This window comes from Polypterus senegalus, chromosome 10, assembly GCF_016835505.1.
Source record: "Polypterus senegalus isolate Bchr_013 chromosome 10, ASM1683550v1, whole genome shotgun sequence".
Lineage (NCBI taxonomy): Eukaryota > Metazoa > Chordata > Cladistia > Polypteriformes > Polypteridae > Polypterus > Polypterus senegalus.
This window is the reverse complement of record NC_053163.1, coordinates 134,738,981-134,883,159: the sequence shown is the minus strand read 5'-3', so window position 1 is coordinate 134,883,159 and position 144,179 is coordinate 134,738,981. Positions and strand designations below refer to the sequence as shown.

Genomic DNA, 144,179 nt, shown 5'->3' with positions numbered 1-144,179 from the left:
TTAGACACTAGATCTTAAAATATAAATAGAAAGGATTGTTAAAATTAGTATTTCAGATTTGCAGGCAGAACAAGAAGGAAAAGAATAGAAAGAAAGCCAAGACCTGGTAAATAAAATAGCTTCTGCACCGGGTGACCCTAAAATGATCTTGATAAAAGGTTCCCAGATGACCATCTGGTTTCCCCTCTTCAGACTCTCCTCTTGACTTGAATGACCAGCTTATGGCCTGAATGGAATTGATGCACACCTCGTGATAAAATTACTTTAAAATTCACACCAACCAAGAACTGAACCTCACAACTGAGAGAAAAGAAACAGCCTCAGACTCTGTGTTTCAGAACTTTGTAAAGACACTATTAATGCATTAGGATATTAAATTAACTGTACAATACTACAGATTTGTTTGGTAAACTTGTAAGACTTGTATACCAATAATTTGAAATATTATAATACATAAAGAGAAGAGTACATTATGTTAAAGAATAGGGATGACACTTTTAACTGTGAACATTTAGGACTGTCATGGATGGATATGGGAATATATAGTTTTGTTCTTTATTAACTTGTTGTTGTTGGTTACTTTATTGTAATGCATGTCTTTTTTCTGTTTGTGATGTCATTTTGCAACCATTTAAAATCCTTGTTGGCTGTGGGTGCTGTAATTTTGTGCCCATCTACGATGGCTGTAGCCATGTTGTTTATGGCTGCTTTTGTGGCACCCAGCACCATGCATCCAAGCTGTCTTGCACATAAGTCCCATAAATATTTCAAAGATTGCTCGCTGCAGCAGAACCTTTATAAAATAAAAGATTTATTTTTCACAAAATTGCTCCGTAGAACAAGAAGCTCTGTGGAGCACAAAAAAGAATTGCCTGAGTGGGTAAAGCAATCTGAGGCAAACACAGTCCCAATCCAGAATCTAAAAACAAAGTCAAAAACAGAGCACAGGTTCAAAAATATTATCAGTAATATTAAAATCACAGAAAGAACAAAGAACTCACCACAACCCCCTAGTGCAGGGGTGGCGAACTCCAGGCCTCAAGTGCCGCAGTGGCTGCAGGTTTTCCTTCTTACCATCTTCTTAATTAGTGACCAGTTTTTGCTGCTGATTACTTTTTCAATTAACTTGACTCAGGCCCCATAGTTGTTTATTTTTCTTTAATTAGCAGCCAAACAATAATGAGACACAAAACAAGCCACCACATGACCAGCTCCCCTGTGCCCATCACACAATATCTGAAATTAAAGAAAAGTGATGGTCTTGGTAAGGTTGTTCTCTCAGGTCACCAAAACATTTTGATGGTGCTCTTAGAAAGAACAGAAAAACAAGTTTTTGAAATGTGTGCTGTGGCAGAATGAGAGCAGCAACAAACCCTGGAATTAAATTACGGGTTTAATTAAAGCAAAAATTGACTTCTCATTAAAAAAGTGATTTGAGTGAAATTGGTTGGAGTTGGAAGCCCCAGTTTACTCTGGTCATCTGTTAGCTCATTTCACATCTCATTTCTGCTTGGCTGTCACTTAATGAACAAAGGAATCAATTCAGAGGGCTGAACTCTTCTAACAGGGCTATTAAAGTGATGGTGAAAAGTTAATTAGCAGTGAAAACTGGTCACTGACTAGGAGAAGGGTGAGAATGAAAACCTGTAGCCACTGCGGCACTCCAGGCCTGGAGTTCACCACCTCTGCACTAGTGCATTCGAAATGAACCACCAGGAACTATGGGAGACCTTCCATATTTATAGGGTGATGGGCTGTTCCTGGCAGCGACTGGCTGGTGGTCCCCTCTTTTTTGGGACATAACACAGGCATTAACAACAAAGCAGATAATAAACAAAAGTAACATTACTTACTATAGATAAAGAGCACAAAAAATGGACAAAATAGACAAGAAACATGACATTGAACACCAGCCAGGGGAGAAACATGACACAAGCATAAGTCAAAGACAGAACTCACCACAAAAAATAGCCTTAAGTTAGGAGAAAGGACCATTAGTTAGTTTGTTTACCATATGATTTGAATTTACTTTGACTGCGTTTTCTAATTTTATGTTTTGGTTTAGATGTTTACTTCGGCTCAGTTGATCCCAGCCAACAAATTTGACTTCTTCATAAGCTATTTCCATCTCCAGGTTTTTTAATATGTTCTTAACAACTACCACAAACACTAACTTCCAACACAATATTGATAACACTACCTTTATTTGACATTTACATTTTATCTTTCTGTTGTCATAAGCTTCTGCATGTGTTTTCTGGATTTTGGATCTTGCTAAGTTTATTTTTATCTATTTAAGACTATGAATTTTAAGTCTAAATCCCTTTTTATCTGTCCTCCTAGATATGCCATTCTATATCTTTGCCACAAATTTACATTACATGTACATTTATTTTTTTGGCAAATGTTTTTATCCAAAGCAACTTACAAAAGAGGTAAACATAATCAAGTAACATTAGGCTAGGGCCTGTTTATCCAGCAAGTGTAGTAGAACAGGTAACAAAAGTTGATTGCCACAAGTGAAAAAATGTAATAACTAATAAATTTACAATTATAGATTGCAATAAATAAAGCAATTAAACTTAATGTAACAACAAATTAACCAACAAGTTAAAATATCACAGAGCAAAGGTGCTTTTGTCTTCTATCAATCGGACAGATATTCACAGAACAGGTGGGTCTTCAATTGCTTCTTGAATACATTGAGGGAATCAGCAGCTCGGATGGAGGTGGGCAACTCATTCCACCAACTAGTAACTACTCAGGAAAAGAGTCTGGATTGAGACTTGATACCATGCAGAGGTAGCATTACCAGACGCTGTTCCTTGGCAGACATGGATGGGGAAGAAGGAGTGTAGCACCCCACCAGTGTCTCATTATATACAGGTGCTGACACAATGACTACTCTGTAGGCAAGCATCAGGGATTTGAACTTAATACGTGCTGCTACATGGAGCCAATGTAGCTACCTGAAGAGATGAGTGGCATGAGTCCATCTTGGCTGGTTAAATACAAGATGGGCTGCTGCATTCTGGACCATCTGCAGCGGCATGATAGCATATGTGGGTACTCCTGCTAGAAGCGAATTGCATTAGTCCAGACGGGACAAGACTAAAGCCTGAACCAGAAGTTGTGCTGCTTACTCTGTCAGATAAGCTCTAATCTTGCAAATGTTGTACAGTGTGAACCTGCATGAACAAGAAATGTGGTCAGAAAAAGATAGCTGCTCATCAATCACCACCCTAAGGTTGCATACTGACTTGGCAGGTGTTAGCGACAGTAAGCTGATCTGTGCAGAGATGGAAGTTGAACAGACTGGTTTGCTGGGATCATAAGAAGCTTGGTTTTTGCCAGGTTGAGCTGTAGATGATGCTCCTTGATCCAGGTCGAGACATCAGTAAGACATGCAGAGACTCTAGCTGATAATGTATTGACAGGTACAGCTGTGTATCATCAGTATAACACTAATTAGAGAATCTATGGGGTTGGATGATAGTGCCCAGCGAGGTGGTGTTCAGGGAGAAAAGTAGAGGACCAAGGACTGCTCCTTGGGGCACCCCATAGCATGTCTGGTGCACCTTTGAAAACTCTCCTCACCAGGACATGCTATAGGATCTGCCCGAGATGTGGGATTTAAACCATCTGAGAGCTTTCCCAGTGATGCCAAGGTCAGAGAGGGTGGCAAGAAGGATGTCAGGGTACGGGTCAAAGGCAGAGAAGAGACCTAGAAGGATCAGGAACAATGACATTTTTGTAGCTCTAGCAAAAGGCAGCTGCTTTATCACAGTCAGTACAGCCGTTTAAGTCAAGTGGTTCTGGACTGATTGATATCAACAAATGTTACTTGGTCCTGCTCCAGTAAGCTCTGTCATGTCAGAGAGGTAGGATTTGTATGTCAAGGAAGGGACACACTGCCTCATCTATTATCATGTGTATTTTGGTTAAAGGCACTGATTTATATTGAGAACAGACACTCAGCACCCAATTAGATAGACATGGTAAAGCATGCAAAAGAGTTCATGTGTGTGGACTTTGTATCACACCAGGAATCTGACAATGAAAATCAAATAGAAAATGAATAAAACTGCAGAAGAAACAAAGTAGACCTCAGCACATTATTGGTGGAACTTTTTTCTCAATAGTTGTCACTAGCCCTTTCCTTGCTAAATATAAGCACAGATCCAAATATTCGTGTTGATTGCATTTAAAGTTGCTTTTACCATTTAGATTTTTTCCTTAAGTTTCTGTATTAAGAAATTTAGTTGAAGGATAAATTAACATGATACTCCACTACTCCGCAAGAGTGTTGAGCACTTTGTTCCAAAGGGGGGCCGTGTACCCTTTGCATGGATGACCTTAACCTCCAGATCAGCACATTTGAACTGTAGAGCTGAAAGTGATGTGCACAGAAGATAATGAATGGTAGAAATTCACTGTACTTTATGTTGTAATTGATTAATTAAATAAATATGTCTTGTTATATTCTAGATTTGACCCATAAGGAATGATTTTGGCCTGTCATGGGGAAATGACACAATTTATAGTTGCAGAACAAGGACATTTTATAATGTAAACATCCAAAGAGAAATTAGAAAACATTACAGCTTCATTATAGACCCAGAAAGAGCCAGCAGTTCTGATAATAGTATGAATAAGTATATAATGAATTGTATCATTCATTAAGCAAATGTTTTAAATAATATTTGAATTGCATAGTACATTTACAATTATTTATTTGGCTGATGTCTTTATCCTTAACAAATTACAGCATTTGAGATGCAACTGGTTACATTACTTTTCCCAATTAGAACAGAGACAGGTCAAGTGACTAGCTCAATGTCACACACTGTCAACAGCAGGATTTGAACCCACAACCTCAGGGTTTGAAGTACAAAGCCTTAACTCCTCAAGGATGCTGCCATCTATTGTGTCTGTTGATTTCTGAGTGCTGTCTAGTTTTAAGTCATTGAGTCACTCAGTCGTAGGACCTTTTTTCCAGAAGAAGCTGCTTGAGCACACCTGAAGAGCAAGAAAGAAAAATGAGCATTACTTTAGAAACAGATAATGATTAAAACTTTCTTTTGACGCAATACTCCATTTTAGCAGTAGATGGCCAACTATTCCCATTCTAGCAAACATCAGTAAAGCCTAGTTGTTATGTCTGGAACAGTAATTGAATTTTGAAACTTGCTCCATCCACAGCCTATCTTAGCAGCAATGTGTGCAAAGCCTTAACTAACCCTGTATGGGGTGTGTGGCAGACGGTCGGGGTCCATGACCGGCCAGGATGCCCCTTCATTATATGCTCAGGGGGAGCAGCCATGGACGGTGTAATATCTCCCCCTGGACGCTAGATGGCTGCCCCACTGGGTTGGAGCGGTGCCTCGGTTACCCACAGGGCTCCATGGGAATTGGAGTTGGGAGTTGGGGGCAGCCCTGTTGAGTCCTGCAGGCGCCACCAGGCGGGGCTCCAGCTGGAACTCCTGAGCCCTTATGGGCATTGTTTTCACCACACCCAGAAGTGCAGCTGGAACTTGGCAGCCAACCATCTGGAGCACTTCCGGGTGAACTATAAAAGGGGCCAGCAGCCACCACTCTGGGAGCCAGAATCGGGAGGAGTAGGACAAGGTTGCCTGGGAGGAGTGATGGAGGAAGAAAAAAGTGCTTTATTATGTGTTTTATTTGGTATATTTGTGCTTGGGACTGTGTTGAACCTGTGGGGATTATGGGGAAGACGTGCCCCACAGGTGAAGAAAAATAAATAGTTTATTTATTTTACGTGTGCCTCCGTGTCCAGTCTGTGTCGGGTTGGGTGCCTATATAGCACCTTTTCACAGGTGTAACTTTATTGCAGGGGACACTGATACTCATAAATACTGGGGCAACCTAAAACGAGCAAACTAATATAATATTCATGTAATTATGATGTAGGAAAAAAATTAGAGTCCCACAGAAAAACTCACATAGATATTATATTGAGGTGTTTACAAAGTGCTACAGTCTACCATATTATTTGGTCACTTAATCCCTTTGTGTGAAATTTACCCTTTACCAGTTTCCATCTACATCCTCACATTCTTGTTGATGAATTCGTTTTAAAATCCACCATACTGATTAACTTTATAATTCTGATCAAATTAGTCTGCATTTCAATGTAGTATGTTTTATGGACACTCTACAACTAGCACAAAATCCAGTAACAGTTCACCATTCAGGTGCAGGTCAGGAAGGACCCAATATGAATACTTAATTCACCAGTAGGAATACAAAGTCAGTAGATGGTACTGTTTTGAACACCAAATCCAATGTATCCTAAAAAACAGAATACTCTAAATAGTTTTTGGTGCATACATGCAAATAACAACACTTTTATCCCTGCAACTGGAATTTGAATTTTCACCAAATGGGGAGAATATATAAATTTCACATGGAGAATGACCAAGCCGGGGTTGAATTCTGATTTCTTGGAGCCATGAGATACAAAAGCTAAGTAGTTCACTGTTATGTCCACTCTTTTGTGCCACGTCATTAATAAGAGCAGCCCATCCTGGCACATATTGACAACTTGAAAGATACAGATGCTGCAGTCTAGAGTACACTTTATTCTTGGTACAGTTAAAACCGTATGCACATAATCCTTTAGTATCTAATTAGGTTACTGGCATTGAAATTATATAAATTCTACCAGGCTTATACTCTTTACTAAACTCCAGACCTGCCTCTCTAATGCACACAAAAACACTGGGGAATGACTAAGAAACGTTTTCAGTGCACTATTCCAATTTACCAGAAGATGGCAACATTTATTATTCTTGCACAGAATTACATATATAATGCAATTCTCCTTATTAGGGTTGGTCTGGAAAACAAAATTGTAGCACAGCAACGTAATATAGAGAGTCTGTTTTCATGTAAAATTAAGAACACTCTCTGCCACTACAACTCCAACTAGCAAACTGAGTTATTTAAAACCAAGCTGTGCGGCAATGCACTGTATCAGTGCATGCTCCCAGGCCCTCTCTCTCTCTGCTAATGGAGACCTTCTTCAAATTATCACTCATGAAATGACAAAAAATGCAAAGTCCGTCACTAAGGTGACTCTCTCAAAGGCCTGACAATGAACACTATGGTGCCAAAATAACCAGAACAAACTCTTGCTCTCAGTGACCCATTACAACAACTCTGAAATGCATAGCTCTTGATGAATACTGATGTTGTCACAGAGACACCACAAGACCAAAAACATATATAGATTTTTTGTTTAAATAAAGAAGGGAAAAAACCAGACCAAACAAGTGGGAGAGAAACACGACATAATAAAAGAAAACTTCTGCAGGTTTGTTTATACTCATGCCAGAAACACTTGCCACATGAAGGAGCAGCTGTCCTTCTTTTTCATCAACTCCCACAGTATGAGAATGAGATGTGTCATGGTCCACTGGTAGGGGATTTTGTTAGCTCTCTTTTCTATAATCTATATTTCATTGCCAAATGCTTTTAATCCAATTCAGGCTAACAGAGGGCGGAGAATATCCAGGCAGTGTTCAGCACAAGGAAGAAACTCATTCTGGATGGCAACCAAAGTGCTGTAGAACTTAAAATTTACTCAAGACCAATTTTTGGATCGCAATTGCTTTTATATTTGGGCCAATAACTAGAGCCTCCAAAGGAAAAGCCAGGGAGACAGGCAAAATCTGCAAACTCCCCTCAAAGGGTGGACTCTGGATCTGTAAGGCAGCAGCAGTTACCTCTGTACTGCTGTTTTGCTCTTTTTCTATGCCTTAATGTTTTAAAAACCTAGGAGATTACTTCATTTTAGTTTCTCCTGGTGAGGCCATGGTGAACTATAGAAATAATTATTGATTTTAAAAGAAATTCCATCCACAAGAGATAACCAGATAATCATCAGAGATGAACAGAGACTTTTGAGATAGATAGATAGATAGATAGATATTTTTTATTTTTAAAAACAAACTTTATTGACAAAAACATCAAATATACAACTTACACATTATTATAAATATATTTACATGTTCTTTTTTTTTTTTTGAAAAAACACAATTGAACCAACAAAAAACCCCTAAAAAACAAACCGCAGTTCCTCATTATCACAGTCACACAGTACACTATTCACACACCATATTGTTTTAAACTTGTCCATATTCTTTGTGGATTTGTAAAAATTAAAATCAATCAAAATGCGACTAAGGCACAGTATTTTAAAAAACACAATCGGATCTTGTAAACCATTCCCTTCAATTTTGTGCTTTCTCGTTTTCCAAATAGCTAATTTACTTTGCCCCATAATAAAGTTTGCCAAATTCACATTATCTGTGTTTCTTTTAGTTTTTTTAAAACCAAACAGAAAGCCCACCCTAGTGTACACCATTTCCAATCCCCCAACAAGCCTCTCTAGTAAATTAAACAAAGGCTCAAGCCTTGCACAAAACATAAAACAGTGAAACACGGTCTCTCTTTCCCCACAGAAACAACAACTGTCAGACACCCCAGGTATAATAATTGACAAGAAGGAGTTCACAGCTAAGATCCCATGTAAGACCCTCCATTGTAAATCACCCACCCTACTGGTCAATGGTGGCTTGTATAGCGACCTCCAGGCTGGCTCTGAGAATTCTGTGCAGTCCATCTTTCTCCTCCATGGAGTGTCTGTTACCGTCCTCAGGGAGTCTCGATGTCTAACTTTTACGCACAGCCAGTACAATTGTTTCCCTGTAGCCGTTGGCAAAGGCAGGTCCATCAGCCTCTCCACCGAAAGAAATTTGCTCGGCTCCGCCGTTGTCCAGTCACCCCCAGGAGATACCAAAAGTGTAGGAAAATCAGGATCCTCAGGTGGATGAGTCCGTTCATTGAACATGTCTCTCAGGAGTGCCGATCTCTCAGCTGACAGTGAAGCCTTCACTTGTGTTAAAAAGGTCTGCACCACTCTCACTGACCGCACTCCAATTTGGTGTGCAATTTCATTTGCGTTCTTCCAACAAAACTTTTCACAGTCAATAACATGTTTTAGTTTTGTGCACACTCCATGTTTAAGATGATTAATGAAAGTTTGAGACAGTCCCACTGAACTACTGTACTTTGCATTATTAACAATGGGCTCTTCCAAAACCCAGAACAATGACAGGCTGTCCTCATCCCCTTTAATTGTCACCATCTGCCAGGCTCTAAAAGACTCTTATAAAAGTCCGGTATGTCCGACATATCAAATTTATTCACCTGGCACAGCAGCAGAGTTTTTCCAAATTTCAGGTTTTCAATGTGGTCAAAAAAACGTTGTGCCAAATCCATCCACGGCTGATGCTCAGAAGGATACAACAATTTCTGTAAAGTCTGTAGCGAAATGCAGCAACTCTCCGAACACATCTATAATGCCTTGCCCACCTTCATCCAGTGGCTGAAACAGGACACTTCTCCTAAGCCAATGCAGGCCATCCCAAAAAAAATTGATTAAAACTTCCTGAATATTCTGAAGCAGCTGTGCAGGAGGCTCTAAACAAATGCATTTATGCCACAGTCCTGAGGCTATGAGGTTGTTAATGATGAGCATCCTGCCTCTGTAGGATAACTGAGGTAGAATCCACTTCCACCGAGCAAGCCGATCCTTCACCTTCTGCAGTACTCCATCCCAGTTCTTTCGTATGAAGTGTTCATCCCCAAGAAACACTCCTAAATATAACAATCCTTCAGAGGACCACTGCAGGTCACCAACCAGTTGTGGTGGTTTTAAACCAGTCCAGTTGCCCAGTAAGATAGCACTGCTCTTTCCCCAGTTTATTTTAGCTGATGAAACAATTTCAAAAGATCTCTGGCATTGAAGCAAAATGTCAACGTCCTCCTGATTTTTAATGACGATGATGATGTCATCAGCGTATGCTGAAACCTTAACAGGCAACATGGAATTGATAGACCAGTCAACACTCCTCTCAGTTTCACCAGAAAAGGTTCTAAGGCCAACACGTAGAGCATTCCAGACAAAGGGCACCCCTGCCTGACTCCTCTTCTGACATCAAAAGGTTCGCACAAACCACCATTGACCTTAACTACACCAGAAATGTCACTATACAATAGCTGAATATATTTAACAAAACGGTCCCCAAACCCAAAAGCCTGCATGACTCCCCATAAAATGAATGTCTGACCCTGTCAAAGGCCTTCTCTTGATCTAAAGAAATAAGACCAATTGGAAAGTTAAAGAGTTTGGATACTGCAAAAATATCTCGAATTAAGAAAATATTATTAAAAATCATTCTATGAGGGACACAATAGCTCTGATCAGGATGCACCACCTGAGCTAAAACAGTTCGCAATCTGTTAGCTAGAGCCTTTGACAGGATTTTGTAATCAGCACAAAGGAGGGACACAGGCCGCCAGTTTTTGAGATTTTGTAGGTCACCTTTTTTGGCAGTAGTGTTATTACGCCCTGCGGCAACTCTGAGGTAACACACCCATTTTAATACTGTAGAGGAATACCTCCAATACATCAGGACCAATAATATCCCAGAAGTCTTTATAAAATTCCACTGGAATGCCATCAATGCCTGGGACTTTTCCATTATTCAATTCATTCAGTGCATCAGTGAGCTCTCCTAAGCACAACTCCTTCTCCAGCTCTTCGGAGTCTGCATCACGAAGGTGAGGTAAATCCTTCAAGAAGGTCTGCTGTTCCTCAGCCTCACCTTCCTCTGTTGCAAAAAGAGTCTCATAAAACCTCCGGACCGCCCGCCTTATCTCACCCGGGTCCTGAGTCTCCTCACCGTTATCCTGTCTTATGCAATGTAAGACTTTATGTTGAGAGTTCTTTTTCTCAAGTCCAAAAAAATACTGGGTTGGTGCATCCATGTCAGTTATCTGTTGGAATCGCGCCTCACTAGAGCCCCCCGAGCCCTTGTTTCCAATAAGTGGGCAAGGCCCTTCTTTTTAACCCCAAGAGTTTCCAACAATTTGACATCTGGACCCTGCTGTAGAAGCTGCTGAATCTGAATGATTTCAGTTTCTAACACTGCCATGTCAGCCTGTAGTGACTTTGTGACATTTCTGGTGTACTCCTGACATAATAAACGAATGTGGGTCTTCCCAACCTCCCACCACTGTTGTAAACTGGTGAACTCCTTCTTCATGAGTCTCCAACTTGCCCAAAAAAATTTAAATAAGTCTTTAAAACTTTGGTCTTGAAGGAGAAGCGTATTAAAATGCCAGTAGGCACTACGAGGCTTGTAATCAGTTAGGATCACAGAACAAGACACCAAACTGTGATCTGAGAACCCTGCAGGGGTAATGTGACCGTTTTTAAATAAACCAATATGGTGCTTGAAACAATAAAGACGATCAAGCCTGCCATTGAAATAATCCCCCATTCATCCTCCCCATGTATATTGTCTGGTGCCCCCATTTTTATTTCGCCACACATCTTCCAGTCCCATCTCGCTCACAACTCTCTCTAATTCCTGGGCTGAGCGTGTGTGCGGCTCCAGCCCGTTATTTCTATCTTTTTGTGTATCAAGGGTGCAATTAAAATCCCCACCTAGAACGAGGACTTCATTTGTGCAACATTGTGTCAGCACACCCTCCAACTTCTTAAAAAAAGCGATTTTCTCATTCCCATCATTCGGGGCATATACATTAATAAAAGTAAAAGAACTGCCTTGAAGTTTGACACGCACTTTGAGCAGCCTCCCCTTCACTATTTCTTCAACATCACAAAGAACTACGTGAACATTCTTAGAAAACAGAATGGCTACTCCAGCACTAATATTTGTACCGTTACTGTAATAAATGTCCCCTTTCCAATCCCTACTCCACTCCCATTGATTTGCGTGGTCTATATGGGTTTCCTGTACAAAGGTAACTTTTAAGTCTTTTGCTTTATGAATTCAAACAAAGCTAGCCTCTTATTATTATTTCTTCCACCATTAATATTTAAGCTTCCTACATTAAAGCAAGCCATGTTAAATGAAAATATAAAAACATTCAAAATAAACAAAATAAACCACAGATCCCAGAATATACAGGATCTTGGAAATGGTGCAGTTGCCCTCTCCATTACTGCTTATTTAGTTTGAACTGTTTCTTCAGCCTGCTTGACAGATTCTTTAATCTGAGAAGCTCTTTATCAGTGAACAAGACAGAAGAGGACTTTTCTTTTCTTAGGCTTTGTATTGAAGAGATAAAAAGTTGCACATCAGGAAAGTAATCGGTCACATCTACACCCCTTCTGCCCTCAGTTTCCGTCACAAATGTTCTGATACTTTGAGCACTGTATCCCCTCTACCTTTACATTCTTGTAGGTCAGACACAGTTGAACTATCCGACATTTCCCCCTCCGCCTCCTCGTCTCCCTCACTCAGCCCAGCCGCGTTTTCACTGTCTGCCTCAGCTAGGGCCGCGTACCTGCCCTGCGTAACCGGTGGGGCTGCAGCGGGACCCTCGCCTTCCTCAGCAGCACAAGCCGTAACATTACTGCGTTTTCGCGCGGTTCCTTCCTCCTCCCCAGCTTGTCTTTTTTTAGCAGGCCGTTTAAACCCATCGTATGGCTCAGGTGCGTTATCATCGCCTTCCTCCATTTCAATCTCTCCCCACACACTTCCCTGTGCTGTAGCAGAATCTTCTGCTGCATTTTCATTCCGATGTCCCCATCGATGCTGGTCTGTGCATTTCCCCATCAAGCAACTCATCTCCCTTATTTAAAGGTTCAGAAACATTTACACTCTCCTCGGGCCGCTTCCTCTGGTGTCTTTGTGTTTTCATTACCATTAAGCTGTAAAGGCCGATCTTGTAAATCGTCATTAGTGGCATGCAGGTTATCACGAACAACTGCTCTGTTCACTTTCACTGGACAATTTTTAACTAAATGCCCCTCACTTCCACACCCAAAACATTTCATTTCATCTGAACTCAGAAAAATCACATAATCGAAACCATCAATCTTAAACCTCATAGCAACATTTAAACTTTCATCCATTTTGTTGAGCACCATGTAAACTTGTCTCCTAAAAGACATTACATGTTTTAACTCCGGCGACTTGCACCCCAAAGGAATATAGCGGATTTTTGAAACTAAACGACCGTGACGTACTAATTCTTTTTCTATAGTCTCATTCCTCAAAAATGGGGGGACATTCGATAACGTTACTTTACGTGCTGGCGCCGCCAACGGAGACACCTGCACGAACGAGCCATCGATCACTACACCCTTTTCTACAATTGTCTGCACCAGATCGACAGAACTCAAAAATAATACGATTGCGCCGTTCATTCGCGAGGCGGACTTAATGTTCTCGCAACCGATCACATTGCCTACCGCCAACACCGCACTTTCTAAGGGGAAAAAAACATCACACAGAAGTTTTATCCCATGGCGGCGGCTCAATCGTTCTAAATTCGCAGCCATTATGGCTGCTGTGGCCAGATGCCACTTCACACAAAAGAAAACGGAAAAACTTTCAAACAATTCACCAAGAAAATGAAAATGGGAAAAGGGGGGAAAAAAAGTTAAACAAAACACTTCACTCACCAGACTCAGAGCCCACCACCAGCACTCGCGCCAGATCAACCACCCAACATGCACTGCGACAATGAAACAGGAAGGAAGCAGATAGATAGATAGATAGATAGATAGATAGATAGTGTCACACACATGCACATAGGAGGCAGCCAAAAGACTTGAATGAGGGCAATTCCGAGCCAGACCAGGATGTGAGTGCACTGATTCTTTTTCTCTCTTTTCTGCAGACCGCTCAGGAGAAACTCTGCCTGACCCTGTTGACGTCACCTCCGGGTCCAAACCTATTGATGAAGACCTTTCTGGTCCCGGCCCCTTTAACATCACTTCCTATACTGGCCTTTAAAGGCCTCCACCTTTTCCATGTCCCCTCAGTTCTGTTTTGGACTCCAGTTTATGTACATCAGTGCTATCACTTGCTTAAATTTTCCATCCAGGAAAATAATATACAGGTGGCTGCCCCAAACTTTGCTATGGCTCTTCATCGAGTTTGTGACAATAGATAGATAGATAGATAGATAGATAGATAGATATTTAGTCACCAAGGGGAAATTAAGACTTTGCAAAAGCCCAAAAAAGATGTACATATTATAATAAACAGCAATTCCCAAACACACACAAGAACATCTGGGTTGGATAATGATAATAGAGCTACGGCCGTCTAGTAACACGCTTTGTAGGTAGATCAGACTGTGGTCAGACTGCCCAGTTTTGCCACAGGTTTACATTTAATGTCATTTAACATTTAAATAATGCAAGCCTAGCTTGTTGTGCCCAAGAATGGAGCATGACACATATTGATGGAAGTTTGCAATTGTTCCTCCCATAGTTTCCCTGTTCAAATCCACAGTATTTGATGATGGTGAGAGAGATGTGTAAATTTACCAAAAATGACCGAATAAGAAATTAGACAATTAGAGATACAATAAAAGTGGGAGAGATATCTAAGAAAGTACAGGAAAGTAGGTTGAAATAGTATGGACATGTAATGATGAGAGAAAATTAATATGTGGGAAAAAGAGTGATGTGAATGGAAGTAGAGGGAAAGAAAGAGAAGGGGAGGCTGAAGCAGAGGTGCATGGATAAAGTAAAAGAAGATCTGAAGAAAAACAGTCTGACTGGGGAGGAGGTGTAGGGCTGAGCTGTATGGAGACTCACAGTCACTGTGCTGTATGAAGATTCATAGTCACACACTCTACTGATTTCAAGTCCACAATTAGCATGACATGAATTTTTAACATATAATTTCACCCAGGTACGTACGCAAATTCCATAAATAAAACATGCCAGAATGCAAGAAGCTACAAGCAATTTTACTGCTAATATGTCACTGACAAAACCATAAAGTCTAAGTTAAAAATAATGACACCAGGATGCATAAATACAAAAATGCACCACATACAGTACCAGAATATTTTATTTTTTTCTCTACCCATTTCTGAGTTTGTTCAACCCAGTTTGCAGTTGGAGAACCGAAAACATATCCCTATAGCATCATTTGTAAGGCACGAATCAAACTTGCACGGGGCTCCCATATCATCATAACTCAATATCCTCAACTGATCGGTGTGTTATCAGCAATCGAATTTGCATTGTCATGCATGAAAGGGCCAGTGGACACACAGTAAACATATCAGGTTCAGCACTATCAGCAATGTAATTTTTAATAAAAATGCTAACCTGATTGATAACAGTGGTTATACTCATACATACGTATTATGACAAATTGTAGGAAAACAAAACAAAACAGTTCTAATATTTAACACTGGTGTGCATGCTCTCTCAAGTACCATACCAAAGTATTTACTGATTTCTCTGTCATCAGAAGGGTTGAAACTCCCCCTAGGGTCATTTTTAGCCAAGAGCAGAGGTCCTCAATCACGGTCCTGGAGGGCCGCAGTGGCTGTGGGTTCTCATTCCAGCCAGTGTCCTAATTATGGATGGATAAAAGTTTAAATATGTTGGTTAACTATGGCTGCAATTAAGAAATAATCAAATTCTCTAGTAAAATGATTGTTAATGTCTATCAGTGTGCACAGTGTTAGAAAATAACTCTGGTGTTTCATAAAGCCACAGTCAGAGCCATGATGTTTGAAGGGAGTTTGTTTGGAAGCGTAATCAGTTATTTCCAGACTTGTAGCTCTTATCCACTCAATGAACAAAGAATAGAATTGTTCATGTTTATGTCTAAACCTCCCAAGAACAATAGTTGGGGATCTGCAGGCCTCTTTTGACTTGATTCAGTGCATTTTCATAATTTCATCTTCAGAAATACAGAGATCATCACTGAGAAAGGATTAAGGCAAAATAACACTGCTCATTAAGTACAGCAATCTCTTTATTTGTGTTTTGTAGTAATATTCTATGAAGAGATAAATCAAAGCAGGATGACAAAGGGTGCCATTGCTTCTGAAGAAAAGCTATCACTGTAGACCACAGAAATAACCAAATTCCAACTTTCAAACATTACAGTGGCATTGTCATAGTTTAGGGATGCTTTGATAATACACAGTATGGATGAATTTTACTTATTAAATGTTTTTTATCAGAAGAATCTTCAGTAGAATGTCTGACCATTCATCTGTGACATGTGTGCAGCAATGTCATAAAACAAGACCTACAATGCACAAACAATTGTCCGCCAGAGTGAATGACAAAAAAGGTACAGTATACTTAACTTAGGAATGTGTTTCTTAAAGTTTAAAACCAAACCCCCACAGAGATATTGTGATAGGCTTTGAAACGAGTAATTTACGCTCTAGAATGTGCAAATGGCAGTGAGTTGGAAGTAATCCACAAGAAGCAAAGAACAAAATTCCTCCAAAGCACTGTAAAGGACTGATCAATAATGACAGGAAACATCTGGTTGCTGTAATCTATGTAAATAAAATCTTATTCTGGTTCTTTGTTTGTTTGTTCTCCAATGAAGCAAAAATGGCTGAACCATATTTCATGAAATTTTGCATGCTTGGTGCTGTTGTTCTAGGTTTAAACATACAGTAGGCTATATGATTAATAGGGGAGAGGGGTTGTGATGGGAAGAGTCCACCCTAAAAACAGTACCAACACAGAATCTACAGTTCCCAATATACATCAACTTCTGACAGCATCAGATGCAGTAAAGGAACCACAACTGGACAGGGGGCAATGGATCTCTGGACCCACTAAACACACATCAACAAAGAATTATTTTTGAGTCACCAATTAACCCATCAGTTTTAATTCTGCAAACAGCTTGTTTCCAACATGCTGTCACTGGCTTCTTTACCAAAAGAAATAGGAATTATTTAATGGAATACTGTCGTAGTAGAGACATAAATTAATTATACCACCTTGGTCTTTTACATTTAAGCTTAAACTCACAATACAAATCTTATGATGTTTTCTGTAATCAAAATGTTTGTCAATAGCTGGGATGGAGGTGTGCTATGGAGGGGGACAGTCAGTTTTATCAGATATATTTCTAAGATGCTGATAAATCAGTCAGTGATTTTCAAACCCATTTAATCCTGAACAGATTAATTTTGATCTGCTTCAGTCTATCCCAGCAAGCACAGGGCACAAGGCAGGAACAAACTCTGGACAGGATGGCAGTCCATCGTAGAACAAATACACACACACACACCTCAACCACCCACTTAGGCGCATGGGGAGTTGGGATTGTGCAATGTTGCAGTGGCTGCAGGTTTTTGTTCCAACCCAGTTGCTTAATTAGAAAACATTTCTTGCCAGTTTCAGACCTTATTTAATTTTATGGCTTGTTAGTCTGTAATGTTAGGTTTTTAAATCATAGATTTTTTTTTCCTTTCCAAGGATATAATCCAAGTGATTTGAAGCCTAAAACAGATCGTTTTCAGTCTGTCACATTTTTCTCTTGTGTTTTTATTAAACAAAATAGTGCATGATCAATTCACTCAGGTATCAATGAAAACAATTTAGATGGAGAACTGTTGGTTCCTTTCTCATTTGTATCTTATTGCTAATAAGGAGCCACTAAAAACAGCGAATGCAGCCGTTTAAGACTGAAATAAACAATTAAGGGTGGGGAACCTTAATAAGTGTGACCACTAAAATGAAGCATCAAAATGTCACTTGAGCAATAAGTGCTTCATTAGCAATGAATGACTTCCCTATTTAGGAAACGCCAAACCACCTAACCTGCATGTATTTGGAATGTGGGAGGAAACTGGAGCACCTGGAAGAAACCCATGCAGACATAGGGAGAACATGCAAACTCCACACAGTGAGAACCCGGGACTCGCGCCTTGGTTGGTCTCAACACGGCAAGGCAGCAGCACTGCCACTGCACCATAGTCTCGCCCCGTGCTGATAGATCTTATTTGTATATCAAATAGCTACTGTGTAGTGTTAAAACGAAGCACATAATATTGAGATACTTTGGAACATGAAACTTTATTCATTTTGGAACTTTGTTCACTTTTGTAACCTTTGAATTTTTCACCTTGAACATTTCACGTTTAATATGCTACCCTGAAACTTACGAGGTTTAAAGAAAGAACTTACTATGAGACAATCCGGATTTCTTTCAATCATGCAGAGCATTTTAGAAGGAAAAAAAAGTTTCCGAAAAGTAGAATTACACCTTCAGAGAACAAAATCCAAGAGGTGACAAACAGTGCTCTAGACTAAAATGAGAGGGGATGAAACAGGCTTATTAATACGCGCACATCGCTGAGGCTTCTGGGAAATGGCTGGCGACGTACATTTAGCGGGTACCTGTTTGGCGCGCGGGTACGATGGCAGTCGCCTCTGAACATTAGCGCACCCTTTAAACCCTTCATACTTCTTGGTGCTTTACAGACTGTTTTCTGGAAACTACCCACACGAGAAAACCCAGGAAGCTTCATGCCTCCTGTACTACGTGATGGATTCTCTACCTTGTCGTGTGGTAAGAAGTTGATTCAGATTACCGCAAGCAAATCCACAGCCAGTTAAAAAACTTTTCCACTTTACACAACCTGAAAGAAGAAGACTTCTGACTCAGCTCAACTTCCTTCCCAACGTCTTACTTAAGGTACAAGTAAAGCATTAGGAATTTTAACGGGGTTTGCGGAATAGGGGTGTGGAGAAATTATGGAGTGTTTAGGGGGATATGGAGGTATATTTCAAACAAAATAATTGTTTTGCGACAATAAATACCTAATAACAAAATATCAATAATTAAAAAAGTCGCAAAAATGTTTTTGTTTGTTTATTCAGTTTTGTTTATTTAAGTGATGCTGTATGCAGCATGCACAATATTCAATAGCACATTTTCATACAATGTAGCGCAAAGTGCTTTACAAGATGTAATACGCCTCAAGATGAAGGTTATCATCATCACCCATCAGAGTTTTGAAGGTGGCATCTAGTTACTACTGTAAATCTGACGTCAGACATTTCAGCTACAGACTCCAGAATCCTGGTACAGTCACAACTTTGTTAGTGAAAAAAGAGAAAAATACAACCCACTTGCTTCACCACTGGGAATCCAGTTTTGCACTCATTCTGGTAAACAAGAATTGTGGATTCTTAACAGAAAAGGCATGGGAATGCCATGAACGTGAGCATCGTTTTGACAAATGGACTTTAGCCGTGCCATTTAAAATGCCAGTGGATTGTCAAAATGTAAATTTTTTTCACCAATGTCAATTTTTTTTTCAGTGTGTTTTCTTTATTTAGATTTTAATTATGTAAAACACATGACTTAAAATGATTATACTGTAGGCACCAGAGTGGAAGGACAGGCATCCTGGCCAGTATAAAGGAAGGATTCATACCCGGCCACGGGGCCATAATGGAAGGAGCAGGAAAACAAGCACACTGGGAGCAGTTCATTCACCCACACGCCAGGTGTCAGTGTTCCACAAAGTTGGACCAATTTAGGCCTCCCACAGGGTGGCATGGGAGTGAGTAGCATCCGCTTGCAGAGCCACAGCACCATGCGTCACCACAGTTGTAGATCCAGAGTTGCAGAACGGAAGTGACGTCGCCGCAGTTTCAGGACTGATTTTGTAAAATTACTTTTGGAAGGTTTCGGCCGGTCTCTGCAAAGCCCGGAAAGTAACGTTAGGAAGATGTTAAACAGACCTGACATCATGCCCCTTCTTTCAGTTTACCCCCTCTATCTGTCCAGGGACTCAGGGTTTGCATTTTTATCACAAATTGTGTTATTTGTTCAAGATTTTTTGTAGTATTATATGTTGTATATTAGTCTGGATTATTGTCTTTTATTTTAATGTTTTCTATATCCTGCATTTATCTTTATTTATTGAAGATATTATTTGTAGCCAATGTTATATACTGTAGGTCCTGTTGTTCTTTCTGAATTTTGGGCATAGGGAGGGTGCTATTTAAATAAATTTGTTATTATTAGTATGTTTATTTTTTTTCCTTTGGTGGCCCGTCGTTTATAATAATAAGTGACAAGAACTACAGCAGTTCTATATAAGGCAATTAATATACAGGTATAGCATAATTCAGTGTAGAATATGTATTGCCATTTTCTTCACATATACTGTATGTTTAAAAATATTAGACTGGCTTAAATGTTCATTCTAAATTGGTTTAGAGCAATATTGCACACGTGCATCATAAATTTTTTTTAAAATGTAATCACTTTTATTATTAATGTTTTAGTAAACTCTAACATGGTATAAACATTGTAATTATACAGGGTGTCCATAAAGTCCGTATGTGCAATTTAAAATAGTTGTCATTTTTTGAGTATATGTGATAGAAAGAATTCGTAAAAAGGATTATAAAGCTTGATGTATCTATTTTTTTTATTTGTCTTTAGAAGTTTTATTTTTGCCATATTTGGGGAACTGAAAAGAGATGCTGAACATGAAAGAGATTCTCCCAAAGTAAATGTGTGGTGTGAATTGGGGAAAAAATCGAGTCATAGGGCCATTCTTCTTTGAAGAGCGTGTTGTTAATGGTGATAGCTATTTAGAAATGCTGCAAAATTACTTTATTCCTCAACTTGAACAATTAGGACTAATAGAGAATGCAGTGTTTCAACAAGATGGTGCTCCTTGTCACTTTGCTTTGCATGTTAGACAGTTTCTACATGAGAAACTCCCTAACAGATGGATTGGAAGAGCTGGATGATTTTCTTGTCCTCCACGTTCACCATATTTGACTGTATTGGATTTCTTTTTATGGGGACATGTGAAAATGAATGTTTATTCAACCAAACCTCGATCTTTAGAAGACTTGCAAGCGAGGATAACTGATGTGATTGCTGGTATTACTGAGCATCAGCTTGAAAATATTTTCTGAGAACTACAGAATTGTATTACCCTTTGTATTAGTAATGATGGTAACCCATGTTGAAAATTAACAAGAACAATAAAAAATATAAGTGTTTCTTCTTTCTAATCCTTTTTACAGATTCTTTCTATCACATATACTTACAAAGTTATAACTATTTTAAATTGCACACTGACTTTATGGACACCCTGTATTGTATATTTCATTTCATGAATATAAACAAAAAATTATTTTCAGTTAACACAAACCTTAATGATTTTAATTTTGTCGACATGTTAAATAGTTCCCTCTGACCCGAACATAACACAAATGTTAATAGTTCATTTCACAGAAATGATCCGTATTGTTTAGTTTGATGTATGACATGACATGACAGCAGAAACCCTCCGAACTTCACAATGATCCATATTATATGGTTTGATGTACTGTTTTTCCTTCTCATTTTTGTCACTTCATTTTTGAATGGATCCCTGACCCGACGTTACTTTCCGGGCTTTGCCAAGACCAGCTGAATCCTTCCGAAAGTGATTTTATGAAGTCAGTCCTGAACCCGTGGTGACGTTATTTCCGGGTCTGCAAGTGCGGGTCTACAACTGTGGTGACATATGGTGCTGTGGCTCTGCAGGTGGATATTATTGATGGGAGTTGGGGACTGGAGACCAGCCCTGTTAGGTTCTTTGGGGACCTCCAGAGGGTGCTGCCAGGGGAGGACTGTCCTGGAGGCAGTGAGCAATGCTCTTTTGAAGGATAAGGGAAGATCCGTGACTGGATTATCTGGCTGGTAATTATAAGTGAAAGGCATTTTGTCAAATACAAATTGTATTTATTTGTACCTGGAATTGTATTAGGTATTACTATGTAGTTTGTAACTCCGTGGTGCCCCTAGTAGTTATAATACATGCATACATGTGTGGGGTAGGGCAAAAATGCTTGAATGAGTTACTCTTCTCACACACTTAAACCTCCTCTGGCTGCCTTTTTGGATTAATGTATATATTGTTCACAACACCACACGTTATAGTGTTTGTATTGTACTGTGATGTAATACTGCCATATTGTGTAGCCTAGAGAGCATCATGTCTCAAGTTTCACTGTAATGTAGGGAACAGGGTTAGAATGTTTTAACAAAGTCGTTGTAAGGTCAAGCAAATAAACAGCTTTTTTTATATTCCTGCTGGTGTCTTGCAAAGAGTGGGGACACTACAATAAGTGTCAAAACAGAAAAAACTATTTAAAATGCACAACTGTCAGAAAGCAGCAAGTGCTTTAAAGTATGGCACACATATTGTAAATATAAATTTACAGATTTCAACATTGATTACAAACATAAAACTATGAATTGTTTTCTTTTTAAAATGTTTTAAGACTTTTTTGGGGTTTTTATACTGTATATGTAATAATAGGTTTTTTGGGTTGTCGGATCCATTTCTGGTGTGCATTTTTAGGTTTGAACTCATTTTACAAGTGTTTTAAATATATTGTGTTTTCTGATCCCATTTTGTTTGACAGGAGCCTCTGTTTTTTGTAGATTCTTTGAATTCTGTTGCGAGGATGGTTACCACCATGGGATGACTGGCGGTCATGACTTGTGATGTCATTAGGACAACCATACAAAGGTCAGCACCACTACTTATTCCTTACTGGTTATCCAAGACTGTGGACAAAACTTAACATGTTGGTGTGTGTTTTGCTTTGTTTTTGGCCTTAAATAACAAACTTCTGAGTTTATTTTTCTGACCATAATCTTTGTTAAACATTTGAGTGAAGCTTTAGCTTGGCATAACAACTTTGTTTCTTTTCCTGGTCCCATCATAAAAATTTCACTTGCCTTTACTATCAGGTATAACATCTTTTATAGTGTGACTATCATGAAGTCACATGTCCTATAATGTCTAGGGTCACAGGGTATAAAGTGTGCTTTTGTTTCCTGGGGTCACTTAATTATCCAAGTTTGTGGATATCTCACAAAAAGAAAAGAAAATGTATGTGTGTGCGTGTCTTTCTTGTTCTCTGATCTTTTTTTTTTTTAATTATTATTACAAGTTAGGATTACATTCTGGTTTTGTCACTTTGATGTCTTTTTTCCTGATTTTGGCTTTTGCTTTATTTTTGACTTACACTTATACTCTCCATACCCTTGCCCTTAAGGCATAACACAGCGCCTGTACTGTTAACAATGGGTACAAGGCAGGATAGGTCACAAGTCATTCATAAGGCACACTTCTAGCCTGTAGTGCCAATTTAAAGTTTCTGTGAAGTAACTCGATTATTTTGTTTGTTGAACTGAAATGTGTAAATCTGCAGCACTCTGAGAATGTCCACTGACAAGAGCACTATACTGCATAATAATGAATCAAATTAAATACTGCGATTTGTTTTATGTCTTGCCCCGGTGCTCATTTGTGGTACAGTCAGAATCTGTGGCATGCATGAGGTCACTCAGTCAGCAGTTGGTTGGCAGTGATCACTCTCATTAATGAAGTTTTTTTTTTTTTTTTAATGGAGTTTACAGTTTTTGACATAAGGCCAGGTACTTAGTAAATACAAATTCTGCTTCCTCTGTCTGAGACATGTCTCATAAAACTAAACTTCTCTTTTTCTCTATGCTGTGTACTAAGAAAAATTAAATATAGCCTGTGGATGCCAGTCATTTATCCCAGCTACGGGTTCCAGTGCAGACATCAGACAGAGCAGTGGTAAAGCATGCACTTAGGCCAGAGAAAGAAATTCAGGCTTCTGTTTAAAAGGCCTTGCCTTTCCACATCATGTGCCCTAGTTAGTTTTAGTAGTTGTGTGAATGTTTATTTGTGGTATCTAAGGTAGAATGAATTGTATTATGTCTAGTTAGTTGCATTTCATGAAAAAATGGTATGGAATGATCCATACACTGCTTTCGTGTAAATTTCATTTCTAGTGATACAGCAAGACACCGCTCAACAGAAGATTTTATAACACAATACAATAGACTTTATTCTACAACAATAAAGAATAAGTATATTAACTTGTATGTATTTTGTACACAAATACATGTAGAGTAAAGTGAACAAGAAGTTGAATGAAGTGAAAAACTTTAAATGATATATAATTTGAAACTATACACATTGAGCCAAATTAAGTAAGTAAATGCCATAGACAGACAGATTGGTACAGGGGTGGCTTAATGCCTCTGTACACATTGCCCTTTACAGATCTACTATGGTGTATGTGTGTGGTCTTTTCTTTCTCTTTTTTCATCCAGCATGTGCTCTGGTAGAGCAAATAAGCTGTTAGCTTAAGAAGGAACATTTTCTATGCCTGGCAGTAAGACAATTTGGAACTAAGGATTCTAGACAGAAATTGTAGCATACAGAACTCAAACTACTTGCTAAAACTTGCCTTAACTACTGTAGTTTCTAATGTTCCTTCAGTTTTCACACAGAGGAGGTAGCAGCTCCTCTTGGTACAATAAAAAAAATGATATCTTATTCTTCCCTATTTAAAAACATAACATGATTGTGGATCTAGTGTAAGGGGTCCATATTCCATGCCCAGATGAGCATATTCCACCCAAATCACCAATTCACACGAGTTAAGTGAATTGGCCTTTTGTGTGTGTCAATGTGTGCATTTGTGGGCTCAGTGATGGACTGCAGTCCTTCTAAAATCTGTTTCCTGCTTTGTGCCCAGTGTTGCCAGAACAGGCCAATGCCTACCATGACCTTGGATTGGACTAAGCTGATCTGAGAATGTCATATTATGTCATTTAACTTTCCATATACTGTAAAATAGCATACCACCTGCTTTTGAAACAAGTCAAGTCATTGTACTGTCCTATGAAGGTATATTGTTATCATGGAGAAAGTGATTAATGCTGCTGCTTGAACAATTCATGATACTGGTTTGAATCCAATCCTAATTTTTGAGCTTGTGCTGTTGGCATGTGCTTCTGTGGGTTTTTCTCCAGCATCTCAAGAACATGTGTATTCGGTTAATTGATGACTCTGAATTGACCTTCTATTGACAAGTGTGCCCTATTGTAGACTGGTAGCACTTCCAGATTTGTTTTCATCATTATCAATTAGTGCCATAAGCTTTTATACTTTTGCACTGCATACTACACATTATAAGTATTCCAGAGCTCTGTTAACATGTGGCAATTACATTTTTACTTTGAACTCACAAGGTTTCATGTTAGTACATGAGTAAGCCATTCCAAGTTCTTCTATCCATGCTCTTAAAAATCTCTATTAGTACTGCCTGAGATTTTACCAAAGTGTTTCTAAAACAAGGGAGAACATTATGGCTTCTGGTTTTCAGCTGAAAATGTTTTTGCTTAATAAAATATGTTTTTAATCTTCATAAATCTTAAGTGTAGACCTCTTTCTCTTTTTAAGAAATTTAGCAAACATTTGTGCATTGTATGTTCATTGTCTCGGTGCATTCCTAGGGTGGCCTTTTTTCTCTTTATCATATAAACATTAAAAGAATTCCCCAAATTGTGTACTCTTACCACACTGTCACGATTAACTGCTGCTGTAGTTCAACACTTCCTCCCTTTCTTTTACATCTGTAACACCAGGCAATCAAATAGAATACCAGAGCAGGCAGGAGAAAAGTTACACATCTATTCATGTAATATGTGCCCACATAATAAACACAGTACAGATATGAATGTTGGAAAAATAAGATTAATACAACCTGGGTAAAAATCAGTTTGGTATGCAAAGACTACTAGTTGTCTTTGTCTTGGTCTTTGCTCCTGTGTGGTCTTCTCCTGCGTGGAGAGAGACTGAGTTTCTTTGTTACCTCTGTCTTTATATTAGTTCAGGCTCATTGATGCAACTCCCAGACCAATGGGATAAGCCATCTTCACACCTTTCCTATTCAGCAACAACAACTCAGTCCTCCAGTCCATTTCCATACCATTTCTTTGGGATTTCAGCTAGAGGATATCTGCCGACATTATCTAATAAATTGAGTGGCTTAAAAATTTATATCATTAAATATTTACAAAATTTTATCAAAATGTAAGATATATATTATTCTCTAATAGATACGTACTGTACATGCAACAGTGAATTTATGCTTCTATATTGTGTTCCTTCATTTCAGTTTTTAAATAATGATGAACACTATGTATTAATCAACATGTTCGATACACATATTTTGGGGCTTTTTATGTTTTTTGGCCTGTAGAATCTGTTTATCAGATTGTCTGATCATTTCAGAGTGAATTAGGAAAGTTTTATTTTATACCTATTTAGTTTTTTGTTTTTTTTATGTGACATGGCTTAACTGTGGTTGTTTGGCGCCCTGCCCAGGGTTTGTTTCCTGCCTTGTGCCCTGTGTTGGCTGGGATTGGCTCCAGCGGACCCCCGTGACCCTGTAGTTAAGATATGGCGGGTTGGATATTGGATGGATGGATGGACATGGCTTAATGCATAACATGATCTCTGTGCTAATTACATCATGAAATGTGACACTATAAATATGGCAGCAGTCACATCATACTTTATCCTTTGATTGCTAAAACTCCTTGTTTGTGAATTCTAGCATACTTAGTTTGAAATTGTACCAGGCTCTAGTAGTGTCGAGTATTGCTTTCTTCTTTGGTCTCCTTTTTGACTTTGATTTCTGATTCTTGTTTTGCCCTCATGTTTTATTAGCCTCCTTGTTTGCCTTTTTCCGACCTGTTTCTGTTTGACTATGAATCTTGCCTCACATTACCATCTCCTGGTTATTTCTTTGTGTCTCATAATAGACACACACATATGAGAATACACATCACTAAATTTGTTTCTGTGTTGTTGAGTAGAGTTCATTTATATGCTGTCTTATTCTCGCTAATTATCAGCTCAGGAAAACAATCCAATAAAGTAATCCATCGCTGAATTTCCAAATCCAGTCTAAGGTTCTATCAAGTTCTATCTCTGTGCCATTGGGCATAAGGCAGGAATCAGCCTTGGATTGGATGCCAATCCATCAAGAGTATCATGCATATAAGACCAGTTTAGAGTGCCAGTTAACCTAACATGCTTGACTTAGAGATGTCAGAGGAAAGCTAGAGTACCCAGAAAAAAAAACATAGACACAAGGGAAACATATAAACTACACCGGCAGTGACTAAGTCAAGATTTGAACCCAGCACTGAGGTAGCAGCACAAGCAAATAGCACCGCTGCGCTATCTAGAGAGCATTTTGAGGCCAGTATGCAAAGGTGTACTGAAAACTTTTGTAAAATCGATACTCTCAGAAAGGAGACATGAAAGAAACAAGAGAGAGAGAGAGAGAGAAGAGGAGAATACTGTTTATAATAGGAATTAAACAAAGGCTTTGTTTGTTTTTGTTTTAAATTTGGCACTCATTTACAGTGCAATGCATGCAATACCTCCTTCTAAACATATACAGCATTCTTCCAACAATATTTTATTAAAGAGATTTAGAAGGTTCTTGCTTTCACCACTTTTTTCTGCAAAAGTGTAGCCTAGAGGTTTGTAAGATTTATCATTGGAATAAAGAAAAAGGGCTCCTGAGGGAAGGACAACGCTTTGTAAAGAAATGTTTATAAAAAAACTAGATTTGTTTATTATTTTTATCTTAGTCTGTAACTTTTATTTAATAAATGCATCAGTAGTAATCACTTTTAAACACAATACAGAGTGTTACAGAGAATATAGTACCTCAAACAAAATGTGTCTGGAACACAGATCTGGCTGTATTGCTTTTGGAAGAGTAAACTGGAACTGTAAACATGAGGAGATCTGCTTACTTATTTCTTTTTAAGTACCTGTTTGGCTTACGTCTGTGGAGACCTTAATTTAAAGAATCTTCCAGGAACTTTTTGGGGCTTCAGCTGTTTTGCTGACAAGTGACTAAAGTGTGCATCTCATAAGAGAGCTGGATTTACAAAATGTGGAACAGCATCATCTGAGGTTTGAGGCACACATGCTTGTGTTGTCTGGACTTCATTTAATGATGGAAAAATGATTCAGTAGACACTACAGATTTACACTAAGGAAATGTGCTAACCCACTTTTGCTTTTTATTTTTTTCTCCTCTGATTTACTTGTGTTAAAAATTGTCTTTCTGTTGAAGTAAAGGGTATGAATAGCTGGCAGCTCGCTTTTACAGATTTTCAGTAGTTAATGTTTCTGCACTTTTGTTCTTATATAGAACTGGGACATCCATTACTGTGTGTTAGCAGTCTTAGAGGAACCACAGGAGGTGGAACACGGAATACGCAAAGAATCAAGAAAACAGACTGCTGGAGGCAGGAAGATTGACCTTCTGTAACCTGGTAAGACAGTCAAAATAACTGGGGGAATTCACCTCAGATGCCTTTAATTGTATTTATTTTATTCTATTCAAAAAAGTATATCTTAGGAGTGACATTAGAAAAAAGAGGTGAGAGTAAATGGTAGACTGACTCACCATTTGAGAATAGAGGTATTGTGAGGTTAGGACTGGAGGCATTAGTTAATATGGATACAATCAGACAATTACAGACAAAGTCATTTTTACATTTTGTAATAGATTGCCTGATACTGAGCAAGGTACCACCTATTGTATATCAGTCAAACAAAGAGAGATTCTGGCAAACAAGACCCTGCTGACTTTAAAAACTGACAATAAGCTCTGAAAAGTCCACTGTTTCTCTGACTTCTATCTTCATGTTATTCTCAGACTGTAGTATCAGAGGCAGCCTTTTATGATTTTATGACTATGTGCTTTGCACACTCAACTTGATTTAGGTGTGTATCAGTTCTTGGCGTTTCTTTCATCAACAGTATTATAAATCTGGTTTGAAAGTCCACAGTGCATTCATCCAATGAAACACTGTCTTCCAGAATTGAAATGTCAGTAAATTATGATTCCCAGGCGGCATGGTGGCGCAGTGGGGTGGGTAGCGCTGCTGCCTCACAGTTAGGTGACCCGGGTTCGCTTCCCGGGTCCTCCCTGTGTGGAGTTTGCATGTTCTCCCCGTGTCTGCATGGGCTTCCTCTGGGTGCTTCAGTTTCCTCCCACAGTCCAAAGACATGCAGGTTAGGTCCTTTGGCGATCCTAAATTGGCCCTAGTGTGTGCTTAGTGTGTGTGTGTGTGTGTGCCCAGGGTTTGTTTCCTGCCTTGCGCCCTGTGTTGGCTGGGATTGGCTCCAGCAGACCCCCGTGACCCTGTAGTTAGGATATAGCGGGTTGGATAATGGATGGATGGATGGAACATGTTCAGCATTTCTATAATAATACAATTCTTTCTTACTGGCAGCCTGGGATATTTTTAATGGTGTCCAAAAGCCTTCACCTTGCAAATGCATATTTTTGTACTCAACTTGATTGCTTTCAAATTATACTAAAAGTGTAGTTCCAACATCATTTTAAAATGGAGTTTAGTCAGCTTACTGCTCTGCAGGGTTCTGTCCAAGTGCAACCCACACTAAAAATCTGTATTATTTAATTGTGATTGACTAAAATTCTGCCTGGCAGTAATAAGGAGAATCTGGTATTCTCATTCAGGGTGCCATGCCACACACTTCACCACATTTAGCAAACCATCTATTCTGCATCTGCCATCTGTCAAATATACTGTAAATTCTCTTTGACAAGTCCTCCCAGTAATTTTCGCAAAGCAACTACTGGTATTACAAAGGTGCACACCATGGGAGACAGAAGTAGTCAATAGGAATTCTGCAACATTTTACTGAGACATCGAGTTTCATAATGTGAACTTCTCAGGTACCATATTTAGTTTTTGAGTTCTTCCAGTTTTTGACTATGTCCTAGATTGATGTTTTTTAAGCAGTGACTACAATACTTTTTCATCACCTGTCTGCTGCTGTTAATCTGCTTGTTATAAATTTTTATTGATAGTCTCATTTTGATCTCCATTCAGAAGTTGAGCAATTCAAAAAGGTGAGTGTCTTTCATTTTTCTGCTCCTCTTCTTTCTTAATTTGTTCCAAGTACTGCAGTATCCTTCCCTCTGTCAAAATTCTTTCATGTCAAAATGAGGAGAAATGTGGCCAAGGCAGTGCTAAGTGGCCATTGAGTAGGTAGTAATACAGCAATGAGATGTACAACACTGCTATCTGTGTGCTCAGACGTCTTCCAATGGCAAGAAAAAGCATGTGAACCCCTTTGGAAATAAACATATTTTGGTACAAATTTGTCTTAAAATTTCATCTAACTAATATACAAATTATTATATTGTTCATATAAATGCAATTATTATATTGTTCATATAAATGCATCATAAAAAACATTCACAGTGTTGGCTGGATAAAGTATGTGAACTCCTAGGCTAGTGACTTCAACAAAAGCTAACTGGAGTCAGAAGGTGACAAACTATACGTCCATCCGCCCATCCATTATCCAACCTGCTATGTCCTAACTACAGGGTCATGGGGGTCTGCTGGAGCCAATCCCAGCCAATACAGGGCGCAAGGTAGGACACAAACCCTGGGCAGGGCGCCAGCCCAACGCAGACAAACTATATAATTTTAATCAAATATTTGTAATCCGTACGTGATCATTTTTACAATTTAACACAATCACATAATTGAATGAAGTTGTAACAATGGATTACTAAAAGCATAAGGAAAAGAATTGAAGGTAACTAAAGGGTTAACTAAACACAGCGTAAAGCTTGTATCACATGAGGCTTTTGCCTCATCTTAGAGGAGCTACCAAGATAGTTGCTAAGGTTAAAATGAAGTAGATGTGTAATGGACATCCCCTTAAAAAGCGAGAACAAACTATTGAGAAAGCCCAAACACCCCTATTATGAAACGGTGATAAGATCAATGGGAAAACCTGTAGGACACCCCTATTAACAAAGCGATGATTAGAATAATGGAAGAATCAACATGTGTACAAAGTTACTGGTGGCTGTAGTTGATTGACTACGATAATAGAATTGTGCATATTAAGAGTCGGATGACGTGATGTATTAGTTAAGGTCATTGCAATAGGAAAAGTATAAAAGGGAAGGAATTGTATTGCATATCTATGTGCAAATAAAGAATCGTTCTACATTTTCATCTGGTTTCTGAGAATGATTTATTTGAATATAGAGGAAAGTTTTTTCCATAACATAATCTGGAGTCCAACCAATAAAACAAGATTGTCAATGTGGTTTAGAGCTACTTTGGACTTTAAAAACGACTCAGACATTTTGAGCTTGCTATTCACAAGAAACACCTTCTGTGGTGAAGCATGCTTTGCAAAAAAAGAGATCCCAGAAGATCAATAATAAATAATTGTTGATTTGCATAGATCTTGAAAGAGTTTCAAAGTAATTTTAAAAAGTTTAGATACTCATCACTTCATACATGGACAAATTGTGCATACTTGGATATACAAGTTTTGGGGTTATTCTCCCTGGAATGGGCACCCAGCCAAGATGACTTGAAAGTCAAGACGAAGAATGTTCAATGAGGTAAAACATGACTCTAGTAACAAATAAGGCATGAAGGAATCATTGGAAATTGTGAACATCTCTCTTCATGGGTCTACCATGTTCAAAACATTGAATAGGCATAGTGCCCAAGGCAGGACACCAAGGAGGAAGCCTCTGCTCTCCAAAAACATTACTCCATACATGAAGTTTACCAAATACCACCTTGCCATTCCACGACCCTACTGAGAACATGTTTTCTGGACTGACGTTGAATTGTTCTGGAAGAACACACAGCAGTACATACTGTATGGTATAAAAAGGGCAATACATACAGTATATGAAAATCCCCATCCCAATAATGAAGTATGGAGGAAGAAGCATCATGATTTTGATCTGCTTTGATGACTTGGAGCCTGGACAGTTTGCTATCATTGATGGGAAAATGAATTCCCTAGTTTATCATAAAATAATGTCATGGTGGTCCGTAAGCTGAAGCTCACTAGAAGCTGGGTAATGCAGCAAGACAATAACCCTAATCATTGAAGTAAATCTATTACAGAATGGCTTCTAAAAAGACAATCTGACTTTTAGAGTGGTCCAGTCACAGCCCATACCTTAGCCTAATAGACATGTTGTAGAATGACCCCAAGAGAGCCATTCACACCAGACATCTAAAGAATGTGATTGAGCTGAAAAGTTTTTTAGTGAAGAATGGTCCAGAATTTCACTCGAAAAATGTGCAGGTCTAATTCAGAGATACTGAAAGCACTTGATTAAGGATATTAGGTTATTGCTGCCAAGGGATGTCTGACCAGTTATTTAATTCAAAGGTTCACTTTTTTCACAGCACACTGTAAATGTTTGATGGGTGTGTGTTGTGTTTAATAAAGACATGAAAGATTATGATGTTTTGTTATTAGCTTACACATATTGTATTTGTCTATTCTTGTGACTTAAATGACAATCAGATCACATTTTGCGACCAGTTAGTGCAAAAAAAAAATCAGGTCATTCCAATGGGTTCACATACTTTTTTCTTGCCACTGTAAGTTTAAATGAAAGACCAACTAGAAAGAAGAACAGAAGCTATTCTGAAGGGAGTAAATGGGAAATGTGTGATGGAAAGTAGTAAAAGTGCCTGGTGCTTCCAACTCACTGGACTTTAGGGAACAAGAATAGCAGAAAGCCATTTAAAAATATAAACCACAATATTTTTTATTGCCACAGATGTTTCAGATACAAAATTAAAAACAAACAAAAAATGTCTGCCAGAGCCAATAAAACTGCAAGTACAGACTATGTGCTCCCACTGGACAACATGCTGGTATGATCACGTGTTCACACTCTCTTAAAAGAGGACAGTACATTTATAGAGACAACTATGCTTTCTAGCTCAGTCGCTCACACAAAAACCTAGAGACACGAGATCCACACTCAGCTGGTATACAGTACACGGCTTTTACATGTAGTGGCAAAGTTATTAAAATAAGAATAACGCCATGGAAAACAGTTTAAAAAAAAAAAGAAAAAAGATTGATTATGCATAAATATATCCAAGGCAGAGTACAGTACGCAGGTATGGGAGAAGAGCTGTCAGGTACCAAAACCGATGGGTTTTAGAGGGGATGTTGCCAGGCTTGTTTGACACTTTACCACCTGAGGCTTCTTTCAGAAGTTTGGTAGCAGTTAACACAAACTTTCATTTCAGACAAGCCATGTCTACATAAAGTGCCATGTCTGTATCCTTCAAAAAGTATATACTTCTGCAAAAACCAAGCAGAAGTAGGAGATGGGCACAAGTGTCTCAATAATTAGGCCTTGGCACCTTAATGCTCTCAGGCAGTCCACCACAAAAAAGAGAAAGAAGTATTAGGCAGCCTTGGCAAAAGCAAAAACACAAAAAAACATCTACACTTCATTTAAAATATACATTTACCTTAGTTTTAAAAGCAGGTTTACAAATATTTGGTTTTTCAGCTTTAAACACAATTTGCAAAAATAAAACAAAATTAAAGAGAAAATGAAAAACCTCACAGAGAATGTTAGTAATGTGACTGCTTTTCCGATTCCCGGACTGTTCGGAGGCAATCTTTTAGCACCACTGATTTAAACGCCTGATGAACATGTTTTCAGTGAGGTGGGTGCTCCAGTGTGCTGGTGGTGTGCATGAGGCTGATGCAGCATAACATGCCCCCCGACTCCAATGAAAGGTCAAGCTGAACATGCTTTCAAGCTACAGGAAAAAAGGAACCTTGACACCTTTTCATGAAAAAGACTCATCAACACCTTGGGGGTGAATCTAAATCATAAACATGCCCCCCCAAAAAAAACACAGAATTTTTTTTAAAGGGTGGAATTTAATAGGCCCCCAGTCTGTGGAGGCATTGCCCTCCAACTACTGGAGTTAAATCATTCAATCAACTGCAGGAGACAAGGAACAGTATTTAAAAGGAATATCAGAAACATCATAAAAGTAACACCTCATGAGAAATTGTGACTAAATTAAATGAATAAGCCCTTTAACTACAGAATTGCAAATCACTATGGAAAGGTGAGGTGGTCATTAAGTATGGAGGCGAATTATGATGGGCGTGCTCTGCAGACATGTCAATCCAAACCTATCAAAAGAAAAAAAAAAAGCACACATTGCTCCCAGCAACAGCAGATTGAACAGGTGCTTATTCCTAAGGATAGCACAGCAAGGCACAGCATGTAAATGAGGTAATTGTTTCATTTTTGGACAATTGCTTGAATTTTGCATTGATTGCAGGTTTAAATGCACTCTTTTTTTTGAGCTGAAATTCCATCTTTAACTTACGTTGGCTCAACAGGCTTTGTTAGGTTTTTTGCTTTGGTACCCAAAAGCTGTATTTTCGCAAACACAATGGCCTTACCTCCTCCCCATCCGGCAGCCCTGATAGTGATGTCATATTGTTACTCACCAAGAAGCACCATGAGCCGATTTGGAAGAGGTGAGGAAAAACTAGCATGTACAGGACCCTCTCCATATGGAGAGAGAAAAATGCAACTTTCACACAATTTTCCATGAATGCTGTACAAAGAAAAAGTGGTATTTGTGCTAATGGAGGGAAGCTTGAGGGGCTTGTGCTATACAGTCAGTGCCAACACTGCTTAAGTTCTATTAATACTGTATAAGCAATAGTAGCAATTTGCAATTTTCTTAAGAGATGCACAACTGAAAGCTGCACACATGATGATACTGTCACGCACACACCGGGAGGCACAGAAACACCAGAGGAAATAATGAGAGATGACCTTTGACCCTGAAACAGCACCAGCAAGTTATTGCACTCGTTCGGACTTCTGCCCAAGTCCTGAAATGGAGGTTTAACATTTGCAGTCCTCTATCTATCTTTTTTTTTTTAAATTAATTTTTAACATTATACAGAATACTGACTAAACGTGAATTTAGACACTGCTAACACTTCACCTTTGACCCCAGGATGATGGCACCCTTAGCATTACAGTAAAGAGAGTGCTGATTTGAGGCCACTGGGTAAGGCACTTATGAACACATTGGCAGCCCTTCAGGTTGTATCTGTAGCTGATTAAGAGCCCTTCCAGTGTGTAAGAGCAGAAACAGCAGGGGGCACATAAAGTGTCAAACTTTCCCAGACTAAGAAAACAGCAGAAAGTAAAAAACTGAACAAGCTTCCTTGTCGATCTCTGGCTGTGGTGCTCTTCGTTTCCCATGGCTGTCAAACTGAATGACAATCTGCTGTTTTCATTTTTCTCTAGGAAGTGAAACACAAACCTCAAATGACTTGGGGGTGCCTTCCAGCTTGGCAACTGCAGCTCAGGTAAGGTAAAGTGGGAAGGGGTGAGGAGGGGGTGTTGGCAGTAGAAGAAGAATCTGTTTTTTCCAAAGTGTCAGCATCTCTGCAGTGCCACTGACAAGGGCAGGCAGTGAGTCTCAGATGCCTAATGCAGATGAAGGTTGAGTTTGAGTCGCAGGGCATCACCAGTCTCCCCAAGGAGGTAGTCTATGTCATGTTCATCTTCCAGGTGACGCAGCTCCTGTGGCCCAAAGAGACGCACGCTGGCAATTTCCAGTCGATAGCTGCCAGGAGGAGGTAACTTGCGTCCAAATCGTAACACACTCTTTCCATCACGTCGTTGCAGGATACGGAAGTGGGCATCCTCATTGCCTTTACTGATGATATAGCGTACATGCCGCTCCAAGGGTTCGATTGCAGGCAATAGTTCAAGGATGGGTTCCTTCTGGATAGCAGCCAGACTCAGATTCATTGGTATAGATGAATCAATGTCTACACTGGCTAGATTTAGGGAATCCTGAAGAAAAAAAAAAAAACAACAGACTTACGTTAGGTGAGGAATAGGTGGTCCTATGTGATAAAGCCCTGTGTGCGTGGGCTATATTCCTCTTTACCTTTTGTATTTCATTTTCTTCAATGTTTCGTCTCTGGCGTCTCTTCTTTTGGTCACCATTGATCTTGCATTCATAACAAGCCTCTGGGGAAAGGGCACTCTCATCATCCTCTTCCGGCTGTGAGGTCAGGTATGGGACTTGACTGAAGCCAGCACCGGTGATGCAATGGCTGCAAGTGCCAAAAAAAAAGCTAATCAGCTATTTCTCTCAGATAGACAGTCCAAACAGCACCCCTCCTATCAACCTCCTGGTACACTTACCCTTGCCCTGCTCTGAAGTAGCCACCTGGGCAGCCACACAGGTAGCCACCATCAGTGTTTGAGCAACCATAGCTGCATGGATTACTGTCTGAACTGCATTCATTTACATCTTGGCAGCCACCAGCATTTTGTTCAAAATCAAAGCCAGACGGACAAACGCACTTAAAGCTACCCAGTGTATTGTAGCAGGAGGCAGAGCCACAGATCTGTGCTCCGGCACACTCATTCTCATCTGAGGATGAGAAAACAACATAATTACTAGTGATACAGAGGAGAGTTGATGCACTCTGCTTGAACCAGGCCTTACTACTGCAAACATATCAGAATGGCATGCTGAAATGTGGTCAGTGTCCTCATTGACCACTAGTGATTCTGGTTCTACATAAATTCACTTACATAGAAAACAAATTAGTCATACCTACGCACTGGTTCCACTGGTAGTGCTGAACATAACCTTGTGGGCATCCACAACGGAAACCACCCAGCATATTCTGGCAGCCATGCTGGCAACGGTGGTTTCCAACGCATTCATCTACATCTACAATTAGACAGAAGGAAAATGTACATTTAAAACACCTGCTGTTGGGATAGTGCTAAAAAGCAAAAGTGTAAACAGTCTTCCAGATCAATATTCAATGGAGCAAAACATGTACTTTGTCCCCAGATAGCTCCAGTGGTATGTCTCAGATCACTGAGAAACAGGTCAAGGTCCTAGCAACCACTTTTCCTTAAATACAAAATTCTAGTAGGCCACACCCCTGAAGAGTGAACTTACCTTCACAGTTTTGCCCTGTTCCATCAAGAGAGAATCCCTTTTGACAGTCACAGCTAAAGCTTCCTGGAGTATTTTGACACATTCCCTTGGACCCACACACATTGCTCTGGGAACTGCACTCATTATTGTCTAAAAAATACAATCAGCAGCAACATGAACAAAAGTGATAATTTGCTGCTGAAGAAACCACTGACAGAATTCTATATGGATCTGCCACAGCTGCTAAGTCAACATAAGAAAACTTTGTTTATCATTTGTATAGGTTTATAACCGGTAAAACAATACCATCAAAAGAGAAATCAACTCAATTGAGGTACAATAAATTGATGTGAAGAAATAACATCATTCCATTCCCAATAAGCAAGCAGAAGCATGTAGATCATACTTACCAATGCAGGCAGACTGGTGCTGTGTGAAACCAGGCGGGCACTTGCAGGTGAAACCTCCAATGGTGTTCACACAGAGGAACTGGCAATTATGTTGCTTAGTGGAACATTCATCAAGGTCTGAATGGGAAGGAGAGTGCAAGTGTTAGGACAAGGGTCAAGAATCTGCACAGAAGACTAAGTAACTGGTACGTTACCTTTGCAGGTTTTGCCATCAGGTTGCAGAATGTACCCTCTGGGACAGGAGCATAGGTAGCTGCCCTCTGTGTTCTTACATATGAAGTTGCAGGGTTTTGGAGACTGGGCACATTCATCCATGTCTGTGGGAAAAGAAGGAAAAGATGAGACAAATAGCAAAGTTTAAGGAACAAAGCAGCCTTCTCTGTCCATGCCATACCGACACAAGATGTGCTGGTCAGGTCGCTGGTGTAGCCATTGTTACAGTGGCAACGATATGACCCAATGGTGTTCACACACTGGCCATTCTTGCAAAGGTTTGGCAGTACACGACACTCGTCAATATCTAAAACAAGATTTGAAGAAAAAATGAGTAGTGGATAGGCAGCAGTATGACAGTGTGCCAGTCAATTGTTCAGCTCTTACCTCTTCCATCTGTTGTGTATCCAGGACCTAATGGACACATTTTCTTGTATTGTGTGGTACCTGGCAGAGGGCAGATCTCACAGTGGGATCCCCAGCCACGACCTCCATTGCAACAACATTCAGATTTGGTGACAGTGTTGCGGTTGGTAGAGGACTGTTGGCACATGACCTGGAGTACCTCAGTGAAGCAGAAGCCCTGACGGTTATCTGAGAAGGAAGATAACACACACACACCAGATCAATAGGTGAAGCATTGACATGTAAAACTTGCAAAGATGAAGGGATTTCTGCAATTCTATAGCCCAACAAGTGACATCAAATTCAGTTATACTTATGGTCTGAGTAGCTCTAATTGGTGTGTTCTGTGTTTGTCAGGTAGTTTGATGCTTAATTGTCCCATCAAGAATATTTTAAGGGTCAAAGCTGAGTGACCATTACATAAGAATTTATATTAGAAATTTTCCAGCATGACACACATTTTATTGGTGCTCCAAATGTCCATCATGGAATACTTACCAATACACTCTGTGCCAGTAACGCTGACCTGGAAACCCTCGTTACACTGGCATCGGAAACTACCCTCTGTATTGATACAGCGGCCATTCTTGCAGATGCCTGGTTTTGTGCGACACTCATTCTCATCTGATATGGAAAACGAGTGCAGACAGATAAGTGAACAAGTGTAGCGGCACCATAGTCACATTATGTTTATGCTCAGATTACTTTGTTACTTACCAATACAGCTCTCCCCATCTGGATGGCGCTGCATACCAGGTGGACAGATGCACATGAAGTTCCCAATAAGGTTTTTACACAACATCCCTCGAGATTCGCAGTCATGCAGACCCTCAGCACATTCATCCTGGTCTTAGGGAGTCAAGTAAGACTGGAGTAAGTCAGAGGAGATTTGGACCTACCATATCCATGCCTCAGTGCAGTCATCTCTTACCTCTGCACATTCGCCTGTCATCCCTCAGGGTGTACCCAGCTGGGCAGGTGCATTCATAAGAGCCAAAAGTGTTGACACATCGGAAGGCACAGAGCAGTGGGTTCAGGGAGCACTCGTTGATGTCTGTAAGTAAGGAAAAGAGCTTGTGTGGCTATTTGTCAGTGCTGTATGATTTCAAAACAGTATGTTTGATTTTTTAAAATACCTACCTTCACAGGTCATCATGGGTCCAGGTTCAAATCCTTCATCACAGGCACACTCAAAACCACCCACAACATTGGAGCAGGTTCCATTGCCACAGGGGTTGCCAATTAGACACTCATCAGTGTCTGCAAAAAAAAAACGTTCAGCCAAATGTGAGATCCACAAAGGATTCTCAAGAGTTGTGGGAAGTATTAGCTTATGCCTAAATACTCCAACACCTCATGCTGTAACAGCTCCTTACCAACACAGTTGACTCCAGTGTAGTCCAGGTTATAGCCAAAGGGGCACTCACAGCGGAATGAGCCATCTGTGTTGATACACACTCCATTCACACAAACACCAGGGTTTTCTAAGCACTCATTTACATCTGTAGGTATAAAAAGGGGTCAGGATTTGCCATCAGCTTTCTGATACTAACTGCTGACATCTTAATATTTTAAGCACTATAAAAAGAAGAGGTAGCTGCTCACCTTCACGGGTGTTCCCATTGCCTTGGATCACCCCATGGCCAAAGGGGCACAGATCCTGGAAGGTTACTGAAATGACAAATCCATTGTGGTCTTGAGTTATTATCAAACATTAAGAGAAGATAGTAGACTATAAAAACACTGCCTTACCCTCTCCTTCCTGTGGGCAAAGTTCACAAGGGTCTCCCCATCCCTCACCAGGCATTTTGCTGCAGCAGCACTTGGCCTTGGTTGTGTTGAAGGCTTTTGGTACTGAACATTTGCCAGCATCAAAGCGGGTGAAACAGAAACTCTGACGTGTGTCTATTAGTTAAAAAATTCTAGCTTATTAGGTGGCTTCCACTTGACAATGCATTATAATATAACTCACCTAGTATAGCTTACCAAAGCAGCGCCTGCCGTTGTCAGACAAAACATAACCTGGTTGGCAGTTGCACTGAAAGCCACCAGGGATGTTGGTGCAAGTCCCGAACATACAAAGGTTGGGCTCCTCCTTGCATTCGTCAATATCTGTGAAGGCAGTGCAGGTCTTAACACATTGGGCTGTATGTAAGCAGCATACAATCACATTAAGCCCACAGGTTCTCCAGAAATAAACTTACCAATGCAGTGGTCATTCTGAACTGAATAGCCCGGAGGGCAGATGCAGCGGAATGTGCCATCCAGATTCTGGCATGTGCCAGGAGAGCAGGTTCCAGGGAAGCTAATACACTCATTGATGTCTATGAAAGGAAGGAAGGATGATGGCTCAAATTAGGATTACAGGTGTTATAGATTGTCAGAACTCAGAGAGTTCACTATATTAGATCAATAATGTTCACTTTACCAATGCAGTTCTTTCCATCGGGTGTCAATTCAAAGCCTTCTTGGCAAAGACACTGGAAGGAACCCAGTCTGTTGATACACTGACCATTACGGCACACCTGGCCAATCAGAGCTGAACATTCATCCACATCTGAAAACAGACACCAACATCAAGTTTCCATTTTACCCATCAACTAAGAATGGAAGACAACAAATACAAGCCCAATAAGAAGCTCTCACTCCACACATATTTGGCAGAAGACAACTTACCCATACAGTCGTTGTTATGAGTCAGCTCAAAGCCTGGGAAGCACAAGCAATTATAGGAGCCCACCGTGTTCTTACAGGTGCCATTTCCACATGGCTGCCGGTCACACTCATCAATATCTGCAGAGGGTGATAGATGTTTACTTAGAACTACGTTACTTAAAAACTCTATGGACTATATTATGCACCAATGCCTATTCCTATTTGTGCATAATTATGCCTTCACAGCTATATAGAGTATGTTTTCACTAAGTAGTATGGATCCACCCTTCTAGCAAACTTTTCTCATTATAACATGTGTCATCTATATGTCATTATCTTTACGGCAACTACAAAACAAACCATCAAGACCCGTTTTTAAAATATCACTGTTAATTCAGTAACATTACCCCAAGCACGTAGAAACCTTCTTTAACCCATCCTGTACTGTGCTAGTAAATATGTCTTAAATTCAGTAAAAAAAAATAGAAACTATAAAAGAAATAGAAAAAAATAGAACTCAGCATTCAACCTCCACCCAAAATGAAGAAAGAGAGCAATACTAATAAAGATCACATCTAAAATAGTTCTTTATATATGATAAAACAGCAAGTAGAATAAGAAAGTTAAGATAGAGGCCTAGCATGCTTATTCTAGAGTTATATTAATGCATTTTTGCCAGATTTTTGAGAATGTTTTGAAAAGATCCTGTTACAGAGAATTTGATTTTGTCCCACTGAGTTATAAGAGCTGGATTGGGATTCTTCCAGCTAGCTGAGCAAAGTAAGTCTACATGGTAGAAGTGTGTTACAGGATATTGCAACTATTTCTCACAGTACACTTTAATCCTATCTGGTACTACTCCAAATACAGCCATTAAAACAGTTTGAAGTGATTTTATACCCAAAGCTATTCATGAGATATGCAAAAGCAAGCTTGTATAAATTGCTTTAGGTCTCTGTAGAATCACCTTTTTGATGTATGGTAATTTTGAGTTTTAAATAAATGGTGTTAAAATGGTTTCTAACTTTTTTTTAAAAAAAATAATCTGCTAATATGTATAGGGATATTCTGGAAAGGATATAGGAGCTATCAGTTTGATAGTATCAGTTCTCCCAGCTAGCATTAAATAGAGAGTAGACCATCTATTAACATTTTCTTGGCTTCTTTTTCATTGTACTATAAAAATTGAATTAAAAAAAGCTCTTTATACTTCTTTGCAATGAATACCTGCAGATTTTATCCTGTTTTAATATTGTTCACATATAGTAATTTAGCTTGGTCTGATATGCCAATATGCTAAAGAATTCACTTGAAAAAGCAGGCTTTTGTTAAAATCAAATTTTAACCCTGAGATGTTTTGAAATTCTCAGTGCAGATTTAAAACTAATGGTAGAAATTACTGTAGGTCTGAGTCATAAAGTATCATATCTTCAGTAGAGATATTTCTATTCAGGCCCTTCTCTAATGATCTCCTTTATCTCTGATTGCTTCTGGAGATAAATAACTAATGGTTCAAAAGCAATTGCAAAAAGCATTGGTGCTAATGGACTCCCTTTAAATTGTACCATGTTCTAATTCTAAATTCGTATTATTAATATAGGCTGGATTTTTCAATTTGCATACAGTAATTGAATCTACACAAATACTATATATCGAAGGCCAACTCCAAATGTGTGCATTATGGTAAACATAAACTCTATTTGACTCTATCAAAGAACAGTTTAAGTTAAACTTTAAGTTCAGTTAAAACCCTGAAGAGTTACATTTTGTAGGTGGATATATTGCATCAAACAAGCACTGAAGATTGGAGGCTAAGTGCCTGCCTTTAATAAAACTGGGTTGATCTTGTGATATCACAGATCAAAGAACTTTCTCAATTTCTACCTAAAGCTTTCACTAGTATCTGCAATAAATCTTTATTAATACTTAGCAAAGGCCAGGATTGATGCTTGGCATAATGTTTTGATTAGAATTTAATTTTCTGTAGCTTCTAAAAACATGTATATGGGGCTAACTGACTTGAAAAAAAGTGTATAAAGTTTTTCTGGACAGCCATCTGGTCCTGGAGTTTTTCTATTCTGCAATGAATGTATGGAAATTCTGAAAGTCTCAGAGGATTATCAAGCTCTACGGCACCAAGAGTATCAAACTGTGCATTTATATTTTATCACAAAAATCCTTAGGTTGAGCCTTGTCTTCTTTATATTGAGAGGAATATAAGGAATTATAATGCTCCTTAAATATATTAATAATTACTATGGCTACATTATTATTCTTTATTAGTTCATTGTGAACTTCCCATTTATATATTTGCTTAGCTAAAATCAAATTGGCCTTGTCTGTGCAATTAATAATGATATCACTTAAAAATACATTGTTCTGTTTCCCTTGCAGCCAAAAGATGAAAATACAATTGCACAGCCACCTTTTTTCTACAGAGTGCCTCCTTAGGTGATCTAGCATATTCAGTACTGAAAAATTTTGTAATAAGTTCTGATGCCCTTCTAGTCTCCAGTTAATTTTTATGTGACATATTCAACATTGTCCTCTCAAAATTGTCTTCACTGGTTACCACAGAAACCTTTAGGGAAACATTGGCCTCTTAAAATATATTGATTTGTTTGCAGATCTTAATAATAATAATCAGTGATTGGGGAGCCACTTCAGCCACCACTAATGAGTAACATCCACCTAGATAATGCAATGGCAGGTATTTTTGCACCAGTACGCTCATCACACATTAGCAGTTAGTTGATGAATTGGTGAGAGCGGCAGGCCAGAATGATTAAGCCATGGTGGGTAATTAACCCTAATTATCGGGATACACCCTAATCTTTATGAAGGATGCACAGGGATCGTTTATGAGCACAGAGAGTCAGGACCTCAGTTTTTCATCTTAGCTGAAGGAAGACGCCATTTTTACAGCACAGTGTACCCATCACTGCACTGGGGCATTGAGATCCACATTCAGACCACAGGGTAAGTGCCCCATTGCCCTCGCCAACACCTCTTCCAGCAGCAACCCAAGCTTTTCCTAGGCGGTCTCCCATTCAAGTGCTGGCCTGAACATGCTTAACTTCAAGTAGATGACCCATTCTAAAGTGCATGTGATATGGCTGAATTTTAATTTTTTAATGGGTTAAGGAGCCAGTTGTAAGTTGAGTTTCTTGGTCATAATGATTTTAGGTCTAAAATATGAGGTCTATGGTTAGTGATGACAGTAGCATCATATTTTCAGTATTTTATAGTGTGTAATAAATTATTAGTATGATATTCTATTAAATATTCTCTAGCCATTAAAATTTTATGAATGCTCACACTGGGGACTAATACCAGCCCATTTAGTACAAATTGTCTCTTTTTGTTGTGTAAATGTTAAGCACAGTTCATTTAAATTATAATAAATATTCCTCAACCATAACATGTCACCCTTCAGGATCCAAAACTACTAACTACAACCTTTCTGTAAAAAAGTTCTATACATTCTTTCCACATTAACAAGTCAGCTTACAAAGTAAGGTCTTTACACTCCTAAAATCTTGTAAATTTAGATTGGAGCTTCTCTCCTATATAGATGCTTATATCAGACTAATTTTCACTCCAGGACTATACTTTTCATTTTTTTGGCAGTATACTTACCCATACACATGGTTAAGTCAGCAGTAGCTTTGAAACCATTGTGGCAAGCGCAGCGGTAGCTACCTTGAGTGTCAATACACTCTCCATGGCTACAGACATTGGGAATTTCCTGGCATTCATTGCGATCTACAGCAAGAGAAGAATACTTAGTTTCCATTTAAGTTTTACATTTGTATGGAAAATATAAAAAGCAAAACCACCCTTATAAAAACTCACCTATACAGGCTCCTGTAGGGGACAGCTTGAAACCAGGAGAGCATTCACAGCGGTAGCTCCCAGGGATATTAATGCAGTTGGCATTTCGCTGGCAGAGGATATCACCATTATTGCACTCATCAATGTCTGTAATGTGAACAAAAGCCTTCTTATATTTCATGTGATGTTGTTCTGTTGTAAATATACCTTGAGCATAATCATATACTTACTTACATTAATAGCCACCTGACAAAAATGGTCTCAATATTTGCAGTCATCATTTGCCATTTTGGAGAACACAGTAATTCCATACATATGACAGGAGTGTACATATCTTTTACTTATTAATATTCCAGTAATGCTACTAATGTCAAAATTGATCTTACCTTCACAGATGAGCAATATGTTATTGTAGCTGAAGCCCATGGGACATTCACAGCGGAAACTACCAATTTGGTTGATGCATACGCCATTGGCACAGATTCCAGGGATTTCACGGCATTCATCGATATCTGCAGCACAATGGTAAGCCATCTTTGACACATGCCCGAAGAATCATACCACACAGACCATAGTTATTAGCTCTTACCTATTGGTTTTCCTGTGTGAATGTCAATGATGAATCCAGGTGCTTGGTTACCACATAGAAGCTGGTACTCCGCTGAAAAGCAACACAGTAGCTGCCTTGAGAAATTAAGTCCCTTAAGCTATGACACTCTGATAAGATGAGACTGAGTAATGGGAGTTGGATATTGAGTAGGTTTATTTTTTTAGGGCTAAGTTCAGCAGGGCCCGGCTCAGGGGAGGTAGTATTCCTAAATGCACATAGTTCATATATCACTGGATTACAGAATTATCATTTTTCCATCTTGCATAGCCAAGAAGAAAGCAGCACAAGTGAATCAAATATAGGAATACCAATTGAAATGACATGTTGCCCCATTAGACAATCACCAGTTATAACAACATGAGTCCAAGGCACAGAAACACATTTCAAACCAATGTGTGACCAAACAAATACATCTAAGATGTCTACTTACGTGTGGCTGGAGTAGGACATGCCTCACATGGTTTGTTCCAGGCCTTGCCCACATTGTAGGAGCAGCAGCACATTTTCTTGGTCATGTTAAAAGACAGCTCATTTTCACAGGTGTCATTAAAGTTGCGGTAGCACAAGCTTTTCCTCATGTCTGAAATTAAAGAAGCAGACCTTGGTCAGAATACATTACAATATGGTTTTATTGACTATTCCCTTTGCCCTGCAGCGACTTCACTCACCCATACAGTTGTTGCCTCCATTGACCTGCATGTACTCAGGAGGGCAGACACAAGTGTAATTGCCCAGTGTATTGTAACAGGTTCCAGGGCCACAGATTCCAATATGGGCGGTGCACTCATCAATATCTAAAAATGTATAAAGTTCAGAGTGATTACTTTTTTCCACCACACTTCCCTTTTCCCAGTGACCTTAGTCCTTTGACTATCTCCTCACCTTCACAGATTCGTGTATCTTCATTGAGGTAGTAACCTAATGGACACTCGCACTGGAAACTTCCAAAAGTGTTAAAACAATTTCCTCCCTGGCACAAGCCAGGCAGTTCTTGGCATTCATCGATGTCTAAAACAAAATAAGTTAACTGAAGTAAGATGGATGTCCTATGAAGTTACTGACCTGTTGATTGCATTCAGGATGACAGCATACATGTTATAATTCCAGTTGCAAGAATTTGTGAGCTTTCCATTCCAACCTCTCCCACCTGTATAACAGTGTTACATTATATTTCTATTGTAGAATTTAATGTAGTAAGAAGCAGGGGGGTTTCCCTTGTTGGTCATTTATTAGCAGTGGACAAGACCTTTACACAAATGTGGTATTTTGCTTAGTATCATCTATTGGATGCCATTAACATGGACATATTTTGCCGCCTTATGCTTCCTTGTCCAGAATGGGTCCTTTTTGCGTCTAAGCTCAAGTGCAAGTGCCAAGTGTTTCCTACATAGTAAAAGCCCAGGCTGCACACTTACCCTCCAAAATGACAGTAATTGGGTTTGGACGGAACCCTTCTCCTCCAGGACACAAAGTCTTGTATTCCGCTGTAGAAAAGAGATCACACAATTCATGGTTCAACTGATGTGAATAAAATGTCCATGTACTGGTGAGAGAGATGCCTGCATTCCTTTACATGATTCACTTACTAGTCACACATATAACTTTCTTATGCTGTTCATTATGTACCTATCTTGTCTGTTTCTGACTGTACTCTTCCTCCCCACACATGGCGTTCAGGACTTGGTCAATTTACTTTCCTCAACAAAGAGGGCTATATGGTACAATTATCTTTTCTCATCCTTCCCAAACCATTTATAATCCTTTGCATTCACGCACTAGTCAACAAACTGTCCACATGAACTCTCCTTTAGCAGTGCTACATACTTGAGTTTACAGGAGGGCATAATTCACAGGGGTTGCCCCAGGCACCACCACGGGAACAGCAGCATGAGGCCCGAGTGACACCAACACCAATCTCAGCACTGCAAGAAATACCACCATCTCCTCTGTCTAGGGTGGACAGGAAGCAGTTCCCAACACGTGTATCTGTTAAGTGAATAAAAAAAGACGAGAAAATGGATGAGGTTATAGCAGACATGGACTTTATAATGGTGTTATCATTAACTACATCAGGTTCAGAGTTTGAAATATCTAATAAGGTTAGACTGTTCAAAAATAATAATCAGCACATTAAGTCTTACCAACACAGCCAACCCCAGTTGGGTTAAGCTCAAAGTCAGGAGGACAGTTGCAAAGGTAGCTTCCAGGAGTATTAACACACAGGCCATTGATGCAGTTCACAGGATCAGCACATTCATTGACATCTAAAAAGAAGTAGAGAAAATGCATCAGTAGATGTACATGAATTAGTTTTTAACATATATAAATGATTTAGATAGAAATATAAGTAACAAGCTGGTTAAGTTTGCAGATGATACCAAGATAGGTGGATTAGCAGATAATTTGGAATCTATTATATCATTACAGAAGGACCTGGACAGCATACAGGCTTGGGCGGATTTGTGGCAGATGAAATTTAATGTCAGTAAATGTAAAGAATTACACAGAGGAAGTAAAAATATTAAGTTTGAATACACAATGTCCGGTCGGAAAATCGAGAGTACACCTTATGAGAAGGATTTAGGAGTCATAGTGGACTCTAAGCTATTGACTTCCAGACAGTGTTCAGAAGCCATTAAGAAGGCTAACATAATGTCAAGTTATATAGCACGATGTGTGGAGTACAAGTCCAAGGAGGTTCTGCTTAAGCTTTATAACACACTGGTGAGGCCTCATCTGGAGTACTGTGTGCAGTTTTGGTCTCCAGGCTACAAAAAGGACATAGCAGCACTAGAAAAGGTCCAGAGAAGAGCAACTAGGCTGATTCCAGGGCTACAGGGGTTAAATTATGAGGAAATATTAAAAGAACTGAGCCTATACAGTTTAATCAAAAGGAGATTAATAGGAGACATGACTGAAGTGTTTAAAATTACAGTGGATCAAGACGGTGTCTTTAAAATTAGTTCATAAAGAACACTGGGACACAGTTGGAAACTTGTTAAGGATAAATGTCACACAAACATTAAGAAGTTTTTCTTTATACAAAGAACAATAGACACCTGGAATAAGCTACCAAGTAGTGTGGTAGACAGTAAGATGTTAAGGTTCTTTCAATACTCGACTTGATGTTTTTTTGGCAGAAATAAGTGGATAGGACTGGCAAGCTTTGTTGGGCTGAATGGCCTGTTCTCATCTAGATTGTTCTAATGTTCTAAAATGAGGCAGTATATCTTTCCAAATAAATGTATACTAGGTTGCAAAGGGTGACATATGGACACATCCATCATCCTTCCATACACAGAAGACAGCCACAATGACATTACCAGAAACAAATATGGAGGAGTATGAAAGGAGGAATATACTGTCAACCAAGTCTGCTAGCTGAAACTAGGTCACTTTGAAAACTAGACAAAGTAGATAGACTTTTAGGTTATAGTTATCTGATAGTGGATAAACACTGTAAAGCTTTATACTTAGTTTAGGGTGTACATTGCATTTGCAGACACTCTCAGTCTTCAGCAGAAAGGCAGTGTGGTCCCTTTAGTCTGGTGGGCAGGTAACACAAGATATAAGGGCAGACAGGAAATGTAGTTACAGTGAGCTGGGTTAAGGCAAATTAACTGAAATACTGTGCAGTATCTATGATGTGTTTGTGTTTACTGGACTGACAAGCACTGTAGTTGCTATTATCTGGAAGCAGAAGAATATTGGATAGTTTGTACAGTCATTGTGATGCAGAATGAAGTCAAATTATTCCACAGGCTTTGAGGTCAGTGTGAGACAAAATGAGGAAGACAGATTGGCAGGGATCTGAACATTATTGTAGATTGAGATGGGTTGGATATTTTTTTTTAATGTTTGAATTTTCTTCATTATTTATTCTATTTATATTTTTCAAGAAAAATGATATAAATTAAATATTTTCAGTGTTTGTCTTTTAAATTTGAAATCAAATAATTATAAATAAAGATTTAAGAGAAAAGGAAAATCTTCCACAACAAGCAAAGTAGAGTCCCTTGCTGACTAGCACCTTTGAAATGCAATATCCTGTCCATAAGGGCATCTAACATGTAGCTCATAACTAGCATTAGCAGGGAATACTTTTCTCATCACTTGCTACTTTAATATTAGCAACATAACTGTATACCCACCATTGCAAAACTGGTGCAAACATAATGCATTGTTTTCACAATAGTAAGTGTGCAGATTTTTTTTTTGAGTGGCCATCGTATTGTTTTTAAAGTGGGCAACCTGGCTTATTTTACATGGGGAGGTACCAGTTTGACAGAAGATGTAAAGATAAATATAGATTTCCTTTGTTTACCCCTTTATGTGTTTATTCTATGAAGTTGATGAATACAATACTTGGTTACAGTCAGACTCTATTGTATGCAGCACTAGATATAATAGTTGCAAATGTATACTGTATATATTATTTATAATTATATATACTGTATATGCTGCATGCTAACTACTGTATACTTTTTATTTGTTTTTGGTTTGTGTTGTATTGTGTTGTAGGAACACTATTACAGGAGAGCTAGAATTCTTTTAAAAGACACAACACGCCTTCAGCTTTTTGTTTTGACTAATAAAGAACTTGATCTGCTGAAATTGTATTCTACTTTGTATTTCAGAGCTCTGTTGGAAGTAAAGGGCAAAGTTTTCTGACTGAGAAGAAGTATAGGTTATGTTCTACTGAATCCTTGAGTCATCTTGTGGAAGTGATAGTGGTGTTCATTTGCTTTCACAAGATGCTGAGCCACAGCAATTAAAGGTGCTGAAGTGAAATTTTTTAACCATTGTAATCTCTAATAAAAATTATTAGTTTGAATACTGAGTCTAAACTGTTCTACGTACCACATACTGTAACTCACAATCTTTCATAAAGTATAAAGTAAGTTACTATTAGTTTAGTCATTATGCCACAGTGCTAGAAACTTTTTGTAAATAGATAATTGGCTCAGGGTAGTCTGATCTTAAAACTAAAACCTTTTTTTATTTGTATTTAAATGGTTATTATTACAATTAAATTTTTTTATTTTCATTATTATTAAATGGTTGCTTATTAAGCCTTTGGTATTCTGCAGACATGGGCAGTTATTGTTTCTTAGTTAGCTCCACATCAAACAGTAACATCACTTGAATTAACATGATCATCTTTAACATTTTGGTAACAGAATAAGAAAAGAGAAGGAATTAACTTTATTTTTGTTATTTCTCTTAATTTATTTTACTGCTTTAAGTACTCAGTGATAAATGAAACTGTTTGACTCATTGTAGGGTGTATGTGTGATATCATTTTGCCAGTATAAAATCTCCTATTCCTTCCCTGATCTGGCTAACAAACTTCATGAAAAAATGGTTTTATTGTGCAGGGGAGATGCTCTCTGAGCTAAGAACTTTTTGCTCTGTGCCAGCAGAGACAGACTATCATCAGTCTATGCATATGAATGGCACGCAGATTTACCTGTGCAGTTGCCACCACCACGGTCCAACTCATATCCATCATCGCAAATGCATCGGAACATACCAGGCAGGTTCTGGCAAGTTCCAAAGACACAGATATTCTGGAAGGTGCATTCGTCAATGTCTGCAAAGAGAAATTACAGTATGAACGACCGCCTTGGGGACCCCATTTTAAAACCTAGGATTACCACTACCCAAACCAGTTCCAAAAGCTTTTGTTTGTAGAACCAAAGTATTTAAGTGAGCCAAGACATACCCTGACATGCTTTGCTGTCCTCAGTAGGGGTAAAACCCATCTCACATTCACAGCGGTAGCCTCCTGGAGCATTTAGGCACTGCCCATTCTCACAAAGGTTTACATTGTCCGCACATTCATCAACATCTGCAAAACAAGTGCAGTTAACAAAGTAAGATGAAAATGGGAGGCCTCATCTAGCTCCACTAACATCATATACCACTTAACACCCCCTACCTGAGCAGGAGAAACCATCTCCACTAAAGCCATCTTTGCACGCACAGCGGTAAGAGCCTGGTGTGTTGACGCAGTTGGCATTAAGGTTACAGTTGTGGTCCTCTGTGGCACACTCATCCAAGTCTGGAAATAAACCCGTAACAATAAGACTGCACAATCTGTAATCTCAGAACAATCATTTCTACATGGTAAGAGCGTTTAACTCACCTGTACACTTCAGCCCATTCCCTATCCATCCATCACGACAGCGACACTTGAAGCTCCCTGGAACATTCACACAAGCTGCATGCATGTCACAATTGTGTGCTCCAATTTCACACTCATCAATATCTGAAATAAAAAAAACAATGAGCTGAGTAACTGAGACAAACTCGGTCCTATTGACCAGCTTCTTACTGGTAGTATATTTATACAGCATGAAACTTTCCTATTTAACATGACAGAATTTTGATTATATTTTTTGAACCTTAAATCTCTAACCCTTAAGAGTCCAGTAACTAATATAATTTACAAACCCTCTGCTACAACAACATTTTAGCTATCAACTCTGACTCTGAGATGGGAAGAGGCTAACAAACCCTTACCTGTAAATATGATTTGTGTGGTATTTAAAAGCCAGATCACCCAACTCTAAGATCACCAACAATAATCTAACACATAGCCTATGGATTTCATCTCTGACCATTGCATCAAAGGTAGTGTTAAGGAAGCAGTACATCTACATTCCATAACTTAAAAACTCTGACCCCAAAGGATTTTCTAATATGCTGTCTTACCAGTGCACCCTGTGCTTCCTTTCTTCACAAAATAACCCAGTTGACAATGACAAATAAATGATCCCTTGGTATTCTCACAGCTCCCATGTAGACAGATGTTGGGGTTCAGGTCACATTCATTGACATCTGGAAAAGTGAAACAAGAGTATTGCATCAGAGTGGTCATAGGTTCTGAAGTAATTTTAAGAAGTGCTGCGATATTTGCTTACCAATGCAGGTTTTCATATCCATGGAGGCCATGAAGCCATCGTAGCAGAGGCAGCGGTACTCCCCAGGGATGTTGGTGCATTGGCCTCCATCACAGATATCTGGGGTATCTTCACACTCATCGATATCTGCAGTATATCATATGAATGAGTTTCCAAGCACAACAGAATGGCAACATCTATACACAATCAGAAAATATTGCACCTGCACAGGTTCTCTTATCAGGCATCAGGGCATAACCCTCACGACAGCTGCACTCATAACTGCCCTCCGAGTTGGTACAATGAGAATCACATCCTCCATTCATGATTGTGCATTCATCAATATCTGAAAAAAAAAAAGCAAGGAGAATGAGATATTGTCACCACAGGCACAAACAAAATGGGTACAAAGCTATTAATGACACTTACCAACACATCCTTGCCTGTCAGGAGTGCCCTGATAACCAGGGTTGCAAGAGCACTGGTAAGTGCCAGCCATGTTCACACAACGTCCATTTCTGCATAGGTTCTCGCTGAGCTCACATTCATTAACATCTGTTAGGATAAAAGCATGTTATGTAACTAGGCAGAGACAGGGTGCAACTGGAAACACCCAAACACAAGGAAAAGCCATCAGCTTACCAACACAGGACACCCCATCAGAACTAAGCTCATGGCCAGGAGGGCAGATGCACTCAAAGCTCCCATCAGTGTTGATGCAAGTACCACCACGGCACAGTAAAGGATCCCTCTCACACTCATCGATGTCTAAAAATAAGGAACAACACATTGAAGAACTTGGATGTCTATCCTTGGTGGGTCACAAGGTCAAAAACCTTTAATGTAAGGTGTCTCACCCATGCAGTTCTTCATCATCATGAATCCACTCTCATAGCCTTCAAAACATTCACAGTCAAAGCTTCCTGGTGTGTTCACACAGCTGCCATGACCACACAGGTCAGGGGAGATACGGCACTCATCAATATCTGAAGAGAGAAGCACAGTTAGTAGGGAAAACGGTTGTATGGCCATGTCCCTGCACATGACCCATTCAGTAAAGTGCCTACCTGTGCAGTTTCTCTCCTCTGCATTGAGGGCAAAGCCACTGTTACAACGGCATCTAAAACTCCCAATAGTGTTGCGACAAGTTCCATGGGAGCAGAGGCTGGGGAACACTTTGCATTCATTTACATCTAGGATACGAACACAGGTTAGCAGTTTAAAAACACATGAAATCATTTATACACAAACACATCCCTAGACCCCCAAATCCACCACTTTAGTACCTTTGTAGAAGGGTCTTCCAGTTAGGACTTCACCACGGATGGCAAAACCTGGCCCTCGGGGGCAGATGGCCTCATACTCCTTGGTTCCTGGTTTTGGACACTCTTCACAGTCGAAACCCCATGCAGCACCAACTGAGCAGCAGCATGCATCAACGCGGAATTTTCCTGGGAGTGGCTCACCACATTCATCTTCCTCCCATTTCAAGTAACAGTGTTCCAGGCGTACATCTGTAAAAGGTCACAGGTCAACCAGGCACCTATCAAGTAATATGTGGTACTGAGGTTTTTAAAACACCCATTTATTCCTTACCCATGCAAGTCCTGCCAGTGCCATCCAAGGTGAGCCCTGGTGAGCATTCACACCGGAAGGAGCCCTGAGTATTTACACATTGCCCATTGGTGCAGATTCCAGGGAACACATCACACTCGTTCACATCTAGGCACAAGGAGGTGAGGGACATGTAACAGAAGAACTGATGAAAACTGTGTTCAGAAACCAATGTAATGCCAACCACCACAAAATTTGCAGCTCTTCATACCTTCACACTGGACTCCTTTCGTACGAGCAAAGCCTCTGGAGCAGGCAGTATCTGAAAAGAAAGAAAATGTGCAAGTTTAGGAATGTTAAACCAATTAAATGCTGAGAGAGCACCTGGCACCACTGAAGAATCCAATCTGGTTTTGACAACCATATTTTCATATAATGAGTGTAACTCAAAATCCTTTACAAATAGTAAAAGTAAATAAAAAGCAAAATAGAAAAACTTCTAATAGAAGTGAAGGTAAATCACATATAACTAAATTATAAGTTTATATAATTATATTATAACATATTAATTTTACTAGTTTTGTATTGCTATTATTTTTAATGGAAAAAATCAGTGTACAATTTCACAAATATGCCATGGTCAAGTGGCCAGGGAAGAAAGGAAAGCAAAACCTCACCCAAATTCTCAAGTCCCTTTTTGCTATGCCACCCATTCATTCTATAGCCATATTTCACAAACCACCTTGACCACAGATATTCTTTAATTTGGAGACCTTTCATGGTCTTCCTCACAAATTGGTTCCACTTGCCTCAAACCAAGGCATACCACAAAATGTGAATCATTTATTAATATATTCCTGTAGCATCCTTCATCAGTTGACCTTAACACAATTCCTTACTATGACTTGATCCTCCTCCCTCAGTTATCTCCGTCTATTAGTCATAACTCACCAATTTCACAGCGCTCACATGGGCTGCCCCAAGCTGCACCTAGAGTGGAGCAGCACTCTGACTTGAGGGTTGCACCGTTAATGTTTACTTCACAGCGGCCATCTTGAATATTGAGCCAGCAGGTTCCTTTCATGCTGTCTGTGGAGAGATTGAGGGCAGCCACAAAATCAGTGGCAGAACAAAAAAATACAAAAGCAAGGTGGGAGCAGCAGATGCTTGAAGGCTTACCCACGCAAACTGTGTTGCTGGAGTCTAGTTTACTACCGTGGGAACACTCGCAGTGGAAAGAGCCAGCTGTGTTACGGCATATTCCGTTCACACAGGGTTTGGACTCACACTCATTCACATCTGAATGACAAATAAATAAGGCAATTTAGCAAAGGTGTGAAAGCCAGGCTGTACTGGTACATGATATACTGGATGGAACACACCTTCGCAGGTCTCAGAATCCGACTTGAATACGAAACCCTTTGGACAGGTGCAGGTGTAACTTCCAGGGGTGTTTCGGCACAACCCATTATCACAAAGCAGCCGGTTCACATTGCACTCATCCACATCTGCAAGAAGGACCAGACTATGTTCAGAAACACTGAAAGTGTGGTAAGGCTAGGGTTTCAGAACAAGCATGGGAGGCAAGAGTATGATACCTACCTATGCAGACCTTGCCGCTGGGATCTGACTCATATCCAATATTGCAGATGCAACGGTAGCTGCCCAACAGGTTCTCACATGTGCCATACTGACAGATGTCAGGGATGAGAGCGCATTCATTAATGTCTGCAGACAGAGGGGTTGTTAAGAAATGCACCAGAGCTGTCTCAAACTCTTAGGCACGAGAGTCAGCCCTGGAAATGAAGCTCCTCACCTCTTCCATCTACAGTGATGCCAATCCCACTGCTGCACAGGGCCTGAAATTCAGCTACAAAGTGAAAGATCAAAGGACAACTGAGGTGAGAAAGGTGTAAGAATGATAGAGAGGGAGATATAGAGAGATACAGAAAAAAGGAGGCTATACCTGAGTTCTTGGCTGGGCATGGCTGACATGGCTCTCCAAAGGCATGCTCTGGGTTAGCACAACAGCATTCTGACTTTGTGGTGGCTCTCTGAGATGACTGTGTGCAGATTCCTTTCTTTATGCTGCTGTAGCACGTGCTGCGCATGTGTGTGTCCACACATACACGACCGTCCACATCAATTGCCAAGCCAGGTAGGCATTCGCAGCGGAAAGACCCTTCTGTATTGATGCAGCGACCATTCATGCAGATTCCAGGGGTCTGGCATTCATCAATATCTAGGAGCAAAATGCAGAAATGGGTTGTTGCTTATATATTATATATATTTTAATATTAATTTATATTTAACTTCAGGCTATATACTCCATACTCATCACCTCCTTCGGTAAAAATTAAGCCAACTTTTAAATATTTCCAAAGTCCAAGTGTTCATAGCACTCTTTAAGGCTTAGGCAGCGGCCAGCAACGAGAAAGGACTTGTGTAAATGAGAAGAGGAATGCAAAGCATATTGAAAACAGTTGATTCCACTGTGGTTCCTTAGTTAAAAAATTCATGTAAAAATCTCACTATTCTCAGGGATATTATAAAATGATGAAAACATCTTAGTTTATGTAGAATTGTGACTAGCATGGCAGACTTTGACAAACGTGTATGGGTTGGGGCGCATTTTTTAGGAGTATCAGTGACAGTGAACCCAGCTCACATTGCTGATATTTCAGTATCCATTGTTGTCTTACTATGCAACACACCTGGGAGAACACCATAAGCAGAAGACAACTGTGGTTAATATTTTACGCTCCTGGACCTACACTTCATTTCAATATGTAGGAAAAATAGACAAGAAGCAGTAAATCATTAACCATTTTTCAACCTGATTCTTCCATTTCAGGTTTGCTGGAGCTTCTGCCTATCCCAGCAGCATAGGTGTAAATCAGGAACATATTCTTGATGGTAATACAGGAAATGCAAAAACACACTTAAAGAAGACCAATTTAGTGTTACCACTACCTAACACATGTATCTTTTAAATATGGAAGGAAGCCAGAAAAATCACATACACATGCATAAGCCACTTTGGCAATGACTGGACATGCATAAGCCACTTTGGCAGTGACTGGAATGGATTTGATACCAGGTCATTTTAGGGTCTCCAGTAAACCTAACACAAATGAACATTTTTATGATGTGTGGGAAAAAGCAGAGTGTGCATAGACAAAGTGAGAAGTTGCACTAATAATCTAATACTAAGTGGGATCTAAACCTAGTCTCTTCTAGCTGTGAGGCAATACCAGCAAATGCTCCATTGTGTTATGAACACTAAATCAGTTAAATGCCAATTTCGGTTTAATTAGGATATAAGCAACCAGTTTAATCAACAACTCTCAATTAATGATACCATAGTCAAGCTGCAGATCAAAAAGTTCCCAATATAGTAGTGCTTGTTTACAAAGAGCACTGCAATGTCCTAGCAAGCAGTGGTAAGATATAATATAGTCATATTAATTTTCCATCACCAAGATGCCCACAGATGATGAATTCTGGATGATTGTAGAAGCTATGCTATAGCTCTCGGTGGCACTACTATATTAGGTACTTTTTGATCTGCAGCTTGACTTTGGTATCATTAATTGGGAGTTGTTGATTAAACTGGTTGCTTATAGCCTAATGTGGTGGCCACTTTCCCTTTAAAATAGCGTAATATTGGTGGATGCATTTTTAATATATTTGCTAAACTAATTCATAAAATGTCAGATAAGATGGTTCTAAAATGGTGCTAGAATGTACCTGAGACATAGTACAAGACAAGTGTGTTAATATTCTACATTTAAACCTGCTTTACTAAGACACAAATGCTGAACACATAGTTATTTGTCCATTGGTTTTATTCAGATGCATAAAGCCTTTAGCCCTTAAGAAATCATTCTGATACTGTTTTCTCAGAATTAGATCCCAAGCCAGAATAGAAATTTTACTGGCATTATTCTAAAACACTCTGATTTAACTCCAACCTGAGCACCAGGGGTTCATTTAAGCAGCATTTAAGCAAAAAGAGTGCAAAGCCATAACAGTTAAGAAACATACAAGGGCCTTGATACCACCTTCATGCTTACTCTGTTCACCTATATTTCTCTGCTCTGTTTTATTGTTATAAATACCTGAAACCCTGCCCACTTCATACCTGTACAGTAGCGCCCATTCGGAGCCAGGAAAAATCCTGGTTTGCAGATGCACTTGAAGCTGCCATCCTCATTGATGCACATTCCATTCAGGCACATATTTGTGGTGGCACACTCATCATAATCTGTGAGGCAGAATTATCAAGTTACTTGACACACAAAAGAAAGCAAGGCCACCCTGCCACAATTAATTTATGAGATCCCTTTGAGGCTGGTTTTAAATGTCAGTTAGGATTGCAGCTAGCACCAGAAATGGTTCATAAGCACAATGAAATCAAATCTACCTGGGTAAAAGATAAATTCATTAATTGGAACTGTACTGCATTGTAAGGCCTGCATTTAATGTTGTGATAAAAAGACCTTTACCAAAAAATCTTCAAGCACCAGGAAAGATGGATATAGGACAAGAAAACTTAGGGTAGGCTGGGCAAAGCTAGTGACATTAACTTAAGAGGCCATGAAGCAGACTGAGGGCATGAGCAGTCAGTCCTGATCCACCAAGACCCACCTGCACAGTTCTTGCCATCAGGAGTAAGTTCAAAGCCAGCATTACAGATGCACTGAAAGCTTCCATCCGTGTTCACACAGCGCCCATTCCGACACATAATACCATTCATGATGCACTCATCAATATCTGCCAAGACAGAGGAAAATCTCAGATGGTAACGTCAGTAGTAGTAAACTACAGGAGTGATGGCTGAGAAGACGCCTTCTCAGGCTCCGAAAACTCAAAGGTAGATACTCAGGTACATAGACAAGGTCCCCAGGTAATAAGAATTACTGCTCAAGATGAAAAGCATACATGTTTAAAATCCTTAATATTAAAGTTCCATGGTAAATATTTCTCCACCTTGGCAAATACCCTTTGTTATAGTTAAGCACTTACACAAATGTTTGGAATAAAAAACAACTCACATTTTGACCAATCTCTTTGATCATTATAAGGTATTAAAGGCAATATTTTTCTGTTAGAGTGAAGCATATATTGTAGCATGGTAAATGCCCTCAGATATATGTAAAGACATAAAGATATAAAGGCCTTCAGACAGTGTGCAGTGGTACAAGCCTAAAAAAGTTCCCCTCAGTTATAGTTGAGATTCAGGACACCTGGAAGAGTATTCAGACAAAAAAGAAGTCCGTTTATGACTGCCTCATTGACAGGACATACCAATACAAGCTTGTTTTGTCGGGGTACTCTGATATCCTTCATGGCACTTGCAGTAGTACGATCCTGGATTATTCACGCAGTCTCCGTTAACACAAGGGCTACTGGAACACTCATCAACATCTGCACACAGGAAAAAGAGAGGGACCTGGTCAGCTTACCACCATGCATTTGCTATACTGCTCTTTGCACAAAAATGTTCTAAAGATGAGATGCTGCTCATATGGTAAATAAACAAAGATTTCCGGTGTGAAATTCATACTCAGCTGGAAGAACAATGGATTGCCATGAAAACAAGTTGTAACTTGAGTGTAAGGAGCTGTGTTCACTTGCATTAGACAGGTCAGCAGAGATATGGTCTAAGGAGAACATACCAATACATTCTCCACGAACATCCTGTCGGAAGCCCATGTTGCACTCGCAACGGTAGCTGGATGGTGTTGGAATGCATCGTCCATTCAAGCAGAGGTTGGTGAAGTGCTTGCAGAAATCTGTTGTCTGGTTCAAAGTATCTGTCCAGAACAACATTAAGATGGCTGTCAGAACTTGAAAAAGGTGCACTTGATAGCATGAAAAAGTAAAATCAAGTACTTACCTATCTTGTTGGGCCCCATTCCATTGCCACCTCCATTCCCAGGTCCACCATTCCCATTACCAAAGTCAATGTTGTTTGAGCCTGGAAAGCCACCGTTTCCTCCACCACCACCAACACCACCACCTCCATTGTGGGGAACACCAACTATGCATAGTCTCCGGTACTCATCTGGCAGAGAGAAGCTTGGCTATAAGGAAGTGCCTTTAGACTTTTCAAGTGAATAAACTGGTGACCAGACACCTACCAGAGCCTCTCACAGGACACATCTCCGGGAAATGGACAGCAGCCCAGCAGCGACCAGATTCACAGCAGCACTGCATCTTGGTAAATGAGCCACGTAGTTCTTCAGCACAACGTCCATTAGCAAGAGCAGCATAACATGACCCCCGACGCTGATCTGCAAATTAAAGATTTGTTAGGAGACTGAGGAGAACAGTTGTTAGGTTCATCCTGGATAGTCAGTGCTCCATATAAATCAGAGCTACCCCTTCAATAGGATCAGGGCACTGAAACAGAATAAAGCTTTGCCTTCCATCAGTCCAGTCATTAATAAAAGGTAAGACACAGAGTCTCACACTGGTGACACCTCTGTTGGATTTATTGAATTATATATTTTTTCATTGTTTACAGGCAAAAGAACCAACAACATGGAAGCAAAACTGAAATGTTACAAAATGAACTATGACCTCATGATCTGACACTGCAATGAGAAAGGCAGGCAGATGTGACACTAAGGTTAGCCAAGCAGGCCCCTTGCACAAACACCACGTGCATCCTGGCGTCTGGCAGAGAGCACACAGACTGAAAATATCTGTTACATGAGGTATTGACTTCAGGCAGCGTCCTAGACGAGCATCCGCTGCCGCGGGACATAAAGTGCGCCTTTGTGCTGCCCTGAGCCAGACGGCACCCGCCAGCTAAGGCCTGCTTCATTTCAGCCCGTAGACAAGCAGGCAGGCAGGCAGGCTGCATCTCACCCAGTACTAGATGAGCATGCAGAACCCATCACAGAATCCCAGTATAAGTCCATCAAAAGCTTACCAACACAACGAGATCCATCTGGGCTTGTAACATACCCACGTGGGCACGTGCACACGTAGCTACCAACTGTGTTGGTACACTCTCCCCCATCACACACGCCTGAGATGGTACTGCATTCGTCGATGTCTGGAAAAGAGTGACATCATTCTAAACAACTGGACATTCAAGTCTTGAACCATCAAGTCCACTTCATGCTAACTTCATTCCATTGGTGACATGCCATACTATAGACCACTTCTTTCTGCTGATCTATAACTTCACCCTTCAGACAATAGCCTGGCTGGTCAGTTTAATCTGCCCTCTGGTCAAAAGTATTATTGTACAAGCCACTCTCTCCTGCTAGACAGACTAACGTCCCGAGAGGTCTGTATCATATGGATACCTTAGCTTTTTTTTTTCTTCTGGTTATGCAATCCTAAGAGTCATTGCCTCTAATTGCATAGTTTCATAACCTTACCCTACAGACCTCTATTGTGGGTACCTTATGGTGACTCAATTTCCTTCACTATTGTTGGTATACAAGTCTGCCCTATTGTGTTTGCTACATTGCAATTTTATAATAGAAACTGCCAAGCCCTTACTACTCCAACCCATTCCCCCATAGAAGAGTGTAATATAACCTTAAATGTCATCACTACAAGTGGCTATTATTAACATTCAACAGAATGCCCCCAACTGCTAGTTAGTACTTCTACAATATTGATCATTCTCTTCTTTTAGTCAGTAACACATTCTTACAATCCTTTCAGCCATCCTGGAATCTAATATAACCATGAATGTCATCCACTGGTGCTGTCAGTTAACAACAGTATACAAAATGCCAACCCATTAATGCTGGAAAGTCATATTGCACTATTAACTATAGTCAGTATTGGCACTCCAGCCACTGTAAAAAACCTCACACTGTTCAGTATGGTGCTGAGGTGTCACCCATTGCACAGCTGCACTCGGATCGCATATAGTAGTTTTCTATGTGGTGGGTGCGGCAACATGCTGTAATCAGCGCATGCTCCCAACCTCTTCCTCATCCTTCTACAGAATAGTCTTATAGCACTTTCTTCAGAGCTGCATCAACTACTTTCTGTAGTTGGCAATACGCTCTTGTAAAAAAAAAAAAAAAAACAATGATGCCTTTCAAGAAAAAGCTAATAAGAACTAACACTGATTGTTCCCACACACCTTGACAGATGCATGGGTCCAGACAGTTAGCTAAAAGCTGTTTTCTGATGATCACTCCCAAGGGGGGGCGTGGTTATTACAATCCTCGTGCTTTACCACTCACACGCCCACTTCCTGACTCACAGCTGACTGCCATAGGGCACCAGCCCAGCACCTTGTATTCTGTAATTAATGCTTCATAGCCAGACCCATTCCTGGACACATTCAAAGACTGACGCTTTTAATAATAATCCTTTGTTCTGCCTTCTTGTAATTACAGGCTAATCTGTTGCTGGGCACTGTGCTTAGTCAACTTACAAGCACAGAAGTGCCCTATAACTATAGGTCATAAAAGGTGACCTCAGAGATACAGGCCAGAGCAAGTTAAACTTAACACTATGCATGACTTTATATAATGTAGTATAAACATAATGGTATGGGTTTCAGGAAGGGCAGAGGTGAGACCTGGCATTCAAATTGTTATGTGAAGTGGCTGGACAAAGGTTTTGCAGAATGAGGGCAGAACTGATGTGGAAATCTAGTCAAGGCAAATATCAGAAAGGACGGACAAAGGGCAATATCTTTGAAGAATTCTAGAGTTCCCAGAGAGAACAGTAAGGTTACTGAAAACTAGGCACCTAAAAGAAGGTGAAAGCACGGGACAGTCTGAGAATAAGGAGGTAGAAGAAACAATTGGGCAGTCTGGGATCACTGTACAAGAAGAGGGTCATGGGTAGTCTTAGAATACAGAAAACTAATAAGACTCAAGTCTATGGTCAGCATTATGTGCTAGGTACACTGAATGACCTACTCTATGGATTTATAGTAAATCAAGACAACTTAAATTCAACTGTACTTCAAAGACAGAATACATAGGTGGTTAAACTTACCCTCACACTTTTGGTTGGTCTCGCTCTGCCGGTGCCCTGCTGGGCACTTGCATTCATAAGAACCTACTGTGTTGATGCAGTTTCCTCCCTGGCATAACCCTGGTATTGCCTGGCACTCGTCCACATCTGAAACAGCAGAAAATTGAGAGAGGAAGGTCAGAGTAGTTGACTGGGTATACGGGCTGAAGAAATCATTATTTCAAGTTCTACCGTCACTGAGACCCTTGAGCCACCCCTTTTAAGGAAGTACGAATGGCATGACATCATTGCCAGCCCCAAATATGATCTCAGTGCACACCACCCAGCTAATGAATGGATTCCATTGTCCTCCACAACTCTTTTAACAAGGTGTATAAAATGTCCAAAATGCAATACAGCTGCCACTGAACAAGACCTCATTATTTCAGCACACCAAACAATACAAATGCAGCTCTCTGAACTGATGTGTGCCTGGCATGGAGCTGTATGGACATGGTGCTGCTTTCACACTTACAAATAAGGCACCACAGAACCAGAGAACAACCTTACCTTGACAGGCCCCTGTACGGATGTTGGGGATGAAGCCTCTGCGGCACGGGTGTGGTTGAGCTGGGCACATTTCACAAGGGTGACCCCAAGCACGTCCAATAGTGGCGCAGCACAAGGTCTTGGTACAGACAATTCCACTGATCTGCCCTTGGCACATTTGATTGTTGACTTGTGTGAAGCATGGTCCAGTGCGGTAATCTGAGGCATAAACAGAGAGATGACTAACCCACAAGACCGCATTCACCAAGATAAATACATAGTGACAAGAGAACCCTAGAGGAGGGTGGTTAGATATTGCGTCAGGTAAGTCAGAGACTAAAATGGAAGGTAACTCTGATGCACAAAGGAATCAGGGTAAAGAGAAAGGTGATTTGAACACACTCTGTGAGTCAGCAATTAAAATTATACGATAATTCATAATCACCTTCACAGTTTGTCATAGATGTTAGAGTGAGCTGGAGGATGGATCAGCTGAACAATGGGAGTGAATGAGTAAACTACTAGATAGATAGATAGATAGATAGATAGATAGATAGATAGATAGATAGATAGATAGATAGATAGATAGATAGATAGATAGATAGATAGATAGATAGATAGAAATTAATCTCAAAGGAAATTTCAGGGTAACTGCAGCAGACAAAAAGGCACAACTATACAGTACATATAACAAGAGTAATAATAGTCTTAGGTATGCTAAAAAGGTGCAAATATACATATAGCATGACTTATATGTAAATAGATTAATGAAGTGCAAGGTGACTAGAATTGAACATAATACAGTTTCACAATACAGGATGCCAGTCATTGGCACGGTATATAGCACATGGCATCATTGCTAGACCAGCTCAGGACAATTCAGCACATAGGAAACATTACCACCTCGGCTGAGGGGTGTCTCATTATAGAGCCTGATGTCTGAGAGTTGAAATTGCATCAGATGGCGCTCCTTGGAGCAACACAGTTGGCTCAATCTGTTGCTGAAGGTGCTCCAATGTTTAGCGAAAACCTCATGTATACGGGGTGAGAGTCATTTTCCAGGATAGTCAGCAGCTTCCTGAGTGACCTCAGTTGTACCATTTCCACCAGTGGCATTTTTGATCAGTTTATTTAGTCTGTTGGCATCACCTGCATAAATTCCATTTCCCCAGCACAATATACAGCATAGAAAAATAAATTGGCCTCTGCAGACTGATACAAAACATGGAAGGGCAGCCTGCATACACCAAAAAATCTCACCATCCATTATCCAACCCGCTATTAGCCTAACTACAGGGTCACGGGGATTTGCTGGAGCCAATCCCAGCCAACACAGGGTGCAAGGCAGGAAACAAACCCCTAGTAGGGTGCCAGCCCACTGCAGGGCACATACCCACACCCCAAGCACACACTAGGGACAATTTAGAATCACCAAAGCACCTAACCTGCATGTCTTTGGACTGTGGGAGGAAACCCATGCAGACACAAGGAGAACCCTATGCAGGGAGGACCTGAGAGGCGAACCCAGGTCTCCTAAATGCGAGGCAGCAGCGCTACCACTGCGCCACCATGAAAGCTACTCTGACCTATCCTCTTTACGGCCTCTGTATTGATAACTTCACTCAAACCTGTTCTTCAGATATGCCTTGAGACTCTTATATGTCCTCACCACCTCCACATCTTTGCCATCAATGAGAAACAGGGCAGAGTTGACTTGAGCTTCCTGAAGTCTGCAATAATCTCATTTGTCTTACTGATGTTGAGGTGCAGATTGTTCGATCTGCACCATTCAACAAAAAAGGTTACCAACTTGAAAACTGGATGTCACTGGCTGAGTTTACAGATGACTTTCAAGATACCAAAGTCCTGGCGTAAACTAGGAAATAACTAAAGCACACACTAAGAGTCACTAGGTAAACATGGAGTTAACTCAAAGATGAGTCACAGATACAGTAAAGGTTAATATCTGAAGTCAGAGTTGATTTGAGTGTACACCGGAGTTGGCAAATTACTCTAGTGTATACTGTGAGTCAATGGCTAAGCTGATGGGCCAGTGACTCAGCTGGGACCCATTCTAATGTAAAACATTCCTTGCTATTTACCCAGAAAGATGAAACACCCCAATGTAAAAACCAAATCTTCTTTTTCCCAAGATGCTACATGCAAGATTTGGATGCCAGAATCCCGTCTATTTGTTTGAGGGGCAGGCTGCAGACGGATTTTCCAGAACCCTGCCGACCTATGCAGACATGCCTTTTCTCACTGAACTCTGCTGAGCTGTTGGCTTCAAACAGCTGCTGACAGAAGAGTCCCACATGGCAATCTAAATCAGAACTTAAAACCCAAAATATCCAGATGAAATTTGACTTGGTCCAGCTGGCACCCCCACTTCACAGTTCAGCCTTTCCTTGGGCAGCTTGAAGCCAGGAATGCAAGGCCCCTCAGAGACCTGGAAACAGACATCTGGGACTGATTAGGAGTCTGGCCTGGGGGAGCAGCCACCTCCTCCAGATGTCTCTCCACCCTTTGGGATGCAGCCACAGTGCTGCTTTTCTGAATTGTGTGCCATTAGCCTCAGAGGTGCCAAGGTGCCCCAGGGGTACAGCATGTAAGTAAAGTAAAATGTCTTCTCAAGGGAGGATGGAAGCCTAATTCACAATCACCATGAGGCTGAAATTAACAGACGCCTCTTGCTGTGGCAAAATTTCAACAGATGAATCCTACATGATAAGTCAGCCAGGATTCACTATTTTTCACATCCCAATTTCACTTCAGCCCACTTTTTAGGCAAAGGTAAGAAGGTCGGGGTAACTCTCAGTGACTGTACTTCACAACCAGAATTTGAGAATAGTATCACCTTAGAGAACTGAAATATTACAAAGAAAAGCCAATGAGTTGTCAACACTCATCCCCCACTCATTGCTCTCAATATTTTACAGGGACTTGTTCAGTCTTTGTTCATTCACTGATCGGCATTTGTTCCCCTCCCATTTCAGGCACAGATTCTTAATGTGTGCTGGATGCAAACATATTATCTTGTTTTATTCATAAATGCACTATATTTAATAAAGTTTTAAATGGTCACTCCTAAAGAATCATTTTTTCTCAAGTCTTTGGGTGGGGGAGTCTGACTAGGCTGCTTGGAGGCACTTCAAACTGTAGTTGAGAAAAGGGCTTTGTGGAAACATTCTGAAGCAATTAGCATACTTCCCTCCCTCCCAGCAGGGGATGCAGTCACATGCTCTTACTCCCACAATTCCCAGCAGCTCAATGTCCGACTTGACTCCTGCAATGAAGTCACGCAAAAGGGCTACAGAGTAGAGGCTGCAGCTAAGATAAAATATGGTCTCAATAGGGATTGTGATGGCTAAATGAGTCTACACAACACACTTTGAACAAACACCTACTTAAATTACCCCAATATTGTAGGCTGAAATAGTGTCTGTCACTGACAAGTCAGAAATTACCATGACGTGGCAGTGTAGTAACTTCACAACACTTTCTTTCTTCTACAGATTTGTTGCAGTGAGATCTGCTTCATAATTTGGTGGTAAAGACTAAAGTCTATCTAAGAAGAGGACTGTATGATTTGGAGCTTTTCTGGACTGGAAACAACTTCTGATTGAGAAAAGCAGTGTATCTGAACAAATCCAAGCCCTAAGGATCAATTACACACCCACATTCTCAAACCTGCTTAATCAATGTCAGAGCTGCAGAGGCCCAAAGACTATTCTAGCAGGACTAGTCTTAAGTGCTCCAATCCATCACTAGACATATCCCCATGCACAGGAGTCAGTTTAGAATTGCCAGTTAACCTAACAAACAGATATTATGAATGTGCGAGTAAAACTAGCATACCTGGAGAAAAAAACATTTAGACTGTGGTCACCAGAGAGCATAGGAACTCCTCCATCTCCAGACACAACCACACAGATGCATGTTTTCCAAAGAACAAAGGATTTTATTATGTAAAACCTTTAAAGTGTTTCACACCCTCCACTATAATTCTCACTCTCTTCAACTTTGTCGTCTTTCCTCTGCTCCTCCCAAGCGAGTGTTGCCTGACTCCACTTCCAGGTCTAACTTGCCTGGATGTAGCAAAGTGGCTCCTCTGTGTCGTTTAGAGGTCTTGCAATCCCAACAGTTCCCCTGGCAACCCCCACGGAACCCAACCAGGCTGCCCCAGGGGACTACAAATCCCATTATGCTCTGCAGGTATCCTTGGGGGAATACTAATCTGGGTGTTCTGCCATCTAGCGTAGTGGGGAAGGCACTGCTCCAAATAAAATGTCTCATCTTGTTCCTTGATTAGATTGGCCTGCCAGCCGGGTAATGAATCATGCTGCAATCTATGTCTGTCGTCCATTTCAAGAAACAAGCAGAATGTGCATATTCTACACTATTGTATTCTGGGCCCAAGTTGCAATGATTGGTAATATAACAGTAGCAGAATGTGAACCCAAAACTTCAGGGTTTGAAATTCAAAGCCTTAAGCATTATACTGCCTACCCTATGGTTTTGATGCTCAGTGATGAGAAGAACAGATAATGGTGATAGTGATTACAGGGTCTAGAGCAAGAATTACAGTGGTTCAGAAGATGCTTTGCTGGTGTGTTTGTAGTGGGAAGTAAATGGTTCCCAGTATTTGAATGGTGAGAGGCGTAGGATTATGGATGCTGATGACTTTGGTGGTCATAAGTCAAAAGCATAGACATCTTGTGATTATCAGCATATAAGGTCTGGAGCAAAGTGAAGTTTCAAGAGTCTATAGTGAGAACTGTATGGTAACCCTTGTTGAAATTCCTGGTAACAAAACTGACCATAACCAGAGTAGCTTCCACTTTTCTTTCTCCCTCAGCCTTACAGATTACCTTTACATGTCTGCGCAGGTGCAGGACTGAGGCTGTTTCCTAATTACAGAGAAGAGTGAAGCTGGAGGGCACTCTCATTACTCAGTGTTGTTTGTGGCAGTTTACACACAACTCCCTGAACAATCTCCTAGGAATTCCACTAGACAGAATGCAGTGAATTGCCACATGCCTGAAGCCTACCTGTTACTGCCAGACAACTGCTTCAGCTTCATGCTTTTACTGGGTCCACTACACTTGTGGCTGTACTGCGGCAGCCCCATTGTGCCATGTCAGCAGTGGCAGTGCGAATACTGGCATGTGAGCAGGTTTGCATGTGTGTGTGTGTGTGTGTGTGTGTGTGTTTGTGGACGCTACCACACATCCACTTATACATCATAATTACAGACACATGTTCCCAATTTGGGCAGAGACATTCTCACGCCAAAGAAAACATTCACAAAGGAAAACTGCCAACTTATTCACATTCATGCAGGGGTCTGGGCCTCGGTCGTGCACATGAGAAAGGGTCTGTACATGGAAAAAAAGTAAAGCAATGAACAAAGGGCATTTCAGATGCTGCCAGCCTCCCAGAAATCCATCGGCAAAGTTAGCTGGCTGAAATATGAGCCTGATACTGAGCATGGGCAAACAAAAAAAGATCAAGAACCCATAGTCACTCTGTAGTAGTATAAAAGAAGTGCAGAGGAGATCAAGGTTATTTTATGGGCACTGTCAATGGCTGTGCTAGGAGGTGACTCCAGGACACAGAGGAGGTCAATGGCTACATTATAAACTTACTTAGAAGCACAACTAGGTAAATGGCAAAACTGTAGATTGGCAGGGGGACACGATAGCTGAAATGAGACATGGTTACACTGGGAATCAGGGCTTAATCCTGAGAGATGTTAAAGGAATACTTTGTGGAACTGGTTGTTTTAATACAAGGAAGGATGCACATCTGAGGCTCAGTGAATAAAACTGGAGGTGACACAGAGAGCCATTGGGAGTCAGTGGCTAAGCTGGGATGTGATTCTGAGACATGCTGACAGTTACTGTATATGCTGGGAGATGACTTGGTGACACATGTTAGGGTCAGCATCAGAGGGGCAAAAGTGGCACCTGGATACTAGAATTATCTGTGGCTATCCTAAAAAGTGACTCAAGTGTGCAGTGAAGGCTACTGACTAAACTGGGATATCACTCAGGAACATACTAAGAGCTACTGGCTATGCTAGAAAGTGACAGAGGAGCTTTACAACTGTCAGTGACAGTTTAGGGAATTTATCTGAAAACATGTAAATGACTTGAAAGCAAGTTAAAACAGAGACACACTAGGAATTACTGAATGTACTGAGAAGTAAATCACAAGCACAATGCAGGAACAGGTAACTAAACCTTGAGATGACAGAAGGACACCTAGGTCAACATTGTATGCGATAAAATGTGACTTGAAGATACCAAGACTCAGTGGTGAAAACGAAAAATAGCAAAAAAACAACTGGTTCTGCAAAACTACCTTTAAATAAAAGCAAAAGTGTGACAAGTACCAGAGAGGTCTGATAAACTAACATGCTAATGGAGATGGGGGCTCCAGCTCAGTTTCCACTCAGTGTGGTGACCAGACTATTTGCATGAGGCCACAGGAGACTTTGTGTATACAGCTGCCTTAATGTTTTTGGCTCCTCCCATCAGGAAATGTCCCCTGTCTGACAAAGAATCCATGACACTTTATTTGATGTCTAGAGAGGTGCATGTGAGGAAGCAGCCTCATTACTACACCCTTCCATGCCATCTCTCCAATTCACCAGGATGTGCAAAGCCACAGGAAACCTGTACACAATATTTTACAGACAAGAGACCATTAGAACCAGAGAATCTTATCTGCCCATCATGTCCTACCTCTCTCACACTGGGGCCCAGTAAAGCCGTAGACACAGGCACAGCGGTTAGGTCCGATACAGCGTCCCCCGTTCTGACAGCCATTTTCACAGACAGCTACCAAGGAAAAAAGAAAAAAGAAGTTTCAGATAGGCTCCATCATGTCTTCCTTGTGACACCAACATGATCCTGTTATTCACTTTGAGAGGTTTTCTCATTGGTCCTCAAATACATTATGAAATAGTCCTTCCTGAGTGTCTCTCATACAAGATGATTATCTATATAAATAAAATTGTAATCTGATTTTTTGTTTCTTCACTATTAATGCAAAAACAACTGAAATGATTTTCACAAAAGTTTGTATGTGTGTTGCTCTTGGCCCAACTTAAAATACTGGCTATGTATCATATCAAGAAGAGGGGTTGTAATGGTGGTTGCAGCCCAAAACTCAGTGCCAATGTGGGGATTACAATTCCTGTCAGGCAGCATGAGAACACTACGTTGCACTACCCGACATCACTACCCTTTGTTTACTTCATTTTGTCCTAGCATGCCTCTACATTTTCTTCTCTATTACCTTTGTCCCCACTGCTTGACACAACTACCCCTCTAACGTGCTCCTCATGTGATTTTCTGTGCCCTCTACTTTGTTTCTGTTATTATCCCCTTTCTTCATACATAACCTCTTATCCTTCACTTCTGAGTCTCTTACCCATGGTCACTCAAGATGCCTGATGAAACCTATTGGTGTTATTAAGTTCATTTTTTCTGGTAAATGTATATTGTTTTCTTCTACTGTAGCTTTTAAAGGGCATTCCACTCTCTTCTGAGGCCTAGAGGTTTCTCTAAAGTGTATCCTACTAATTTTGATTTACTTACGCTGCCCACAATGTGTTCCTGTGTAGCCTTTTTGACACGAACAGGAGTCTTCATTGCAGCTACCTCCATTCATACAGCGGACATTACAGGACTGCACTGTGAAGACAAGAAGACAGAATTAGTCTCCCAGATGAAATGGCCTCTTCTGCAGTGGGACTGGATAGTTCACCACATGCTATCATGAGGTTTCAGAGAGTTGGCCTGCGTCTGATGAATATCCAAGGCTGGACATTTTCAGTAAGCAATTGTGGAGTTCACTGGAACCTACACATTACATCAAAAATGACTGAGGCCTGCTGACTCTGTGGGACTGGAGCCACCACACAGAGGGACAGTACAGTATATTTATGCAGCCAGATGGACTCTGCCTTACCACTAATAAGATCCACATGCTGGCTGTGTATTCACAGATGCTTCGAAGAAGATACCGATTGTGGACAATAAGGGGAGTGGTTTGGTGAGTCAGCCCAGCACAGCTACATCTGTATTTCACTACAAGTGGAAAAGCTATGCTTTCCACATGAAAAGATGCTTAGCTTACACGCCACTGCCAGACACTCCACCCCCCCAGTGAGGTCATCACAGACAGACTCGGACCTCAGCCCATTGAGAGGCGCTCAGTCATCGCCTCTTCCATCTGGCCAGAGGAAAACAGCAGAGGGCGGGTGATAGACAGGAGTAAATGCTCCTCCTCCCATTCAATGCTTTCCAGACCTCAGAAACTCTGTTGAGGAGATCACCATCCGCCAGGCAACGGAAAATGACTTAATGGGGAAGGAGAGGCCACATTCCAATAAAGAGACAGAAAGAGAGGGAAAGAAACAAGAAGATAAAAACAAAAAGCAGGTCTTACCTGCCTGAGCACCACAGCTGGGTGAGAGCTGCCCATTAGAGCAAGTACACATGTTGGGACGTGAGCAGAAACCCTCTGCACATGTGTTCCTGCAGATAGCTGAGAATGAGATGAGAAGGAGAACAGTAATAAATTGAGGAGGCAGAATTTAAACAACTGGCTGAGCACAGCAGGATACAAGAGTTCAGCTTGTCTCCAACAGCCACTGGGTAGCCATCTAATCACTGGCACATAACTTTACACTTAGTGTTTCTTTCTAAAAGAACTTTTACAACAGAAGTCAGGAAAAGGAAGTGGGGTTTTTATTTAGTTTGGTGTTAATGGATATAGTAAACTGTGGCTAGCAGAAACTCATTCTGAAAACAAAACCATTCTAATCAGCCAATGGGAGGTCACACTTACGCACGATGCACTGGTTTCCTCCTGGTAAGGTCTTCCATCCTGGACAACAATAGGAGTGAAACCTTGAACCACACACATTGGGGCTGTAAGGTAGAATCAGAATAGTGAAATTGTAATGAGATTCTCTGAACACTGGCAATGAAGTCATAGCACCAAACCATAGAGTCAACATCTTAGAATTTAAAAATCTCAAGGAAATTCACAAAATGCAGACATATCAACTCAACATCTTATAACACCATGACCTCACTTAGCTTCTTGGATGCAGAGGTCCCACCAGCTTCCCTGAATCAGTTAATGAATGCAGCGGGTCTACTGCCTTCAGAAACAGAGTAACTCAATTAGCTTCCCCAAATAATCATTTTGTGAAATTGCAAGACCCCAATCAACTTATCCAAATTCAGAAATTCCAATCAGATTATGTTGTCCAGAGAACCTTATCAATTTTCTGAACACGTAAATTTCTGTTAGCTTCTCTGAGTAGAGTGAGACCCCAATTAACTTTTTAGAGCACAGAGATCTCAATCAGATGCTCTGAATACAGAGGCTACATTTAATGTTTCTGATTATATAGAAACACTTCCTCAAAGCCATTTAATCCAATTCAGAGTCATGTGTGGGGTGGGGACAGAACCAGTCCTGTAGCACTGGGTGCAAAGTGGGCAACACACATGCACACACCTACACTTGCACTTGGGTTGATTTAAACTTATGAATTTACAAAAACTTTACATGGTTGGGAATGTGGATAGAAGACCTGAGTGCCCCAAGGGAAAATTGCACTGGTGTGTGGATTTGGGAGCAGGCAGATTTTATACAGATGACAAACAGTTGTTGAATTCAAACCATGGAGAATGGATCCATGAAACAACATTGTTAACACCATTGAGCCAATTTGCTGCCTTGCTTTTCAGATTACAGTGTCCAACATTTTTTTTTTATATACCATCATTATAATATGCTTCCAGAGTGCTTAGATTTCAATCAGTTACTCAGAACAAAGGCTCTGCCCAGCTTATTAAATACACAGACCTCATTCAGCTTATCAAATGCAGAGGTTCTAATCAGCCACTCAGAATACAAAAACTCAGTAAATTACTTAAATCATGAGATCTCAGTGTCAATGCTTCATAATGTTGAAATGCCAGTCAATGTCTTAAAACAAAGAAACCCAAAGCTAATACTAATAGAGAGCCTTCAGCTTGCCTATTAAATACATAGGACGGTTATTGTCTGCAAATGCAGAGGCCCCAAACAACTACTTAAAATTCAGTGATTCCAAAGTCTTCTTAAAATATCCATCCATCCATCCATTATCCAACCCGCTATATCCTAACTACAGGGTCACGGGGGTCTACTGGAGCCAATCCCAGCCAACACAGGGTGCAAGGCCACAAACAAACCCCGGGCATGGCACACACACCCACACACCAAGCACACACTAGGTACAATTTAGGATCGCCAATGCACCTAACCTGCATGTCTTTGGACTGTGGGAGGAAATTGGAGCACCCGGAGGAAACCCACACAGGCACGGGGAGAACATGCAAACTCCACGCAGGGAGGACCTGGGAAGCAAACCCGGGTCTCCTAACTGCGAGGCAGCAGCGCTCTTCTTAAAATATAGAAAGTATAATAAATTTCTTGTATATAAAGATCCCAGTTCTTTGTTTTTCATACAGCTTATCAAATATAAACACCCAGTTCACTGATCAAAAAGACCCCAGTTAGCAACTTAGACATCAGTATTTACTACTATAATATAATAAATTAACCTATCAACCCTTCAACCATTAAAACTCAAACCAGTTTCTTAGAACTGTTATTAAGCCCCTATGTAGCCTCCCAGAGAAAGCAATCCCATTTAGCAATGGATCCATCATATATAAAATTTCATTCATCATTCACCAACATTGATATTGACTCCTCCAACAGAATGTTCAATTCACTGTAGCTACTAACAGTTACAAAATCTTTGTCAGTCCCTGAGACAAGATTTAAATAAGAATCTCAAAAATAGATTCTTATTGTTCTCAACCATAACCACAATCAGTGTCGCAGGCAAAAACAAAATCATGTGGCACACAATACCTTTCATAAATTAAGATGTTGATCAGATTTTTTACAGTATCAACATTTCTCTTTACTTCTTAGCAGGCATATTATATTCCACTCCTCAGAAAGCACTAACTCAGTCAGCTTGAGAAGTCCAGATTTTCTGAATATATCTTCAGAATACTAAGGCCATCTCTCTGTCAACCATAAACAGATCAAGAATTACATGATTTCCTTAGAACACAAAAAGACTAATTAGCTTGTCAGTTATCGATATGCATATCTGCCTCATATATGCTGTTCCAAATGAGTCCCTCAAACACTGAATATCCAGTTAGTTTGTAAAGAAGGGTGTGAACTCTTGTAACTCTTCCATAATCAGTAACCCAATGTGCCTCTTATACTCTAATAAACCAATAATTATCCCAGACATTGAGGCTTACAAGAATTTCTAAGAACAGGAACACAAAGATTATCCAATCACCCATTAACATAGCAAGAATTCAAGTGGCCCTCTACACCAGAGCCCAATCAAATTCTCTAAGGCATAAAGACGCCGATAAGAGTCACTAGTCCACTCCCATGCACACAAAGAGGTAATTATGCTCTCAGAGCATTAAGAACACAAGAGCATTAAGACTATAATCAGTTTCTCAAAAGATCATTAATACATTTCTTAGAATATCAACATATAAAGACACTTTGTAAAGTATCAATTACTTAATTAGTTCCTCAAAATACAAAGAGCCTTATGAGGTATTCATAACAACCAGGAATCAACCATCTTACTAGCCATGCACAAAAAATCAGTTTCTCAAAACAGCAAGATCTTATTGTATACTTATGAATACAAGACATCCTAATGAGCTTCTTAGTGCAGGATGAACTGAATCAGTTTGTCATAAGCACAAGAACAAAACCAGCTTCAGATACTGTGAAAAAACAAATCTGCTTCTCCCAGTATCAAAGATACAACCAGGTTAATAAGATCTGATGATGTCAAATCCCATAACCATTACCTTACCAAGCAATGTAAAACCCTACGTTACTAAAACCACACCTGGGACACCCTGTGGTGCATATCCCTCATCACACCATATGGCCGTCTCCTGACTCCACCCACTTTGGGGATACTTCTGTTTATTCAGGTGCATGGGATTCCAGCCGTCAACAGACACTTTTGTTTAGCACACTTGCATATCTCCTCTAAAAATTAATACATAGCAGAACAAAAAAAAAAAAAACTAAATTATCTGCTCTATTGTATAAACATATGAGTGTCAATTTTAAATATCACTCCTAGGACTACTAGCTCATTTTACAAGGGATTACTTCTGCTTCTGTCATGCTGAGCTTTCTCATAAGCTGGGGTTATAAAAGCCTTAAACAGAATTCTCTTAATGCAATCATCTCATATAGCATATTTTATCCATTAGCATTTCAGGTCCAAATCCATATGAACTTTTGAAAACCATTCTCCCCCATTTGCACCCTGTAATACTGTGTACAACTCAGAGCCTGACTGAAAGTATTTTGTAGTTTGCTTTGGGCAATACAGAGGCTCAAGGTTTAATAGAGCAGACGGGAGATTTCTTTCGTCCAGACATCAAAGCTCTGTGTGAAGCAGGAGGAGAAAACCCTCAGCTAGCACTGTGAAAGGTCAAAAGGCCACCCCATTGACACCTGACCCCTTACTGCTGGCTCTACTTTACTGGCCCGCTGCAATAACAGTCTGTACCATCCTGCTGATGGGAATGCCAAGGATTTTTACAACACCACACATCATCGCCACCTAGCTGTTTGTAATCTAAATATAAATGATGTCTTAATAATATCTCAGCACTATTTAAATAAAAAAAAAAAATCTGTCTGGAGCCGTAACCATCACGTAAGGCTATTAGCTTCAAAATAGCTTTAGTTCTTTGCATTTCATAGGGCATTAGTTCTGATCCAAAGAAAGAATGTCTTAAAGCCACACATTCATTCCTAAAAGGGAATTTTTTTAAGCACCTATCTTCCAAGATACTCTCTCACCCTTGACAAATTGACAAGTTTATCCCTGTAAGAATAGCCCACATCCAAAAAAATCTTTCTTATAGCTCTAGAAACCATCTGCAACTTGTGGTTCAGAAATGCGGTATTCAGTTTCCGGTTAATACTTAAGTACTGTGAAGGCCTTTTAGAGTAGTAAAAACATTTCTCTACTTCTCTGAAAGAGAAAATCACATTTGCTTGCATATGGTAGTTTGCTGTGATAGTTTGTTAAGTTTTAATGTAAGAGCTACTTTGACATATCCTTACCCCCAACCCATTTTCTCTAATAATTGGACACTTTTTTAAAGAGACATCCACTTTAAACCAATTATAATAATTGTCAGATTTGGAAAACACCAGGTTTCCTCATTTTTAAAATCCCCTGTTGTGATGTCTATAGATAGAGAGTAACTGTGTGGTTACTACAGTCCACCACCATCTGCTCAGTCTCCATAAGCATTTGATTTGCGCAGATACCCTAGTCTTATCATTGCTAACATACACTCTTAATTACAATACACAAGCAACCTGGCCCCTGACCCACTCCAGCTGTGGAGTGCCATCTCAGCTCAGCGTCATTCTGCAAACAATATAAATTTGAAAGAAAAAAAAAAAGTTCCATCCCCGTCCCTCAGCAGGACAACTTTTCAGTACTTCTGCCTGGGCTCAGGAATGTGCCGTTGGGATATTTTTTCATGACTGGGTCACCAGGTCAGTGGGCCTCTACCCAGAATGCAACATTTTGTTCCAAGGTGGAATGGAAGCTCCAAGAGACACTGAGGACCACTTCCAGTTGCCCTCCCTTCCCCGATAAATGTGGGACAGTGGGGCATGGTTGTCTGCATCTCATTAAGGGATCACTTTACAGCTGAGCTGCTGCAGCTCAGGAAGTCCAGTCTGAAATGTTATAATAATGCAGTAAACTAAAGAGCAGACACTCTATGCCACGCAATTCCTGCTTGGTAGCTCAGCCAACAATGCACTTTAGCTAGCAATTCATAACTTTAAAAACAGTGCAGATCAGCAGTATTTCTATATGAAAAACAAGAAAATTATCTTTATGGAATTCCAAAGGTTGAGCTGCAAAAGCTCCTTTTCCAAAAGTTAGATTCACTTCAGCAAAAGAAAAAAAAATTTGATGGGTTTCAGTCAAATCAATCAGGCATAGACAATAAAAACTGAAATGATGGTACTTACCCACGAAGTGATTCCTGGCCCCTGCGTCTCACACGGTTAGCAGCATCTCTTTCATCAATTCCCACGGAGAATCTGCTGGCTTCGTAGGCCCCATCTCCCAGAGAACGGGGTGGTTGGGCTGAGGTCCAAGACACCATTGTCCAAACAAGGACTAACCTCCTGAACCAGGAGGTCCACATGGCCACCTTTGGGCTACTTCCACAATCACACAGAAGTCAGCGTCCGCTTGAGTTCTCTCAAACCTCAGTTCCAATCTACTTTTGTTGCCCTCCCACAGAAGAGTCCCAGGGCTGGCTGGCTGTAACACTGTGGAAACAAATATTGGCTGAAATTACAGGAAGCTGCACAACGTCCAAAGCTCATTTCATCTGAAACAAAAGCCCTGTTCCCAACCACAGCCCGCTAAGCAAAGCCACAATACCATCTATGAATTTGTAAAGCAAAACCTATACTGTCAGAAATGGAGAGAAGCAGCACTGAGATACATGTCCTGCCATACTCCAGTTACAGAAAGCAGGACTCCCCATGAGATTGTCTTGTAGGCTGTTCTCATTCCATCTCCATTTTTTTTTAGCATTACCCAACCACTGGACGTTGTGACTAAGTGTTCTTAATTTCTCTCTCTCTTTGTTTCCCTGCCTTACTTGGATGTTTCATGACTAAAAACCATACAATGAATCGTCAAAACATCAAGAAGGATCAAATAATGGAAAACAGCCCTTACTTCAAAAATCCAAAAGATGCCCAATACACACACACACACACCCTGATCCCACTCCTACATGTCAAGTACCACAAGCATGACTCCCATTACTTTACTTATACAAAAACAAAAATCCCCTAATCCCCCATTGCCAAATCCTGCTGACCTCCAACTCCCAGAACAATCACCAGGCAGAGGTGCTTATGTTGAAAGAATTATGGCTTTGGGTTGTGGAGGATGACAAGAAAGAAATTGTCTTTGGGTTGTGGTGGCTGGCAAGAAAGAAATTATACCTTTGGGTTGAAGTAGCTGACAAAAATGATCCAGGCCAAATACAAAAGGCGGGAAAAAAGCAGAAGTCTTGGGAGGAACTACCAATTAAGACAGTATGAGATATGGCAATGGGAAAATGACATAAAGGAGGAGAGAAGTGATATGGAAAAAGAAAAAAGAAACATAAAACTGGAAAGGTGGCACACTGGCACAAGTCCTTTATCTATTACTTATCCATTTCCCATCTGCACTAAAGTGGAAACGCAACAGGCAGTTTTAAGCGGGTGGTGTTTCGTGGGGGGGTGCTAGCTAGAGGGATTTGGTAAAGAATTTTTAAAGCAGGCATCTCGAAGGCTGCCGCCAAACAAAGAAAGACAAATAAACCACAGTAAGAAGTGTGCACGCGACCTTGAGCACGGTGTGCACGAGAAGTGAAAGCTGCTTACGGGATGCAGACACGCACTCGCACAGACAGACATGGACTCGCACTCTCGTGCACTCGTAAAGACAGACAGACAGATACTCGCACAGACAAGCGTTCACTCACGCGTCCAGGCGGATACGCCGTCATGCACTCGCAAAAGCCGACACGATGCTGCCCTCGACGCTTCTTAACTAGCAATCCCCGCAAAGCTCCTTCACATTTCAGAGTGGCACTCCGTCGGCACCTTCGCCACGCAGCGCTCGCCCATCCATCCCGCTCTACCCAACCCCCCTTCCTCTTTCCTCTCATCTCCAAAAGTCCCCCATATCTCAGGTCGGGATGGCAAGTTTACCTCGGGACGATCGCAGCTGCACTCGGCTGTTGCTGTGGATCCGTGAGACTGACTCGAGGAGAGTTAATAGGACCCCCGAGTGAGAAGTGGGAAAGAAAGGTCTTCCCAAAATTGGGAAAGGGGAGGGCCTTTTGTGCACGAGAGGAGGGGGCACTGCATTCCAAGGCGGAGGGGGTGGGGAAGCAAGACCAGAGGTGCCCTAGTGGATACGGAGCAGAGTATCCCAGCTAAAAGTCTGCGGACTTTTGATCTTGTGTCAAGGTAGGAGGGTGTGTGCCCTGCTCAGAGGTATCTAAATGGCACGGGAGTATTCCGACTGGCACATGTAGCTAAAGGTTAGAATCGATACCTCAGCAAAACATAATGAAGATGGACAGGAATAGATGCCAGGGGGGGGAAATATGAGAAAAGGTGGCATCTCAGGACAGTAATAGAAATTCGGAATTTTAGTAAAAAGAAAGTGCTGGGACGTTGTAGGAATTGCATGTAGTATAGCTCTTTAATTTATTTATAGCTATACATTTATATTTAAATCTATACATTTTCTGTAACCTGTTTGTCCAATTCAGGGTCAGGGACACTTACCGCTTATCCAACAGCATCAGGCACAAGGCAGGAACCATTCTTGGATGAAATACCAATCCACTGCCAGGCACACTCACACACAAATCTATACTCACCCAAACAAAGCAAATTTAGGATCATTAATTAACCTAACATACACATTTGAGATGTGCAAGGAAAACCTAATTAAAAATGTTCACACTGCAGTGTACTGCTGTCCCTGCATTGATTTTTCCTGCCTTGTGTGCTATCTGGCTGGATTTGGCTCCATCCTCCCTAAAAACCTGCTTCAAAGATGGATGAATGGATAGACAGACATCTTAACAAAAGGGACACCACAGCTTTATTCATTCATCGATTTAATTCATTTTTCCAAACAAGCATATTCCAGAATGGGATTATAGGGAGCTGTAGCCTACTTCATAGATAGATAAGGTTAAATCTGTTTTCAGTTGAAATGAAGACATCACTGAGGTGAAGGGGAGGAGATTGGAGACATTCCTGAGGTAAAGGGGTGAGTGTGGACATTAAATGTGTTTTAAGTCTTTTACGGGTTATTGGAGGCTCTTAATGTTAATGTAAGGAAACACAGTGTTTACAAGAAATCATGAGACCGAAGTAGGCATTTCAAAGGTTAACTTCAGGCGCTGTGGACATTGGAGATGCTCAGTAATGAAAGAGGCCATACTAATGAGGATATACTGTAGGTTCAGTTGAAGAGGTCCTATATGCTGTTTGTGTCCTCCAAACGTTGACCCATGTTGAGCTGTGGCCAGGGTTGCCAGATTTGCAAAATCACAGATTGTGATAGCCACTATTTTGAGCAACCAAAAAAATAATGGATAATTTGAATTAAATTATAATTATAGATATTTAAACATGTATTCAGCGGGTTGGAAAATGGTTAATCTAAACATATAAGTAAATGTAAATAAGTACATATATAGAAAAGAACATATATAATAATATATATAAAAATACTTTTTAAAAATCACACTTATATTAAGTTAAAAAGTGTACTAAAAAGTAAAAAATAAGGCTCTCATACATCACTTATAAAATAAAAGCTTGGATGCTTTTGCTAAGATTTTATTGATTAATAAAAAGTGCCTATGCTTTTATTTTTGCGAGTGATGTATGAGAGACTTATTTTTTACTTTTTAGTACACTTTTTAACTTAATATAAGTGTGGTTTTTAAAAAGTATTTTTTATATATAAAACTGCTCAAAAAAATTAAAGGAACACTTTTAAAACACATCAGATCTCAATGGGAAAAAGAAATCCTCCTGGATATCTATACTGATATAGACTGGGTAATGTGTTAGGAACGAAAGGATGCCACATCGTTTGATGGAAATGAAAATGATCAACCTACAGAGCCCTGAATTCAATGACGCCCCAAAAATCAGAGTGAAAAAATTATGTGGCAGGCTAGTCCATTTTGCCAAAATTTAATTGCAGCAACTCAAAATTGTACGCAGTACTTTGTATGGCCCCTGTGTTCTTGTATACATGCCTGACAACATCGGTGCATGCTTCTAATGAGATGACAGATGGTGTTGTGGGGGATCTCCTCCCAGATCTGGACCAGGGCATCACTGAGCTCCTGGACAGTCTGAGGTGCAACCTGGTCGCATTGGATGGACCAAAACATAATGTCCCAGAGGTGTTCTATTGGATTTAGGTCAGGAAAGTGTGGTGGCCAGTCAATGGTATCAATTCCTTCATCCTCCAGGAACTGCCTGCATACTCTCACCACATGAGGCCAGGAATTGTCGTGCACCAGGAGCCACTGTACCAGCATAGGGTCTGACAATGGGTCCAAGGATTTCATCCTGATACCTAATGGCAGCCAAGGTGCCTTTGTCAAGCCTGTAGCGGTCTGTGTGACCCTCAATGGATATGCCTCCCCAGACAATCATTAACCCACCACCAAACTGCTCATGCTGAATGATGTTACAGGCAGCATAATGTTCTCCATGGCTTCTCCAGACCCTTTCACTTCTGTCACGTGCTCAGGGTGAACCTGCTCTCATCTGTAAAGCACAGGGCACCAGTGGTGCATCTGCCAATTCTGGTTTTCTATGGCGAATGCCAATCGAGCTGCATGCTGCTGGGCAGTGAGCTCAGGGCCCATTAGAGGACATGGGGCCCTTGGGTCACCCTCATGAAGTCTTTCTGGTTGTTTGGTCAGAGACATTCACACCAGTGGCCTGCTGGAGGTCATTTTGTATGGCTCTGGCAGTGCTCATCCTGTTCCTCCTTGCCCAAAGGAGCAGATACTTGTCCTGCTGATGGGTTATGGACCTTCTATGGCCCTCTCCAGCTCTCCTAAAGTAACTGCTTGTCTCCTAGAATCTCCTCCATGCCCTTGAGACTGTGCAGGGAGACACAGCTAACCTTCTGGCAATGACACGTATTGATGTGCCATCCTGGAGAAGTTGGACTACCTGTGCAACCTCTGTAGGGTCCAGGTATCGCCTCAGGCTACCAGTAGTGACACTGACTGTAGCCAAATGCAAAACTAGTGAAGAAACAGTCAGAAAAGATGAGGAGGGAAAAATGTCAGTGGCCTCCACCTGTTAAACCATTCCTGTTTTGGGGGTCATCTCATTGTTGCCCCTCTAGTGCATCTGTTGTTAATTTCATTAACACCACAACAGCTGAAACTGATTAACAACCCCCTCTGCTACTTAACTGACCAGATTAATATCCCATAAGTTTCATTGACTTTATGCTATACTCTGATTAAAAAGTGTTCCTTTAATTCTTTTGAGCAGTATATATTATTTTCAACTTTTTAGTTTTGGCTTTGTTTTAGTATAATTTTGTAATCAATATTTTAACACTTCCTGTAATATTGCTATCCATTACAATTGGTGAAATATTTAACTATTCTTCATATGAAAATTTCATTTCTTAATTAACATGGATTAATTAATCAATTAGTAAAAGTGATTCCTGAGTCATGTATTGTCATCGGAAGTGAGTAAGTGTGCAAAATTTCAAGTCATTTGGACAATAGGAAGTGGATTAAATATCGATTACAAGATTTGTACCAGACAACAAACAGGTGAAGTTAATATAAGCATGGTAACAATAATAAAATAGTCACAGAATAATCACAATAGTACACTTTAACTAATCATTTGCAGCAAACATACAACAATAAAAGTACACAACATACACAACACACACACCTTTCAAATACTCGGATTCAGCTGACAGTTACAAATTTTCTTCATAAAAGGTGGTATGCCAAGCTGTCTACAAAAATTTAGCAAGCCTGTTTAACTAGATTTTATTTCCAAATTCAATTTTTCTTTCATCGGGAGTTTCAAAGTTAATGCAGGACTTGAGATTTGTCTGTTAAAGTCAGGACAGTCCCACTCAAATCAAGACGTCTGGCATCCCTGGCTGTGGCACACTCACTTTTAGCACCTTCTCAAGTTCATCATAGTTACATTTAGATCCATGATGGAATTCACAACCTTTCAGTATGCATTACCAAATGTAACCATAAACAGACTTTATTCAGTAGTTTCCACATTGTACTAGAAGTAACTGGCATACATAGATATCCGCAGTGCCAACTGAAACAAAGCAATATTTTCAATTAAGTTCATAGATGAGCAAGCACTTAAAGGTGTTCAGACAGGCACATTCATTCTTTGGATCCCAGGGAATGCAAACAAAAGAAAGCAACATTAGACCTTCAAGTGTGAGGACACACAAGAGGAAACGGGTGACAGCAGCTGTACAAGTGGCTTGACACTCAAAGGAGCTGTGACACAACAGATGATGAAGCCATTCGACATTCAGGCTACCTACCCCTCCCCATACCGAAGACCACCCAGGTTTGTGTACAGTAAACACAGACACAGAAGTCCGAGCAAGAAACTGCCCCCCCCCACCCCCCACACCCTGGTAAAGAGCACATCAGAGACCTTTTGGCTGAAGGATGGAGCACAAGAAAGAATGTACTGACATTGCTGACTTTTTGCTGTGGTGAGGCTGCCAATAGCATCCAAGGTTGGAACTTAAGCAATTACTGTACTCTGAGCTCTAGCCTATTAATCCAAAATATTTAGGCTCAGGCTGGTTGAAGAACACCAGATGGACACAGCAGCATCCGGAGCAGCGATAGTATTTTATAAATGGTAGAAGAGGCAGTCATTTGCCATTCTGGAAGTGTCACATACTGTATGCTGCACGTGAAGCCTTGGCTTTGTCCTCTGCTGTGCCCTATATGTGGATAAACAGTGGAACCAAGATTAATAACACTAGCCAGACTCCGTGTTTCCTAGATAAACAAAGAAAAAAGGAAAACATTTTCTCTGCAAACAGAACCTGTTTTCTCATAGCAGCCAAAAAAAGGTTTGGGCCATCCTAGTCTTGGCACCAAACACAGCACTAAGCTCCTTGTAGTCTGCATAAGGTGTCTGTTAACTTTGTACTCTGTTGTGAAGAACCTAAATGTTGTGTCTCTATTATGATCATTGCAAAAAGGCATCTAATGATACTAGTAATTAAAACAACAGTAATAATAATAATAATACTAGTCTTCATCAAAATCCTCCATCAAAAGTCAGTGTGCTTTATAGATTTATGTGTACTGAATCAATTTCTGAAACTGGAATTTCTCTACCACAAACATCAATTGAGTGAAAAACACAATTTAAAAAAAAAATGTTGATTTTTTTTTTTTAAAATAGGTTGTTAGTTTAATGGCTTTAATATTTTTTAGTCAGTCAGTCATTGTCCAGCCCACTATATCCTAACACAGGGGTCTGCTGGAGCCAATCCCAGCCAGCAAGGCAGGAACAAATGCCAGGCATGGCACCAGCCCACTGCAGGGGACACAAACCAACACACCAAGCACACACTAGGGACAATTTAGGATCGCCAATGCACCTAACCTGCATGTCTTTGGACTGTGGGAGGAAACCAATGCAGAACATGCAAACTCCACGTAGGGAGGACCCGAGAAGCGAACCCAGGTCTCCTTACTGCGAGGCAGCAGTGCTACCACTGTGCCACTGTGATGAGCATTTTGAGCTGAAAAATGACAGGTCTTTTCATTTTGCATTCTACTTTAGGAGGAAACAACCCAAACTGAAGTACACATTTTGTCCTCTAAGCCAGTATTTTTTTCTCTCTTCTTATTCCTTCAGAAAAGCTAGGAATTTATATTTACAATGTTAGAAAGCAAGCTGCATTTATATTGCCTTGTTTAAATGTTTTTTACAGAAAATTGCATGGTTGGGTTGATCTATCCATTGTCATTTTCTTGGGAATGCAAAGGCAGTAAACTACAAGGAGGAAATTGAGAAGCTTCTCTCTGCCTACCTCGCATTTAGGTGTGACATGTCCTTTAAAATCCATTTCCTACACTCATATTTGGATTTGTTTCTCCTGAGTACATTGGAGCGGTCTCTGATGAACATGGGGAGAGGCTCAGTCAGGACGTCACTCAAGTGGAAAGTGGAGTCACTCTGTGTTAGCAGACATGTGATGGTCATTCCACTGTAAAACACATTCAGACAATTATAAGAGAGAAAAAACTACCAAGTGAGTACTCTTTCGAAGTAATAATTATGCATATATTTAAAACAAGTACATGTGGATTTTTTTAACTTTTTCAGGTCTAAATAACTGATTTTAAAAATATTGTTCTTCTCTATAGCAGTGTTTTATTCATTTTAAACTATCATCTCCCAAAATCTGGATGTGATAGAGCAATTCTGTTGCCTGATTTGAATTTAACATTGTCAAATCTATAAATAACATGAACAATTTTTGATGGGAACCGATTCAGAATGGTCATTCTGTGCCTGTGTCTCTCATCACATGCTGCGATGAACTCTGTACAGCTTATGAAACTCACTCTGGAGACTTCTCATTCTTTTAAAGCATGCTAGGCCTACCTTATATAAACCCCACATAAAATGTGTTGTTGCTAATCATGATAAGTCCCACTAAACTCTCTTCTCTGTTCCTTAGATACTCATCCTTCTCCAACCTGGAGTTGTGCCACTGTCTAATAATAAAACCCTACTCTGTGTGGGTGTAGGTGTGGGTGTGGCTGTGATCCATCCAAGCACTCTGATTCGTCAGTTTGGCTTTTTGGCTCAGTGCAAGGATGATGACACACTACTGTAGAGGAGCAAAGTTCTTTTTCTGATTGTGGTGATGTTTTCCTATATTTTTCAATAATGTACTTAAAATGGAGCATTTTAAAAACATCAAGGCAAATAACATACTGAGCTGCATTAGGGTGCTAAATACTAACGAGGTGCCACCCTAGTTGCCTTCAAAGACAGGAAGTATTTGCAAAAATACAAATGATGTTTTCACTTCAAGAGCAAGAGAGTTTGACACACACAAGGATACCGAGGAAAGGCAAAGGAGGAATGCTGAGGGCACATGTAGATATTTAATTTCAAATATTTAAAAAATTATTCTGTAAACTTGCCTTCAGCAGGTAACGTTGCTGCCAATAATAATGAATTAAGAATTGAACTGGTAACACATTGGTTTAAATATGTAATAGTGATATTGACAAGTGTATAGAGTACAGTGAAACTTTGACGTACCTAAAGTAATTCTAGTCCCCCTACCTAGACACTTTACCTTTTATGCCTTCATCCCCAGACCCTCCAATCTCTGCACAGCGACTTCATCCTAACAAGTCAAACCCAAATTAAGGATACACTTCTACTGTACTATGTTTAGAAACATTCTCATCCTGGGTGGCACATTGGTTAGCATTCTTATCTCAAAGCCTTGTTGTAAATCACAGTCTGATGTCAAGCCGTTGTGGATCTTGCTTGTTTATGTCCACACTCCAAAGGAATGCACGTTAGGATCATATGTGTGAGTGTGTCTATGAGCATGACTTGTGATGGACAGCTGTCCCATTTAGGCTTATTCCCTACCTCCTGCCAGAGTATACTAATGCTTGATACAAGGATTTAATGTAAAAAGCAGGTTTAAGAAATGGGTAGATAAATTAGGAGTCTCAAGCACTAAAGAGTTTCAAAGCTTGTCCCAAACACTTCCAATAATCCCCACTAGAGGGGGATATCACTGTAAACCCCAGCTAGTAATAAGGTAAGCACCGAATCTTTAAAAAAAAAATCAGTATGCACAAAAAAGTATTCCAATCACATTAAAACGTTGTAGAGCAAAAAGGCGAAATGGAATTGCCTGTTAACAAGAAGACAATTAAAAGGAGAACAGAGTCCCAATACACAATCTAAACAGAGTGGTTGAGGGTCAGAATTCCAAAATATGCAAAATGCACAAACACAGCAATACACAAATAACTCACCGACTCCAGAGTGCCTTCACAATAAACTGTGGGAGACCCTATGGATTTATAGGGTGGGCAGTTCCTGGCAGTGATTGGCAGGTGGCGCCACCTCTTGGAGGACCACTCACAAAACACATGGCACATAACAAAGGCATGAATGTATATAAATAGACAAAGCCTAAAATAAAGAAAGATTCACACATTCAACATAAAAAAAAAACTCAAAAATGAACAAAAGAGACATCACACATGAATTTGAACCCCAGTCGGGGAGGAACCATGGCTGAAACATGACACCTTCTTCTTAATGAGTGCCCCCCTTGTCTCTTTACAAGCTCTAACATCGTTGAATACCTCATTTTTCTCCTTTACAAATATTTTCAGTGCATTGTTTCTCTCTTTAATATTGTAATTGTTTAGTAAAAAAAATTCCCCCCTACCCCCACCCTGTGCATATCCCTTGAGGACAGGAAGGCGACTACAGAAAATGTTTGCTGGATGCTTATCTTCACTCCAGTCCTAGCAGACACCTTGAGGGCCTGGGAAGTCATTCCAGGGAATTATAGGCCAGGGATCATTTAGAGCCAAAAAGGGAATGGTTTGCATTTTCAAAGACCATTAAACCCAGATGGGGCAGAAGGGTTCATTTTGGCACTGGTCACCTCTTCTCTTGACAGAACAACCCAGAGGGAGCTGTGATGGGAGGAAAGGAAGTGAGGTCACCTGGAAAAAGTCATCGCAGTTCAACATACCAGTGCACTCAGTGACTGATTAGGCTCAGGGGAAGAAATAAGCTAACACCATACTAGGACGTGGTCACATACATACAGTGCTTATACAGAACATGAAGTTGGAAAAGTTCCCTGGCATTGGACCAGAGCAAAAAAAAAAAGCTAGTGAAAATATCAGCAAAGTCGGTTGACTCATTGGGTGAAATGTCAAGGACAGACAGAGAGACCATGAGAGTGGCCTTATTGAAAAGGAAACCAAGCCCTCTTCATCATCTCCTCAGAGGATTAATTCACTCCCTCTGCCAGACATTTGGAATCTTAACTGGTTAATGGTTCTTCAGTTCTGACAGGTACATCTAGAGCAGGATGCTACTAGTCCCCCACCACCCCAATCATTTGAATTTCTGGTTTCTACCAGATGCTGTACCCACTAGGGAGGCTTAGAGCATTAAGCTGGTGTGGCATTGTGGGTATGTTAAGCAAATGGCAGGCCTGGCGCATGGCAACTTTCATTTACGAGTCAAACTGACACTAGCAAAGCTTGTTAAGCATGTTGAAATGCGGCTACGGACTGTACAGACCCATTTCCTGGAACTCTTAACATCCCTGTAAATGGTAAAAGAAAAGAAAAAAAAAAAGCAGCCATTGTAACAGGATTCCCAGAAAGCTAAAAGAATGCTGGAGTCGCTAACAGCCTGGCGGATAATGGCTTTCACATGTGCTGCTGCTTTCATTTTTAAAAGTACATCAAACATTTAGTCTCTTGGGAATCCGAGAAACGGCAGGAATTTATTACATACAGTGAGGCTGCTGTCACACAAAAGATCAGCCGCCTGCTAAAACCACGTTTGGAGAGGCCAGAGCGGCTCCGGAGTGTGACCCAGTCTTTAGATTGTGTGAGAGTATGGGAGAGAGACAGAGACAGAAAGTGAATGAGTGTGTGTATGTGTGTCTGTGTGAGTGTGTGTGTGTTTGATGGATTAATCAGCCTGAAAATGTGCAAGGGAGAAATGCAGCCTGAGTGCATGTGGTTTCACAAGCCTGATAAAGTATGTATAAAGATGCATGTGCGTGTAAAAAAAGGAGACCTAGTACAAAATGGATGAAGCGTGTACGTGTCTCAGTATTTATGGAACAGAATGTGAAAATTTATGGAAGAAAAGGGTGTTATGTGAAACTGAAACAATGAGTGCATAAGTGATTGAAAGTGAATGCCTTTGATGAAATAATGAGCATGTGCTTATCTAAAGGAGAAATGGGGAATGAGTGTGTGTTTGTGGATACTGATGTAATTGAGAGCTTTAATCATAACAGTATGCATGAATATGTATGTGTGTGTTTGAGGAAGTCAAACTGATGCAACATGGAGGATGTGTGCCTTAATGAACCAGAATGTGAAAACATCTGGAACAGAAGCATATATGTGAAAGTTTGTGTGAGTATGTGTTAATATGAGAAAATAACTCATAAATAATATGTAAGTGAGAACTGGCATGTGAGTGCATGTTAGAATGAATACATAATAGAGGAATTTATAGACCATTGTACGGGTTAGATGTGGGTTCCTGCTTTGGCATTTCTGCCAGTTACCCCTCTGCTGGAGTCATTGATTCAGCTGCAGGGTTGTAAGTTGGAGGCTACCATTCCCAGATGTTTTGCCCCCTACTCCAGTACATCTCCTGGTGGGTGGTGGGGAGGGGGGGCAGTAGTGCATTGGGGGAATCGTTTGCAGCTGCCTTTATAGGGATGTTCACCCCCCCAAAACGTTGTCCTTCCCCTGAAGGCACAACCAGTAGCTGGCTTTCTCTGCTTCCTCTCCCAGCTTCTTTATGGTGTTCCACTGGTCTGACCCTGTCATGCCAGCACCATGGAGGAGTAGAACTAGTGATCTGCTTACAAAGCCCCAACATTCAAACTCTGTGGGGTCAGGCCTTCCAGACAGCATCTTGGCACTCTGCTGCCAATTCTTTGTACTTGAAATGTTTTCTTTTATGCACTGTTATTATGCTGTCTTCTCAGAGGTTGGTAAGTTTTTTCACGAGGACCTTTCTTTATACTGCTGACCACATAATAAGGTCTGGCCAGAGAGTAGTTGTTATGATCTCTCCCTGGAAGACCAACTGCCTTCTGATGTTCACCAGCATCTGCCACACTTTGTCCTATCTGAGTATGGCATCTGTGTTCCATGCAGGTGATTGTGATGCACTGCCCGGCTTGATGAACATTGGAAGGGTGGGTTTTGCTGCTTCTGGGGTGCGGTTTGCTGCTACCTTACATCTCTCCTGGTCCTAAGACTGCTTTTCCAGGAATTGGTCATGACGCCACCTAAAACATCCCTTGGTCAACACTCCCTTACATCTTGATAGGATATGCTTTAAGCTTGCCTTAATATTGCCATACGGCTGGCAGCCTATGTCACTTCAAAACCATCAGGTGAGATTCCAGGGGCATGAAAGGATGTTATAGGCTACCCTTACTAGAAAGCTGAGACTGGTTTATAGTGTCCTTCAAATGTCTGCCCAACTAATTTGTCTCTTCACTGTTGCATCCCATAAGGTCCAGGATCCCTGCCAGTGCTGGGATTATATATGTGTTTGTGAAACTATATGTGGAAACTAATGAAAGAGAAATAAGTATGTACATGAGAGTAAGTGAGTGAGTATATGTGTATGTGAGAGAACCGTGCATAATTTGAGTAGGAATCTCACTTTGTATTGTGTTTGTGGGCTTAAATGAGTGTTAAAGGACTATGGGAAAATAGGTACAAAAGAGGAATGTGGATGCTTGAGTTTTTATGAAAGTTATTCAATAAAGGAGTGCTTCGGTGAACATGTACAATATTAGTGATTATTATATGTGAATAAGTGGAAATACGTTAGTGATAGTGTGTTTAAGAAACTGCGTATAAGGGTGTATAAGATGATTGAATGAACAAGTGGGGAGTATGTTGGTGTGTAAGAAAGTTGAGTGCACATTTATGAGAGAGAATGTAATAGTTTGTATATTCATGAGTGTTTAAATACAGAGAAAGAAACATAGTGTGAGGTCTCCAAAATAAGCCACAGAGCAGGCCAGAATAGGCTCACCCCAACACAGCCAGTCCCCCAACTGCTAAATGCAGTCTTCAGCACAGACAGGCCTAAAATATGGAATTGGTTTTAAACTTTAAGTATACAAAGACAGACCCAGAAATGCAAAATGCACTACAAGGTGACGGGTGACCGTAAACCTCTGGCTTGCGAAAATAAGAGCAATGAAGAATCTTTATTAAGATGAAGATTTATTAACAAAACAGAAAATTCTACAAAATGCTCAAAAAAGGATTTGCCTAAAAGGCACTCCAAAGCAAACAAGTCCCAATGCATGGTCCAAAGGCTGAAATGCAGAAAACAGAGAATATAAATCACAATAACTAGAAAATCGTTAGAAAAGGAATATTTACAAACGAATCCAAACAAACTCAGGGATCCACTGCTGGGTATCTCTTTCTGACTCCAATATAAAACCAGAAGGAAGATGCAGCAGCAGTGATGTCAGAGTGGCCACGCCCCCTGGGTCTCCACCAGATTGGTAAGAGCTAGATTTAGACCTAGAGGAAGACCCAACACATGAGAGAGACATACACACTAGCAGATACATGAAGTCGCATGTGTTGAAGCACAGTAGTCAGTAAGCAGACGCTGGTGTACTCAGTATGGGTGTTGTGTGAAACAGAAGAGGATTAGGCAGGTCACTGATATGAGTCAGTGAGAAAGAGATGGCCCAGATAGAGCCATGCAATGCTTTAACAAGATGCTAGTGGGCAGGTAAACCTCTGGTCTACAGACTGAAAAATAAGTGAGACCAGGGATGAAACACCTAAGGTGGCAATAAATACTCATTGCTGGAAGACATGCAGTCCTTCTTGACGTTTGTTTAGTCAACTGAAGGCACCATTAGAGGAAGCTCTACCCTGGTGTGATTAAAATAACAGGAGAGATACTGTGAAATATTTAAATGCTTCTTGGTTTTGGCTAAAATGACTCTGGTGTGGAGTTTAAAGCTACTGTACCTCAAAGGCAGATATGAAGTTAGGGGTTTAAAGTCATATAACTGGGAGAGGCTGATGGAGAACAGAGTCAGAAGGAGAGTAAAGTGAACTATCAGCTGTTGGGTGGAAGAAAGACCAGAGATGACGAAAGAGAGAAATATGCGGTAAGAAGAGATGAGATTTTGCATGTATTATAATGGACACGTGGACATTTAGGGAAGCCCACATAGACTGTGAGGTTGTTGGTTTGGTGTTTATTTGCCATCTTGTTATATTTCCTGTATTTATATCCTCTTCTGATGAGTTTTATTTTATAAAGGAAACCATGTTTACCTTTTGCCTTATTTTTAAATTTCAGGATGCAGAAGGCCACCATCAGAATGTTTGTGCTTATGTGTATAAAAGCAGTGGGTATACATGTGAAAGGGCAGAAATAACATCATTTTGACATGCATGGGGAGCTAAATGTGTTTAAGAAAACTGTGCATTTGAGTGTTTATCAAAAAGTGGCTATAAATAAATGTGTCTTACGTCATGAGTTTGTGTCAGAAATGAAATAATAAACTTCAGTCTATGTGAGATTTGCAACAGAAGAACTGTGCATGAGAATGAACAATCATATCAGCGTGTGAGTGTAAAACGAGAGAACCTGGGGAGTCTATGTGTGCGTATGAAGAAGGGAAGGAGTTGAATGTCTGAACTTTGATTCTGTGCGTGTTTGTGTGTCTGTGCATGTGTCTGTTTGACTATGTGTGTGCTAGGAAGTCTGAAGAGGAAATATGTGTGAGACTAAGTCCATGAAGATTATCATCCACCCCCATAAGCTCAGTCAGACAACCCCCAAATGTGTTAAATCTGATCTCAGGTTTCAAAATGGGTGGGTATATAAGGGGAGGGGGGCACAATATGGAGTGGGGGGGGGGCTTGTGACAACAGCTGTTTTAAGGCTCTTAATACACAAAAGACATCTGCCTTGTTCAATTGGTGCTGCACTTAAAGAGCTTTAGACTAAGAAAATCCCAGTTCAGCTCCCAGCTTAGTACTCCCTCTGCAAGATTTGTTCATTTCAGGCCCTTACTCCTCATTTCATCATCTCATCTCTCATTCCATTATTAGTCCTCTGCACTTCAGATGTACTCAGTGATTACAAGTAAAACACTAAAAATGTCCCTTCATTCCAGCACCAGTGAGCCATAATTTCAACCACTCACTTTTCATTCAAAGTGAGCAATTGACTCTCAGTATAACTTTGAGTGATTGTCTCCACTGTAGTCGAACTCCAATAAATGACTTCCAATAGGCCACTGAGACTAGTTGACTCCACTCCACTTTATTAATCCAATGGGGAAATTCAGATGCATACAGCAGCAGAAACATAAAAAACAAGGATACAGACTCAAAGGACAAATAATACAATCAATCAGTCAACTGATAAATAAAACTAAATAAATGTTTGTTGTGAAGATATTTTAAAATGAACTTAAGAGTACATCAAGAGGAAGCATCGAATTGCCTGATAGCAGTGGGCAGAAAAGATTTGCAGAGTCGCTCCTTAGCACACCATGGTGGAATGAGTCTGTGATTAAAAGCACTAAAAGAGAGTGCCTCCTGGAGGGGATTTGCTTTCATGATGCCATCCATACCACCATCCTTTTTCCCACAACAGTCTCCAGTGTGTGCAGGGTTTACCCTGTGATGGCACAGGATTTCCTGATATGTTTGTTCAGCAATTGTGCTTCTTTGGTGCTCAGGTGGTTTCCCCATGGACCACAGTATAGAACAATACATTGGTTATTATGGACTGGTAGGACATTTCCGGCAGCTTGCTGCACACATCAAAAGACCAGAGTCTTCTTAGGAAGTACGGTCTGCTCTGGGCCGCTTTCTACAGTGATACTATGTTGTCTTTTCTTTGTCTGTTTTTTCTTATTCTTTCCCAATGAGCCTCTCAGAAAAAGAGCCTTAAAAATCATTTCAAATATTAATTTCCAGTGGAACTCCAATACATAACCAGTATTTCCAACTCAGCCACTGAACCTCAATATAAATTTGATAAGTTGCAAAACCAATGAACCACTGACTGGCAGAGTCTTTCCAAAGCATGTTGAGTTTCCTCTGGGCTCATGCATTATCTCCCAGTGGAATTCTTACAGGCTTCTTCCATTCCCAAAGTGTACCTTCAACAAGCTGCCTTTGCTCCCAGCATGGCCACCAACAACCACTGTATCACTAGAGCATTTTAACTCCACTTTAAGCTAGGCCATATTCTCTCAGTGTTTCAGTTTCTATTTGTATGGCACTCTTTACTGAATGTAGGATCGGAGCACTATAAGAAGTTAACAGGTAAAGGACAAATTGCATATTTAACAAATTACACAATGCCTACACATAACGATTCAGATGTACCCTTATGTTTAACTCGTAGCAAAACAAAGCAATTTCAAACTGATTAACATAAAGGGATCGTAACAATACAAGCTCATTAATATTACTGTTGAGATAAGGCCTTTCGACAATGGCGGAAAGGGAAAAAAATATACTGAAAAAAATAAATTTGTGGCCAAAGTCAGACATGGTCATGCTAAAACCCAAGGCCAACTGGTCGTTCAGTTCCTGGGCTTTCTATGGTATTATAGAGCAGAGTCCAATTTAGCTAGAATCTGACTAAAAAAGCGTTAAGGGCCAGTCAAATGTTACATTAAGGAAATTGTTGCTGATTTGTCCGGATCCCATTAGTACAGGCCAGGGTACACTGTGGACATTATTTGTGTTTTTCTAATAATTTCACTGCAGTTATTTTTGTGATTACTGGTTATGACTCAACAGGTGGCATGGTGGCGCAGTGGTAGCATTGCTGCCTCACAGTAAGGAAACCTGGGTTCGCATCCTGGGTCCTTCCTGCATGGAATTTGCATGTTCTCCCTGTGTCTGCGTGGGTTTCCTCCCACAGGAAAAAAAAAAGAACTGGGATCTTTATATGCAAGAAATTTATTATTATTTCTATATTTTAAGAAGAGCACTGCTGCCTCGCAGTTAGGAGACCCGGGTTCGTTTCCCAGATCCTCCCCGCGTGGAGTGTGCATGTTCTCCCTGTGTTTGCGTGGGTTTCCTCCGAGTACTCCGGTTTCCTCCCACAGTCCAAAGACATGCAGGTTTGGTGCATTGGCAATCCTAAATTGTCCCTAGTGTGTGCTTGGGGAGTGTGTGTGTGCCCTGCGGTGGGCTGGCTCCCTGCCAGGGGTTTGTTCCTGCCGGGACCCTGTGTTGGCTGGGATTGGCTCCAGAAGACCCCCATGACCCTGTGTTAGGATATAGTGGGTTGGATGATGGATGAATGGATAGTTATGATTAATTTTAAACATGTCTTCATTTGTTCTTTTTTGATTTGTGGAATTAGTATTTTACTTTATGTTTTTTCGCTTTGTTATTGTTTCTCATGAATGCTGCTGTGTTGTTTGTAACTAATAGTGCTGTTATTAAACCACGAGAACCTGAAGCTCAATTGCACCACGGCATTAGAGCACAGTAGAGCAGAGCAGAGTATATGATTTTGGAAAACAAAAAATGATTTCATTCACACTGCAGCCCAAGTCCCATTTTTTCTTTTATACAGTGTGTGACACAGATCACAGAAAGTGGGATCAACAATGACAAACGACACGGAGGCACAACTTTCCAGAAAGGATTTATCCTGCTTTTGTATCCACTGTTTTGCATCCACAATCTGGACATCCTGCCTTTACCAGTCCTTTTTTATTTTTGCAGGTTAACAGGCTTCTATAGACAGAGATGTTTTCTGTTTCTCTTTTTTACCATCACTGGAATGATGGAATGCAGAAATCCACTATTAGGTCACACCAGTTGGACAAATTTGGCTTCATTTATCTTGTGCATGTGGGGAACATCCAGTATGGATATTTGTACACACTAATATCAGATTTGGATCATGTGTGAAATTAATTTGAACAATCACCCAAAAAACATAAGTCACTTTTATCTGTACTGTGAGTGCAGCCTTTAAAGGTTTACACTTGCTCAGACAGTAGTTTTTTATTTCTCTTTTATGCCAACAACAACATCCAAAAAATGTTAAATGCATCCATCCATCCATTTTCTAACCCGCTGAATCCGAATACAGGGTCACGGGGGTCTGCTGGAGCCAATCCCAGCCAACACAGGGCACAAGGCAGGAACCAATCCTGGGCAGGGTGCCAACCCACCGCAGGACACACACAAACACCAAGCACAATTTAGAACCGCCAATCCACCTAACCTGCATGTCTTTGGATTGTGGGAGGAAACCCACGCAGACACGGGGAGAACATGCAAACTCCACGCAGGGAGGACCCAGGAAGCGAACCCGGATCTCCTAACTGGGAGGCAGCAGCGCTACCACTGCGCCACCGTGCCGCCCCTGTTAAATGCAGGAAAATGCTAAATATAGGTAAGGCTTCCACTGTACATGCTTACACAGTATAGTCTAATAAGAAGACAAAAACCTTTCATCCTTGTGTTCATCCTTGGATTCTCATGCCTCAGATTTTTTCCTGCAAGCAGGTAAACAGCTCGTTTCTCTTGGACAAATAGCCTCTTTTTCCTTCATGGATACCAACAAACAGTGTGAGTATGTGCCGCCATCTATGATAAGCCACTAATTCCAGTTTAATTTTGAAAGCTCACCAGCCACTGATTAACAGTGTAACTTTAACAAATTGTTCCTGCTTAAAAACACAGCTAATAACTTAAAAAGTCTCACTGAGAAAAGTTGACTCAGCTGGCAGCTCAGCCACCAGCCCAGGGAGCCTAATCTCCAGCCTTTTTATTCTTAACGTACATTCTTGTTCCCAAAAACAGCCACTGACTTCCAATATATGGTGGATTCAGAAATTATGCAGACCCCTTCACTTTGTACACACATTATTGTGATTTAATTTTAAATGGATAAATTTGACATTTCTGCCCATCAATGTACAATCCAAATTGTGGCTAGGAGCAACCTACTTTATTTTTCCTTGAAATGCGTCTAGAACTTGATTGGAGTCCACCTGTGGCAAACTGACCTGACTGGACGTCATTTAAAAAGGCACACAACTGTGTATTAAAAGTCCCACAATTTACACTGCATATCAGGACAAAAAACAAGCCAGGAAGTCCAAGAAACTTTCTATAGACCTCTGCAATAAAATTGTGGTGAGGCATAGATCAAGGCATAGCAAGGTATCAACCCATTTCTAAATCAGTCAGTGTTCCCAGTAACTCAGTGGCCTCAATAATTGTGAAATGGAAGACGTTTGGAACCATCAGGACTCTTTGTAAAGATGATTGTCTCTCCAAACTGAACAATCAGCCAAGAAAGGTATTAGACACCGATAAGAATTAGACAAAGATATTATAAAGATTTACTTTCCTGGCTGCAAAAGTTGAGTTTTTAGGAGTATGATGTGCGTAGAACAGAGTCCAAAACAGAACTGATTATCATAGACCAAAATAGAGGTCTTAAAGGCATATACAGAAAGTGACGTCAGCAAAAGGGCCGGAATTGGAAGTGATGTCTTCTGAACTGGATGTAACGTCAGCAAAGGGGCCAGCACCGAATGTGATGTCAGCAAAGGGGCCGGCACCAGAAGTGATGTCAGCAAAGGGGCCGGAATTGGAAGTGATGTCTTCTGGACTGGATGTGACGTCAGCAAAGGAGCCGGCACTGGAGGTGATGTCAGCAAAGGGGCCGGCACTGGAGGTGATGTCAGCAAAGGGGCCGACACTGGAGGTGATGTCTTATGAGGCGCTGGAACCTTGCAGGATTTCATGGTGAAGGTCTGTAGGGAACTGAGAAGGACAGTCAGTGCACTTCGCTGCCCCCTGGACAGATGTTTTATTACAATTACTCAGGCCCTTTAACTGCCTCCTACTCGCACGTGTGTGACAACAGGGAGATGACCAAGGACCCAATCATCAGAGGTCCTTAGATGAGATATGAGAACCTGTCTGAAAGACAACATGTCAGAAGCACTCCATCAATCAAGTGTTTATGGTACAGCTGCAAGTCATATGACAGTTTAAAGGACTCTGAGAGAATGAGGAAAAAGTTTTACTGGTCTGGTGAGATAAAAAGTGAACCCTTTAGGAATAACTTCAAACACTATGTCTGGTGAAGACCAGGCACTGCTCATCACCTGCCTAATGCTATTCCTACTGTGAAGCATGGCGGGGGAAGCATTAAGCTATGGGAGTGCTTCTTATACAGTAGAAGGGACAGGAAGGTTGGTAAGAATTGAGTGAAGGATGAATGCAAACACAGAGAGGTCCTTGAAGAAAATCTGCTCCAGACTGCACACAGCATCAGACTAGGGTGATGATCCACCTTCAGTAGTACAACGAACCAAAGCCTACAACCAGGAAAATGCTAGAGTGGCTTTGGGACAAGTCTCTGAATGTCCATGAATGGCCCAGCCAAAGCCCAGACCTAAACCTCATAGAACATCTCTGGAGACACCTGAAAATGGCAGTTCACAGATACTTACGCTTAAGAGGACCTACTGGGAAGAAAGGGATAAACCTCCCAAAATTCAGGTATGAAAAACTACTTTATAGTAGAGACATATCCAGAAAGACCCAAGGCTGTAAATGCTGCCTGAGGGGCTTCTACAAGATATTGGAATTAATGGTCTGAATACTTATATGAAGGAGAGTTTTCATGTTTTGATTTTTAATAAAGATGCAAACATTTCTGAAAAATAGGCTATTCAGTGAAAATGCATGGGCAAAAATGGAAAATGTATCCTTTTTAAATTAAATCTACAACACAATTAAGTATGCAGAAAGTGAAGGGTTCTTAATACTTTTTGAATTCGCTGTATTTGTGAAAAAAGATTACTCTGTATCTCATTTATACAGTCTTCCGATGTTTTTAAGAGAAGTCTCCTCCACTCCTACAAACACTAAATTCAAGTAAATCACTTGTTTCCAGTTCTGGTTTTGTAAAAGATATCCAGTATATCATCGAGATGGCTGCATGCATCCCCATCTCAAGCACAGATTTCCAGAGACTAAGAAATATTAACCAGCTCAACCTTAGACTACCAGTGTGATCTGATTCCAAATTTATAGTCTGACTACCAACTCCCATTTCAACCAGTACACAGTGGCATTCATACAAAGTTAAAACTAAGCAGCCTCATTCTTCAATGCATCTAATTGAGAGATTCCCTTCAAATCACTCCCCACTCAGTCGTTTTTCCTCTTTCTTTCTGCTGTTTTTTAAGGGCTGACATAAATCCACGGTTCTGTGGCTCTTCTGTCTCATCCATCAAGTCGGCATCTTGTTTGTGACTTTCCAAAATAAGCCAATTCACTGGACCTCTAACTCTGGAGGTCATGTTACACTTGAGGAGCGGTGGACACACTGTAATGCTGTGTGTATGAAGTGCCGTCTACTACAGGACACTCTTCACACAGCAGGGTCACTATGATGTCTTTGTGTATCCAGCTGGATTTCACTTGCATGTGAGTATGAAAGCAGTAGTTATATGCAACCCCACATGAAGGAAATCCTGACCTCGCACAATGCCTAAGTGAGGGCCAGCATCCTGCAATGGAGACTCAGTCAGATGTGTCATACGCATGCACACAGTCTTTCACAAACACACACTCACACACGCAGAGTTCATGAGGCTTTGTAACTCTAGAATATCATTCTAAAGCACTTCATTGACATGACTCAATAAATCAGTCAGGCCAGGGCCTCAGAGGTCTTGGACTAAGACCCCTGGGAGCTGCAGGAATCACTGCTTTTCGTGATAACCTGACCCCTCAAGCACATAATTATTCAGATTATTGGAATAGTTTAACACATGCAATTTTCTGCGGGAAGAATGCATTTGTGTGTTTTTTTTTTCATTTTGTTTTCTTTTTCCTCCTAACAACCACATGCAGTTTCAGCAAATCATCTGCTAGCATCCGAAGGGAAAACAATCAAGGAGGCACAGGAGACCAGGCAATAGAATTCCCCATAATACAGTATTCTTGAGAACTGGAGTCTTAGAAGTACAAAAAGAACATCTACAAAAAGGACAGTCTTGGAACGTCAGTATTACTGTAACACGGCATCTTTGAAAATATCCCCTCAGACATGTAATTTCTCCTGGACTGCGTTGTTTACTCAGAGTTAAGGCTGAACTCTTATTTACAAAAACCCAATGAATATAAACCTGATCCCTCTGTGCTCAGCTGAGCTGGTTTAGCGGAAAAAAATGCTTCCCTCCCGAGAACTCACATTCTGCCAGTTGACAGCATGGCTCTGCTTCTCCATCCTTATTTGTACAAAAAAAAATTTCAGAATCCCCATTAATGTTACTGCCTTCAAAGTATTTGATCTGCTCTGTAGCCAATGTCAGAAATTGTCCCTTAATGTACCTACCCCAAATGAACTAATGAGCTAAGACATACCATATGCATTCCCACAGATCCAGTCTTGCCAACATATCTGTGGAGAGCTCATTTGGAAGTAGGCTGATGGTGGGGATTTCAACTGTCTAAACACAATGGTATAGGATACAAATTATTCTGTACTTTTTTACTTAACCTTCAGACGCATTCAGAGCTTACCATGGTAACCATGATAAAAGCACTTTTTAACATTTGTCACAGATGGGGTGTCAGAGGGTCACCCTCCAGATTCCTCCCAGGTATGTAATCAGAGCTGGAATAACCATTAAGCAAACTAAGCACGTGCTTAGGGCATCAAGAGAAGGGGGGCACCACAGAAAGTTTCTATTGCTGGATTTACCGTGGACCATATAGTGCATAACTGCAAATGGTGAACCAGGTTCTACAAAAAGAGGCTCCTACATTAAATGAAAAAAATACCTTCATATATACAATAATAACAATAATAATAAAATAGTCATTCACAGCGCATCACTTTTCCACATTCTGCTATGTTACAGCCTTATTCCAAAATGGATTAAATTCCTTTTTTCCTCAGAATTCTACACACAACACCCCATAATGACAACATGAAAAAAGTTTACTTGAGGTTTTTGCAAATTTATTAAAAATAAAAAACTGAGAAATCACATGTACATAAGTATTCACAGCCTTTGCTCAATACTTTGTCGATGCACCTTTGGCAGTGATTACAGCCTCAAGTCTTTTTGAATATGATGCCACAAGCTTGGCACACCTATCCTTGGCCAGTTTCGCCCATTCCTCTTTGCAACACCTCTCAAGCTCCATCAGGTTGGATGGGAAGCGTCAGTGCACAGCCATTTTAAGATCTCTCCAGAGATGTTCAATCGGATTTAAGTGTAGGCTCTGGCTGGGCCACTCAAGGACATTCACAGAGTTGTCCTGAAGCCACTCCTTTGATATCTTGGCTGTGTGCTTAGGGTCGTTGTCCTGCTGAAAGATGAACCGTCGCCCCAGTCTGAGGTCAAGAGCGCTCTGGAGCAGGTTTTCATCCAGGATGTCTCTGTACATTGCTGCAGTCATCTTCCCTTTATCCTGACTAGTCTCCCAGTTCCTGCCGCTGAAAAACATCCCACAGCATGATGCTGCCACCACCATGCTTCACTGTAGTGATGGTATTGGCCTGGTGATGAGTGGTGCCTGGTTTCCTCCAAACGTGTCGCCTGGCATTCACACCAAACAGTTCAATCTTTGTCTCATCAGACCAGAGAATTTTGTTTCTCATGGTCTGAGAGTCCTTCAGGTGCCTTTTGGCAAAGTAAAGGCGGGCTGCTATGTGCCTTTTACTAAGGAGTGGCTTCTGTCTGGCCACTCTACCATACAGACCTGATTGATGGATTGCTGCAGAGATGGTTGTCCTTCTGGAAGGTTCTCCTCTCTCCACACAGGACCTCTGGAGCTCTGACAGAGTGACCATCGGGTTCTTGGTCACCTCCTGACTAAGGCCCTTCTCCCCCAATCACTCAGTTTAGATGGCCGGCCAGCTCTAGGGAGTCCTGGTGGTTTCGAACTTCTTCCACTTACGGATGATGGGGGCCACTGTACCCATTGGGACCTTCAAAGTATCAGAATTTTTTCTGTAACCTTCCCCAGATTTGTGCCTCGAGACAATCCTGTCTCGGAGGTCTGCAGACACTTCCTTTGACTTCACGCTTGGTTTGTGCTCTGACATGAACTGTCAACTGTGGGACCTTATATAGACAGATCTGTGCCTTTCCAAATCATGTCCATTCAACTGAATTCACCACAGGTGGACTCCAATTAAGCTGAAGAAACATCTCAAGGATGATCAGGGGAAACAGGAGGCACCTGAGCTCAATTTTGAGCTTCATGGCAAAGGCTGTGAATATTTATGTACATGTGCTTTCTCAATTTTTTTATTTTAATTAATTTGCAAAAATCTCAAGTTAACTTTTTTCATGTTGTCATTATGGGGTGTTGTGTGTAGAATTCTGAGGAAAAAATTTTATTTAATCCATTTTGGAATAAGGCTGCAACATAACAAAATGTGAAACAAGTGATGCGCTGTGAATACTTTCTGGATGCACTGTAACTGTGTCATCCTCCTTTGCTGAAAAACCTCGCAGTGAGGGCAACTGACTCCGCCCCTTCCAGCCCCAGATCATAAAAGCCCAGGCACGCAGAAGGAGGCATCACTCGTTGACAAGAGAGCAGAAGAGACAGAGTTCCTTCAAGCCCACAGCGCAGCCTATAAGGAAGCCTCAATAGGCTGCAATTTATTTGTTAGAAAACCAGAGGGTGACATTTTTTGCTTGTATTCATGCCATCAAGGGCTGCTTCATTTTCAGTTTATAAGTAAACAGGAAAAGTCAGGTTGGCATCCCAACATTTATCATAGTTTTTAACCAGTCATTACCTTGGATGACCACACACAGTAGGTATAATTAATGCCTCCTGGACTACTGCAAATGTAGTTTGCAATGATCAAGATGAATAAATATTCACCTGTCACATGGTGCTAGAAAGTCTGCTTGGAGATCACAAGTTACCAACTATCCAATTGTTGATGTGTCACTTCAAAGTACCAACCTGGTGGTAGCTGATCACCAACTGCTCTTTCTAGGTAAGTCTGTTGCTAAATTAGTATTCAAATATCAACACTCAATGATTTTTATGTATTTCATGTTTGTCTAGTTATTTACCCTGGACAACAAACAATTTGCCTTCTGAGCACTTTTGGGTGTATCTTATGCATTTTGGCCTGCTGTTCACAAAAATCACCTTTAAAATTTTCTCTCACATAATGTTTTTTGCTGTCACCTATTTTTGTGATTTCCTCTCCTATATTATAAGTATGCATATACAGGAAAATATCTACACCAGGAACATCTGTGGTGATCTAAAAGTAGTGGCACTGCTATTAGAAATACAGCTTGGATTTGCCAAGTGCTGCAAATGGGACAGCAATGCTAAAGAGTCTAATTATATTAAAAAGAGCTGGCCACTCCATAAGCCTTTGGTTCCAGGGCAGAAAGTGAAATAAAGCAATTGTCAACCCAAATAAAATAACTTGGCCTGGTGCCAAGATTAAGGCAGGCATCTTTGTTTGTCTACAAATTAGATACATCATTAATCACAAGCTGAAGCTGAAGATATTGTTCAGAACTTTCTTGGCAGGTCAAGGGCACGAAACTATGTAAGGCACAATAACAACATGCTTCAAGTACACAAAACCATAAGTGCAGCATGTCATTAAATATTCATTTTCTGCATGCACACTTGGGCTTCTTCTCTGTTAATCTTGGTGCTGTCAGCGATAAACATTAATGATCGGTGATCCGCAAATGGCTTGTTCTTTTTGAACGAATCTTTTCAATGAATTATACAAACCGATTCGTGAGCAAGATTCGATTGATTTATTGGAGCTCAACAGGAATAGTAAAGCACATATGTGTCGTCAGCGTCTTTCACTTTGCCAGTAGACATTTAAAGTACATGCACAAGAACCTCCTTAATCATGAGTCTTGACTCATTTGATTCGTGAACATGTTACTCCCCGAGAACCAGTGTAATGATTCTCATTCATTTGATTTGCGAATGAATCCTTATTAGCTGCACAGTTCTCATTCACTTGTGATTCTGTAATGAAACATCTTATTCTAATTATGCATATTAAATGTATTATGATTTGTGTTCAAAAACAGGACAAACGCAAATAAATTATCATGTTAAATGTATAATTAATTCTATATAAATTAAGAAACAATATTTTTATATACACATATATTCATCAAACTAATGTACAAATGATTAAATTATATATTTGTGATGTGATCAGAGGGATCTCCCACTGAACTTCTCATATATGACTCTAAATGAATCAAAAGAATTGATTCACTGAAGCAGGTCATTGAAAGAATTGAATGCCCATCACTAATGAAGATGATGAAAGGTTTCACCGGGATGTTTTGACGATGGAAAAGCAGCAAAAAGGCATATGGAATCAATCAGTGCTGGCTGACTATTGTTGAGCACTGAAACAAGAAGCATCAAATGCTGAGTACAAAAAAAAAACATTTTTAGTTCATTTGAACTAATGCAATGTGTCAGCATAATTAAATGATTGATTGGATTCAATAAAAGTTAATTTCATGTTTCTCCAAAGTTCTTTATAATATAGTCAATTTGAAATTTTAATTGTGTTCAGCTTGAACCTATCATAATCAGCAAAAAAAATTTCAGGAAGCAAAATCTGTGGCAAACTTTGTTATCCAGCAGAGTTCAAAATTTGTTGTGTCTGTATTATTGTAAGATATAACGGCAGATCTTTTTTCTCCTTTTTTTAGTTTTTCACAATGCACATCCTTTCCTACCCTCTATTTGAATAAAAATGTATGTCTGTTTATTGCCATCTCTATAAGTTGAAGATATAGAATCTGGACCTAGTTAGGCTGCACCAAATCAAATCAATTCAGTCTGCCTGAAAAAATGAAATAATAATACACAAAATATGTGCCGTCTGAGGTGCAATAAGAAGTTCCTGTGTGCTCAGCAAAAAAAGGTGTGTTATTATTATTAATTTTTGTTTTTAGAAATGCCTTTACAGTATATAAAATCCATCCATCTAATTTCCAAACCCACTTAATTAAGTTTAGAGTATATGGGGCTGGCAGCAACCCGGGTATTGGACACAACACAAGAACCAATCCAAAATGGGACAACAATCCATTGCAAACACCCTCTTTCCTTCCATTATCTCGGGCCAATTTAGAGTTATCAGTTAGACAACCTGCATATATTTGTGTTGTACAATAAAACCAGAATATATAAAAAAAAACCATGCAGGCAGAATGACCTATAAGAATAAAATTACTGAGCATACAATACATTCAAATGGTTGGAAAGGAGGAAGAAAGTTAGCAATTAATGCAGGAGGGTATGGATACAAGGCCAGTCCTACATATCACTACACTGACTAACTGGGTGTGATTGTATTATGGACTTCCTAGTTTGTGTAAATATATTATGAGATCAGTTGAATGGCTTTTGTAGAGCCTGTTTATTAAAAGGTCAAGGTAATGATTTATTGAATGTGTATGAATTATATAGCTCACATCGGACTTGCTGGACTAAGGTGCCTTATGGGACTGACTTGAGTATAATGATTAACTGTATATAAACATATAATTGAACTCCTAGGCTGAACTAAAGGATTTAGAGTTATTATAGGATTACTGAATTGATTTACTATGCAGAGACATTAAGGGAGCAGTAGGTTCAGTTACATTACAACTTAGTGCAGGCAGAGCACGGTGAACAATTCCCAGTTAAAATACAAGATTACACTAATTACTAAATATAGAAAGGATACACATTTTAATGCAGATTTGTTAAAACACACAGAGAACAATTTAGAAACTGATTATACATGAATGGAAACCAACAATATCTGTCCATTAATTAACTGATGAACTATGGTGAGTTTGCAATGGTGGAGATTCAAATTGTAAAAGAGAAAGTCAAAAATAAAGTCAGAGTTCTGGAGACTCCGACCAGCTGGCTACCTACAGTACCTGCTCCTGGGTTTTCTATAGTAGAGTCTGTGCTGGCCATCCAGACTGATGAAAGAATCTTTAGTCCCATGTGAAGAGTCCAATGATCATTTATACAAGATGACTTTTCATTATGCAGCAGTGCAGCCCAGTAGAAGAGCAGTGGCACCAAGTACCACATCTAGATACCGAGAGGAGAAACAGAACAGAGGAGGGTTAGTAATGGTTTAAACATAGTGTATTAGTTATATTTCTGTACAAATGACTAACAAACAGAGATGCAGTATACACAGTTGATTAGCAGCTCTAGTCTGGGTATGCCAGACTAAGTCATGAGTCTTCATCCCAATTTAACAGCTGAGACTAAAGGGGAATCTCTTATATGAGTGGGCCAATCATTCCACAGCTTTGTAGCCCTGTAACTAAAAGCTTGACCTCCCACTATTATTTTATTAACCTTTGAAATCTTAAGCAGTGTGCAAAATGCTCTCTGGTTTATAAGTAACTAGCAAAATACCCTCACTTCGCAGCGGAGAAGTAGTGTGTTAAAGAAGTAATGAAAAAGAAAAGGAAACATTTTGAAAATAACGTAACATGATTGTCAATGTAATTGTTTTGTCACTGCTATGAGTGTTTCTGTCATATATATATATATATATATATATATAAACATATATATACATATCCATACATATATATATATATACATACACACATATATATATAAACATATATATACATACATATCTACATATATACATATACACACACACACACATATATATACATACATATCTACATACAGTATATACATATACACACACACACATATATATATATACAGTGGTGTGAAAAACTATTTGCCCCCTTTCTGATTTCTTAAATCTTTTGCATGTTTGTCACACAAAATGTTTCTGATCATCAAACACATTTAACCATTAATGAAATATAACATAAATAAACACAAAATGCAGTTTTTAAATGATGGTTTTTATTATTTAGGGAGAAAAAAAAATCCAAACCTACATTGCCCTGTGTGAAAAAGTAATTGCCCCCTGAACCTAATAACTGGTTGGGCCACCCTTAGTATAACTGTAATCAAGCGTTTGCGATAACTTGCAATGAGTCTTTTACAGCGCTCTGGAGGAATTTTGGCCCGCTCATCTTTGCAGAATTGTTGTAATTCAGCTTTATTTGAGGGTTTTCTAGCATGAACCGCCTTTTTAAGGTCATGCCATAGCGTCTCAATTGGATTCAGGTCAGGACTTTGACTAGGCCACTCCAAAGTCTTCATTTTGTTTTTCTTCAGCCATGTTCAAGTACATGTTTCTTAGCAAAATTGAGACGAGCCCTAATGTTCTTTTTGCTTAACAGTGGTTTGCGTCTTGGAAATCTGCCATGCAGGCTTTTTGCCCAGTCTCTTTCTTATGGTGGAGTCGTGAACACTGACCTTAATTGAGGCAATTGAGGCCTGCAGTTCTTTAGACGTTGTCCTGGGGTCTTTTGTGACCTCTCGGATGAGTCGTCTCTGCGCTCTTGGGGTAATTTTGGTCGACTGGCCACTCCTGGGAAGGTTCACCACTGTTCCATGTTTTTGCCATTTGTGGATAATGGCTCTCACTGTGGTTCGCTGGAGTCCCAAAGCTTTAGAAATGGCTTTATAACCTTTACCAGACTGATAGATCTCAATTACTTCTGTTCTCATTTGTTCCTGAATTTCTTTGGATCTTGGCATGATGTCTAGCGTTTGAGGTGCTTTTGGTCTACTTCTCTGTGTCAGGCAGCTCCTATTTAAGTGATTTCTTGATTGAAACAAGTGTGGCAGTAATCAGGCCTGGGGTGGCTACGGAATTGAACTCAGGTGTGATACACCACAGTTAGATTATTTTTTAACAAGGGGCAATTACTTTTCACACAGGGCCATGTAGGTTTGGATTTTTTCTCCTAAATAATAAAAACATCATTTAAAAACTGCATTTTGTGTTCACTTGTGTTATATTTGACCAATGGTTAAATGTGTTTGATGATCAGAAATATTTTGTGTGACAAACATGCAAAAGAATAAGAAATCAGGAAGGGGGCAAATAGTTTTCACACCACTGTATATATATATATATATATATATATATATATACAGTCTTTGGGGTGCGAAGAATCCATGAAGGAAGAAAAATGAAAAACATTATTTGTACAAAATCTTAATTTATTTATCCATTCCTCTTACGTGCAAGTCTGCGTGGATATTATGAACTATCGTTTCTGTTCAAATTTTAAATAGAAGAAATTTTTATTTAGTCGACAGAATATTATTCCGGAATAAATCAACTCAAACCTTAAATAACTTATAATATGTTGCTCTCCATAAAAATATATCCTGTCTAAATTATATAAGTTGGAAATAAAGTAAATGTTAAAAGAACAAACATTCAAATTTCTTTACTCTTATGTAATTTTATATAAAAAATAAACTTAAATTTTAAATATCCCAAAAGATTTTGCTCTCCATAAAAATATATCTTGTCAAAATTATACAAATTCAAATATGAACATGGTGCATAACAAAACCTGGAAATATAAATAAAATGTGTTCTTTTCAGCAATAACAAATTAAATCATTCAGTTGTCTTTGCTCTTATGTCATTTTATCAGAGCTGGACGCCTGGCAACTTTTTAGGCAACAAGTTCGTTTCTGTTTGGTGTGAGGTTCTGTGTTGTGGAGGTTCTCAGGATGGACTGCAGGTGCTCATCAGTGAGGCGACTCCTGTGTGCTGTTTTGTTAGTCTTCATCACTGAGAAGAGCTTCTCATACAGATATGTGCTACCAAACATGCACAAGGTTCGAGCCGCATGTAGACGGAGCTGGAGCATTTGTGCGGGAATGGTGTGAATAAACTGTGCGGGCCGTGCAGTATCGTACTTTGCCTTCAGTGTGCCATTACACTGCAGCTCAATCACCTCCATCTGAATCTGCACAGGTGCAGTTTCCACATCGACGGCAAATGGGTTGTGAAACAACTCAAAATTCATTTTTTGTTCTTCAAAGTCACCAAAGCGCCGTGCGAACTCAGTGCGCAGTGCACTCAGTTTATCAGCAAAGTGCGTATTTGGGAACACCGTAGTGCCGACTTGGTTCAACATTACTTGGCAACAGGGAAAGTGGGGCAAGTTGCACTGGTGCATTTGTGTCTCCCATAAAAGTAGCTTCACTTGAAATCACTTTGTGATTTTGCACGGTAAAACGTCTGCTGAAGTGTCAGATTCTTCTTTAACTCTTCTGCTTTCTGTATCTTGTGCATTGCATTCAGGTCTTTCAGGTTATCTTGATGTTTTGTCTCATAGTGCCGTCTTAGATTAAATTCTGTAATTACAGCCACATTAGCTCCACAAATGAGACACACGGGTTTACCGGCAATGTCAGTAAACATATACTAAGCCTCCCATCGGTTTTTAAAGGCTCTACAGTGGTGTGAAAAACTATTTGCCCCCTTCCTGATTTCTTATTCTTTTGCATGTTTGTCACACAAAATGTTTCTGATGATCAAACACATTTAACCATTAGTCAAATATAACACAAGTAAACACAAAATGCAGTTTTTAAATGATGGTTTTATTATTTAGGGAGAAAAAATCCAAACCTACATGGCCCTGTGTGAAAAGTAATTGCCCCTTGTTCAAAAATAACCTAACTGTGGTGTATCACATCTGAGTTCAATTTCCGTAGCCACCCCCAGGCCTGATTACTGCCACACCTGTTTCAATCAAGAAATCACTTAAATAGGAGCTGCCTGACACAGAGAAGTAGACCAAAAGCACCTCAAAAGCTAGACATCATGCCAAGATCCAAAGAAATTCAGGAACAAATGAGAACAGAAGTAATTGAGATCTATCAGTCTGGTAAAGGTTATAAAGCCATTTCTAAAGCTTTGGGACTCCAGCGAACCACAGTGAGCACCATTATCCACAAATGGCAAAAACATGGAACAGTGGTGAACCTTCCCAGGAGTGGCCGGCCGACCAAAATTACCCCAAGAGCACAGAGACGACTCATCCGAGAGGTCACATAAGACCCCAGGACAGCGTCTAAAGAACTGCAGGCCTCACTTGCCTCAATTAAGGTCAGCGTTCACGACTCCGCCATAAGAAAGAGACTGGGCAAAAACGGCCTGCATGGCAGATTTCCAAGATGCAAACCACTGTTAAGCAAAAAGAACATTAGGGCTCGTCTCAATTTTGCTAAGAAACATCTCAATGATTGCCAAGACTTTTGGGAAAATACCTTGTGGACTGATGAGACAAAAGTTGAACTTTTGGAAGGCAAATGTCCGTTACATCTGGCGTAAAAGGAACACAGCATTTCAGAAAAGAACATCATACCAACAGTAAAATATGGTGGTGGTAGTGTGATGGTCTGGGGTTGTTTTGCTGCTTCAGGACCTGGAAGGCTTGCTGTGATAGATGGAACCATGAATTCTACTGTCTACCAAAAATCCTGAAGGAGAATGTCCGCCATCTGTTCGTCAACTCAAGCTGAAGCGATCTTGGGTGCTGCAACAGGACAATGACCCAAAACACACCAGCAAATCCACCTCTGAATGGCTGAAGAAAAACAAAATGAAGACTGAGTGGCCTAGTAAAAGTCCTGACCTGAATCCAATTGAGATGCTATGGCATGACCTTAAAAAGGCGGTTCATGCTAGAAAACCCTCAAATAAAGCTGAATTACAACAATTCTGCAAAGATGAGTGGGCCAAAATTCCTCCAGAGCGCTGTAAAAGACTCATTGCAAGTTATCGCAAACGCTTGATTGCAGTTATTGCTGCTAAGGGTGGCCCAACCAGTTATTAGGTTCAGGGGGCAATTACTTTTTCACACGGGCCATGTAGGTTTGGATTTTTTCTCCTAAATAATAAAACCATCATTTAAAAACTGCATTTTGTGTTTACTTGTGTTATATTTGACTAATGGTTAAATGTGTTTGATGATCAGAAACATTTTGTGTGACAACCATGCAAAAGAATAAGAAATCAGGAAGGGGGCAAATAGTTTTTCACACCACTGTATGTTGAGAATCACCTTTTCTCTTTGGCATCGTGTGGGTAGCTTCGCAATAACTTGCAGCATCATAAGCTAGACTTGATTAACGCGGTAAGTGTTCGGCAAGGCAGCTGAAGCGCTGCATTATGGGATCTGCAGTTTATTGTGTTACCAGCGCTTCATATCCCCGGGCCATTAATAACAATAATACAGTATATAAAATGATCTCGCGGGCCGTAATATAATTACACGCCGGGCCAGATGTGGCCCGTGGGCCTTGAGTTTGACACATATGGACTAAATAGAACTTGAAAAGAAATATTTTTTCGAATGTGATCGCGCAATTCAGATCGAGTTGACGCGCACTACAGTACATCGAGCCCGCGTGCTATTGTGGTTTTGCCTGCGTGCTTCAGTAAGTTACCCTCCCCTCGCTCTTACTTTTTTACCGTTCATCTAATGAATACACTGAGTATGGCTTTACCAAAACAATCATTGATCGCGAATAAAGTATCCATTATTCATGAAGCTTCAATTGGTGATCTGTCTTTCTGCGTTAACCGCATATTTTTTTACGTCTCAAACCAAGGGGATGCGAGGGTAAAATGAATCGAGAAGCATGTGTACATACTCAGTGCATCCCCTCTCGGGAATCGAACCTCGAACGTCGGCGCTAGAGGCGAAGACTCTACTATTGTGCCACGGCGTGTGGTTTGTCTATTTGAGCGTAGCAGTGTAATTCGGTTTTTGTTCAGCACTCTTTGGAACTGTTGCTTTTTGTCTGCGCACTGCGTCAGTTCACGTGAGCTGCTGAATATGGTTTTATATGTCACTCGCTCACTTCTATTTGTTTCGCTGCTTTCTTAATTATATAATGCATGTTTTCTTCAGCGCTTTTTGTAGCTCTTCCTGGTTTTCTATGTAATGCGAGATTACGTGAGAGGCATGATGATGTCACACGAAACTCCGCCCCCCCACGGCTTTCGAGCTCAACTCCATTACAGTAAATGGGGAAAAATAGCTTCTGGTTATGACCATTATGCATAGAATTTCGAAATGAAACCTGCCCTGTCCTTGTAAGGAAGCTGTAAGGAATGAGCCTTCCATATTTCAGCCTTCTACCTACACGGGAAGTTGGAGAATTAGCGATGAGTCAGTGAGTGAGTCAGTCAGTCAGTCAGTGAGTCAGTCAGTCAGTAAGGGCTTTGCCTTTTATTAGTATAAATGATAACCTCATATAAGTAAGCAGGGCCTTGGCCATTTAAGGCTTTAGAAGTTAAAAGGAGTATTTTGTAATCTGCCCTAAACTTAAATGGGAGGTAATGTAAGGACTTGTCTTGAACTGGAGTTACAAGTTTGTACTTCCTTGCTCCTGTAATATTTTTGCAGCAGCTTTTTGAATTAACTGAAACTGCAAAAAGAACAATTTAAACAGCCAGTGAATAACACATTTCAGTACTCAATCCTACTAGAAATAAATGCATGAATTAATTTCTCAGTTAATCTGTGCATATGATATTAAATAAGATCAGTAGATTGATTTACATACGTTATGGGCCTTGCCTACTGTTCACTCTTTGTTGCCCTTTAGTCAGGGTAGGCAACACTTCACCATGGCTTATTTATTGGATAAGCAGGTAAAGAAATTTGGATATGAGCATCAGTAGGCTTTGCGCCCTAGGAACCAAGTTACCCAAACTATTCTATAACATTTCAGTAATTATTGACCACCCTGGTGCTGATTATAATAGCAATTGATGAGAGGAAATCTTAATTTATTGCAGAATTACAATATTTGAGGGTTCCTCTAGAGTGCCTCTTTCTCTTGCACAATTTGGCTCAAAAACTAATCAGCACATTGTCATCTCATAACAGGTTTAAGTTTCAAGTTTGGTATTTTTTCATTCAGCCATTTTAGCTCTAGACCGTCCTCAAGAAACTTTGCCACACACACAGACAGACATACACCCATCATTAAGATATTGGCATTTTCAGTATCAGGGGATCCTAAAACATTGAGATCCGTCGAAAACTGGATGTTGACATTTTTGACAAATCTAAAGCTTTCACTTGTCACTCATAGACAATAGGTTATGAGGCGCAAAGCAAAAATTGATGTTTGGATGGATGAATGGATTGACATATTATGTTATTACTGGACTGATTATCTGATGAGGATATATTACAGAATTATTAGGATGAAATACTGGTGGCAGTTATATCACTTCATTAACAATTTGATCTACTTGTTGCTCATGTGTTATGGGTTCACTGTCTTGACTTACTGGGTACAAATATATCATGAGACACTGAATGAATGTTGTGGTCCCATATTTATTATGCATCCCTTAGTTTAGATGAGATGATTATGCAATGGATGCATGGAGAAATGCTATGGGCCAGTTTAAAACGTAAAGTTCAAGCGGGTACAGTCTGTTCCATACATACTGTATTTTTTCAGTTGTCCCTGACCTCCCTTACTTGCTTTGGGATGACCAGTTCATATGGTGCCTCCACGTTCGCATGATTTGGGCTACATGGGTCATATGGCCATTGGTACTCACAAGTTAACGCCACCCCCATGCCTATTCATGAAGTGGGTCCTTGTGATCCAGGCTGGTTTCATTCTGATTTAATTAAAGTCATCAAGGGGGGATCAAAGTTTGATATTTGTTTATAAGGCTTCTCCCACTTAGACCATTATTCCCAAAGGTTATAGTACATGAAGCACCAACTTTCTGAAAACATAAAACAAACAACATTTTAGATTTACAACAAAATGACAGAATTAATAAACATCAGACCAGAGCAAAGAAATACCTTTACCTACACATTGAACTATTGCTTAACAAGTCCAGATTGTATTAAAAGTTTGTTCCCTTCCTTCTATATTTTACAGCCCCTGTACTCTTAACTATATATCTTTCTTATGTATGTGTGCATTATTTATTTATCTTGTGTATACTCTTTATTCATTGTTATTCTTATCTAAATGGAATTTTTTTTCTTTGCATGTAACTACCTCTTTGAGATTTTGTAAAGCAGTTTGAGCCTAATCCTTTGTATGAAGATTTGCTTTATAAATAAACTAGCCATCCCCCATGGCTCCCCCCATGCAGTAGTGAAAGAGGACAGTGAGGAGGGCTCCACCTGGCTCCATACTCCTGATGACATGCTTCTTCCTCCCCTCTGTCTCGGATAAGTGTGAATATATTGCTCCTGCAAGCGAACTATGATTCTTAGCAAGATGAGAGAAGTCACAAAATCAACTGGAATGTTCAAGCAAATTATAGAAAAAAAACCCGATCTAAATCTGCTAAGTAGTTCTCTCATTTGCTAGTTAAGCAGAAGTAAGGTACACACCCCGAGGCTGGTGTGTGAGTGAAGAGGGACCCACCCCACTCCCCTCGGCCTGCTGCATGTCTCTTGGAGCATCAACATTTCTGAACTTATTTATACATTTGAAACTGACAGATCAGAGTAGGTGCAGGATAGTTTTAAAAAGAGTGTAGCTCAGACCTGCGTGCAGGTAAAATGGGCCATGGAGCTCTTAATGGGGAACGGTCTGCACGTGGATGAGACTATTTAGCTCAGCCATTGCTCATTAATGCTCTGTGGATCGTTGAGGGAGCACCTACACTCACAAGGATATAAATGGTGTGGGAAGGAAGGAGAGGGAGAGGAACAAAATCAAAGAAAGAACCAAGGAAAAAAGAGAAAGAGAAGTGGGTTGGGGCCAGTTCTAGTGAATAAGGCTATTGGTCAGGAAAGCCCCTGAGAGGAACTTAGGCACAGGTGCTTCAAGAGCAGATCAGATCCCTTCGTTTGAGTTCAGGAGCAGGAACAATCAAATACTCCAGGAATTCTGCAGATGCCAATGTAGGTCACAGGCTCAGTGAGTTGGGCTTGGAGCATCCTAGCTCATGCCGACAGAAGGGGGCTGGGACAGGAGTTGCTTGTAGACCACACTTGCTGAGAACACCTGAAATGATGGGTGAGCAGGGTGAGAGAGAGAGAGAGGGCAGAAGGTTATTTATGACTCTGTGACTTTTTTATCCTTGGGTTTTACTGATTTTTTATTGTATCTATTTATCAGATTTTAACTTCCTTACACAGCTTTGTTTTTAAGGATTATTTACTGAAGACTTTTTGCACTGCACTTTGTTTTTTGGACTTTGTCTTTGATTTTAATAAAAATCACTTTTGCACCATAATGTTGGTATGCCTTCATTTAAACCTAGTCCATCCTCAGTTATGACTATTAACTAGCTGTGTGTGGTCTTTGGGACAAAAAACAATCCAAAGACTTCCTAGCAGTTTTACTATATTCATGAACTTGGAGAGGCGTCAGCTAACTCTTAATAATTACCCAGTGCAGAGGATGTGGACCCACCTGTGCTTGCTGCCCCACTGGCTTTCGTAAGAAGACACTGTGGATACCATATGTTAGCCGTATTGCTGATATGTGAATCCTGTTAATCTTTGTCTTAAGAAAATACCTCCAGATAGACAATGTTTTTAGTGAAAACTTCAAGCCTTGCCCTCCATTGCCGAGGTGTTTCGCTTGCATGTCATTGAACTGCAGCATTTGCTACACACAGGTCTTGCATAGTGAAGTGTATGCAAGTGCCGAAAAAAGTTCATGTGTGCACCATCTAGTGCAGGGATCCTCAGTCAAGGTCCTGGAGGGCCGCAGTGTCAGCAGGTGTTTTTTCCAACTAGTTTCCTAATTAGAAAGCAGTCCATGCTGATAATGAAACTTGGTATTGAACTGTTTGGCTTGTTAATGCTTGCATTCATCCAAGAGCAATATTAATTGCACTGTAGAGTTTCCTTCTGTGAGAATGTTATCCATGGGTTTTGTGGACCAGAACAGATATAAACTTAATGGTCCTTCCAATTCCCCTCTCATTCATTTCTAAACATTTTTTTTATCACAGATACTTCATGGTAAGCACGTGAGCTGGAGAGCTGTTGGTTTATTGGTTATGTGCAACTCATTATTAACTAATGTCTGATCAAAAAAACAGGCAACAATTAAAACTTAAATGCAGCTGCTAAAACTAAAATAGGCAATTAAGGGTTCTGAATGGTAACAGGCAAGAGAACTAAAATTAAGCCCAAATAATGTATTCTTTTAGTAGTAAATAAAAGGGTTCTAATTAAGAAATTGGTTAAAGTGAAAAGAAGAAAGAAATGGTACCAAAACATCCTCTGAGAGCAACTTCTCCCAACCATCCAAGTACAGTTTGGTGATGAACAATGCCTTTTCCAGCATGATGGAGCAGCATGCCATAAGGCAAAAGTGATAACTAAGTGGTTTGGGGAACAAAACATTGAAATTTTGGGTCCATGGACAGGAAACTTCCCAGACCTTAATCCCATTGAGAATGTGTGGTCAATCCTCAAGAGGCAGGTGAACAAACAAAAACCCACAAATTCTGACAAACTGCAAGCATTGATTATGCAAGAATGGGCTGCCATCAGTCAGGATTTGTCCCACAAGTTGATTGACAGCATGCCAGGGCAAATTGCAGAGGTTTTGAAAAAGAAAGAAGGGCCAACACTGAAAATATTGACTCTTTGCATAAACCTAATGTAATTATCAATAAAAGCCTCAACTGTAGAACACAATCATTTTTGTATTTGGTGTCAAAGAACAGGGGTGGAAGTTGTAATCCCCCTTGGAAATTATACATATTACAATTTGTGTCATGTGCTATACTGACAACAAATAGATGAGCAGAGCAGGGAAGGTGCTTGAATATGTGTTGGTGCAAACCCCAATCATGGTGCCCCTAGGCTGGTTCCTACTTGGCCTTAGCCTAGAGCCAGCTGGGTGCTTACTATTTGAACAGCATCTGATGGAGATGGAAGTATGGTCTGCCTTCTGCAGTTCTGAAGTCTATAACCAGCTCCTTAGTTTTGTGAGCATCAAGGATGAGATTATTGTGACCACTGAATTAGAAGTTAGACCTCTTCTATGAAAACCATCTCATCATGATGGTGGTGTCATTATCAAATTTAATGATGGAGTTGGAGATGTTACTGGTCACACAGTCATAGATGAACAAGGAGTACAGATGAAGCGCAGCACTCTACCCTGTGGAGTGCCTGTTATGAGGATCAGCATCACTTCCATACTGGTCTTTTTGTTAGGATGTCCAAAATTCATTTGCAAAGAGTGATGCTAAGTCCTAAAGTGAGGGGCTTGGTGGTGCGGTCTGATGATACATTATTGTTAAATGCTTACCTTAAATGTATAAACAGGATTCTATACACCAGTTTTTACTATCCAGATGTTCCAGGTGGTATGAAGTGCAAGGGATATGGTATCCTCTGTGTACTGACTGAGGTATATTCAACCTGCAGGTGATCATGACTATCTGGAATATTCTGCTTAATGTGTTCCAGTACCAGTCTCTAAAAGTACTTCAACATAATTAGAGTGAGTGCCACAGGTTTGTAGTCATTTGGGCTGTACCCTTTTGTTTTCAAGTTTTTAAAACATGCCTTGAAATTCCATCCAGACCGGATGCCATGTGGACATTAACTTGTTTAAAAATCCTCCTTATGTCATGTACAGAAACAAACAAGGATGAATCATGTGGTGCTGCCGCGGGGTACTTGTTGTTGTGATCAAAACTAGCATAGAAAGCATTCAATTGGTCTTGATGGAAAAATGAAGATGACATTGGCTTAGGTTTTACTTTGTAGTCTGTAATCATCCCTAATCATTGCCAAAGTTCACAGATCTTCAAATTCTAACATGCCTTCTCTCATGAGCTAAGAAGATACCGGCCCTTGTTTTGTTGTGAATAATCTTTAACACTAGAATTACCAGAGCCTACGAAAAAACTTGTAGATCTGCCCCAACTTAAAGCCCACTGCACCTCTCCGTCAGCGTCTTTTGTCCTGTAAATGTGCTGATAAAGACAAGCAGCCTGCTATTCCATCCCCCAACCACCGCAGAACGTGCACAAAGTTCTCCCAGCTCATGCCTTGATTATCTGGGAGTGAAGTGCTGGAGTTTTAGAGTGAAAATAATAGATCGTTATTTGGAACACATCTGTGTAAACACATTGTTAAAACAGAAATGATTTTCATATTTTAGTAGACAAAATGTTGGCATAAACTATGTAATGTGTGAAGCCTGAAGTCCAAAGATCAAATTAACACTTTCACAGAAGGTTCAAGGATAAGACTACAGCTTCTGTAGCGTAAAGGTAAGATTTGCTGACTTGTAATCAAGAGTCCCCGGTTCGATCTCGATTGTCTCATATATCTGACATTTTCAGTAGCGAGCTGCTCTTATTGTTAATAGTATACAGTACACACATACACTCACCTAAAGGATTATTACGAACACCTGTTCAATTTCTCATTAATGCAATTATCTAATCAACCAATCACATGGCAGTTTCTTCAATGCATTTAGGGGTGTGGTCCTGGTCAAGACAATCTCCTGAACTCCAAACTGAATGTCAGAATGGGAAAGAAAGGTAATTTAAGCAATTTTGAGCGTGGCATGGTTGTTGGTGCCAGACGGGCCGGTCTGAGTATTTCACAATCTGCTCAGTTACTGGGATTTTCACGTACAACCATTTCTAGGGTTTACAAAGAATGGTGTGAAAAGGGAAAAACATCCAGTATGTGGCAGTCCTGTGGGCGAAAATGCCTTGTTAATGCTAGAGGTCAGAGTAGAATGGGCCGACTGATTCAAGCTGATAGAAGAGCAACTTTGACTGAAATAACCACTCGTTACAACTGAGGTATGCAGCAAAGCATTTGTGAAGCCACAACACGCACAACCTTGAGGCGGATGGGCTACAACAGCAGAAGACCCCACCGGGTACCACTCATCTCCACTACAAATAAGAAAAAGAGGCTACAATTTGCACGAGCTCGCCAAAATTGGACAGTTGAAGACTGGAAAAATGTTGCCTGGTCTGATGAGTCTCGATTTCTGTTGAGACATTCAAATGGTAGAGTCAGAATTTGGCATAAACAGAATGAGAACATGGATCCATCATGCCTTGTTACCACTGTGCAGGCTGCTGGTGGTGGTGTAATGGTGTGGGGGATGTTTTCTTGGCACACTTTAGGCCCCTTAGTGCCAAATGGGCATCATTTAAATGACATGGGCTACCTGAGCATTGTTTCTGACCATGTCCATCCCTTCATGACCACCATGTACCCATCCTCTGATGGCTACTTCCAGCAGGATAATGCACCATGTCACAAAGCTCAAATCATTTAAAATTGGTTTCTTGAACATGACAATGAGTTCACTGTACTAAAATGGCCCCCACAGTCACCAGATCTCAACCCAATAGAGCATCTTTGGGATGTGGTGGAACGGGAGCTTCGTGCCCTGGATGTGCATCCCACAAATCTCCATCAACTGCAAGATGCTATCCTATCAATATGGGCCAACATTTCTAAAGAATGCTTTCAGCACCTTGTTGAATCAATGCCACGTAGAATTAAGGCAGTTCTGAAGGCGAAAGGGGGTCAAACACCATATTAGTATGGGGCTCCTAATAATCCTTTAGGTGAGTGTACATTTGGTTCGTGTCTGTAACAGATGGTGTACATTTATAGTACTGGTAAAAGTTACCTTTTTTTTTTTCACTTTTATTCCCTCACGATATTATTATCACGATACATACTACCGCCCTAGGGATCTGACGCTGTTAGTTTTTATTTGAAACTGGAAATAACTGTAGATGTGAGTGGTGTTTTGAGGCAATGGAACTGGACATTCTCTGATCTGGATTGACTGCGGTGGGTTGGCACCCTGCCCAGGATTGGTTCCTGCCTTGTGCCCTGTGTTGGCTGGGATTGGCTCCAGCAGACCCCTGTGACCCTGTATTCGGATTCAGCGGGTTAGAAAATGGATGGATGGATGATCTGGATTGATAAAAGCTGACACACAAACGCTGGTGAATCTGCCTTCTTTGTATCTCACCGTCACTTGATTTTTTCTTATTCAGTTTTATTGATTGTTCCTGCTCACACTGAATTAGTATACACATTTTGGTCTATGATGTCAAAAAAAACCAGAGACATAGGTATATATGATATTTGGAATTATTCATTTTATGACCTGTATAGTACATTTTGGAAAACATTGTGGCACGGATGCAACGTTATTCATATTTTCATATTCATTCGCATAACATCTTGCAGTTGCAATCAGTGACCGTGTGTTTTTGTTTTCCCCGATCTTGCCAATGTCCACTTTTGGGTGCAGAGTACTGTTTCTTTTGTACTCCAGGACATGCAGAAGAAAGAATAGTACAGAGAGGTCAGTTCAGCGCTATATGCAATCATCAAATTCAAATGTTAACAGTTCACAAACACAAGGACCGTCCTTCCCACATTTACGACGTGTGTACCTGTTGAACAACAGCACAGAGAGAAGTGTGTACATTGTAACAGGTACACATGTAAATGTAGGAATGGACGGTCCTTGCGTGTGTGTGAACTGTTAACGTTTGAATTTGATGATTGCATATAACGCTGAAGTGACCTCTTCGTACTATTCTTTCTTCTGCATGTCCTGGACTACAAAAGAAACAGCCCCATACAGCAACGTGGAGACTGGCAAGAATGGGGGAAAAAAAAAACATGTGATCACTGATTACAACCGCAAGATGTTATGCGAATTAATATGAATAATATGAATAACATTGCATCCATGCCACAGTGTTTTCCGAAATGTACTATACAGGTCATAAAATGAATAATGCCAAATCTATATATATAATTCACTAAGGCAAGACACCCTTGGAAAACACGCTGGAAGGGGCGTGGATTCACTAAGCCGCTGACAAGTAAGACACCTATGGCTCACGCAGGAAGGAGTCACGCCCACCAACTCCAAGAAGTAAGCAGTCTTTAAAAACCGAGTTTTCAGTTACGACGCACGACCGCGTGCACCATAGCAAACTGTTTTACATGCTACATACAGCAATTCGCATCGGCTACAAACATGTGTCTTCTTAGATGCTCCAGCAGTAACATGGAAAGTCTACGTGAGTCACAGGTGCATCTGGACTGCGCAAAGATGACAACGACTCAAGTGAGGAGTTGGAGGTGGGCACATGAGCGATGGCGGTCCGCCAGTTTTCAGTCACAGACGATTGTGTGTTGGTTCGTTCCGTGCATTGTTACAATGTTGCTTTTCTTGCTGATTTATTACATTACCGATTTTTCAAATGTTAATTTTTTCCCTGTGCTTAAAAATCATTAAAAAACCGGCCTGATTATGCAGCTTATGGTACGCCGCGGGTTGGCTAGTATCATATAATACCCATGTCTCTGTTTTTTTGTTTTTTTTTTTACATCATAGACCATAAGGTGCATACTAATTCAGCGTGAGCAGGAACACTCAATAAAACTGAATTAAAAAAAAATCAACTGATGGTGAGATATGAAGAAGACATATTTACCAGCATTTGTGTGTCAGCTTTTATCCCTCCAGAACAGAGAATGTTCAGTTCCATGGCCTCAAAACACCATTCACATCTATAGTTATTCACGCTTTCAAATAAAAACTAACAGTACCAGATCCCTAGGGCGGTAGTGTGTATCGTGATCATGACTGAGAGAATAAAAGTGAAAAAAACGCTAACTTTTACAAGTACTATAAATGTACACCGGCTGTTACAGACGCAAACCAAATGTATGTGTGTAGGTGTGTGTATGTATGTATGTGTGTGATTTTTCATAGGCTCTGGTAATTCTAGTGTTAAAAGGCGAAATAATTGTCATTAAGACCAAAGAAAAATCCAGAAGTCAGTATTGAAAACTTCATAGCAGAAAGGTCTTTACCAAACCTAGAAATTCCTTTGTTTTTTTAATCAAATTTTTAAGAAAACAACGGTCATGAGTCACATCCGCACCCACACATCCATCCACAAGTCAGAGCCACTCTAAAAAAGGAGATATATTAGAAATATACATTAGATATATTAGAAATTAGGACTTGGGACTTAATGCCGACCACTTCTCAAACAGCTCCTAATCAAATGCTCAGAGATCTGCCACTGGTCAATACTGCTGATTTGATGATCCATTGATCTGCACCACTGAAAGTTCAAATAAGCGTAAGGTAAAGAAAGTGGATTTCCAGAAGTTTACAGAGTAAAAGAATCAGGAGATTTCTAGCACAAGCCCAGCATTATTTTCGTTGCAATCAAAACAAGATAAAATAACCTCATAAAGGGGGTAGTAAGGAATTAGAGAGAATATTGGAACATTGTTTGCTTTAGGGATTAATCTGAGTTGAAGATAGAAAAGGAAGAAAGAGGGAGGTACAGAGAACCTGGTCATCAATTCTAACAATCATAAATGTCTCCCAGTATTTTAATACCTTGACCCACCCTGGAGGGAAAAGAGATGGGTTGGCCACCACTGCAAAAAACAGGATTATGGAAGATGGTGATGTGGTTGTGCTAAACTGGAGAAGAGCCACATTGGCAATAGACGAGGCAAGCAATTTAAAAACAAATATGTAGTTTAATCCTGACTGAGAATGGTGCCTGGAGGAGAAAAACAACAATGTTCTAGTGTAGGGAATTAACAACCGCAAAGAATAAACCAGATTTAAACTAGAAACAAAAATGCACTGTGAGCGAGTCAAGTAAGAAATATGCTGGGAGAAAGGGTTGGTATTGGTAACAGTGTTTGTATTCAAACTGATGATAATATCGTAACCTTTGTGGAAGATCAGACAGATACAGACTCAGAATGTCCCAAAACACACACGTTTATTATTCTTCTGCACACAACACAGTGGCCAAATCTCCAACAATGCTCAGTCCTTTACTTTCTTTTACCCTCCTTTCTTCTGTCTTTACTGCCACCTCCACTCCTCTCCCGTAAGCTCAATCCTCTGCCTCCCGACTCCGGCTCCTCGAATTGAGTGAGGCGGCCCCTTTTATAATGCTCCCTGATGACCTTCCTGCAGCACTTCTTGGTGTGGCAGAAGTGCTGCATGGGCACCAGGAAGCACTTCAGGTGTGGATTGTCTAGACGCCCCCTTGGCAATAGCCACGGACCCCAACAGGGTTGAGCTTCCTAGCTCCAAATCCGTGGCCCCAATACAATCCAGGGGGGCTTCCCTCTTACACCCTAGGGGAGATGTTGCCCCTCTCCCGGTCCTTCCCTTCTCCAGGTGTCCCAGTGGGGCAAGGTACCCGGTCGTCTGCAACACCTTTCAGATTTAAAACATGGCTAGTTATATATAAAAGGAATGAAAATCGATACAGTGTTGGTGGATAACAATTATTTCTATCACCAATCATCATAGCACATCATATAATCTCCCAGCGTAATCTTAGACTCTGTCACCCATTTTGTGCAGCAACTTGCGTCGGAGAAGAATAACTACTGCGTACTTCATAGTGTTAGACAATGTGGCATGTTGCATGTGCTAGCTTTTTGTTACCAAATATGCATTAACCTTTTGGTAAATAAACTGGATTCAGAAATAAACACAACATTCTTTTTGATGAATCTTTTTCATCATAAGAACTCAAGGACACTTGCGTGTTTGGTATTCACTCCAAATCCTCAGATGTTCATAGAGGCAACCAGAAGATTAGCCCAGAGCTTAATAAAGAAGAGAAATCAAGCAGTGAAGCAGAAGAAAAACAAAGAAAGAAAACAGGAAGCATCAGGGCATCTCTGCATCTGCTTGACCCCTCTCTGCTGAAAACACACCCACCCAAAATGTACATGGCTTCCCTATCAAACGCAGCCCCCAACCAATTCAGTGACAATACACACCATAATGCTCACACCTGCCTATCACACCTACAGTATACAGTATGAGTTTGTTGGACATCCCATTCCAAAACCATGGGCAATAATACGGAGTTGCACCCCACTTTGTGGCCATCACACCCTCCACTCATCTGGGGAGGCCTTTCATAAGACTTTGGAGATCAGGTACTGATGTTGGATGAGACGAACTGACTTGCAATTGGTAGTTCAGTTCATCCCAAAGGTGTTCAATAGGGATGAGTGCAGCTTACTTGAGTTCCTCTATGTCTTCACGGACCTGGCTTTGGGGTACAGTCATACTGAAACAGAAAAGGGCCCACCCCGAAATGTTGTCACAAAGTTGGAAGTACACAATTGTCTAAAATGTCTGTATGCTGTAACATGAACTGTACTCTTTGCTAGAATTAAAGGGCCGAGCCCAAACCCTGAACAGCAGCCCAAGAATATTATCCATCCCCCATTGAGCGGCCCGGCCGGGACGTCCTTTCACTATATGTTCAGAGGGAGCAGCCATGGACTGTGCAATACCTTTCTCTGTGTGCTAGATGGTCGCTCCCTGGGTTGGAGCGTTGCTTTGGTTTCCCGCAGGGCTCCATGGGAATTGGAGTTGGGTGCAGCCCTGTTGGGTCCCGCAGGCGCCTCCAGAGGGTGCTGCAGCTGGGACTCCTGAGCCTGTATGGGCAGTGTATTCACCCCACCCGGATGTGCAGCCAGAACTTGGGAGTCAACCACCTGAAGCACTTCTGGGTGAACTATAAAAGGGGCCGGAGACCACCACTCAATGGCCAGAGTCAGGAGGAGGAGGAGTAGGACGAAGCTTAGAAGAGGAGTGGTGGATCCAAAGAAGAGTGTGCTTGTGTGTTTATTTGTGTACTGGGGACTGTGTTGTGCCTGTGGGGGTCACGGGGAAGGCGTGCCCCACAGGTGAAGAAAAATAAAAGTTCTTAGGTTTTACAGGTGTCTCCGGCGTGAATCTGTATATAGCACCTTTTACAACCATTAAACTTTATAGGATGTACTATGCAGTCCACACGGTAGCATTCTGTTCAGACTGCCAGATAGTGAAGCGTGATTCATCACTCCTGTTTCTTGTTTCCAGAACTCCAGAGTCCAATGGCAGCGTGCTTTATACCACCTCAGCCCACGTGTAGTGATCTTAGGCTTGTGTGCAGCTACTTGGCTATGGAAACTCATTTCATGAAGCTCCCAGGACACAGTACATGTGCTGATGTTGGCAATTTGAAACTCTGTTATGAGGGCTGCGACAAAGGATAAGTGATTTTTACACATTAGGCACTTCAGCACCCACCAGCCTGCCATGTTAGTTTTTGTGTGTTATGACCTACTCCAGATCAGTTATTTGGTAAACTAAGCTTGTTTTCTGGTGCAAATGACTTAATTGAGTCCTGTCCCAATTGCCCACCTATTGAGTTGCCCACTGATATTAAATCACCTGGGTTTGTGGGTGGGGTGTAAGTTATAAAAGGAAGCTTGTTTGAGTTTTAAGGGGTGAGAGAGTGTGAGAGGAGAAGGATTTGGGTTTAACAGAGCAAGGTGTGGAGAGTTAGTGTTGGGTGGTCTGGCTTTGGGTTTCTTTTCGCTTGTTAAAAGAAATGTTATTGTTGTAAGCCAGCCATCCAGGTGATAAATGTGGATAGTGTGTGTCTAGCTGTGTAAACTTTGTTTAGCTCGATAGCTAAGTTAGTCTTGTCCTCCTGCCTTGCTTCTGTTTTGTGTGTAACTGTCTCCATATCTTGTGAGGTTTTGACAACAAATGGAGTCCGTTTTTTTAGCTGGTTTAGTTTTTTTTTGTATACACAGTATATATACCCCTAGGCCTTTAAGTAGGCCGTAACATTGTGGTCTACCAATTCATTGCTGAGCTGTTGTTGCTCCCTGACACTTAAACTTCTTTTTATAATTGCACTTACACTTGACAGGAGCAGATCTAGGAGAGCAGAAATTTCAATTACTGACATGAGTCAAAGGTGGCATTATACTGTATGTACTCACTGAGCTCTTCAGTACGACCCATTCTACTGTCATTGTTTGTCAATGGAGGTTATATGGCTGCATGAGATGGACTGGTTACAGCAGATGAGGTTGTAAACCAAGTTCTCACGCTCTTTACATCAATGGAACCATAGCCTTCCTGACTTGAGCTGAAGTTAGAGGAAAAGGAAATTTGCTGGTCTTCACAGGATAAATTTAAGAAGTCTTCCATGTCTCAAGAAAAATAACCTACAGATCTGTCAACTTCAAGATTAATGGAATCAAGGGAATGAATTATGAATAAACATATAGATCCCATGACACCCTACTTTGAAATCACACAAGGTTCGAAACAAAACTGGTCAAAGTTTATTCAAACATTTAATATAATTTCCTCTTTTAGAATTTTTTTAAATCCTTAAGATATCAACATTATTTCTGCAGTTTCTATTTTTGATATCCATAAGCTTAGAGCAGTGGTTCTCAACCTGTGGGGAGGGCCCCACTAGGGGGGGCGCGAAGTAACAAAAAGGATGTGAAAAAAAAAAAACAAGAATCGAAAATATGAAAAATACATCTATTGAAACCAAAACAAATTAACTTAAACTACATTCTGATACTAGAAAAATGAATATAGAGTTAGATAAATGTTGATAAAAGTTAAATAGGTATAATAAAATATAAATCTATGATATATCATTCATTAAAAAAGAACAAATTGGTATTAGTGGGCACCTTACAAAAAAAACGTTAGGGGGGGCGCGATTAAAACGGTTATGAAAAATTGGGTCGCAAATACGTAAAGGTTGAGAAACGCTGGCTTAGAGCAGGAATTCTGATCTTTTTGGGATCACTAACGTATTCTGATTGTGATTCCGATTTAGAACTTACTGACATCCCCTGACATTCCAGTGAAGTGATTTGCATAGCATGGCAATCAATAGCGTCTTCTTCTGTTTTGTTTTAACTTCCATCATGTCATTTCAGGGACTGTTGAGCTTAGCCCAAAAGCAGTACTGCTAGGATTCACGCATAGACTATAGCTTGGTCAACCACAAAATGCTTCAAATTATCGAAGACAGCATCCATATTTGAAATTCCAGGCTCTGGGATTGCTGCCTCTGAAGGTTGAAACTTTTTTGCAGGACTGGAGACTTCAGGGTGAGACCTTCCGATTGCCAGTGCAGATCCCTAGCCTCAGAGCCACCACTCCGCCTCAACCACCACCTCCCTCAGCCACCAAAAGTCATGTTGTCTCTTCCAAACAAGAAATTCTTAACCCCTACCTAAAAACAAAATTAGAAAGAAACATCCAGAATTTCAGTATTTATGCCAAAGCTACGACACCAGATAATGAGCATCATCATAATTACCATCTTTATGGATGACATTTTGGGTAACATATCAGGTAGCTAGCAAAGGTACCATTTTGACACACAACACAGCAACATTTGTACATACATGCACAAAATGACTGTTCTCAAGTAAGGAAGGCCCCAACAAAATGCCAACAGACTGATATCGCCCAAGTAGTCTTCTTATATAATACGCTACCGTGGCTGTCCGTTTGTCTGTCCAGGATTTTAAATCACCTGTAGCTTGCAAACTGTTTAGCCTATTGACCTGAAATTTGGTACACATGTACTATGTGATGTCTACTATCCGCTTTCGGGGTGATGATTGACCTCCAAGGTTATTCCTCTTTTTATTTTTATTTTATTTTATTGTAGAATCAACTCTCAGCAGTGGCCAGCAGGGCGGCTGTGTGGCACATGCGTACGGGCGCCGTTCTCATTCCTACCACCTTCGCTGTCACTTCCCCTATTACTTTCTTTCTTAAATCATTCTTGAGGCAGATTGAACGCTTAAGTGCCAGCTAAGTGAAAAATTAAGGAAAACATACTAAGTAATTGCAAGACAAACACTTAATCAGCTTTAACGTGAAAAGATTACGACAAAAGAGAAGAAGCAGGCCGCTAGGGTGGAGAAAAGAAGAGCTGCTCAGGAAGCAGTAAGCACATCAACCTCTGAATAAACTGGGTGCTAAATGTACAGAGAAAGAGGATGAAAACTAGGAATGCTCAAGTCAAGTGTGTTCACTGCACGTTATCGTGCAGTGCTCCGTCACTGGTGTTAAAATAAATAAACAAACATAAAGTACTTAATATGTTCAAAACTAGAAAAAAACAGACTGATACATTGTACCAAACTAAGGTTCATGACAGAATCCAGGTTATACATGTATGGGTTGCATGTTTGTTATTTGCAAATAAAGTTGACCTATCGGAATCAACAAACTGTGATCTGGTGCACTGGTGCAGTTTATAGCTGAGTACGACATGGTCAGGATGAGAAATAACACCTCAAAACACACCACAGTAAATGTGTACTAGGCATGGACCTCCAGGAGAAGAGCCATTAGAAAACTAAAACAAGTAAGACTGGCACGATCTCTCAGCTGGCCTAGAAGTGGCTGATTTAATGTTGCCACTGAAGTTTTCACTAACACAAATAAATGGAGGGAAAGCAAGAAATGGTATGGCGCCATTGATTAGTCTTATTAAGATACTAAGGGATCACTGAATGGATTGATTGGGTTGTTTGGATGCAGAGGTATTTTGAAATCCTTTAACTGATTTGTTAGGTGGAGATACATAATAAGACCCATGTTATATGGAATCAAATGCAGAGGATATATACTCATTGAGCAAATTATTAGGGACACCTGTACACCTACTTGTCCATGTAATTGTCTAATAAACCAATTATGTGGCAGGAGCTCAATGCATAAAATCATGCAAATACAGATTAGGAGCTTCAGTTAATAGCAAGCACCAGAATGGGGGAAAATGTGATCTCAGTGATTTAACAGTGGGATGGTTGTTGGTGCCAGATGGCCTGGTTTGACTATTTCTGCAACTGCTGATCTCCTTGGATTTGTATGCACAACAGTCTTTAGAATTAACTCAGAAGGGTGTGAAAAACATCCAGTGAGTGGCATATCTGTGGGAGGAAGTTCCTTGTTGATGACAGAAGTCAGAGGAGAATGGTCATCTGACATGAAGGCTACGGTAACTCAGATTATCACTTTGTACAATTCTGGTAAGCAGAAAAGGATTTCAGCATGCACAGTGTTGAGCTCTGAGGCAAATGGGCTGCAGAAGCAGAAGAACACATCAGGTTCCCCTCTTGTCAACCAAGAACAGAAAGCTGAGGCTGCAGTTGGCATGGGCTCACCAACAATGGACAGCTAAAGAATGGTTTGTTTAGTATCAATTTCTTTTGAGGCACATATCAGTTCAGAATTTGGTGCAAGCACCATGAATCCATTCACCCAACTTGTCTTGTGTTAACAGTCCATGCTGGTGGTAGTGGTGGTGTAATAGACTGGGGAATGTATTCTTGGCACACATTTGGCCTGTTAATACCAATCAATCATCACTTGAATACTATAGCCTGTTTGAGTATTGTTGCTGACTGTGTGTAACTCTACTACTGTATATAATAAAGTGGTTTCTCCAAGCAGTCTGATTGGTCAGTTTGCCTATGGTTGCTCAGTCAAACACGATTGATACAGGAAGTGCCAGACATTAGAAGTTGACACACATGACGATACTGAAGAAAGGTGTAGAGTGAATGCTCAGAGTCAATTTAAAGATGGAAAGTATTTGCAAGAAGGCAGATGATGTTTTCACCTCAGGAAATGGTGGCCTGGTGGTAGCTAAAAAGTAGGCAATGCACCTCAAAATGACAGAGTCTGAGAAGCTGACTTTACAGGAACAGACCTGAGGGAGGAAGCGCTGGCTAAGACAGGGTAAAATGCACAAGAATACCAAAGAAAGGAGTAGGATGAATGTAAGGCGAAATATTTTTACATTTATATTTTTACATTTATTCTATTACCTGTCTTCAACAGATTACATGGCTGGTATACAATAATTACAAAAGAGTTAAAAATATATAACTAATGACAATCCAAAAGTGTATGTTGCCTTTTTAGATCATAACTAAAATCTGCAAGCGGACATCCAACTTCATGTCAGCCAATGTCGTAACCCCTCTGTCTCTAAAATGTCTTCCTTCCCAAAGGTATTACACAACTGTATTAGTCAACATGGCAAGGCCCCCATTTTGTCTCCCTTTCGTAATGACATAAAGAGATTTTGCAAAGAGTTCCTGCCTGCTGACACATTTAGTGTACTGTTCCTGGTGGACTTGCGGTCCAGTTGGTATCCCAGTGCCGAGGTCTCTGTAGGCCAGCATTCATTCCAGCAACAGAGGTGCCTGTCATTTACATTTACTTGACTTCCTAGTGTGAGACCCACATTCCCTATCAGTTGTCTGCACCCTCCACTTCAGCCATTATACTGGGATGCCCCAGCTGTTAGCCACATGGTTCTCACAGTACACTGGGAGGAGTGGAATAATGACACCTTCAGGACAACAGTGATTAGAGGTGCCACAGCATACTGCCAGCAGGGGTGCAAACCTTCGTTAGCAGTCACACGTCAAATCAAACAGAAGAAGGACTGGGTCTGAACTCAAAAGAACATTCCACTTTGATGTTTAGTACAAATATAAGAAAATGAGGAGGAACTTGAAGTATAGGGAACAAACAGAGACTCCCTGCAACACTGCTGTCCAGTAGGTACGTGTCTAGGAGGCCTGAGAGCAAGACACAAGCCTGCTGCTCTCCCCTTAATCTAGTTTCCTGTTGCCTACTGTGTTTGTTTGAGAGAGTAAGTCATCCTTTTGTTATGTTTCCAAAAGTGAAAACAGATTTTGTAGGAAATGTTCCGTATTGCTGGGATTGTCCCAGAAGAGAATTTCAGCTTTGTTAAAGATTGCATGCAGCTCCAAGCAATTTTCTCCAGCTTGGTATGCTCTCACCCTGAACACTTTAACTCTTTTTCCATTATGGAGTAAAGCATTTTGAGATCATTAAGTTCATCTTGAGATTCAAGGGCATGTGTGCCCTATTACTTATCCTATTTATGAAGTGTTTGTGCCTCCAGAAATCCTATAATATATCTGTCTGTGCAAAGCCATATAATAAACATGCACCAAGTGGGTATTGTCTCAGTGCTACATGCTGCAGGTCCTTCCAGAATGTCAGCTCAGGAATACGTGATACAAATGCAAACAGTTTATCCATTCAGTGACCCCATGATACAATAAGCCTGTCCATCTATCCTTCTAATCTCTAAAGTCACATAGTCTAAAAACTGCTAGTAACATTGGGTTCAAAAGACTCCTTCATTTGTCTGCACCCTGTAATTCAGCCTGTAATGACTCATTATGTTAACCTAATGATTGCAAACACTCACTGAGCAAATTCCTAGGCACAGTATACGAATGCTGGGCTGGGCCTCATTTTGCTCTCCAAATGGCCTCAGATCTTTGTGGCATGGGTTCCCAAAGATGTTAGTAGCATTCCTTTTCAGATTCTGGTTCATTTGGACATGATTCCAAAACACAATTTCTGCAGACTTGTCAGCTGCACATTCACGCTGTGAATCTCCTGTTCTTCCACATCCCATAGTTGTTCTGCTGGTGACTTCAAAAGGCTACTGAGGAACTCTAAACTCATTGTCATGTTCATGAACCCAGCTTGACATGACTTCTGCTTTGTGATGTGGTGCATTATCACACTGAAAGTAGCCATTAGAAGATTGGTAATCTGTGGCCATGAAGGGATTTACATAGTCAGCAGTAATACTCAAGTAGGCCGTGGTATTTAAGCAATGATTGATCAGTATTAACGGGCATAGAATATGCCAAGAGAACATTTCCAACAGAATTACAGCACCACCACCACCAGCCAGAACTGTAGACACTAGACAGATTGGATGCATGGATTCATGCTGTTACTACCAAATTCTGACCCCATCATCTGTGTGCCTCAGCAGAAATCAATAGACATTAATCAGACCAGCTATGGTTTTCCATTCTTCATCTGTCCAGCTTTGTAATCCTGTGCCCAGTGCACCCTCAGCTTTGTGTTATTAATTAACAGGAGTGGAACCCAACGTGGTCTTCCTCTGTTGTAGCCCATCCACCTCAATGTTCAACATGTTGTGTATTCTGAGATGCTTTTCTGCTCACCACAGTTGTACAGAGTGATTTTATGAGTTACTGTACAGCAGTCTGGCCATTCTCCTCTGACCTCTCTCCTCAACAAGGTGTTTTCATCCACAGAACTGCTGCTCACTGGATGTTTTGTGTTTTTCAAGACTTTCTGAACAAACACTAGAGACTGTTGTGCATGAAAATCAGAAGGAGATCAGCAGTTAGAGAAATACTCAGACCATCCCGTCTGGCACCAACAATCAAGTCGTGGTCGGATGTTTGATGTGAACTTGAACTGAAGCTCCTGACTTGTATCTGCATGATTGTACACATTGTGCTACTGCCACATGATTGGCTGATTAGATAATTGCATGGAGAAACAGGCATACAGTTGTTCTGAGTAATTTGCTCAGTGAGTGCTTATAATTCTACTCTAATGAAACGATAAGGTGCCTTGGGATGGTACCCACTTCTGAAAGTCATTCTATACACTTCTACTGTTATTGCATATTTACAGTATATATATATAAAAGCCAAATACCACTGACACACTCATCACAAAAATCTCCCAAACCTTGGGACTTGAAATTTGGAATGTAGCTTACCTTTTGCCCATAGATGCTCATTAAGAAACGGTTTTAATAATTTCGTGGTTCAAGCACGTTCTGTCTGTATGTCTGTCTGCTTTTCATGCGAGAATTACTTAACGGATTTAGATGTGGTTGTTTTCTATAATTTGCTAGAACTTTCCGGTTGATTTTGCGACTTCTCTCATCACGCTAAATACCATAGTTCACTTGCGGTACTGATGTTTCTATGCAAATCCAATAGAGTGGCTGTGGGCCTTCCTCATTCACTCGCCAGCCTCTGTTCGAGTTGGTCTACATTTCGCCACGTGTTGGTGTGCACCTTACTTCCACTTAGCTAGCGATACCCGTTTGTTCAACAGATATTATCATCTACAGATTGTTAAGGAGTAACGTTTGATGTTTTAGAGAGAGATTAGATCTGTGTGTGTTTTAGAGAGTAGCTGCTGATTGCCAGAGATATCCCGGTCATGTGCTTTTCTCCCCGCACGGGGAACACTCTCCCGTCAGAGCTGAACACGATCAGATACAGTGCCATCGTCTATTGATTTTTAAAGTTTGTCCTGTTTCATTACTATTTGGGCGAAGCCACAGGGTACAGCTAGTCTTTATATATAATATGTTACCGTGGCCGTTGACCTGAAATTTGGCACACATGATACTACATGACGTCTACTATCCACTTTCGGGGTGATGATTGACCTCCAAGGTTATTCCTCTCTTTATTTTTATTTTATTTTATTGTAGAATCAACTCTCAACAGTGGCCAGCAGGGCAGCCATGCAGCGCCGTTTTCATTCCCTACCACCTTCGCCATCACTTCCCTACCTCTTTATATCTTAAATCATTCTTGAGGCAGATTGAAAATTTAAGTGGCAGCTTAAGTGAAAAATTAAAGAAAACATACTAAGTAATTGCAACACAAACACTGACTTAATCAGCTTTAACACGAAAAGATTACAACAAAAGAGAAGAAACAGGCCACTAGGGTGGAGAAAAGAAGAGCTGCTCAGGAAGCAGCAAGCGCATCAACCTCTGAGCAAACAAATGCTAAATGTACAGAGAAAGATGAAAACTATGAATGCTCAAGTCAAGTGTATTTACTGCACGTTATCGTCCAGTGCGCTGTTACTGGTTCTAGAATATTTCTGGATCCATATGTGTCATGAGTTACATTAACCTACAAAACAGTCAACGGCAGCATCTGTCACTCTCTGTGCTCCAGGTACCCGTACCAAAGTATGATGTCTGAACCAATGCATCCCCTCAGAATACTAGGAGTCACCATCTTCTTCTTCTTCTTCTTAGCTTAACCTACTAAGAATGGCTAGACACAGCTCCATTATATAGCAGGGGCTCCTCCTGCTGGTATACAGAAGTATTTTAAACTACTTATTTCTAGGTGTTCCTGATTAAGTCATTCAAGAGGAAATGACAAAATCGTGCCTGGGAATGTATTTTTTAAAATAAGTGAAGAAATCATGGCAATGAATGAAGAAAAAGACAAAGCTACTGAATTTTTTAAGACTATATCCATCGCAGCCCGATGGTTCAGAGGCTTCAGTGTTAGAGGACAAGACAAGTTCAGGATGGCAACTTCAGGTTTCATATGTATAGAAAAGAAAGGGATTAGTTAACTAGTGTTAACTGAGAGTGAAAAGGAGAAAAGCAGAACTGTTATTTTGGCACCATTCTGTGGGTCTAGAATTAGGTGAAGCAAGACAGCTCTCTGCTTCAAGGGCTGACGGAGGAAGACCTTATGCTTTAGGAAAGGAAATGTAAGGGGATGCTTTTGTATCTAAAAGTTAGCTGGGGTAAGCACAGCTCTGTCAAGGGCAGGTGGTTTGAGTCAATTCTGTCTCAGGGCAAGCATTTTGTTGTGCGGTGCCCCCTCTATAAAAACCCTCCCCAACTCTCCCACTGCCTTTGGTTTTCTACTTGAGTGGCTGTGTGTTTTTGTGCCAGACTCTGCTACACAAGTACAATAAAAACGTTTGTCTGCCAGATGAAGTCATTGCCTTGAACCAGAGCGGTCAGAGTAAACAGCTGTAATAACCCTCTTGAGCGGTGGGGATGCCGGTCTCGTGAGAAAAGGCCTGTGATTTCCGGAGCTTGCGGCGTGAATGTGAAATATTACTGTCCTCTCTGCATTCCCTACCTCCCCAGCTCTGTTATTGTTGGCTGTTAGAGATGTACCAGGCTGTGAGACTGCAGCCAGACAGACTCCCGTGGGACGCTGCAGGCAGGTTGTACACTTAAAGGACCAGTGAAAAAGTCCAACAACTATTCATGAAGTCTTTAGAATGGAGATGATCAGAGAGCAATGATGTGGAAAATGTAGATGGATCAGGAACAGAATCTTGGGAGAAAGCTGCAGGACACAAAGTGAGACTGGCTGCAAGATGCTGATAGGCAACTAGAACAGACCCCATGTGGCTAAGCATGTACAACTGAGAACAAAGGAAACCAAGCTCATGGGCACAGCTGTAGAATACAACATTCGGAAACACCAAGGCGAACAACTGCATTATATTACAGACTGGCAGGATAAAACCCATCCATCCATCCATTTTCTAACCCGCTGAATCCGAATACAGGGTCACGGGGGTCTGCTGGAGCCAATCCCAGCCAACACAGGGCACAAGGCAGGAACCAATCCTGGGCAGGGTGCCAACCCACCGCAGAGGATAAAGCCCCCTGGTATAAAGCTACAAGGTCATTAGATCTGACACCGGGCGGCAAAGCTATAATACAGAGATCTTACAGATTAAACTAAACTTCAGAACACAAATGACCACCGGGAGATTAGATGCCTTTGACAGAAGGCAAAATGGTTACAGGATCTGATCCCTGGTAGTAAAAATTCTTTTTTTCTTAACTCAGCATAATCAGATTCCTATGGGGAAACAACAGGATGCAGGGTCAGACTTTTGAAGTCAGACTTTGGAATCTTTACATCTCCTAGGGAAAGAGCCCTAGTGGTAGTGCTACAAAATATTAAAGCCAAAAAGGTTCAGACCCCTTGATATAAAAATACACAGTTGCAGAATCTGACCCTGGCTGCAAAGCTGCAGTGCAGAGATCCTGCAGGATCAGGCGCTAAATGTAAAGCAGCCGAATACTAAGATCTGGCCTAGGAAAGCAGCTGTAGAATGTTAAACACTGAAAAGATCTAAACCCTGAGGACAAGGTTCTAAAATTACAAGGAATAAAGCTACAATTTGCAGTCCAATAGAACAATATTCCTATGAGCAAAAGAGACAAATGAGAGGATAACACGTCAGGATTCTCAGATGTGACCTCTTGTGGTAAAGCTGTAATATTCTCATTAATGCTGTTTGTACTCCTGGTGTACACAGTAGTAGTGAACTGGCCAAACTGCATGGGTGGTGTGGTGGACCGCCAAAGCGCTTACCCGACACAGAAGGATCGAGGGGAGGGCTTATTCTGGATACTGTCTCCCACTAGGGAATCCATTCCCAGACGGGTTAATCAAATTCCCGGGAATTCGGAAATCCCGCATGTCATTCCCAGGAATCCCAGAATGACACAGTACACGGGCATCTCACATGTAAACGGTGTTAGAACGAGCGACACTTATTTTTAATAAATCTACTGCAATATGCTGACACCAATAAAAGACTAACCTTAACTACAAGTAGTTCATGCTGTCATATAAGTACATGTATCTAGTTAGTTGCAGTAATAAGAGCATAGAAAGCACAACGTGTGGAGCGTTCGGTCGTCCAGGCGAGAGCGCACCTTTGTGCAAAGTACGCCAGCCGCTGAGAAAGCACACTCTGCCTCCACTAAAGTAGGCGTCACAGCCATTAGATACTGATACACTTGTTCTAAACATCGCCCGCGCTTGCCATTGCTCTGAAACACCGCCATTTCAGCTTTTACTGATGCATCCAGTTTCTTGTCATCACTTAATTATTTTCAACTATAACTGTTATTTCTTGATCGATTTTTACACTTTTACACGCTATATATGCAAGCTTGGCCGTTCTCATTCAGCCGGGAGTTCCACAAGTCCCGGGAATGGGAAAAGTCCGGGAATCCGGTCCGGTAATCGGGAACCCGAGAATGGATTCCCTATCTCTGTCGGACTGATGGAGGGCAGCCCCCTTGGCTTACAGTGGGGCAACAAGTTTAGAGCATGGAAACTCAACCCTGCTGGGGCCTGAGGCACCTCCATGTTTACTGGGCCCTGATTGGCAGCACTTCCGCCACACAAGGAAGTTCTGCCTGAAGAAGGTCACTGGATACCTGGAGTCCAATAATAGGGTCCAGTCACCTCTACTTAATGGCCAGAGTCAGGAGGAAGAAGGACAAAGCCTGAATGGAGGAGTGGAGACAAAGGGACGGTGCTGTACTTGGTGTTGTGCACATTGTGCTCTTGTGGAGAACAAAGAAAGCGTGTGCTGTGTGGTGAAACTTGTGTCCTGCCTGTCTGTGTTGGGTTAGGGTGTTCTGTACACACCCCAGGTTTCACAGTGGTCTGTGCATTTACACACATCTTAACTGTTCTCCTGCTATATCCCTGTTCTGATACTTTAATAATATTTGTGTATGCATTATCTTGTTTTGTCTATTTACAGTATCTGCCCATCCAATCTAACTTTTCCAGGATGGTGTCTAGGGGAGCTGGGCACCTGGAACATGCAGACATGTGCACTCTAACTATATGTATCTGAACTGTGGGTTTAAAATCCTAAAAGCATAGGAAGACCATTCAAACTATACACACAAAGTGCCCACAGTGTCCGATGATGCTGCACCGCTACCTGCTCCAATACATACTCTTCTTGCCACAAAATTTCCTGTGGTCACTAGGGGGCATATCAGGGCCCCAAACCCTTGACATAACTAAAAAGACCTGAGTCGTGGTATCAAATCCTTCCATCCATCCATTATCCAACCCGCTATATCCTAACTACAGGGTCATGGGGGTCTGCTGGAGTCAATCCCAGCCAACACAGGGCGCAAGGCAGGAAACAAACCCCAGGCAGGGCGCCAGCCCACTGCTGGGCACACACACACACACCCACACACCAAGTATACACTAGGGACAATTTAGGATTGCCAATCCACCTAACCTGCATGTCTTTGGACTGTGGGAGGAAACCAGAGTACCCGGAGACAAGGGGAGACACGGAGAGAACATGCAAACATCCACACAGGGAGGACCCGGGAAGCGAACTCGGGTCTCCTGTGAGGAAGCAGCACTATCACTGCGCCACAGTGTGCTATCAAATCAATCCCTTTTATTAAACTTAATACCTTGAAAATCCAAACACATTTCTCCAGTTTTGATGTCACTACACTGGTTGCCTGTGTCATTCAAGATTGACTTTAAAATTCTGCTTATGGTTTATAAAGCCTTAAATAATCTCGCCCCATCTTATATATCGGAATGTCTGACACCCTATATTCCAAATCGTAACCTTAGATCCTCAAATGAGTGTCTCCTTAGAATTCCAAAAGCTAAACTTAAAAGAAGTGGTGAGGCGGCCTTCTGCTGCTATGCACCTAAAATCTGGAATAGCCTGCCAATAGGAATTCGCCAGGCAAATACAGTAGAGCACTTTAAAACACTGCTGAAAACACATTACTTTAACATGGCCTTCTCATAACTTCACTTTAACTTAATACTGATACTCTGTATGTTCAATTCTTCATAATAACTATTCATGGTGGCTCTAAAATCCGTACTGACCCCAACTCTCTCGTCTGTTTCTTTTTCTGGTTTCTATGTGGTGGCGGCCTGCACTACCACCACCTACTCAAAGCATCATGATGCTCCAACATTGATGGACTGAAAGGCAGAAGTCTACGTGACCATCATCATCAAATCCTTCCATGAGAACCCTAAATACAAAGAGGACTGGTTCATTTATGTTAGGTAGATTGCCCAGAGGGGACTGGGCAGTCTCATGGTCTGGAATCCCTGCAGATTTTACTTTTTTTTCTCCAGCCGTCTGGTGATAGGTCAAGCTGCCTTTAAGTGGAGAATTCCTCTCCTTTCAGCTCCCCCTAGTGGCACCCAAGTAACACAACAGGGCTGCCCATGGGGACTACAATTCCCAGGTAGCCTTGCAGGTGTGCACACAGGAGGCTCAGAAGAGGAATAATGCCACCTGGCATATTGGTGGAGCAAACAGCCCCGTAAAGGCCTTTCTCCTTCCTTTTTGCTCCAACTGGGAAAGAGAACACCAACTATTCCTGCCAGATGTTCTCAAGCCATTATGAGGGCAAGTAACTGGTCCTCCATGCCAGCCCATCCTTGCCTTCCTTCACAGCCTCCATGATTTTTATATAAATGCCACAGTTCTCCAGAGTGAGATAAGACCTTGTGTAGCTTACACTGTTTTCAGTACTTTTCTCCATAATGATTTGTATGACATGTACAAAAAATTCACCTGAATGTTATGATTTGAGTACATACTGTAGCTATAGCAAAGAAGGTATGTGGCCTCCTAGGGCTACATCTCCACTACCAGTTTTTCATTTAAAAGCAACATTTTTAAACAAAAATGATCTTCGTACACACAAAAGTTTTAATGTCATTTACAAAAGTATTTTTGTCCTCACTGAAATGCCTGGTAAAGCATATGACATAGACCTTCGACTACTCTGGGCATGTGCACATCTGCAGAGAAATCCTTGAAGGGACAGCTAGGTTAGGAGTATGCACAGATACAGCATGACAAATCACCTCAAGATTCCAGATTAGGACCCGAGTGTGGCCATGTAACAGGTGACACCTCAGCACCACACCAGTTCAGGTAGAATAGAACATTGGGAGTTTTTTTTTTATGGTGGCTGGAGTGCCAAAAAGCTGTGAAAAATTCAGGGCTCCATGAAAATCAGATTCCCTAGTGCTTTATGCACTTTCAAAAGTATCAGTGAAGCAGGGTGTTCACAGCATTGAAAAGAAGGAAATTGTTTAAGGAGCTGCAGCAAATGAACCCCATGTTAATGTTCTAATCACAGTTAATAAATTAACAGTCTTAAGAACTGACAACACTTGAAAACAAAAAGTGATCACCTCTACTGTATGCTCATATTCAGGACTGAATAATAAGCAGTCCATTGTAACTGGAGCACATCTTGTGCCTAATAGCATTCAAAAGAGAAAATAAATGAATAAATAAATTGATTAATCTATTATAATAAAAAAATCCTGGGATGAGATGTGACTTTTTCAGAGAGACACTTTCAAGTCCTGCGAGACGAGACTTTGTGCAAAGAAATTTAACCATGCCCGGGGTCGGAAATAAAAAACAAAGAGTAGATGACAAAGTAGAATGTCATAAAGAATTCAAAAATGTTGGAACGGTACACATGCAGAGCAGGTTAGAGATAACTGAAGTATGAAAAAATCGAAAGTCTCAAAAAAATGATAGTAAAGATCACATTAGTGTAAACAAATGGAAATTATTACTCGGTGAAATAACAGAACAATGAAAGATATTGTTCGGATTTAAACTTTAAGTCGGAGACTTGTAGATCATCTAATTCATGTTGTCATCAGGGAAAAGTAGTGTTTCTTCCCAATGAAGAGGCGTATCTGTGTTAATGAAAAGTTTTTTTGTTTGATGAAAATGAATCCACATACACAAATGGCATGACGCGAAGTGGCTGGCACATAGCGAAGGCCAGGGGGTTTAGCAAGTGAAGAAAGCAGGGAGTTAAGCCCCCTAGTAAATAAATAAATAAATAAAATTGTGTTTGCGTACGTCTATATCTTAGCTTTACTGCATTTTGTGTCCGAGTCTCAGTCCTGTATTCTCGTGTGCTCGGCTGCATTCTGTACCTGTCCACTTCATTCAGTGCATTGCTATTGTTTTTGCAGCAAAGAGCATCCCTGCTTATTAAATGGATCAGGTTCAAGTGGTAAACACAAGAGGCTGTCATCTGACTTATTTATAATCTGATTTTTGAAGGGGCTCTGAATTTTTTTATTTCAACGGTAACCTCACCGGCAACGGAATTTATTGTAGCGACTGGTAAATTATTTGCCTTTTGTATACATACACAACATTCAAACTGTACAGAACTCAATTTAGATGCATCCGGGTAGGCAACACAACAAGCCCCAAGGAAATAAACTTTTTTATGCCTACTATGTTGAAGAAAGTTTTTCTTCCATGAAGGGTGACCAATCAAGGAAGGTGGCATTATAGTGAGCAGGATTGAATCAGGGACGGGTCATGTTGTAAAATTGGATTAAATTAAATTTGAAGTTCATTTGTCCCTGTGGGAAAATAAAAATTTTAAAGAAGCTCCCAATAAATAAATCTATATATATATAAAAGTAAATGTATGTGTGTGCGTATGCATGTATGTATGTTTCAGCATCACTTCCGATTTGCTGGAGCGATTTTCATGAAACTCGGTACACATGTTTCTCATTGGTCGACTAAAAATACTATAGGGTGAAATCAGCCATAACCCACCCCTTCTGGGTAGGGAGGGAGGTGATCTTGCGTTCTTGTATGCATGTTATCATCCAGTTGACACTCGGAACAACCACCAGAGGGCAAACTGGAGGTGACTGCGCCACCGCACCACTGTTGCTTTTGAAATCAGAGTTGACCGGTTCCGAGCGTCTGCTGGATGATAACATACATATAAGACAATAAGACATTAGTGAGTCTTCATTGTTTGTTAATTTATTTTTATTTTTAAAGTTGTGTTTTTTTAATATTTTTCTCAAACAATTAAAAAAACACTTCTCCTGGGCAATGCTGGTATTTCAGCTAGTAAACAAATATAATAAAACCAAAGACAAACACACAAAAAAATTCTAGGTTGGATAGCAGAGAGCTGCTGTCAATAACAGGCTTATAGGTAGCAGTAAGGTCTGGCCTGCTCTGATTGTACCATGAGTTTATATTTAAATTCATTAATATTTACACAAAAGCAGGTCCAGTTTTTAGTGTCCATGAATGGAACATGCCAAACAGACACTCAATTCCTTGTTAGACGTTCATAAAGTTTCATCAAGAAGTTATTGGTACAGAGTATCAAACCAACAAGAGTGTGATGGGGGTCAGTGCTTTTTAATATCTTAATTTTCACCCATCCTTACTGAAACCCTGTTAGTGTTTTTTTTTAAAGTATAGGTCTCTGGATAGCATTTTCAGAAATAAGTATTTTTTTTTTTTGTTAAAGCAAAGACAAAAATGTCAAACAAAAGCATAGCAGTGTAGACTGGCCCTAAAATAGGCCTCACCCTAAGCAGTCTGACCTACTAACTCCACTAGCAGGATTTGAACCTTATTAGGCACAAAATAAAGAGCTGAACAATCTCTTTTTAAGTCCCAAAATCAATACAATACACAAAAATGCTCTTCTATGGAAAGGAACAGTTAAAACATTTGCCTGGAAGCAGCAAAGCTAATAAAGTATCTTTCTAAATGCAATAACAACAAGAAAACAAAAAGGGCAAAACTGAGGAAAATAAGTTCTAATACATCATTCAAATGACAGTATCAGCAACCCAGAAGCAAGATTTTAAAAATGAGAAAACTTAATACTTACAAATTCACTGTGTGAAACAACAATAGACTATTGAAAGTCCTGCTGTCAACTCTAGAATGTAAAGACTGAGGGTGGTCCTTCAGCAGTGACATTAGGGCTCCACCTGCAAAGTACAAGGAATATAGAAGAACAGCGTGGAGCATGGCCCGGACACAGACAGGCGGACACTGATAGTTCACCCAACACACGTTTATTATTTACAAAGATGATGCACACACAACCCCAGCACTCCCCCAAAGTCCAGGCCTTGCTCAAACTGACTTTCTCCGGTCCGTCTCCACTCCTCTCCTTCAAGACTCTGTCTGTCTTCCTCCCGACTCCAGCCATCGAATGGAGGGAGGCAGCCCCTTTTATAATCACCCGGACGTGCTCCATGTGCCTCCCGATAACCTTCCGCCGGCCCCCCCAGGTGTGGCGGAAGTGCCAGCTGTGCAGCTGGAAGCACTCTGGGTGTCCCTGGTCTTCTTCCCCCCAGCACTTTTGGATGTGGTGGAAGTGCCGAGGGCAGGGGCTCTTCAGACATGGGGGTGCCCCCTGGCGGTGACCAAGGGCTCCTATATAGGGTTGAGCTTCTAAGCTCTGTTCCCGTGGTCCCCAAAGCCACCAGGGCGGTCACCCCCTTGTGGTTTGGAGGAGGCATAAGCCCTTCTCCGGTCCTTCTGGGCATCCCGGCTGGGTGCCACCCCCAGCCGCTTGCCACAACAGATAGATGTTAAATAAACAGAGCCACCAGTAATAATACAGAAACATGAATGATAATAGTCAAACAATAACAAAATAACATAAAGGTATAATACAAATACAAGCCAGGGAATTAATTACCTTGACTGTAATATACTGTAACATCAAAGAATATGTGTGTAACTGTCTAGACCCCTGTTACCTACAGGGCCGTCCTACCAGCATCATAGGCCCCTGGGCATAGTAGTGTCCTGGGGCCCCTGTTTTGATAGCAAAACAGAAACATACATAGGCATCAGAAACATCATGGGCCCCTATGCTCCTGGGGCCCCCAGCCAGTGCCCATTTTTCCCATATGTCAAGATGGCCCTGGTTACCTGCTGATGAGAATGGAAGGAGATCTCATTTAAAGCAGCTTCAGCGACAGACTGCTGTCACCATCCTGCTCCACTGACAGACTGAGGAGATCGTTCCTCCCCCACACTATGCGACTCTTCAGTTCCACCCTTAAACGTTAACATTATACAAAGTTATTGTCTGATATACCTGCATTTTTATCAATCTTTAATTTAATATTGTTTTTTATCAGTATGCTGCTACTGGATAGATCTATCTATCTATCTATCTATCTATCTATCTATCTATCTATCTATCTATCTAATAGGGTCTATTTGTAGGAATTTATAATATCCTATTTCTCCATCCGTCCAATCTTTCTATCCATCCACCCACACAACCCACATGTCATCTTAAAGAATGACATTCTGGCAGGGAAAAAAATGCAGAGAATGAGAGCAGATTTCAAGGGGTTAATGAGCAAGAAGGTCTAGGATCGTGTGCTTATGTGAAAAGGATTATGAGATCTGACCTTTGGTGTTGTAATGTTTTCTTTAATAAACTAAAAATTCCCTTGGGCACCAAAGGGGGTTAGCAGATTTTACCACTATGGATAAAGCTACCTAACTCTGTTAAATGGAAGAACATCAAAGTATTTCAAACATCTGTAAGTAAAGATGAAAACTGGGACAGGATCAGACATGAGGAAAAGTGAACACGATGAGATCTTACAGAATCAGACTTCTAGGAGTAAAGCAGCAGATTTTTGAGCTCCACAAGAATCAAAATCTTGAATGTAAAAGAGAAAGACCCTGAGATGTGACAGAAGTAGAAACTCTGAGGCTGAGCTACAGGCTAGTGAGTTAAAGCAGGATCAGACTTCAAAGACATCAGGCAGCAGGCGTTTCATGCTTTCTCTGGCCATATCTTGCTCATTACCTCCTTAATGTTCCTCCCATGTTTTTATTGTGGTTCCTAAGTACCCCATACCACACAACCTCCCCACACTCACAACATTACAAAATATTAAGCCACAAGCGAATCTTAAAATGCTTTGATAAAAGCAGCCACAAAGTCATTTAACCTTAAGGCTTGTGTGGATGGGGAAAATGAAAAGCAGACAAGAATGCAACTTTAAAAATGAAAGGAAATTTTAAATTCTGGAGAGGGTTTGCTTTTGCAGAATGTGATGATTCTGTGGGTGGTCGTACACATTGCACCGTCAGAGAGGGGGGTAGTGGGGGGCACAGTGTTCCAAATATTTAAACTAGATGTCAACAACTAAGAGAGGATCCAGAGAGCAAGAGTCTCAGAACTTGAACTTACAAGCCAGCACACTTTGTTAAGGTGAGACCATTGCTGTAGCTTGATCGTGTTTCTTAGCACCTTTGCCAACTGTTGCTCGGTGCAGCTCCAGCTCTTTTGTCCTAAATGTCATAAATAATGCACACAAATGTATTTCTTTAGGGATCATGTTGCCTTTTAACTGCACCTGAGTGACAAATTCATTTCTTTTTTTTTCAATTTCAATTAGTTGTTCAGTTGTCACACCAAAGAAATGATGATTTTATATAGCAGAACCTAAGCTTCTATGAAATGGACTCCAGGTAGTCCCCTGAAAAGGTGAATAGACACAAATCTCATGGTAGGCCCTGTGAAAATAAAACATAATGTAGGTGTGATACACACTTTAGGCATTTTACTGGACCAAAGAAATTTTACTAAGAGACAATGGGTTCAACAGACACCTAGTAAAAACAGAATCAGGTCCAATAGACAGTGGTTTAGTGACTGGATTCAGTCCAAGAAGACAGGCAGTCCTCTATAAAACATTCAAATTAAAAAGCACAGGCTTATAAAAAAAGGCCCAGTTATAAAACCCAATCCAACAAAAACCATCCAAATTGAAGACTGTGACCAACAAGCCATAAAAACTTTCAAG

At 40.6% G+C, this 144,179-nt stretch overlaps 1 protein-coding gene and 1 long non-coding RNA gene across 3 annotated transcripts; one reads left to right on the top strand and one right to left on the bottom strand.

Moving 5' to 3' along the window:
- The first annotated feature begins 18,242 nt into the window (after window positions 1–18,242).
- On the top strand, window positions 18,243–29,678 carry LOC120536271. Of its 2 annotated transcripts, none has more exons than XR_005635094.1 (4): window positions 18,243–18,551; window positions 22,320–22,407; window positions 27,944–28,067; window positions 29,636–29,678. It is a non-coding gene; the product is annotated as an uncharacterized LOC120536271 (long non-coding RNA). The 2 variants fall into 2 exon arrangements; XR_005635093.1 differs by having other exon boundaries at window positions 22,301–22,407.
- A 2,681-nt stretch (window positions 29,679–32,359) lies between these two features.
- On the bottom strand, window positions 32,360–78,677 carry fbn2b (fibrillin 2b). Its single transcript, XM_039766780.1, has 65 exons — window positions 78,572–78,677; window positions 76,820–77,125; window positions 71,534–71,616; window positions 71,132–71,230; window positions 70,279–70,374; window positions 69,421–69,516; window positions 62,693–62,890; window positions 62,165–62,290; window positions 60,117–60,242; window positions 59,320–59,472; window positions 59,076–59,243; window positions 58,855–58,992; window positions 58,484–58,603; window positions 57,824–57,949; window positions 57,318–57,440; window positions 55,140–55,415; window positions 54,990–55,043; window positions 54,776–54,901; window positions 54,556–54,681; window positions 54,353–54,472; window positions 54,125–54,262; window positions 53,445–53,495; window positions 53,216–53,341; window positions 52,906–53,133; window positions 52,687–52,812; window positions 52,477–52,605; window positions 52,262–52,387; window positions 52,049–52,174; window positions 51,843–51,965; window positions 51,641–51,766; window positions 51,432–51,557; window positions 50,863–50,985; window positions 50,656–50,778; window positions 50,440–50,565; window positions 50,185–50,307; window positions 46,856–46,978; window positions 46,539–46,700; window positions 46,130–46,198; window positions 45,597–45,722; window positions 45,383–45,508; window positions 45,145–45,294; window positions 44,694–44,765; window positions 44,491–44,616; window positions 44,126–44,251; window positions 43,910–44,035; window positions 40,292–40,408; window positions 40,044–40,172; window positions 39,820–39,939; window positions 39,602–39,727; window positions 39,368–39,520; window positions 39,221–39,286; window positions 38,992–39,117; window positions 38,756–38,875; window positions 38,547–38,669; window positions 38,333–38,464; window positions 38,114–38,239; window positions 37,598–37,804; window positions 37,392–37,517; window positions 37,192–37,314; window positions 36,998–37,114; window positions 36,609–36,737; window positions 36,252–36,371; window positions 35,834–36,065; window positions 35,574–35,742; window positions 32,360–35,476 (listed from the first exon to the last, which is right to left on the bottom strand). Exons 2-65 carry the CDS (start codon window positions 76,996–76,998, stop codon window positions 35,105–35,107), a joined length of 8,592 nt encoding a protein of 2,863 aa, XP_039622714.1. The 5' UTR covers window positions 76,999–77,125; window positions 78,572–78,677; the 3' UTR covers window positions 32,360–35,104.
- Window positions 78,678–144,179: the final 65,502 nt, after the last annotated feature.

Bases quoted from the DNA above. Each gene is read 5' to 3' on its own strand.
- fbn2b (XM_039766780.1), bottom strand. From the start codon at position 76,998: ATGTGGACCTCCTGGTTCAGGAGGTTAGTCCTTGTTTGGACAATGGTG. The intron at 57,950-58,483 runs GTATGTCCTGTC...CTGTCTTGGCAG, and splicing joins GACAAAACAAGCTTGTATTG to ATATTGATGAGTGCATCATG. The intron at 57,441-57,823 runs GTGGGTCTTGGT...TCTGCCTCACAG, and splicing joins TGATGGCAAGAACTGTGCAG to ATTATGATGAGTGTGCCACC.